The 144179-nt window shown below is 46.1% G+C and overlaps 2 protein-coding genes and 1 long non-coding RNA gene across 5 annotated transcripts; 1 reads left to right on the top strand and 2 right to left on the bottom strand.

Annotated features, from left to right (window-relative positions):
• Positions 1-11317: 11317 nt before the first annotated feature.
• Positions 11318-24697, bottom strand: LOC144603800 (uncharacterized). The gene is made up of 4 exons (XR_013548662.1): positions 24615-24697; positions 20235-20324; positions 12967-13068; positions 11318-11474 (listed from the first exon to the last, which is right to left on the bottom strand). It is a non-coding gene; the product is annotated as an uncharacterized LOC144603800 (long non-coding RNA).
• A 469-nt stretch (positions 24698-25166) lies between these two features.
• On the bottom strand, positions 25167-38669 carry LOC144603808 (WW domain-binding protein 2-like). Its single transcript, XM_078417515.1, has 6 exons — positions 38611-38669; positions 33943-34051; positions 33707-33845; positions 31814-31906; positions 28327-28482; positions 25167-25180 (listed from the first exon to the last, which is right to left on the bottom strand). Exons 1-6 carry the CDS (start codon positions 38667-38669, stop codon positions 25167-25169), a joined length of 570 nt encoding a protein of 189 aa, XP_078273641.1.
• Positions 38670-47436: 8767 nt separating this feature from the next.
• ccdc78 (coiled-coil domain containing 78) lies at positions 47437-113454 on the top strand. Of its 3 annotated transcripts, XM_078417484.1 has the most exons (22): positions 47437-47575; positions 49607-49736; positions 51531-51733; positions 53502-53665; positions 55054-55197; positions 57338-57534; positions 58951-59125; positions 64109-64234; positions 68556-68687; positions 74625-74711; positions 79114-79293; positions 83822-83989; positions 87064-87108; positions 89388-89476; positions 91033-91111; positions 97753-97878; positions 99656-99867; positions 102330-102504; positions 104155-104198; positions 106075-106156; positions 110557-110657; positions 112107-113454. In XM_078417484.1, exons 2-22 carry the CDS (start codon positions 49615-49617, stop codon positions 112162-112164), a joined length of 2709 nt encoding a protein of 902 aa, XP_078273610.1. In that variant the 5' UTR covers positions 47437-47575; positions 49607-49614; the 3' UTR covers positions 112165-113454. The 3 variants fall into 3 exon arrangements, with proteins under 3 accessions (XP_078273610.1, XP_078273611.1, XP_078273612.1); XM_078417485.1 differs by lacking the exon at positions 51531-51733; XM_078417486.1 differs by lacking the exons at positions 102330-102504; positions 106075-106156; positions 110557-110657; positions 112107-113454 and having other exon boundaries at positions 104155-104185.
• Positions 113455-144179: the final 30725 nt, after the last annotated feature.

Genomic DNA, 144179 nt, shown 5'->3' with positions numbered 1-144179 from the left:
TGTGTAAAAAAATTATCCGTCAGGTTCCTAGTAAATCTTCTCCCCTTACCTGTCCCCTCTGGTTTTCGATTCCACTACTCTGGGCAAAAGAATCTGTACATCTACCCGATCTATTCCTCTCATGATTTTGTGCACCTCCATAAGATCACCCCTCATCCTCCTGTGCTCCAAGGAATAGAGTCCTAGCCTGCTCAACCTTTCACTATAGCTCAGGCCCTCGAGTTACTTTATCATACTGTTTTTCTGTAACTGAAATGGCTTGAAAGTAAAGGGGATACAAATGTTTGTTACACTAGAAATAAAATGTTATTTGTAGCATAGCGTAAATTAGATAAGGTGTTGAAGATAGACACAAAGTGCTGGAGTAACTCAGTGGGTCAGCCAGCATCTCAAGAGAACATGGATAGGTGACGTTTCGGATCAGGAACTAGCATCTACAGCTCCTTTTCATTAGATAAGGTGTTGATGTGTTACTTGGATCTACATACAGGTGCCGTAAATGGTATTTACAAGACACTGAAAGGTGTGCTCATTTCATCCCACTTTGTGCAAATAATTCAGAATCCACATTCGATACAGAAGCACAAAATACCACGCTGGAAATAAAACCAGCATGTTTTAAATGCTCCAGGGAGAGTCAGCAGGTTTGTCCAAGGGTTGATTAAGCAAGTGCAAAGTCAATAGAGAGCATGTCAGCCAGGGTACATTCGGGACATTAGCAGCGATTCAAGTAGCGTATGATTGCTTAAACTCTCAAACAGGAGTCGACTATTTAGCCCCGTGAGCCTGCTTCACCATTCAAAGGGATCATGGCTGCTCTGAAATGGAGCTGCATATCCTTGCCTTTTCCTCATATCTTTTAAAAGCTTTGAATACTAAAGCTCATTCAATCTCAGGATTAAAATTAACAGTTAGAGTCATAGAGTCATAGTCATCAAGTCAAGTCAAGTCAAGTCAAGTCAAGTTTATTTGTCACATACACATACACGATGTGCAGTGAAATGAAAGTGGCAATGCCTGCGGATTGTGCGCAAAAAAGAATGACAGTTACAGCATATAAATAAAGTTAATAAAGTTAATATAGAGAAGACAAAATTTAGTCCCTGGAGTTATAAAAGTTGACAGTCCTGATGGCCTGTGGGAAGAAACTCCGTCTCATCCTCTCCGTTTTCACAGCGTGACAGCGGAGGCGCTTGCCTGATCCTATGTTCAGGGTGATGGAGCTAGATGTGTGTTCCCCCATCCTGACCACTTGGGGCCTGGCGGTGAGAAAGTCCAGGACCCAGGCACACAGAGGGGTGCTAAGCCCCAGTTCCAGCAGCTTCTCAACCAGTCTGCTGGGGACTATTGTGTTGAAAGCTGAACTAAAGTCAATGAACAGCATCCTCACATAGCCCCCCTGGCTGTCCAGATGAGAGAGAGCAGTGTGCAGAACCTGGGAGACCGCATCATCCGTGGACCTGTTCGGACGGTATGCGAACTGTAGTGGGTCCATGTTGTGAGGAAGGAGGGCATACAGTGTGGAAACAGGCCCTTTGGCCCAATTTGTCCACACCGACCAAAATGTCCCATCTACACTAGCCCCATTTGCCTGTGTTTGGTCCATATCCCTTTAAACCCGTCCCATCCATGTACCTGTCTCATTGCTTCTTAAACGTTGTGATAGTCTCTGTTGCAGTGGATCCAGTTTCAGATCCTCTTTGCAGATGAATATTCAAACCTCTATCAGCTGTTCTGTCAAGAAATATTTCTCTACATCTGGGTGGCACAATGGCACAGCTAATAGTGCTGCTGTCTCACAGCACCAGAGATCTGGGTTCAATCCTGACCTTGGGTGCTGTTTGTGTGGAGTTTGCATGTTCTCTCTGTGACTGCACAGCTTTCTTCTGGGCATTCCAGTTTCCTCCCACATCTCAAAGATGTGTGGGATTGTAGGTTAGTTGACCTTTGTAAATTGGCCCGAGTATGTAGGGAGCAGATGAAAAAGTGGGATAACAAACTACTGTGAACGGTGATTGGATGAACTCGGTGGGCCGAAGGACCTGGTTCAATTAGGTATTCCTCAGCTCACTTGCCCAACTGAACAAGATCCCACTGTAATTATTGATGACCATCTTTATTAGCTATGATACCACCCACTTTAGTGTCATCTGTAACCTTACTAATAATCTATATACTAAAACTCACGTTTGTTTGTTTGTTTGTACCTGAACTACAGCCAAAACGGTACACGATAGCACGACAATTTTAGGCCCACCTTACTCACCGTCGTCCCTTTGGTGCAAATGGAAGAGTTTAATTGAAATCGGTGTTATATTTTTTAAGTTATTTACATTTAAAAGTTTAAATCTTTCTCCTAGGGAGGGAGGGGGGAGGGAGGGAGGGAGGGGGGGGGAGGGAGGATAAGGGGAGTTGAGAGGATGGAGTGGGGAGGGGGAGGGAGGGAGAGGAGAGAAGGGAGGGGGTGGGAGGGGGGAGGAGGGAGGATAAGGGTTGAGGGGATCGAATGGGGAGGGGAAGGTGAGGGGGATGGAAGGGGGAGGGGATGGGTGGAAGGAAGGGGGAGGAGGGAGTGGGAGGGGGAGGGAGGGAGGGGGAGGGAGGGAGGGGGAGGGGGGAGTGGGGGAGGAGAGAGTGCTGCACCAATGCAGGAGTAGTTTGGAACCAACGGGTCCACTTGGTCTAGTGTCTTCTATATTCTCACCCAAATTGTTGACATATGGAATGAACTGCAGAGGAATTGGTAGAGGTGGGTACAATTACACCATTTAAAAGACACATGGACAGTGCGTGTATAGACAATATTTCGAGGGATATTGGCCAAATGCAGGCAACTGGGACAAGCTCTGGTAGGCAACTTGGTCAGCATGGATAAGGTAGCAGAAGGGCCCATTTCTGTGCTTCACAACTCTTTGACTCTATAATAATTGCTGATGGATTGGTAAAAGGCCAGTGAAAGGCATTGGGAAACTATCCTGACACACAAAAACTTCCACACTCAAACAAAACCCGAGGGGCGACTTTTTCACACAGTGGTGGGTGTATGGAACGAGCTGCTGGAGGGGGTAGTTGAGGCAGGGGCACTTTTTGGGAATTGAATGCAACATCTCTAAGTTTGCGGATGACACGAAGCTGGGTGGCAGTGTTAGCTGCGAGGAGGATGCTAGGAGGCTGCAGAGTGACTTGGATAGATTAGGCGAGTGGGCAAATGCATGGCAGATCAATATAATGTGGATAAATGTGAGGTTATCCACTTTGGTGGCAAGAACAGGAAAGCAGAGTATTACCTGAATGGTGGCCGATTGGGAGAAGGGGCGATGCAACGTGACCTGGGTGTCATGGTGCACCAGTCATTGAAAGCGAGCGTGCAGGCGCAGCAGGCAGTGAAGAAAGCGAATGGTATGTTGGCATTCATAGCAAGAGGATTTGAGTATAGGAGCAGGGAGGTTCTGCTGCAGTTGTACAGGGCCTTGGTGAGACCGCACCTGGAGTATTGCGTACAGTTTTGGTCTCCTAATCTGAGGAAAGACATTCTAGCCTTAGAGGGAGTACAGAGAAGGTTCACCAGATTGATCCCTGGGATGGCAGGACTTTCATATGAAGAAAGACTGGATAGACTAGGCTTATACACGCTGGAATTTAGAAGACTGAGGGGGGATAGAAACATATAAAATTCTTAAGGGGTTGGAGAGGCTAGATGCGGGAAGATTGTTCCCAATGTTGGGGAAGTCCAGAACCAGGGGTCACAGCTTAAGGATAAGGGGGAAGTCTTTTAGGACCGAAATGAGAAAACATTTCTTCACACAGAGAGTGGTGAGTCTGTGGAATTCTCTGCCACAGAAGGTAGTTGAGGCCAGTTCATTGGCTATATTTAAGAGGGAGTTAGATGTGGCCCTTGTGGCTAAAGGGATCAGGGGGTATGGAGAGAAGGCAGGTACAGGATACTGAGCTGGATGATCAGCCATGATCATATTGAATGGCGGTGCAGGCTCGAAGGGCCGAATGGCCTACTCCTGCACCTATTTTCTATGTTTCTCCTGCAAACGCAGGAGATGCAACACCTGTCCCTTTACCTCCCCCCTCAACTCCATCCAAGGACCCAAACAGTCTTTCCAGTTGAGACAGGGGTTCACCTGCACCTCCTCCAACCTCATCTATTGTATCCGCTGCTCTAGATGTCAACTTCTTTACATCGGCGAAACCAAACGCAGGCTCGGTGATCGTTTCGCTCAACACCTTCGCTCATTCCGCCTTAACCAACCTGATCTCCCGGTGGCTGAGCACTTCACATCCCCCTCCCACTCCCAGTCTGACTTTTCTGTCATGGGCCTCCTCCAGTGCCATAGTGAGGCCCCTCGGAAATTGGAGGAACAGCTCCTCATATTTCGCTTGGGCAGCTTGCAGCCCAGAGGTATGAACATCGACTTCTCCAACTTTAGATTGTCCCTCTCTTCCCCTCCTCCTTCCCAGTTCTCCCTCTATCTTCCTGTCTCCACCTATATCCTTCCTTTGTCCCGTCCCCCTGACATCAGTCTGAAGAAGGGTCTCGACCAGAAACATCACCCATTCCTTCTCTCCTGAGATGCTGCCTGACCCGCTGAGTTACTCCAGCATTTTGTGAAATAAATACCTTTAATGTACGGGGTGATCGCTGGTTGGCGTGGACTCAGTGGGCCGAAGGGCCTGTTTCCGTGCTGTATCTCTCCAAAGTCAAGACGATGCCTGATCCGCTGTGTTACTCCAGCACCTTGTGTCTTTTTTTTCACTGTTGTTATCTCTTTTATTCCCTTCATGTTTGACTGATTCCTTTTCAGTCTGAAGTACTAAAACGTTAATAAAAGTTATTTGGAGGGTTTTGGAGATTTTTTAAAAATGAAATCTGGAGAGTTATGGATGGATGCCATCATTTTTCCTGGAATTGATCATCTAAACTCTATTTGCTATCCTCTGTGTTTGCCCTCACTAGATGTTCTGATCTATTTAATGTGTACAACCTTGCAATTGTATCATGATAAAGCAAGATTTCAACTCTTAAAACTTGGAATTGCGAAACGAATTTCTCGTGTTTTATTTTAAATTGGATTAACTTAGTTTAATTATTAATTTGTTTTAGGTAAATGATGTTCTGGGTATTGAATGTTTCCAAGAGTTAGCAGGGTTATTTTACCCCCAAGAACCTTGGCTTAAATCCATTTCAAACCAAGAGAGTGAACGTTTTCATTCTTTTCTATCTAAAAATTCCAAAATTGCCAAAGGTTTTCAGATCTTAATTTATGGTGATGTGTGTCTTTGACTCTCTGATGTTCTCTAACACTCTCACCCATTTCTTGATTGAGATGGATCTCAATTCTCAACCATTGACATTGGTTTTGGTGATTGTTGGTCTGAGGTCATATTCTGTACTTTTCTAGAACAATAACGTATGTACGCGAAGCTCATAATTCATTATAAGCATTTGATGACTGTCAGGGAAAAAAAGACCCAAAGTGCTGGAGTAACTCAGTGGGTCTGAGGAACATGGATAGGTGACGTTTTGGGTCGGGACCCTTCTTCAGGCGATTGTCAGGCCTATTTCAAGGTCAGGAACAGCCTATAAAGCCTTTAATCCTGTTTTGCTATTCAATTAGATCTTGTCTGTGCATGGCAGAGTATTAGACTGTATGTAAACTGGTGCTTGATGGCTGGTATGGACATGGTGAGCTGACAGTCTGTCTCTGTGCTTTATGACCAGAATTCTAGTCCAAAGAAAGCTCCCAACCCGAAACGTCACCTACCCATGTTCTCCAGGGGTGCTGCCCGACCCGCTGAGTTACTCCAGCACTTTGTGCCTCCCCTTGGTAAACCAGCATCTGCAGTTCCTTTTTTCTATACTGTAATTCAATGACACCAAAGGAGGAACTAATCCAAGTGAAACTCCCATGGGTAGGTTTAGAATATTGAACTATAGGAAGTGACAATAGATATACATGTTGCATTAATACGATTAATAGCAATCCACATTGAATGATGAATATACCACCACTTTGTGCAGTATATTACAGACAGGATATAATGATATCCTGCCCCTAGACTCTCCCAACAGAAGTCCTAGAAACTTGGAGCACATACCAATAAAGGACTGACGCGTTTTAGACTTTAAACTTTAGTTTAGAGATACAGTGTGAAACAGGCCCTTCGGCCCACTGAGTCTGCGCCAATCAGCAATCACCCTGTACATTAACACTACACACTAATGACAAGTTGCATTTTTACCGAAGCCAATTATCCGACAAATCTGTACGTCTTTGGAGAAAACCCATGTGGACACAGAGAGAACATCCAAACTCCGGACAGATGGTCAGGTTTGAACCCGGGTCTTTGGTACTGAAAGGCAGCCGCTCTAACGATGTACCACCGGGTGCCGCCCCACGGTTGCATCTAGTCGGTGTCAGTTCTTTGGTAGAGCGATCCAATTTAATTGATAACTTTACAACAATAAAGGAATTCAGTTATGTGACTCAGACAGAGTCTGTATGGGACAGATAATTAATCTGCATGGCAATTGGAAGCCCAGAGTCACTCTTGAGGCCCAATGGAGGTGTTCCACAAAATGGTTGCTCACCCGGCATTTGGTTTCTTCTAGGTGAAGGAGAGGAAGGGAAGGGGAAACTCTGTCTGGTGGCAGAATCGTATTGGAGGGGGTGGAAACTATGGAGAATTATTCATTGATTTACAAGCGTGTAGATGTACAATGGGAATGGGTAAACTGACAGGATGCCATTCAATGCTGAGTAATGTAATATTATGCAAGTGCAGGTTCACCAATTTTTCTGGCAGCTCGTGGTCCGGCACCTCCATTAATCTGAACATAATTACGAGAGCGCACTTGAAATCCCCCCTCCCCCCTTCCTCCCTGGATATCCCCCGAGGTGAGGTGGCCGATCTCGACCTCACCGGGACTTCCGCAACCGATCGGCGGGTTGAATTTGCTCCCTGCGGCCGGGGCTCTGGAACACCAGCCCGGCCGGAACTGGCAGATCCGTTCTCATAGCCGACGTCCGAGGCCTACTTTGCGGGCAGGTGTCCCGGCCCCCCGGTGGCCTGGGCAGACCGTTCCGTTACTCGTTGGACTCCCATAGGTCGCGATCCCTATTGGGCTCGGCAAAATGGATAATCCCCAAGGACGCCGCTAAGTCAATGGTGGACCTGTTGTTAGTTCAATCCCAATCCCAAGGAAACAAAGCTTCGTCTTGGAACGTGATGGCCAAGATAGTTTTTTATGTGAACCACTCACGATTCATGTTTAGTGCTTTGACACTGTAACAGAATGTAATAGAGGAAGAAAGATGCTAAGGGGAGTAAGAGGCAACCAAGGGAAGTGAAGGACAGTATAAAAATAAAAGAGACGTGTAATAGAGCAAAGATAAGCGGGAAGCCACAGGATTGGGTCACTTTTAAAGATCAACTGGAGGTAACTAAAAAGGCAATACGGGGAGAAAAGATGAGGTACGAAGGTAAGCTAGCCAAATATATAAAGGAGGATAGTAAAAGTTTCTTTAGGTATGTGAAGAGGAAAAAAATAGTTAAGACAAATGTGGGTCTCTTGAAGCCAGAAACTGGTGAATTTATTATTGGGAACAAGGAAATGGCAGACGAGCTGAACAGGTACTTTGGTTCTGTCTTCACAAAGGAAGACACAAACAATCTCCCTGATGTACTAGGGGACAGAGGACCTAGGGCGACAGAGGAACTGAAGGAAATTCACATTAGTCAGGAAATGGTGTTGGGTAGACTGATGGGACTGAAGGCTGATAAATCCCCAGGGCCTGATGGTCTGCATCCCAGGGTACTTAAGGAGGTGGCTCTAGAAATAGTGGATGCATTGGTGATCATTTTCCAATGTTCTATAGATTCAGGATCAGTTCCTGTGGATTGGAGGGTAGCTAATGTTATCACACCTTTTAAGAAAGGAGGGAGAGAGAAAGCAGGGAATTATAGACCAGTTAGCTTGACATCAGTGGTGGGGAAGATGCTGGAGTCAATTATAAAAGTAGAAATTGCAGAACATTTGGATAGCAGTAACAGGATCGTTCCGAGTCAGCATGGATTTACGAAGGGAAAATCATGCTTGACTAATCTTCTGGAATTTTTTGAGGATGTAACAAGTAAAATGGACAAGGGAGAGCCAGTGGATGCAGTGTACCTGGACTTTCAAAAAGCCTTTGATAAGGTCCCACACAGGAGATTAGTGGGTAAAATTAGAGCACATGGTATTGGGGGTATGATATTAACATGGATAGAAAATTGGTTGGCAGACATGAAACAAAGTAGGGATTAATGGGTCCCTTTCAGAATGGCAGGCAGTGACTAGTGGGGTGCCGCAAGGCTCGGTGCTGGGACATATTACAATATACATTAATGATATAGATGAAGGAATTAAAAGTAACATTAGCAAATTTGCAGATGACATATAGCTGGGTGGCAGTGTGAACTGTGAAGAGGATACTCTGAGGGTGCAGGGTGACTTGGATAGGTTGGGTGAGTGGGTGAATGCATGGCAAATGCAGTATAATGTGGATAAATGTGAGGTTATCCAGTTTGGTGGCAAGAACAGGAAGGCAGATTATTATCTGAATGGTGTAGGAAAGAACTGCAGATGCTGATTTAAATCAAAGGTAGACACAATGACAAAGGTAGTCTGAAGATGGGTCTCGACCCAAAACGTCACCCTTTCCTTCTCTCCAGAGATGCTGCCTGACCCGCTGAGTTACTCCAGCATTTTGTGCATTATCTGAATGGTGTCATGTGAGGAAAAGGGGAAGTACAACGAGACTTGGGTATCCTTGTACATCTGTCACTGAAAGTAAGCATGCAGGTACAGCAGTCAGTGAGGAAAGCTAAAGGCACGTTGGCCATAACGGGAGTTCAGTAGAGGAGCAAAGAGGTCCTTCTGCAGTTGTACAGGGCCCTAGTGAGACCACACCTGGAGTACTGTGTGCAGTTTTGGTCTCCTAATTTGAGGAAGGACATTCTTGCTATTGAGGGAGTGCAGCGTAGGTTCACGAGGTTAATTCCCGGGATGGCGGGACTGTCATATGATGAAAGAATGGAGCGGCTGGGCTTGTATTCACTGCAATTTAGGATGAGAGGGGATCTTATAGAAACATATAAAATTATTAAGTGATTGGACACTCTAGATGCAGGAAACATGTTCCCAATGTTGGGGAAGTCCAAAACCAGGGGCCACAGTTTAAGAATAAGGGGTAGGCCATTTAGAACAGAGATGAGGAAAAACTTTTTCACTCAGAGAGTTGTGAATTTGTGGAATTCTCTGCTGATTCACTGGATGCATTCAAAAGAGAGTTAGATTGGGCTAGCTGAATCAGGGATATGGGGAGAAGGCAGGAACGGGGTACTGATTTTGGATGATCTGCCATGTTCACATTGAATGGCAGTGTTGGCTCGAAGGGCACCTATTGTTGATGTATGATTGTCTACGTACGTAGTTGGTATTATTTTGCTTAATGAAACCATAGCTTTTTGGGATAGAATTAAATTAGCTGAGAAGGGAATGACATGATGTATCTGGTTTGTGCCAGCACTTTAGTAAAGTTATCTACTTTGGTTAAGTTGAGTCGTAGTCAGAGAGTGATATAGTGTGAAAACAGGCCCTTCGGCCCAACTCGCCCACACCGGCCAACATGTCCCAGCTACACTAATCCTACCTGCCTGCATTTAGACCATACCCCTCCAAACCTGTCCAATCCATTTACCTGTCTAATTGTTTCTTAAACATTGGGATAGTCCCAGCCTCAACTACCTCCTCTGGCAGCTTGTTCCATACACCCACCACCCTTTGTGTGAAAAAGTTACCCCTCAGATTCCTATTAAATAATTTCCCCTTCACCTTAAACCTCTGTCCTCTGGACCTCGATTCCCCTACTCTGGGCAAGAGACTCTGTGCATCTACCCGACCTATTCCTCTCATGATTTTATACACCTCCGTAAGATCTTAAATTAATGAAGGCACATTGTGTTCCCATGGATAGACTGAATTAGTTAATTGAGAGAAAATCAGAGAATTAATACACAAATTATGTTAGTGTCAATATTAAAATTGATGGCCGGAATTTTTTCCCTTTTTCCTAAGGTTATTAACTTTTAGAACACATTGACGTGTGATACTTCAAACATTCAAAAGTCCGTTAGAGCAGAGAACATCAAAGAGTACAGCACAGGAACAGGCCCGTTGGCCCGCAGTCTGTACCAAACACAATGCCAAGATAAACTGATCCTATCTGGCTGAACATGATCAATATCCTGCATACCCTGCACTTCCATGTGCCTGTCTAAAAGCCTCTTATACACCATTATCGTATGGTGGTGCCTCCACCCCCACCCCTGGAAACATGTCCCAGAAACTTACCACCCTCCAAGTAAAAAAACATGCCCCCCCCCACGCCGACCAACATGTCCCATCTACACCAGTCCCACCTGCCTGTGTTTGGGCCATATCCCTCTAAACCTGTCCTATCCACGTAACTGCCTAAATGTTTCTTAAACGTTGCGATACCTGCCTCAACTACCTCCTGTGGCAGCTCGTTCCTTACACCCACCACCCACTGTGTAAAAAAGTTACCCCTCAGGTTCCTATTAAATCTCTTCCCCCTCACCTCACCTTAAACACATGTCCTCTGGTTCTCACTTCCCCTACTCCGGGTAAGAGACTCTGTGCGTTTATCCGATCTACTCCTCTCATGATTTTGTACAGCTCTAAAAGATCACCCCTGCGCACCAAGGAATAGAGTCCAAGCCTGCTCAACCCTCTCTATAGCTCTGGCTCTCGAGTCCTGGCAACATCCTCGTATATGTGGATGTTGGGTATGGGGAGAAGGCAGGAACGGGGTACTGATTGAGAATGATCAGCCATGATCACATTGAATGGCGGAGCTGGCTCGAAGGGCCGAATGGCCTCCTCCTGCACCTATTGTCTATTGTCTATTGTCTATATCTTCTCTGCACCCTTTCCATCTTGACAACATCTTTCCTGTATCATGGTGACCAAAACTGAACACAATACTCTCAAATGTGGCATCGCCAATGCCAAGATAAACTGATCCTATCTGCCTGAACATGATCAATATCCTGCATACCCTGCACTTCCATGTGCCTGTCTAAATGCCTCTTGTACACCATTATCGTATGGTGGTGCCTCCACCCCACCCCTTGACCTCAAAGGTTCGAGGAATTAGAAACCACATCAAAGATATCCGAGAAAGTGTGGACCTTTATTAATTGCCTTGATGTGTTGGAGTGTTGTCTTTATACATCCAAGACTGAGAGGGATGCCGTGCCTCATGGTTTATTCCATCTCACTCACTTGCTGTCAAGCAATTTATAAAGCACCATGCTACAAATACCTGTCTGCCATTAAGACCATTCAGTAAAATGATATGCAGATTCTGGCAACATCTACGTTTGTGGTTCAGTTTTCCCTGTGAGGAAAGGACAGAAATGAAGAAGCTCTTTAGTTACAGAATCCATGCTATTTCTAGTCAGACATCTCAATTCTGCCTATTTTAATTCCATGGAAATGAATGTTCCAAAAATTACAAAAAACTCCATTTAGTTTTTAGTTTTAGTTTTAGAGATACAGTGTGCGGACAGGCCCTTCAGCCCACTGAGCCCACACAGATACAGGATAAAGGGAATAACATTTAGTGCAAGATAAAGTCCAGTAAAATCCAATTAAAGTTAGTCCGTGGGTCTCCAAGGAGGTAGATGGTAATGGTATACATTTTCACACTTCTGTATCTCTTGTCTGATGGGAAAGGCTAGAAGAGGGTGTGTCTGGGGGGGGGGAGACCCATCCTTGATTATGCTGTAGGCCTTGCCGAGGCAACATGACGTGTGGACGGAGTCAATGGAAGGGAGGTTGGTTTTTACATGATGGTCTGGGCTGCGTCCACAATTCTCTGCAATCTCTTGCGGTCTTGGATGGAGCTATTCCCAAACCATGCCAGGATACATCTCAAAACATTGCTTTCTGTGACACATCACATAATTTGGTGAGAGGTATTGGAGACATGCCGAACCTCCGAAGCCCTCGAAGGAAGAGGAGGTGTTGGTGTGCCTTCTTGGGCAATTGCATCGATATGGATAGACCCGGACGAGTTGCTGGTGGTATTTACTCCCCACTCTCTACACATTAGAGGCGATTTTACAGAGGCCAATTAACCTACAAACCCGCCTATCTTTGGAGTGTGGGAGGAACCAGGAGCTTCTGGAGAAACAATCCCCGTGGTTACAGGGAAAATGTGCAAACTACAGAGGAGATTTACGAGGATGTTGCCAGGACTAGAAGGTCTGAGCTATAGGGAGAGATTGAGTAGGCTGGGACTCTATTCCTTGGAGCGCAGGAGGATGAGGGGTGCTCTTATAGAGGTGTACAAAATCATGAGAGGAATAGATTGGGTAGATGCACAGAGTCTCTTGACCACAGTAGGTGAATCGAGGACCAGAGGACATAGGTTTAAGGTGAAGGGGAAAAGATTTAATAGGAATCTGAGGGGTAACTTTTTCCAAAAGCATGCGGGTAGGGCTAGTGTGGCTGAGGCATGTTGGCCGGAGTGGGCGTTGGGCCAAAGGGCCTGTTTCCACGCTGTATTACATCACTCTATGACACTATGTCCGCACGGAGAGCAGCTCAGGCCAGGATCAATTGCGGGTCTCTGTGCTGTGAGGGGTCAGCTCCACCAGTTGTGCCAGTGTACCACCTTAATCTGTTCTCCTGGTAATGACAGTGAAACTAGCAGTCATCTTACCTGTAGTATAAGAAGGTAACTGCAGATGCTGGTACAAATCGAAGGTATTTATTCACAAAATGCTGGAGTAACTCAGCAGGTCAGGGAGCATCTCGGGAGAGAAGGAATGGGTGGCGTTTCGGATCGAGACCCTTCTTCAGACTGACCTGTTTGGTCCTCTTACCTGTTGGGTTTGAAGTCGGAGTAATCTGTTGGGGCTGGCCAATGGGTGAATACCATGAAGGACTGTAATCTGATGTGGGCGCAGTGTATGGATTGAATTCACCTTGGAAATGAAAACAAATGAAAGTAAGCAATGTTGCCATATAAACCAATATATTTCCCACTTCTGACGAACCAAATCATAAAAATAACTTTTTTCCACGAGTGGCAGTTCTACTCAATAACCAAAGACTGTAGTTTCTTTTTTGCTTTGGTTTATTTTTACCCACATGTTGTATCCTTATTGTTTTGATGTGTTTATGCTTTATTCTTAATTGTTAACTGTATGTTTGTGTTGTCATTTGTGAGCGGAGCACCAAGGCACATTCCTTGTAATGTGCATTAGAAGGATGAGAGGAGATCTTATCGAAACGTACAAGATTATTAAGGGGTTGGACACGTTAGAGGCAGGAAACATGTTCCCAATGTTGGGGGAGTCCAGAACAAGGGGCCACAGTTTAAGAATAAGGGGTAGGCCATTTAGAACGGAGATGAGGAAAAAGAGAGTTTCAGTCAGAGAGTTGTGAATCTGTGGAATTCTCTGCCTCAGAAGGCAGTGGAGGACAATTCTCCGAATGCATTCAAGAGAGAGCTGGATAGAGCTCTTAAGGATAGCGGAGTCAGGGGGTATGGGGAGAAGGCAGGAACGGGGTACTGATTGAGAATGATCAGCCATGATCACATTGAATGGCGGTGCTGGCTCGAAGGGCCGAATGGCCTCCTCCTGCACCTATTGTCTATTGTCTATTGTCTATTGTACATACTTGGCCAATAAACTTATTCATTCATTCATTCACTCATCTTAAAACATGTTTAAATATCATGTATTGTTAATAGCAGGAATTTTTCTAGCAAGTGCTATGTATTAGGATTCTCTGACTATTTTTCAGTGACAACAATGAGGTAAAAAAAACGACTTAAATTTTTTCCTTAAACATAGAAACATAGAAACGTAGAAAATAGGTGCAGGAGCCAGCACCACCATTCATTGTGATCATGGCTGATCATCCACAATTAATAATCCGTGCCTGCCTTCTCCCCATATCCCTTGATTCTACTAGCCCCTAGAGCTCTATCTAACTCTCTCTTAAATCCATCCAGTATTTGGCCTCCACTGCCCTCTGTGGCAGAGAATTCCACAAATTCACAACTCTCTGGGTGAAAGAGTTCCTTCTCACCTCATTTTTAAATGGCCTCCCCTTTATTCTAAGACTGTGGCCCCTGGTTCTGGACTCGCCCAACATTGGGAACATTTTTCCTGCACCTAGCTTGTCCAGTCCTTTTATAATGTTATATGTTTCTATAAGATCCCTTCTCATCCTTTTATAATTTTATATGTTTCTATAAGATCCCCTCTCATCCTCCAGTGAATACAAGCCTAGTCCTTTCAATCTTTCCTCATATGACACTCCCGCCATCCCAGGGATCAATCTCGTAATCAATAGTTGCAATAATGTATTTAAGAGTAACATCTTTTGGAACCATATTTAGGAAAATTGGATAAGTATAGCAGGCTACCAAGTGCTGGCAAGTGGGTGTAGATTAGATGAGTACTTATGTAAAAACAAGGAACTGAGGATGCTGGTTTACAATACAGAAACACAAAGTACCTGAATGGCTACTCTGCTGTACAACTTGGATTCTATGGTGATGGTATTCTCCCATTGGATTCAGTAATATATCATTCATCGATTTACCTAAATAATTATATAACATCTCTTACCATTTGTTATGGGAAATATTGTTATCCTTGATTTTCTTTAGACTTTAGACTCTAGAGATGCAGCGTGGAAACTGGCCCTCCCTCGCTCCAAAGATGTACAGGTTTGTAGGTTAATTGGCTTCGGTAAAATTGTAAGATTGTATGTAGTGGGTAGGATAGTGCTGGTGTACAGAGTTTAGTTTATTGTCTTGTGCACCGAGGTACAGTGAAAAGCATTTGTTGCGTGCTATCCAGTCAGTGGAAAGACCGTGCATGATTACAACCAAGCCATCCACAGTGTACAGATACATGATAAAGGAAATAACTTAAAGATAAAGTCAAGTCAAGTCTGATTAAAGATACTCCATGGGTCTCCAGTGCGTAGATGGTAGCTCAGGACCGCTCCATAGTTGTAGATAGGATTTTGCACCAAACGTTAATCCCTTTATCATGTATCTATACGCAGTGGATTGCTCGATTGTAATCATGTATAGTCCTTCCGCTGACTGGTTAGCACGTAATGAAAGCTTTTCATTGTACCTCGGTACACATGACAATAAACAAAACTAAATTAAACCCCATACACTAAAACACTAGGGACAATTTTACCGTAGCCAATTAACCTACAAACCTTGGAGTGTGGGGGGAAACCGGAGCACCCGGAGAAAACCCACGTGGTCACAGGGAGAATGTACAAACTCCGTACAGACAGCACCCATAGTCAGGATTGAACCCGGGTCCCTGGCGTAGTAAGGCAGCAACTTTTCTGCTGTGCCACTGTGCCCCCCTTTAGTCACATTACTTGTGACTGTTGAAATAATAGAAACTTTTTGGGAAGGGAAGTTTCAAGGTCAGGGTTTTACACAGACCAACATGTCCCATCTACGCTAGTCCCACCTGCCCGCATTTAGCCCATATCGCTCTAAACCTTCCCTATCAACGTACCTGTCCAAATGTCTTTTAAGTGTTGCTATAATGCCTGCCACATCTACCTTCTCTGGCAGCTAAGTCCATAACCCACCACCACATTGTATCAAAGAAGTATGCATTTCCGCACAGGTTTTGCAAGTTGGTTTAGTTTAGTTTAGTTTATTGTCACGAGTACCGAGAGACAGTGAAAAGCTTTTTTGTTGCGTGCTGTCCAGTCAGCGGAAAGACTGTACATGATTACAATCAAGCCTTCCTCAGTGTACAGGTGCAGGATAGAGGGTATAATGTTTAGTGCAAGATAAAGTCCAGTAAAGACCAACTCAAGATATTTCGAAGGTCTCCAATGGGGTAGATGGGAAGTGAGTTGGCGAGAGGATGGTTCAATTCAAAAGGAATTAACAGTGTATTAATGGGGTGGCAAGGTGGCATATCGGTTGGGTTGCTGCCTTACAGCACCAGAGACCGGGTTCAATCCTAACTACGGGTGCTCTCTGTATGGAGTTTGTACGTTCTCTCCATTACCTGTGTGGGTTTTCTCTTGGTGCTCCGGTTTACTCCCACACTCCAAAGACATACAGGGTTTTAGGTTAATTGGCCTGATAAAATTGTAAATTCTCCCCAGTGTGTGTAGGATGGTGCTAATGTGTGGGGATCACTGGTTGACTCAGACACGGTGGGCCGAAGAGCCTGTTTCCATGCCTAAACTAAACTAAACTAAACTAAACTAAACTAATGCATGCTCAAGACCACAGATTTGTTGCATGTGTGTAAATCTATGCAATGGTTCAATGGTGTTCATTCAGTGATGAAACTTAAAAACAGGATAATAAGTTTTTCCTGTCTTCAATCCAATAAAGATTGATCTACAATGGCTTAACATGTATCATCTGTTTTACAACTACGTACATGCACTGTGGGAATGTGATGGCCACAAGGTTCACGCCACATTAACCAGCCATTCATCACATTCCACTAGAGAGAACACAGTGATCTGAGGAGGAGGAATCGATTTTTATTTGTCACTAATTATAAGATAAACTTCAGTAATAATAGAACAGATTACAAACCTGTGACAGTGAAAGTGCAGCCAAAAAGTATTGTAAATAGGAGGCAGTTTCGAGATAGTGGGGACATTTGTAACACTGCAAGGAATGGAGTCCCAGCCTGCTCAACCTCTCCCTGTAGCTCAGGCCCTCGAGTCCTGGCAACATCCTCGCAAATCTTCTCTGCACCCCTTCCAGCTTGACAACATCTTTCCTATAACACGGTGCCCAAAACTGTACACAACACTCTAAAAGTAGCCTCACCAACATCGGTTATGTTATTTTCCTACCTGCCTATTTACCTCAAAGGTTAGGGGAATTAGAAGCCATGACAAAAATATCCGAGAAAGTGTGGACCTTTATATTAATTGCCTTGATAAGTTGGAGTGTAAATATCTTAGTTTGGAAATAGAGGGAAAGTTTGGAACACTGCATTCAGAACCCCTCACACCTTCCGCTGCCATTTTGTAAAATAAGAATGATGGCTGGATTCGAGGGTAAGAGCAGCAGGAGGTTGGACAAGCTTGGATTATTTTCTCTGGAACACCGGAGGTTGAGGGGAGACCTGGAAAAGTACATGAAATTATCATAGGCATCATTAGGGTAGGATTTATTTTTTCGCAGGATGGAAATGTCAAGAATGCGAGGGCATTGATTGAAGGTGATGTAGCCATGTCCTTAATTAGTATCTTGTCCCTTGTCCGTTGATTAGCAGGAGTGTCAGGGGTTATGGGGGGAAGGCAGGAGAGTGGGGGTTGAGAGGGGAAGATAGATCAGCCATGATTGAATGGTGGAATAGACCCGATGGACTGAATGGCCTAATTCTGCTCCTAGAACTTATGAACTTAACACTGCACTCATGTCTATCTGCACATGTACATGACTGAAGGAATGCTGCTGATGCATGTAAAAGTAAATTACTGATTGGAAAGATTGTAATTGTCTCTTGTGAGATTCCAGCATGAAATAGACAAATGGTTCAGCAAGTAGCAGAAGTTAACCTTGAATTTTACTTTGCTTTAAGTCTTACATTTTGTCTCAAGGTATTGATTGGAGTTGCAAGTTATGTATGACAGAGAGGGAAATAGATCTTCCATTAGCCCATTACTGGAATGTATTACAGAGGCAAGGATATCACCATATTGTGTCATACAGAGGTTACCTAAACTTAGAGAATTCATCGTTCATACAGATGGGTTGAAAGCTACCCATATGAGGTGCTGTTCCTCCAGTTTGCGTGTGGCCTCACTGTGGCAAAGGAGGAGGCCCAGGACAGAAAGGTCAGGTGCAAATGGGAGTTAAAATGGTTCGCAACCAAAAGATCTAGTAGGCATTGGCGAACCGAGCACGTGTTCAGCTGAACATTCACCGAGTCTACACTTGGTCTCGCCGATTTACAGTATCCCCATATTTGACTTTAGACTTTACTTTAGACTTTAGAGATACAGCGTGGAAACAGGCCCTACAGCCACCGAGTCTGTGCCGACCAACAATTGCCCTGTAGTCTAGCATCATCCTGCACACCAGGGACAATTTATAATTTACGGAAGCCAATTAACCTACAAACCAGTACTTGGGACGAAACCAGGGCACCCAGAGAAAACCCACTTGGTCATGGGGAGAACCTACAAACTCCATACAGACAGCACCCGTAGTCAGGATCGAACACGGGTCTTTTGCGCTATAAGGCAGCAAATCTACTGCTGCACCACCGTGCCACCCTAAATAGATAGTGTGCAGGTAAAGGCATGCAGTGACTATTAGGGATATGAGATGTGTTTGGTTGCGAGGGGGGGGGGGGGGGTCTGATGTGGACACTGTAGTGGGTAATGTCAGATTGTCAGTGATCCTTAACCGAATTAATATATTCAGGATTAAAAATCCTGAAGTGTACAGTGACTTCAAAGGAATAAAACTTGGCAGGTTTCCTTACCTCCTGCTGGTGCTGTTGTGTTTAATGGAGACATACTAAAAGAGTGCTGTTGATTACTCAGTGGAGATGACTCATTACCTAACGTCGGAGGAACTGAGGGGAAGAAAGTCAAATCAGGTGAATAAATAAAGATGCAGGTTCAGATCCGTTCATCTACACCGAGTAATGAAATGCCTTGTTCACAAGAAGCCCTCAGAGTAAACAATACACATCCAGTCACGATAAACACAACAATAAATACAATGGTGATTGTAAAACAGTATAATGGTGCAAGATTGATGTGCAATTCAATATGGTGCAAAAAAACTCCAAAGTACAATAGCAAAATAACCAAATGAGGTAGAGTTAACTCAGGGTGGTGGTTGTACGGAGCGAGCTGCCAGAGGAGGCAGTTGAGGCAAGTACTATAACAACGTTTAAAAGACACTTGGACGGGTGCATGAATAGGAAAGGTTTAGAGGGTGTGAGGATGCAACTTCCTTCCTGAAGGGCCGCTTTGATCCCAGTCACCGGCAGACAGGCCAGGGAATGCCAAAGCAAGCACCACAGATAGGTGGTGGGAAACAGCGGCACCCAGGCCACAGTCAAAGGAGAAACAGCCGCTTCCAATTAGCTGTTATTGGATCAACTCACCTGCACCTTGTCAGCCCTGCTCCTCATAAACCGAGGGATTTCCAGCCAGAGGAGGAAGAGAGAGACACAGAAAGGGAGAGGAAGAAAGGGAGAGAAAGAAAGGGAGAGAAAGAAAGGGAGAGAAAGAAAGGGAGAGACTTCCTACTAACTGGGCCTCTTTTTGCAAGCTTGGAGGAAGACTGAGCTGCCAGGTCAAGCCTGAGACCACCAGCGCCTCCTCTGGAGGCCAGAGTGAACTGCTAGGACAAGCCCGAAATTGCCTCCGTCTCCAGTACGAGGCCCACACTGAGCCACTGGGACAAGCCCGAGTCCGTCAGCGCCTCCTTACTGACGATGAGGGACAGCACCCCCATGTGGACCCGGGTCTTCTTGTCACTACCGTCCTTCACTATAAATGAACCATATCACATGAGTCCACCCTGCCACATGGCAGGTTTCCTTACCTTCTGCTGGTGCTGTTGTGTTTAATGGAGACATACCAAACGAGTGCTGTTGATTACTCAGTGGAGATGACTCATTACCTAACGTCGGAGGAACTGAGGGAAAGATGTGTGTCTGTGCAGTCATTGTTGACCCGGCATCATCCCCGATGCCACAAGGGATTGGGCGAAGGGGCCAAGCTCAGATGGGGCATTTTGGTCAGCATGGACAAGTTAGGCCGAAGGCCCTGTCTCCATGCTCTATCACCACACCAAAGGTTCTTTAAGGTATTTGAGCCCCTTTAGCGAGCTACCCCAGTAGAGTGTTGACCTTCTGCTCTGCACCAGCCGATATCTTTTAAACAGATGAACTGATGGTGGAGTCTCGATCGCAACACTGCCAGTGATACACCCTGTTGGTACAAACGACCTATTTCCAACATTGCAACTGTTACCATACTTCAAACAGCACACTGAGGTACTTGGGAGGAAAGGCACCATTCAAATGCAATTTTGTTCTTGTCCATGGACCATCAGACGTCCAGTAAGTAGACGAGGATCACTTCCTACCTGCCATTCTGGTGGCCAAGGTTGGTGGGGGTTGCTCCATGTATCCAGGGTAAACTGGTGATGTGAAACTGGCACTCATTGGAGGCATGCCTGGGTAGAAAACAGAGTTGGCCCACATCATTTCATTTGAAATACCAACGATACACATCGGACACTGCAAATTCCCGTTCAAGAGTTTTAATTGAGGAAAAACTGATTGTTTCAAAATAATACCCAAGAGAGGCATATTTAAAAGATCAAGGGGAAAGGCGCTAGGCGGCACGGTGGCGCAGCGGCACTTTTTTCCTTGTACCTGTACCTCATCGTACCAATGACAATAAACTCAACTCGAGTCGAGGTCATATTTAGAAACAGCTGATAAATATTATAGATTTCAGACCATTTAGATGATGAATAATGTATCATCAGTCTAAGCATCAGTCTAAGCACAAAATGGCCACCTCGCTCAACTTGCAAGAAATAATTGGAATTTATCACTTCCCTGTTTCCAGCGGTGAGTTACTATTAACTGTAATGAATTTATGAACGTCATTCATGTGCATTAGGGGTGAAATGGCAAAATCCATTGTTTTAGTTTAGTTTAGTTTAGACATGTGTTGGTGGTGAGAGCCACAGGGTGTTGCATGCGTCCGGTGCCCTGGTATAAATCCAGATGCCGCTGGCTAGCAATTTTTGCGACAAAGGGAGGCGAGTGCATGAGCCTCCCCCTGCCAATACATCACCTCTGCATCATTAAGACTCTCGCAGTGCCTCCTCGTGGCAACACATGGTAACTGGGGCCATCTTCAGTCCCAGGCTAAACTGCGCGGGGATCTCGGAGGAACACTGGCCCCCAGAGATGCGGCGTGCAGGCCCACCGGCGTGCGGACACATCCTGACGTCCATCAACCAGGCCCCGACTATGGGTTAAATAGCACCCCGCTGCCTTGTGGGTAAAGCTCAGGTGAGCCAAAGGCACTGGAGCCGGAGTCCCGAGAGACGGTCGGCTGATCCCTCGTGCGTCCACCTTCCGGCAACTCCTGCAACCGAGTAGGCCCCAGACGTAGCAGCCACGCCGTTCCTCTGGAATCAGCCTATCGGGTCGAGAGGGGAATGCAGATGCTGGGCAAGTTTGTATTCCCATTGACCTGCCCAGGCTCAGCGGCCAAATCAAATGGAGAGGACACTTCATCCTTGCTGGGCACAGTGAGATGTACCCACAGATGACAAATCCCCCTCTCCAAACAGGACAACGCCAAGCAGCACCATCATCTCTCGCAGATAGACGGATGCCAATTCAAGGTTAGAGATACAGCACGGAAACAGGCCCTTCGGCCCACGCCGACCATTGATACTAACACTATCCTACACACGAGGGACAATTTACATTTTTATACCAAGCCAATTAACCTACAATCTGCACGTCTTTGCTGCGTGGGAGGAAACCAAAGAGCTCAGAGGAAACCCACGTGGTCATGGAGAGAACGTGCAAACTCCGTACAGACAGCACCTGGAGTCGGGATCGAACACTCAGGTCTCCGATGCTGAAAGCGCTGTAAGGCATAAACCATGTGGTGCTGACTTGAGAGGGTATGTTACTCAGAGCTAATTGTGGTTCATACAACATAACAGCACAGCACAAGAACAGGCCCTTCAGCCCACCACGATCGTACTGCCAAAGATGGAGGTGGAATCGGATACAACTACAGTTCAAGAGAAAGTTAGACGGACACTTGGATCGGTAAGCATCCAGAGGAGACCCACATGCAAACTCCACACACGCAGCACCAGAGGCCAGGATTGAACCTCAGTCATTGGAGCTGTGAGGCAATAGGTCTATTAGCCACACATTCAAGCCATCCCTTCAAGGAGAACAATTAGCAGGAATGCAGTGAAAGAGCAGGGGATGACTACTTCTTGTTTATTCCCAATGTTAATGTACATGTTTGTAGGAAAGATGTTGTCAAGTTGGAAAGGGTGCAGAGAAGATTTACGAGGATGTTGTCAGGACTTGAGGGTCATGAGCTATAGGGAGAGGTTGAGCTGGCTGGGATTTTATTCCCAGGCGCGCAGGAGGATGAGGGGATGATTTTATAGAGGTGTATAAAATCATGAGAGGAATAGATCGGATGGACGCACAGAGTCTCTTGCCCAGAGTGGGGGAATTGAGAACCGGAGGGCATAGGTTTAAGGTGAAGGGGGATTTTATAGGAACCTGAGGGGGTAACATTTTCATGCAAATGGTGGTGGGTGTATGGAACGGGCTGCAAGAGGAGGTAGTTGATGGGGGGACTATTGCAACATTTAAGAAGCAAGTAGACAGTTACATGGATAGGACAGGTTTAGAGGGATATGGGCCAAACACAGGCAAGTGGGACTAGTGTAGATGGGACATATTGGTCGGCGTGGGCAAGTTGGGCTGAAGGGCCTGTTCCCACGCATATGACTCTATATTTATGATAAGAATAAAGAACTGCTGACAATGTGGGCTATTGGGATTAGCGTAAATGGGTAATAAAGGTTGAGGTGGATGTAGTGGGACCATTTCTGTGCTGTACGATTCTGTATAACAATGTCCAATCTTGGGAGAGTTAATGGGAATGAATGTGAGGAAAATAAGAAGGTGTGAGTGTAGGATTAGTGTAAATTAGTGCATGATGCTTGGCACGGACATGGTGAGTGGAGGGTTCTGTGCTCTACGACTATAATTCTATGATGTTTGTGGCAACAAAAGAGTGAAACTGTTGTAGTCAGGTTTTGTATTATTGAAGTGTAAGGAGTAGTAATAGATATAAATGTTGCAATGGCAGCAGAGATAGCATTCCGCATGGAAGGATGAATATACCACCACTTTGTGCAGTACGTTACAGACAGAATGGACTGTCTCAACAGAACTCCATGAAACACGGATGGCCACAAAATGCTGGAGTAATTCAGCGGGTCAGACAGCATCTCAGGAGAAAAGGAATAGGTGACTTTTCAGGTCAAGACTCTTCATCAGACCATGTTTTGTGTCAAGACCCTTCATCAGAACATGTTTTGTGTTGAGACCCTTCGCTTCTCCAAGAAACCTGGAGCACCTACCCAGGGTTTTCACAATTATCTCCATTTGTAGGTTTACTGATGAGGTTTTAATACATTAAATCCCAGTATATTTACTTAAAGTTACATCATTTACCCTCCTTATCACCGGCCTGTCAGAGAATCCTTTCGTATTATCAGTCAAAGCTACGTTTGATCTCCAGGCTCCAAGATGAAAGCAGGGTCCAAATCCATTGCAGTGCCCTCTGCCCCCTGAGTTTACCATTATAATGTTGGATTAGAGAAATGTGAGTGACCATATTAGATTTCCACATTTAGTGCCTTAGGGCAAAGTAAAGTCCTGTCAGCTAATGAAATGGTTTTGGAACAGCGGGAGTGGAGCAGATAATTTGGGCTGGACAAGCTCCCAAAGATGTATAGACTATGACTCTGGAGACTGACTCTGTGTGGATCTATGATCCTGGTAGGGTCGACCTTGAAGGACAGGTCATGGGGGGGGGGGGGGTCCTGACAAAAGGCGGCTAAGAAGAAGACAACAGCAGAATATGTGGAGGTTGGCGGATGGCCATCGTGTGGACCACCACTATGGCTGAGAAGTCAAGAAAGTCCATGGCCAGCAGAAACTCCCAACTGTCCTGGAGTCCATGCCGCTGGACCTGGGACGGTCACTGTCCAAACCATGTGTTGGCTGCCCAGGCACCCGACTCCCCACAGTAAAAGATGCCACACAGAGGTGTCCACCTAGAGGGACATATCATGAAGTCTGTGGCAGCAGTATTGACTTCAGCCATCTTGCGACCCAGAGCAAGGACCCACCAGGAGGACAATCATACTTGACTTTGAGTGATCGCCAATGGCGACAATGATGATTTGGCAAGTTTTTCTTGTGAGAGAAACGTTACAGTTAATGACCAGCGCACTGCGTGCAGCTGAGCAACTGACGGGACTGACACTGAGAGCAGCCCGGCACGGGGGCGCTGAGTACAAAGAATGACCCAGCAGGGGGGGCCACCGAGAACCAAGAAGGACCCGGTGTGAGGGGGCCGCCGAGTACAAATAGGAACCCGGCGTGGGGGGGGGGGGGAAGGGCAAGAACAACGAAGGACCCAACCGGGGGGGGGGGCACTGAGAACAAAGAGGGACCCTACGGGGCATGTGCAGTGGCAGGCCTGGTTCACCGCTGTGAGATAAGACCGGACTAAGAACCTTTAAAAGCAGCGTGGTGACTCCTTGCGTACTGCCTGGGTGAGGTCTGCTGTATGATTTAACATAGATTGTGTGCCAAAAACAAAGCATTTCACTGCATCTGGGTGACAATCAAGCACCATTGAATCACTGCGGAGAACACAGATTTCTTACCTGGTTGTCCGACTGGAGTAACGTTTGGCGGGGCCTGCATGGTGTTATAGTACATCGGAGGTGGATATCCATAACCGCCATACATGGGAGAAGCTGGCATATAATAACCACCTGTAGAAAATAAATCATTCCATTGATTCAGGGCACAGAGCAAATATTGGCCTGAAGACCAGCACATCAGCCTCTCGTCTCCAGCTCTCAGCAAATTTAGTTTCGTTTATTATTGTCAAGTGTACCGAGGTACAGTGAAAAGCTTTTTCTTGCATGCTGTCCAGTCTATAAAAGACTATACATGATTACAATCAAGCCGTCCACAGTGCGCAGATGGGCACAAAGAGCTGGAGTAACTCAGCGGGTCAGGCAGAGTGCCTGGAGAAAAGGAATAGTTGACATTTCGGGTCACCGAAACGTCACCCCTTTCTCCAGAGATGCTGCCTGACCCGCTGAGTTACTCCAGCTTTTTTGTGTCTATCTTCGGTGTAAAGCAGTAAAGCAGCATGTGCATTTCCTTCCTACACATAGTGTACAGATACAGGGTAAAGGGTATTACGTTTAGTGCGACAGATCTGAGAGGAGATTAAGAAGAGCACACTTAGTGTAAGAGGTGCTGCTGTTGAAATAATGATTTAAAAGAGTGGGGCGATTGTAATGGATGATAGGAGATCCTCTTCTGGGACCAGCATGCAAAGGGTCGCCTGCCTTCAGCGCCATCTTGGAATTGCAAAATAAACCAAGTCTTTCGGGGTACCCACCGAGATCTTCTCTTTGAGACTTTAGACTTTATGCTTTAGAGATACAGCGTGGAACAGGGCCCTAGGCCCGTACACAAGTGCTATCCTGCACCCTAAGGACAATTCACAATTTTGCCGAGGCGAATTAACCTGCAAACTGATACGTCTTTGGAGCGTGGGATGAAAGCAGAGCACCTGGAGAAAACCCACGTGATCACAGGGAGAACGTAAACTCCGTCCAGACAGCACCTCTAGTCAGGATCGAGCACGAGTCTCTGGCACTGTAAGGCATCCACTCTATCGCTGCACCACTGTGCCGCCCTGTATGGGTTTTTGGCTACTGAAGACTCCATCTCCCCTTTAACTGTTAACTACTCGAGCTGGGAACCATTCTCCTTAGTTCTCAACATTAGCCTCCTTCCACCTGGTCTCTGGGCTACAAAGTTGGCCATTTATATTGTCAGCTCCAGTTATTTACCAGGCCTTGTTTACATCCACTAGGTACTTACTCCTGACCACTTCATATATTTAATGTATATGATCACAGGGATAGTGTTCTTCTCTCATTTTCCATCCTCCTTGAGTCTTTTAGTGTTTTTTGTTTAGTCTTTCTGCTTCCAGAGTTACGTACTTGGGTTGGGGTCATTAACATTTACACCCTTCTGAAATAAAATGAGAAAATGTTGCTAATACTCAGCAGGTCGGGTGGCACAGTCTCACAGCTGGTGGAGCCGATGCCTCACAGCGCCAGAGACTCAGGTTCGATCCTGACCTCAGGTCTGTGTGGACTTTGCACATTCTACCTGTGACCACGTGCGTTTCTTCCAGGTGCTCCGGTTTCCTTCCACATCCCAAGGACGTGCGGGTTTGTGGGTTCATTGGCCTCTGTAAATTGCCTCTGGTGTGTTGGGAGCGGATGAGAAAGTGGAATAACTTAGAACTTAGGGCGGCATGGTGGCGCAGCGGTAGAGTTGCTGCCTTACAGCGAATGCAGCGCCGGAGACTCAGGTTCGATCCTGACTATGGGTGCTGTCTGTACAGAGTTTGTATGTTCTCCCCGTGACCTGCGTGGGTTTTCTCCGAGATCTTCGGTTTCCTCCCACACTCCAAAGACGTACAGGTATGTAGGTTAATTGGCTGGGCAAATGTAAAAATTGTCCCTAGTGGGTGTAGGATAGTGTTAGTGTGTGGGGATCGCTGGGCGGCGCAGACCCGGTGGGCCGAAGGGCCTGTTTCTGCGCTGTATCTCTAAATCTAAATCTAAATCTAAACTTGTGTGAATGGGTGATCGATGGTCGGCATGGGCCTGGTGGGCCGAGCGGCCTATTTCCATGCTGTATCCCTAAACTACTAAATGGAGTTAATATTCAGATCGAAAACCCTCCGTGTTTAATATTAACAGTTGTGATCTAAAAGACTTTGACAAAAAGACTGTAAGTTGTTCGCTGAAGAACATTTCCACCTTTAAAAGTAGGTCAATTTTTAAACAAACCCCTGTCTACAGAACTCTTGGTTTCAATTATCCTTTGTGAGATGATGTTGATATTCAGAGGGGGCGATCCTGCGTTGACTCTGTTCGGAAAGTGAGGAGGTGGATAACAATTATTATATTTAAATGCATAACAGTTTAGTTTAGTTTAGTTTGGTCTAGAGATACAATGCGGAAACAGGCCCTTCGGCCCATCAAGCCCACGCCGACCAGCGATCCCTACACATTAACTCTATCCTTCACACACAAGGGACAATTTACAATTATACCAATCCAATTAACCTACAAATCTATATGTTTTTGGAGTGTGGGAAGAAATTGGAGATCCTGGAGAAAACCCACACGTGCCGCAGGGGGAAACGTACAAATCCTGTGCATGGTCAGGATCGAAACCTGAGTCTCTAGTGCTGTGAGACAGCAATTCCACCGCTGCACCACTGTACCACCAAGTTCAAGTGAAGGAGGAGATCTGTAAAGTTGGCCCTTTTAAACAAAACTAAACTACGGGTAAGAACAATGATGAAGCAGGTACTGTTGGCAATCCTGACTTTGATCTTTCTTGCTGTCCGTGTGGAGCTTCCATGTCCTTCCTGTGACCGTGTGGTTTTTTCTTTGGGTGATCTGGTTTCCTCACACACATGTGGTAGAACAATCAGGGTTTGCTGGGCTCTTGGACAGCTTGGGCAGCTCACACCCTAGCGGCATGAATATTGACTTCTCTGACTTCAACCCCCCCTCTCTTCATCCCTCCCCCTTCCCAGTTCCCAGTTCTCTGACCATTTTATCTCTGCTTGCTTTGTTGTCACCTTCTCCGAGCTAACAATGATCTATTCTACGTGTTCCTTGTGCTCATCTCTTTTACATTAGACAATAGACAATAGGTGCAGGAGGAGGCCATTCGGCCCTTCGAGCCAGCACTGCCATTCAATGTGATCATTGCTGATCATTCTCAATCAGTACCCCGTTCCTGCCTTCTCCCCACACCCCCTGACTCCGCTATCCTTAAGAGCTCTATCTAACTCTCTCTTGAATGCATTCTTTTGATGACATCTTTTGATGGATGTCTCACTTTCACACCTTACCCTTCCTTATCTCCGTGTCGCCCTCTCTCCCCCGACTCTCAGTCTGAAGAAGGGTCTCAACCCGAAACGTCACCCATTCCCTCTATCCAGAGACGCTGCCTGTCCCGCTGAGTTACTCCAGCCCTTAATGTCCATCTTTGGATCCGGAGAGCAATAGTCGGGGAACGGGATTGATAGAATCGGTTTGAGACTCAGCATAGTGTCAATAGTCCGATTAGCTTCCTTCCATGTTGTGTGGAATTATGAAGAATGAAACAAAATATGAGAAGGTCATTGTAGAGTTATTTTTGGGTGGGGGCAGTGTCTGGAGAATAACCAATGACTTTTCTGCAGAAGACTGAGAATCAATAATCTAATCTATATAATTCTAGATTCCAGTAACGAAAATATGTGACAAAAGGTAACAGTACCTGGCATAGGAGGTGATGTGGGAGCATATGCATAGCCTCTGCTGTCATTCATAGCTGGACCAGCATTTCTAAGGAAGTTTTGGTTTCTTAATGGTACAACGCGGATCGTTTCATAAACGTAGACCACGGGACCGTAAGATGAAACGTTCCTTGATGCTGCAAGGACAAATTAAAATTGAGATCAGCAGTGTGCTGATATATTACGTGCTGTATCAAAATACTATGAGACAACATCTTAGAGTAAAATATTCCTTCAAATTTCACGGCTTCTCATGAAGTTGATATATATATATATATATATATATCGGTGACATCAAGCGCAAACTGGATGATCGTTTCGCTGAACACCGATGCTCAGTACGCCTTGACCGACACGATCTCCCAGTAGCCAAACATTTTAACTTCCCCTACCCATTACACTGCGTTCCTTTCTTTCCTGGGTCTTCTCCACTGTCAGAGTGAGGCCACACGCAAATTGGAGGAACGGCACCTCATATTTCACTTGGGCAGCTTACAAACCAGCGGTATAAATTTAAGTTCTCTAATTTCAAGCAACTCTTGCATTCCATCTCTCTCCGTCCCTCCCCCACCCCAGTTGTCCTGCTAGTTTCACTGTTCGTATCCCTTTGTTCTCACCTCTTCACCAGCCAACAATGGGCCATTGTGGGCTCCACCTTTCCTGAGTCCGGTGCCGGCTCTGATTTGTTCTGTATCTTTTCATATCTCTAGTTTTCCCTCTCCCCTGACTCTCAGTCTGAAGAAGGGTCTCGACCTGAAACCTCACCTATTCCTTTTCTCCAGAGATGCTGCCTGTCCTGCTGAGTTACTCCAGCATTTTGTGTCTAACATGAAGTTTATGTTTTACTTTCTTAAAAGTGCCAATATCCAGTTTTGGGGAGCATTTAAGATAAATGTGTTTATCTTTATAACTTTGAACAACTGGATGCTCTTAGAGTCATAGAGTCATAGAGTGATACAGTGTGGAAACAGCCTCTTCAGCCCAACTTGCCCTCACTGGCCCACATGTCCCAGCTACACTGGTCCCATTTGCCTGTGCTTGGTCTATGTCCCTCCAAACTTGTCCTATCCATGTCCTAACTGTTTCTTAAACATTGGGTAAGCCCCTGCCTCAACTTTCTCCTCTGGCAGATTGTTCCATATGCCCATCACCCTTTGTGTGAAAAAGTTACCCCTCGGATTCCTATTAAATCTTTTCCACTTCATTTGAACCTATGTCCTCTGGTCTTCGGTTTCCCTTCTCTGGGCAAGAGATTCTGGGCATCGACCCGATCTATTCCTCTCATGATTTTATACACCTCTATAAGATCACCCCTCATCCTCCTGCGCTCCATGGAATAGAGACCCAGCCTATTCAACCTCTCCCTATAGCTCAGACTCTCTAGTCCTGGCAACATCCTCGTAAATCTTCTCTGAACCCTTTCAAGCTTGACAATATCTTTCCAAAAACATGGTGCCCAGAATTGAAAACAATATTCTAAATGGGGTCTCAGCAACGTCTTATACAACTGAAACATGATCTCCCAACTTCTGTACTCAATACTCTGACTGATGAAGGCCAATGTCCCAAAAGCCTTTTTGACCACGACTCGACCATCAAGGAACCATGCACCTGTACTCCTCGATCCCTCTGCTCTACAACACTCCCCAGAGGCCTACCATTCAATGTGTAGGTCCTACCCTTGTTAGACGTCCCAAAACGCAACACCTCACACTTCTCTTGCATACTTAGTAGATCAGTCGCGGCACAAGTATCAGTCGTGTGTATAATGGTATGTGGTTCATTGACTGGGCTGGGATCCTGATTCCTGGACGACTGATGTGGGGATATGAGATGGAATGATACCATGGGAAGACACGGGATAGCAGAGCTGCTGCCTCACAGCGCCAGAGACATGGGTTTGATCCGGACCTTTGATGCTGTCTTGTGCAGAGTTTGTACATTCTCCCTGAGACTGCGAGGGTTTCCTCCCACATCCCGAGGATGTGTGTGGGTCTGTAGGTTACTTGTCCTCTGCACATCCTCCTTCGTGTGTCGGGAGTGGATGAGAAAGTGGGATAACATAGGACCAGTTTGAATGGGCGGCCGATGGTCAGCATGGACTCGGTGGGCCGAAGGGCGTGTTTCCATGCAATATCCTTCAATTGGATTCAAGTTGAAATAAACTGGAATGGAGAGGCAGTAGACAATAGACAATAGACAATAGGTGCAGGAGGAGGCCATTCGGCCCTTCGAGCCAGCACCGCCATTCAATGTGATCATGGCTGACATTCTCAATCAGTACCCCGTTCCTGCCTTCTCCCCATACCCCCTGACCGCTATCCTTAAGAGCTCTATCTAGCTCTCTCTTGAATGCATTCAGAGAATTGGCCTCCACTGCCTTCTGAGGCAGAGAATTCCACAGATTCACAACTCTCTGACTGAAAAAGCTTTTCCTCATCTCAGTTCTAAATGGCCTACCCCTTATTCTTAAACTGTGGCCCCTTGTTCTGGACTCCCCCAACATTGGGAACATGTTTCCTGCCTCTAACGTGTCCAACCCCTTAATAATCTTATACGTTTTGATAAGATCCCCTTTCATCCTTCTAAATTCCAGTGTATACAAGCCTAGTCGCTCTAGTCTTTCAACATATGACAGTCCCGCCATTCCTGGAATTAACCTAGTGAACCTATGCTGCACGCCCTCAATAGCAAGAATATCCTTCCTCAAATTTGGAGACCAAAACTGCACACAGTACTCCAGGTGCGGTCACACTAGGGCCCTGTACAACTGCAGAAGGACCTCTTTGCTCCTATACTCAACTCCTCTTGGCCAGGATCAATGCTGTTTGGAAAGCTACTGTTCTGTCCAGGTGTGATTCCTTCTGTCTAACTGCTGGGGACAATATGTGAGTCAGGACTCTTCATTGTGGCTTTATTTTTTGTAGGATACTGTGTCTGGGAAATGCCGTGGGAAATGTTTGCTGTGTCAGTGGTGCTGAATGAAAGGAAATTGTCGGTGTGTGGAAGTGGGAAAACCTCCCCAAATATTTAATGGCACGAATAGTTGTAACGAAAAAGCCAGTCTAATGTTTCACATGTAACCATTGTCAACAGCAACCCATTCCACGTCATGCCCTTGAGGGACCTTAGATGTTAGACTTTAGAGATGCAGCGCGGAATAAGGCCCACGTCCCACCGAGACTGCGCTGACTAACGATCACCCCGTACACCAGCACTATCTTGCACACTCGGAACCATTTTATATTTTTACCAAAGCCAATTAACCCACAAACCTGTACATCTTTGGAATGTGGGAGGGAACCAGAGCACCAGGAAAAAACCCACAGGGAGAACGTACAAACTCTGTACCGACAGCACCGGTAGTCAGGATCGAACCCGGGTCTCTGGCACAATTAGGCAGCAACTCTACCGCTGCGCCACCGTGCCGCCACTGTGCCGGCCACCGGTATCTTTCCCATTGCCTACCGGGATTGGCTACTTGGACAACCGCCTTGGCAAACTCAACCGCTCCTCCAGAGTAGAACGTCAGCCGGAATGTCGCTTTTCCTTCCCAGCCACCTGGTTGGAAGACAAAACCGTGAGAAATGGTTCGTGATGCACAGCTCAACTAAGAGAAATCACTGGTGGTTCCTTCCAACAGTTTCAAACCTCCACGGCTTGCACAGCCTGCAGTTTTTAGTTAGATTACAAACTGTTAACAAAATGACACATGTTGCTGGAGTCACTCAGCGTGTCAGGCAGCATCGCTGGAGAACATGGAATAGGTGACGTTTGGGGTTGAGACCCTTCTTCAGACATGGAAGGTCACCTATCCATGTTCCCCAGAGATGCTGCCTGACCTACTGAGTTACTCAAGCACTTTGTGTCCTTTTGTGCGTTAACCAGCATCTGCTGCTATTTGTTTCTACGCATTACAAACTATGGCCGCCCATGCATATCCTATACTGAAATGACTGTTGGCGTATGATGGACATTTCCTTTGCTGGGCATTGCATGTACACACAGAGTCAACATTTTTTTCCCAATACTGTTTGAACTTTCCACAAGATGAGGAACTTGATCTTGAAGTGGAAGACCAGCTATGATTGGCCATGACCTTCCTCCTTCTACGAATGTCCTTCTCCCATGTAGGGTCATTATGGATATCCATCCCCGATGTGCTGTCTCCGTGTAACCCCTTCCAAACTTTACTTCAGTTGGACAACCAGCTAAGAAATCTGTGTTAAACCGACCATTGACTGGGCCCTTTCTCTCATGAGAAGAAGAACGTGCCAAATCATTATCATGGTTAATCTGGTGGGAAGTTCCTGGCGTGTGCCAGTGGAGTCGCCAAGGGAGGGCCCGGCGGCGGTCGAGGACAGGCCCCCATTGGGTGCCGGATGTTGGTTGGGCCCGTGGTGGGAGCCCTAGGGTCCTGCAGAGGGCGCCGATCGGTCGAGAACATACTGCCGAGAACAAGAGGGACCCAACTGGAGGGGGGCGGGGAGGGGGGGCACCAAGAACATTGGGGACTAAATGGAATACTTTGTAACTTTGGCACCCTACCTGTATATCTGGTGACTCTTTGCATATGTGTATGCAAAACAAAGAATCTCACTGTGATAATAAAGTATCATTCAAAGGTATCGTTTATTCATTCATTCATTCATTCATTCATTCATTCAATCAGGATCGCCATGTTTTTTGGTGCAGATTTTCATACAACATGCAAGTATGCCATTTAGCCCATCAAGTCTTGTGCTAGCCTCAATAACAATCCCACCGAACCCATCCGCCCACTTATTTCCTTGTATTCCAGTCTCTCTCCTATACCCATTAACTCCATCCCGATTGTCCTGTCATCAGGCACACTTGTTTGGAGTTTGTTTAGAGATATAGTGTGGAAACAGGCCCTTCGGTCCACCGGGTCCGTGCCGACCAGCGATCACCCGTTCACCAGCACCATCCTATGCACTCGGGACAATTTCCAGAAGTCAATTAACCTACAAAACCTTCACGTCTTCGGAGTGTGGGAGGAAACTGGAGCACCCGGAGAAAACCTACCCGTTCACAGAGAGAACATACTAACTCTGTACGGACAACACCCGAGGTCAGGATTGAACCCTGAACTCTACCGCTGTGCCACTACTTGACTCAATTAACCCGGCAACCAGCCTGTGCTTGGGATGTGGGTTCCAGAGAAACCCTTGGGGTCAAAGGAAGAATAATCAAACTCCACGCAGAGATCAGGATCAAACCCAGGTCACTGGCGATGAGAGGCACGTTGATCATGAACAGTTTGAGAAAGATCCGTTTCCTTGATTGCTAAGAATCTCTAGTGCCGTAGTTTTCAAGCAGCACAATTGCCTTGCGTCCTACCTTCAGGCTGAGCGGTTATCCTGCCCTTGATATAATTAGCGGAGAATACCCCCTGCTCAACATTAAGTCCTTCAATGAGTTGAAATGGCAGTGAGAACGTTTTCAGTGGTTTAGACTGATCTTTTGACAAGAATATCACCTAAGGAATAAAGAAACAGTGTTGATAGCCTGAGGAGTCAACTAAATCAATTGTTTTGGTTGATTTGGGTCAAAGGAATGTGATTAAGAATACCTACCCTGCGAGGAGTGAGAATAACCTGCCCTTTCCTTTTGCCTTTCAATATATCGGGTATTTTATCCATATCGTGGATTGTCAGCTGGACATCTTTGTAACTCAATAGTACACTGTAAAGATCAAGCATTTAGTTACCTTACAATTCTACGAAATGGTTACAATGCTATTACTGTCTGCCCTCATTATTACAGACCTCTTTATAATGGATTCCGGTTAACGTGGACAAAATATGTTGTAACCGAGGTGTCCATTCATATCGTGAACAAAGGGTTTGTTTTAGACTTTAGAGATGTAGCGTGGAAACAGAATCTTCGGCCCACCGAATCTGATTCGGCCAGCGATCACCCCTGGTACTTACACTATCCTACACGCTAACACTATCTTACACGCTGGGGACAATTTACAATTTTACCGAAGCCAATTAACCTATAAACCTGTGCGTCTTTGGAGTGTGGATGGAAACCGGAGCACCCGGAGAAAATCCATGTGGTCACAGGGACAACGTACATACTCCGCACAGGCAGCACCTGTGGTCAGGATCGAACTGGGTTTCTGGCGCTGTAAGGCAGCAACTCTACCACTGTGCCACCTTGCCGCCCTATGTCCTCTGTCTATTTCCCTCCGCAGATGTTGCCTGACCAGCTGAGTTACCTCCAGGGTTTTTTTTCCACATAGCTCTGCAGTTTCCATATCCCAGAGGTGTGCAGGTTTGTAGGGTAGTTGGCCTCTGTTTGTAATCATGTAAAGCCTTTACACTGACTAGATACCATACAACAAAAATAATAGCTTTTCACTGTACGTGACAATAATAAATTAAACTTAACTGAACGATCGTTAAACATGGAAATAGTTTGAACGGGTGATCGAAGGGGTTGGCATGGACTTGGTGGGCCGAAGGGCAGGTTTCCATGCTGTATCTTTAAACTAAACATAGTGGTGTTACTTGTGAACATAGAGCTGGGAGTGGTGACTACAGTGATTGTGACACCATTGGAGATGTTTGTGGTAGAATATTAGTAGCTTCTTTGTTCCATTTCCCTTCTACAGGGTGCTGGAGACAAGTTCAGCTTACATACTGATAGCCCATTTAACATGTAGGAAGGAAGTGCAGATGCTGCTTTACGCCAAAGATACACAAAATGCTGGAGTAACTCAGCTGGTCAGACAGCATCTGTGGAGAATAGGAATAGGTGACATCTCAGGTCGGAACCCTTCAGTCTGAAGAATGGTTCTGACCTGAAACATCGCCTATTCTTTTTCTCCAGAGATGCTAAGTTACTCCAGCAATAGACAATAGACAATAGACAATAGGTGCAGGAGGAGGCCATTCGTCCCTTCGAGCCAGCACCGACATTCAATGTGATCATGGCTGATCATTCTCAATCAGTACCCCGTTCCTGCCTTCTCCCCATACCCCCTGACTCCGCTATCCTTAAGAGCTCTATCCAGCTCTCTCTTGAATGCATTCAGAGAATTGGCCTCCACTGCCTTCTGAGGCAGAGAATTCCACAGATTCACAACTCTCTGACTGAAAAAGTTTTTCCTCATCTCAGTTCTAATGAAAAAGTTTTTCCTCATCTCAGTTCTAATGAAGATAGACAGCATTTTGTGTCTATCTTCGATATCCCATTTAAGTCTGGTTATATCTGCACAAACATTGATAATCTAAATTTAAGGCTCTGATGGAATGTCTTGCTCCGTTTTCTTGTAGTAAAAGTCAGTAAACTGCTGAAGAATCTGTTATAAAGGTGTATCGCAGATAATTAAACATAAAATTAATTTTCAAGGACTGAAAGATGCGTTGCCTTTTCTTGGTTAACAGAACATACAGAAGTGACACAAAATGCTGGAGTAACTCAGCGGGTCAGGCAGCATCTCTGGAGAAAAAGAATAGGGGACGTTTCGGGTCGAAACCCTTCTCCAGTCCGAGGAAGGGTTCCGACACGAAACATCACCCATTCTTTTTCTCCAGAGATGCTGCCTGACCCGCTGAGTTACTTCAGTATTCTGTGTCTATCTTCGGTGTAAACCAGCATCTGCAGTTCCTTCCTGCACATACAGAATTGACAATCGATTGACAATTTCTTTGGGGGGGAAATGGCTTGAGTGAGCAAAACGTAATTAATTATCTTAAGATCATTTTGACTTGGCTAGATTAAGGAAAGTGATAGGTGAAGGCAGAAGAATAATTACAAGGCATATTAAGATTCTGAGATCATTGCTGATGTAAGACTGAACAATTACTGAGGACATAGTGATGGAGTTCTGACATCACCTGTTTAGATCTACACTGTATGTCTCCAGGTGTTGCTATCATTGCTATGCAAAATGATCACACTGAAAGTGAGTAAGTGGTTCAGTCTCTGAGCTGGAGACTGAGTAAGGATGTTTAGAAGGGAGGGCATTTGTTTCTGTTAATGGAATAGATCGTATGTTAGTACAGCCATGCTCATTCACATATCAGGGTGGTGCAGGGGTAGAACTGCTGCCTTATAGCGTCAGGGACCCAGGTTCGATCCTGACGATGAGTGCTGTCTGTACGGAGTTTGCACGTTCTCCCCGTGCCCGCATGGGTTTTCTCCAGGCGTTCTGGTTCCCTCCCACACTCCCAAGATGTACAGGTTTGCAGGCTGATTGTCTTGGCAAAATTATATATTGTTCCTGTTGTGTGTAGGATAGTATCAGTGTGCAGGGATCGCTGGTCGGCGTGGACTCGATGTGCCGAAGGGCCTGTGTCCGCATTGTATCTCTAAACTAAAGTTGCGAACACATGCTTGCTCATTCCTCATGTGACCTCTTGCCCAGTGTGTGAGATCTGTCAATCCTTCAGTGTGGGCAGACACATATCCATTGTGATATGATGTTTGATGTGATGTTATCAGTGCGTCATGGCAATGAATCATAAACAATAATCTGCCTCCACATCAAGATAGTTCACTCTAATTCTGCATTAATCTTTAAACGAGAAGCTCTTGAAGTTGAGGCTGCAAGAACAGGTCAGAACAATAGAATGGACAGACAACATTTTGGTTCCGGACCTTTCGTTAGATGCTCATTTCAGAGCTTTCCAGTTTTGTGTGTCTATTCTATTCCCTCCACAGATGCTGCCTGACCCTCTGAGTTCCTCCAGCTTTGTTTATTGTCTAAGATTCCAGATTCTGCAGTTTCATGTATTTCCATGCTTGTTGTTAACACATTTGTAAAGTACACATGGCTGTTCCATCACTGAACACTAAATTTAGAAATTCCATTCGTTTGATGGGATACAATTGTGAAAATAGTCATAGTTATTCACTATATAATCAGGAAACAGTCAAAGCACGACCTGTTCAACCTACTTTTTGACCAAATACGTGGGGGAGGTGGCAGTATGTTAATAGCATAAAGAATGGCCAAAATGAGTGGAAATGGCAGGACAAAGAAAACATATGAGAGATGAACAGAAATTTCTCCTGGACTAAAGGACACAAAGTGCTGGAGTAACTCAGCAGGACAGGCAACATCTCTGGAGAACATGGATACACGTTGCACCATGTTCTCCAGAGATGCTGCCTGACCTGCTGAGTTACTCCAGTACTTTGTGTCTTTATGTGTATAAACCTGCTCCTGCAGTTCCTTGTTTCTACAACCACCTGGGACAATCATGAACAGGTCCCCTGAAAGGCATTGTATAATTTCTACAACAAACCTCACTTTACTTAATCTGTACTTATTCATTGCGAAAATGTTATCAAAGCAAATCCAACCGGGTTATGGAGCAAAGGGGAAGATACTGAGTGCAGAATATAGTTCTCAGCATTGTAGTGCATGAGACGCAAAATACTGAAGTAACTCAGCGGGACAGGCAGCATCTCTGGAGAGAAGGAATGGGTGACGTTTCGGGTCGAGACCCTTCAACGGGTCCACTTTGTCTAGTTATTTCTAAAAAGAGATTATTTGGCCATTATCTCATGGCTGATGTGGGAGATTTCAAGGCACAAACTGGCTGTTGTGCTTCCTATAGTACAATAGTGAGTAAACTTGAAGAGTTTTTAGGAAATGTTTAATTAAATACCACTTGAGTATTAAGCAGTTTTGAACATTCTGAACAGATACGAAAAGTTCTTAGTAGTTGCAATCTTTTCTTTCTAAAAGGTTTCAAATACCTTACAGCATTTTGTTACTCTTGCATTACAGACAGCAAATAACCAAGTAACCCTTACATTCCCTCTCTCCACAGCCAACAATGGAGCGTTATGGGCTCTACCTTTCCTTGATCATCGCTGCTGTCGTTGATTTGTCCTTGTGCATACCTTTCATTCATTTGTTCTTTGCACCTGTTCATATCTCTAGTTTCCTTCCCGCCTGACCCTCAGTCTGAAGAAGCATCTCGAACTGAAACGTCACCTATTCCTTTTGTCCATCAGATGCTGCCTGACCCGCTGAGTTACTCCAGCATCTGTAATTCCTTGTCACACAAATAATTATTTGATAATTTCCCTAGAAATTCAGATTAAATGCTAACTCTTTCCCTTGATTTCATTTGGATATGTCAGATCTCTCTTCCTACATTTCAAATACGTTAATACTATTAAAAGCTACAAAACCAGCTTAGGGGCACTGTTTAATTTACAGCACATTTGTGGGTGTCAGTTTCTTTATGACAACTCTTAAATTGTTTGATCTTTACCTTTCATGGTTGTCTAGTACTAGCTTTCCATTCTCTACCTGAACTGTGTTCAACGCCATTTTCTCTGTTTCTCTTCAAACTCCACACATATTTGATTGTGTTTCCATTGTTTGCTTTTTCCTGGGGGTTTTTTCCTTCTCTTTTGCTTCTCCTTTCTCTCCTCTACCTTTCACCTCCTCCCCTCCTTTTGCTTATTTCTTTTTGCCCCTCTTACATATCTCTCTCTCTCTCTCTCTCTCTCTCTCTCTCTCTCTCTCTCTCTCTCTCTCTCTCTCGCTCTCTCTCTCTCTCGCTCTCTCTCTCTCTCTCTCTCTCTCTCTCTCTCTCTCTCTCTCTCTCTCTCTCTCTCTCTCTCTCTCTCTCTCTCTCTCTCGCTCTCTCTCTCTCTCGCTCTCTCTCTCTCGCTCTCTCTCTCTCTCTCTCTCTCTCTCTCTCTCTCTCTCTCTCTCTCTCTCTCTCTCCCTCCCTCTCTCTCTCTCTCTCTCTCTCTCTCTCTCTCTCTCTCTCTCTCTCTCTCTCTCTCTCTCTCTCTCTCTCTCTCTCTCTCTCTCTCTCTCTTCTTTTTCTCTGCTTTTCTCTCCCTTTCAGCAAAGCATTGTGTCATAATCAGTTACAAACTGGTATGTCACCAGCCACGTATAAAGCAGTAAAGGCACTTTGGCAATTTTGTGGTTTCAAAGTGAAATAAATGTACTGAATTTACTTCTGTTCCTGAGTAAATAATCGATGGCCACAGTTATGCTCAGATGAGAAATGATAATTTTTGTGGTCTTTAACATGCATTAAAACATGACAGTCAGAACGGGTGTCAGGGGTTATGGGAAGAAGGCAGGAGAATGGGGTTAGGAGGGGAGGGATAGATCAGCCATGCTTGAATGTGCAGGAAGGAACTGCAGATGCTGGTTTAGACCGGATTGACACAAAAAGCTGGAGCAACTCAGCGAGACAGGCAGCATCTCTGGAGAGCACTTCTGTCTCGCTGAGTTACACCAGCTTTTTGTGTCAAGCCATGATTGAATGGCGCAGTAGACTTGATGGGCCGAATTGCCTGATTTTGCCCCTATATGATTTTGACCTTATGACCTCTCTTCCCAGGGTGGAAATGTCCAATACCAGAAGGCATAGCTGTGTGATAGGGGGAAAGTTTCATGGAGGGATGCCGGGTAACTTTTTAGATTTAGACTTAGATTTAGAGATACAGCGCAGAAACAGGCCCTTCGGCCCACTGGGTCCGCGCCGCCCAGCGATCCCCGCACATTAACACTATCCTACACCCACTAGGGACAATTTTTTTTTTTTAGCATTTGCCCAGCCAATTAACCTACAAACCTGTACGTCTTTGGAGTGTGGGAGGAAACCGAAGATCTCAGAGAAAACCCACGCAGGTCACGGGGAGAACGTACAAACTCCGTACAGTACAGCACCCGTAGTCAGGATCGAACCTGAGTCTCCGGCGCTGCATTCGCTGTAAGGAAGCAACTCTACTGCTGCGCCACCGTGCGGCCACTTTTATTTTACAGAGAGAGAGAGAGGTCATTGTCAGGGGCGGTGGTGGAGGCAGATACAATATGGAGTTGAAGAGGCTTTTGGATCGGCACAAGGCAGTATGAGGAACAGAGGGATATGGATCATGTGCAGGCAGACAAGATTGGTTTAACTTGGCATTATGTTCAGCACAAACATTGTGGGCCGAATGCCTCGTTCCTGTGCTATTACGTTCTATGTTCTAAAACATAAATTTATTGTGAATTTGAGATTGTTTTTGCTTTTATATTGTTAAATACAGAGAGTGTAAATGAGATGTGCCAGAGCCAAATTTTTCACGCAACGAAACACAACTCAGTCCCATTGCAAAATGCCACCCGTCCACGTCCTCCAGCAATGCTGCCTGAACCCCATGGGTTACTCCAGCACTCTGTGTTTTATTTTGTCAACCAGCAACTGCAGTTCCTTGTTTCTTCATTCTCCCAGTGAACGTATCTGGTAGAAAACAGAAGAATATGAGCATGAGGGGCCCTGCAATCCCTTGAGCCTGCTTTGTCTTTCAACGTGTAGGAATGAACGGCAGATGCTGGTTTATACTGTAGACGGAGGCAGAAAGGAAAGCTCTACAGCGGGTAGTCCATAGAGCTCAGAGGGCCATCGGAACACAGCTACCAGACTTGGAGGGCATCTACAACACACGATGCCTCAGAAAAGCCACCAGCATCCACAAAGACTCTTCACACCCCTGCAACAGTCTGTTCGAACTCCTTCCATCGGGCAGACGATTCAAGGCCTTCTATGCCCGCACCTCCAGACTCAGGAACAGCTTCATCCCCAGGGCCATAGCTGCTATGAACCGGTCCTGCTGAGCCGGATGGCCACAACGCATAGATCAACTTGCACTTTACCCTGTCCAAAACTGTTACAACTGTTCGTTTCGTTGGGTTGCTGCTGTCTAAATTACCTAAATTAGTGCATCGTATGGGAGGCGCATTCCCAATCTCGTTGTACCCCTGGGTACAATGACAATAAAGATATATTGTATTGTATTGTATTGTAGACAGACACAAAATACTGGGAGTAACTCTGCGGGTCAGGCAGCCTCTTTGGAGAAAAGGAATAGGTGACGTTTCGAGTCTGAAGAAGGGTTCTGACCAGAAATGAAACGTCACCTGTTCCTTTTCTCTACAGATGCTGCCTGACCCGCTGAGTTACTCCAGCATTTTGTGTTTGCCTTTCAATGTGATCGCCTAATGAAGTATTTCATTGTCACTTGTTAATCTTATCTTATGTTTGGACAATAGACAATAGACAATAGACAATAGGTGCAGGAGTAGGCCATTCAGCCCTTCGAGCCAGCACCGCCATTAAATGCGATCATGGCTGATCACTCTCAATCAGTACCCCGTTCCTGCCTTCTCCCCATACCCCCTCACTCCGCTATCCTTAAGAGCTCTATCCAGCTCTCTCTTGAAAGCATCCAACGAACTGGCCTCCACTGCCTTCTGAGGCAGAGAATTCCACACCTTCACCACTCTCTGACTGAAAAAGTTCTTCCTCATCTCCGTTCTAAATGGCCTACCCCTTATTCATTGGCTTTCTTCACTGCCTGCTGTACCTGCATGCTTCTTTTCATTGACTGATGCACTAGGACACCCAGATCTCGTTGAACTCCCCTTCCTCCTAACTTGACACCATTCAGATAATAATCTGCCTTTCTATTCTTACTTCCAAAGTGAATAACCTCACACTTATCTACATTAAACTGCATCTGCCATGTATCCGCCCACTCACACAACCTGTCCAAGTCACCCTGCAGCCTTATTGCATCTTCCTCACAATTCACACTACCCTCCAGCTTAGTATCATCTGCAAATTTGCTAATGGTACTTTTAATCCCTTCGTCTAAGTCATTAATGTATATCGTAAATAGCTGGGGTCCCAGCACCGAACCTTGCGGTACCCCACTGGTCACTGCCTGCCATTCCGAAAGGGACCCATTTATCCCCACTCTTTGCTTTCTGTCTGTCAACCAATTTTCTATCCATGTCAGTACCCTACCCCCAATACCATGTGCCCTAATTTTGCCCACTAATCTCCTATGTGGGACCTTGTCGAAGGCTTTCTGAAAGTCGAGGTACACCACATCCACTGACTCTCCCCTGTCAATTTTCCTAGTTACATCCTCAAAAAATTCCAGTAGATTTGTCAAGCATGATTTCCCCTTCGTAAATCCATGCTGACTCGGAATGATCCTGTTACTGCTATCCAAATGCTCAGCAATTTCGTCTTTTATAATTGACTCCAGCATCTTCCCCACCACTGATGTCAGACTAACTGGTCTATAATTACTCGTTTTCTCTCTCCCTCCTTTCTTAAAAAGTGGGATAACATTTGCTATCCTCCAATTCACAGGAACTGATCCTGAATCTATAGAACATTGAAAAATGATCTCCAATGCTTCCACTATTTGTAGAGCCACCTCCTTAAGTACCCTGGGATGCAGACCATCAGGCCCTGGGGATTTATCAGCCTTCAGTCCCATCAGTCTACCCAAAACCATTTCCTGCCTAATGTGGATTTCCTTCAGTTCCTCCATCACCCTAGGTTCTCCGGCCCCTAGAACATTTGGGAGATTGTGTGTATCTTCCTCAGTGAAGACAGATCCAAAGTAACGGTTTAACTCGTCTGCCATTTCTTTGTTCCCCATAATAAATTCCCCTGCTTCTGTCTTCAAGGGACCCACATTTGCCTTGACTATTTTTTTCCTCTTCACGTACCTAAAAAAACTTTTGCTATCCTCCTTTATATTATTGGCTAGTTTACCCTCGTACCTCATCTTTTCTCCCCGTATTGCCTTTTTAGTTAACTTTTGTTGCTCTTTAAAAGAGTCCCAATCCTCTGTCTTCCCACTCTTCTTAGCTATGTTATACTTCCTCTCCTTAATTTTTATGCTGCCCCTGACTTCCCTTGTCAGCCACAGGTGTCTCTTACTCCCCTTAGAGTCTTTCCACCTCTTTGGAATAAATTGATCCTGCAACCTCTGCATTATTCCCAGGAATACCTGCCATTGCTGTTCTACCGTCTTCCCTACTAGGGCCTCCTTCCAGTCAATTTTGGCCAGCTCCTGCCTCATGCCTCTGTAATCCCCTTTGCTATACTGTAATACTGACACTTCCGATTTTCCCTTCTGCCTTTCCATTTGCAGAGTAAAACTTATCACGTTGTGATAGTTTATGACTCAACACTAACAGTTCTCTGGGATAGAGAATTCCAAAGCTTCACAGCCCACAGCTTTAAGAAATTCCTCCTTAACTCAGCCCTAGATCCTAACTTTGATCTGCGACGTTCTTAACTGGGAGAACTGAATGCCAGCGATCGCTATTGCAGCCATCAACTACATCTGCAATGTTGCAGCACCACACATTCAGTGCAATGATGACACACAGGTTTGTACATTAGAATCAAATTCACAGGTCTGGACAGTTGACTCTCGACTATTTGCTGTAGTGTAGACAAAAGCAGATTCCTGAACAGTGAAAAGAAACTGCAGATGCTAGTTCATACAGAAGATAGACACAAAATGCTGGAGTAGCTCAACGGGCCAGGCAGCATCTCCAGAGGATATGGATAGGTGACGTTTCGGGTTGAGATTCTTCCCGACCAGAAATGTCACCTATCCATTTTCTCCAGAGGTACTGCCTGACCCGCTGAGTTACTCCAGCATTTGGCGTCTCTAAAAGGCGCTGGTCAGACCACATTTGGAGTATTGGGAGCAATTTTGGGCACCATATCTGAGGAAGGATGTACTGGCACTGAAGAGGGTCCAGAGGAGGTTTACGAGAATGATCCCAGGAATGAGTGGGTTAAACTAATCCGATGAGCGTTTGACGGCACTGGGCCTCTACTCGGTGGAGTTTAGAAGGATGAGGGGGGGGGGGGGACCTCATTGAAACTTACCGAATAGTGAAATGCCTGGATAGAGTGGATGTGGAGAGGTTGTTTCCACTAGTGAGAGAGTCTAGGACTAGAGGTCATAGCCCCAGAATTAAAGGACGTTCCTTTAGGAAGAGGAGGGGGAATTTTTTTAGTCAGAGGATGGTGAATCTGTGGAATTCATTGCCGCAGAAGGCTGTGGAGGCCGTCGATGGATATTTTTAAGGCAGAGATAGATAGATTCTTGATTAGTACGGGTGTCAGGGGTTATGGGGAGAAGGCAGGAGAATGGGGTTAAGAAGGCAAGATAGATCAGCCATGAATGAAGGGCGGAGTAGACTTGATGGGCCGAATAGCCTAATCCTGCTCCTATCTCATGAGCTTCGAACCTATCTCAGGCACCATAGTGTTCTGTGAGATGGGTATAAGGAAGCTCACCTGCTCCATGTTGTCCTTTCTCTCTGGCTTTGAGCCGACCCCAATCCTGTTATCAGGAAGACGGTATAGGAGTCTGGAAACCATAACCAACAGGTTCAAAATTAGAAACAAAGAACTACGGATGCTGGTTAAATTCACAAAAGGTAGACTAACTCACCATGTCAATAGACAATAGACAATAGGTGCAGGAGGAGGCCATTCGGCCCTTCGAGCCAGCACTGCCATTCAATGTGATCATGGCTGATCTTTCTCAATCCTTCTCCCCATACCCCCTGACTCCGCTATCCTTAAGAGCTCTATCTAGCTCTCTCTTGAATGCATTCAGAGAATTGGCCTCCACTGCCTTCTGAGGCAGAGAATTCCGCAGATTCACAACACTCTGACTGAAAAAGTTTTTCATCATCTCAGTTCTAAATGGCCTACCCCTTATTCTTAAACTTTGGCCCCTTGTTCTGGACTCCCCCAACATTGGGAACATGTTTCCTGCCTCTAACGTGTCCAACCCCTTAATAATCTTATACGTTTCAATAAGATCCCCTCTCATTCTTCTAAATTCCAGTGTATACAAGATGTCAGGCAACATCTCTGGAGAAAATGGATACGTAACGTTTCTGGTCGAGATCTTTCTTCAGGTCTGAAACGACACCTATCCATATTCTCCAGACCTGTTGAGTTACTCCAGCACTTTGTATTCTTTTGAGATTCAAAGTTAGCTTCTTCCCAACAACCATCAAGCTCTGAACACTGTACAACACTAAGGAAACTTTAAACTAAGGACTGCCTTTGGTTGGACTAAGGCCTTTGGGGTTTTTGCACTAGTATTGGGGTTATTTCCGATTTTTTTTGTTTATTATGTGTCATCCATGACTGTTGTGGTTACAGGCCTGTTATGCCACCATAAGGAATAATTTCATTGTTCCATTGTTCCATCGTCAGTACATATGACAAGTAAACACTCTTGACTTGAATCTTCTCAGGTCTCCCTTAAACATCTCCACATTGCCTCTCCCATCTCACCTTTTCACAGACTTTTCTGAAGGCTGTATTAAGTTTTAAATCCACATCGCTGATTGACAGACGTAGTCAATTTTGTGTTCGGCTTAGTTTAGAGATACAATGTGGAAATAGGCCCTTTGGCCCACTGAGTCCGTGCTGAGTCCAGCGATCACCCATACACTAGTTCCATTTGACACACTACGGACAATCTGCAGAAGTCAGTTACCCTACAAACCTGCACGTCTTTGGAGTGTGGGAGAAAACCTATGCAGTTGTACAGGGCCCTAGTGAGACCGCACCTGGAGTACTGTGTGCAGTTTTGGTCTCCAAATTTGAGGAAGGATATTCTTGCTATTGAGGGCGTGCAGCATAGGTTTACTAGGTTAATTCCCGGAATGGCGGGACTGTCGTATGTTGAAAGACTGGAGCGACTAGGCTTGTATACACTGGAATTTTGAAGGATGAGAGGGAATCTTATCGGAACATATAAGATTATTAAGGGGTTGGACACGTTAGAGGCAGGAAACATGTTCCCAATGTTGGGGGAGTCCAGAACCAGGGACCACAGTTTAAGAATAAGGAGTAGGCCATTTAGAATGGAGATGAGGAAAAACTTTTTCAGTCAGAGAGTTGTGAATCTGTGGTATTCTCTGCCAGGAACGGGGTACTGATTGAGAATGATCAGCCATGATCACATTGAATGGCGGTGCTGGCTCGAAGGACCTATTGTCTATTGTCTATTGTCTATTGTCACCCGGAGAAAACCCACGTGGTCACAGGGAGAATGTACAAACTCCAGACAGACAGCACCCGAAGTCAGGATTGAACTCGAGTCTCTGTACTACTTGACTTTTTTGAGGAAGGTTTAGGTCCAAGGCTGATTGCACCTTGAAACTACCTATTCTGGTCGGTCACAGCTGGATGATAGGCCACAGCTGTGCCCTGACGGTCGTAATGATACTCCGATTACTTTATTCAAATTGTTTCTGAAATAATAAAAAATATATTCCTTGTGAATCATAGAAACATAGAAAATAGGTGCAGGAGGAGGCCATTTGGCCCTTCGAGCCAGCGCCGCCATTCAATGTGACCATGGCTGATCATCCACAATCAGTAACCTGTGCCTGCCTTCTCCCCATATCCCTTGATTCCAAGGGCTCCTTGGGCTCCATCTAACTCTCTTTTAAATTCATCCATTGAATTGGCCTCCGCTGCCTTCTGTGGCAGAGAATTCCACAAAGTCTCGACAGGGCACTTGCCCCGACAGGGCACTTGTCTCGTTAAATTGACTAATTAGCTAGCTTCCCAATTTGCTTATTTAATTGCTCAGCCAATCTCCGCACTCACTCCTTCACCTGCCACTCCTCTGCCCACCTTGAAAATCCTGAACATTTTGCAAATTTTAATGTGTAGGAAAGAACTGCAGATGCTGGTGGACACAAAACGCTGGAGTAACTCAACGGGACAGGCAGCATCTCTGGAGGGAAGGAGTGGGTGACGTTCTGGGTCGAGACAATTTTTTCGATAGAAGATGTCAGCCTGGCTTTACCTCGAGTTGGTCTAATGAGATAACAATCCACCCTTCTTTGAAGTAACTATTTACAGAACGTGGATGTGAACTGATGAACATCAGAGTTTAATTTGTGGGGAATGTGATATTATTATACGGGGAATTAAATGCCGCAATGGGTGGTATGTTTAGATTGTCAAGTCAGCCCATTCCGTTATCCCCACGAGTAATCTCTGCTTTCCCATCTTGAACAGAATTGCCTGACAGAGAGTGCAAGTTCAAAGAGTTTGATCGCAGACCGGCACCAGGTTGAAGGCCTAACTAGTTATCCGAAGGCGTTGTTCGCCCCCATAATTACCACTGCAATTGGGATTGTGGGTCATCCTGCCTAGAGGGCACTGGTGAGTGGCTAAATCCTGCAACAATTGGACTGGGCTGGATCCCTTCCATTAGAATTAGGAGGTGGTGCATTTTTCCTCCTTCTGGTGTTGCCAGGGGAACAACTGAACACATCTGACACACTGGTGTGACTGGAAGCCAAGAAACAAAAGACAAAAAGATCTAAATCTTTACAATCAGCCGAGCGTTTAAGGCTTGAAGGTAAGGTTATGTTTATTTTCAATTTCGGTGTTGCACTGTGGAGTGGAGTGGGTGGGAAATTGTCAAAGAGAGCCATGTTTGGAGGTGAAGCGTTTGATTTTGGTTCGTGTTGAGTTATTTCAGGCTGCAGGCTTCACCTATTTCACCTACAAGCAACTACTATCTACCTGATTGGAGAGTCTTGTTTATCTTTGATCAGACTTTATCTTGCACTAAACGTTATTCCCTTATCATGTATCTATACACTGTGAATGGCTTGGTTGTAATCATGTATTTATTGTCTTTCCGCTGACTTGTTAGCACGCAACAAAAGCTTTTCACTGTACCTCGGTACACGTGACAATAAACTGAACTAAACTAAACCTACACAGAGAATGGGCTCGGAGTCAGTTTTGTCTCCATTTGTTCTTGCCATTTGGATGTCACTGGAAATGCCAGCATTTAATGTTCATCCCTCACTAATTGCAAATTAGGAGCTAGAGTTAGCCACACTGCCCCTCAAGCCTGGTCTGCCAGGCAATAAAATCACTGCTGAGGTGCCTATTTAGTTTAGAGATACAGCGCGGAAACAGGCCCTTTGGCCCACCGAGTCCGCACCGACCAGCGATCCCCGCACATTACCACTATCCTACACACACTAGGGACAATTTACACATTATTACAATTTATACCAAGCCAATTAACCGACATACCTGTACGTCTTTGGAGTGTGGGAGGAAACCGAAGATCTCGGAAAAAACCCAAGCAGATCACGGTGAGAACGTACAGACACCGTGCAGACAGCACCCGTAGTCAGGATCGAACCCGGGTCTCCGGTGCTGCAAGCGTTGTAAGGCAGCAACTCTACTGCTGCGCCACCGTGCCGACTGTAACCTCACCTCCACTTTGGCCCAGGAGTGTTTGAAGGTTCTGGGCCTGTGCTTGCAGGATGATGGGCGGGGATCTCATTGAAATGATCCACCTGATAATAAAATGGCTTAGATAGAGTGGACGGGGAAAGGATGTTTCCAGTAGCAGGAGAGTCTAGAACCAGAGGGCACAGCCTCAGAATAAAAGGACGTTCCTTCAAAATGGAGTCGAGGAGGAATTTTTTAGCTAGAAGGTGGTGAATCTGTGGAATTACTTGTCACAGACGGCAGTGGAGGTCAAGTCATTGGGTATTTTTTAAGGCAAAGATTGATAGGTTCTTAATTAGTATGGGGGTCAAAAGTTATGGGGAGAATGGGTGGAGAAGGAAAAATAGATCAGTCATGATTGAATGGTGGAGAAGACTCGATGGGCTCGATGCTCCTGTGTCTTATGGTGTTACGGTCTTTCCCTCCGTAAAATGGATGGTCGGCCTGTACTCAACGGGCCGAAGGACGACCGATACAGACAGCGCCAGTAGTCAGGATTGAACCCGGGTCTGTGCAGCTGTGAGGCAGCAACTCTACCGCTGCGCCACCGTGTCCCCCATAGTGAGGACGTATTTCCCAAATGGCAGTCCTAGTTTCAATGTAAAGGAAGGAACTACAGATGTTAGTTTAAACTGAAGATATGGGCACAAAACGCTGGAGTAACTCAGCGGGTCAGGCAGCATCTCTGGAGAAAAGGAATAGGTGACATTTTGGGCTTTCCCTTGACTCTCAGTCTGACGAACCTGAAACCTCACCTATTGCTTTTCCCCAGAAATGCTGCTTGACCTGCTGAGTTACTCCAGCTTTTTGTATCTACCTTTGGTTTAAACCAGCATCTGCAGTTCCTTGCTGTACAGTGAGACGAGCACTGCCATGCCAGTTTCACTGTTCCTATCCCTTCCTTATCGCCTCTTCCACGGGCCGACACTGGACCATTGTGGGCTCCACCTTCCCTGGTCCGTCGGTGCCGGCTCTGTTTTGTCCTGTACCTTTTCATACCTCTAGTTTCCCTCTCCCATGACTCTCAGTCTGAAGAATGGTCTCGACCCCCCGAAACGTCGACTGTCCATGTTCTGCAGAGATGCTGCCTGACCCGATGATTTACTCCAGTACTTTGTGTCTTTGATCTTCCTAGGCCACATTATGAACATCGATGTTGTGGGTCGGATCCGACCGGCACGAAGGCCGGAACAAGGACACGGCCTGCAGACCTCGGCCGAAGGCAAGACCATCTATACGGCAGTGGGTGGAGGTGCATCCTGCAGGTACATCATGGGCAGGGAAAGAGCACTTTCTCCCATCTTGAAATGCCTAATGTCCAAAATCAACCATTGAGAAACTAAAGATATATTTCATGACACGGTGGTGCAGCGGTAGAGTTGCTGCCTTGCAGCGCCACAGACCCGGGTTCCATCCCGAGTGCGGGCGCCGTCTGTACGGAGTTTGTACATTCTCCCCGTGACCTGCGTGGGTTTTCTCCCAGATCTTCGGTTTCGGTTTCCTCCCACACTCCAAAGACGTACAGGTTTGTAGGTAAATTGGCTTGGTAAATGTAAAAATTGTCCCTAGTGTGTGTTAGTGAGCGGGGATCGCTGGTCGGCGCGGACCCAGTGGGCCGAAGGGCCTGTTTCCTCGCTATATCTCTAAACTAAACTAAACAACGGCAACCAGATTTACCCACAGAATCTGCAATATCATTGCAGTGGGAATTCCAGGCTTTCGGATACAGGAGCAAACGGTTAAGTCACGTGTTAGTATCCAAAGACCTGAAATATTGTTTGAGAGACAGGAGCTAGAATCCCAGCACAGAAGCTGGACATTTAAATTAAATTAATTCAAACCTATGACTGGGAAACCATTGAGTTTAGTTTTATTTAGTTTAGAGATACAGCACGGAAACAGCCCACCTAGACCGGGCCAACCAGCGATCCCCGCGCACTAACGCTATCCTACACGTACTAGGGACAATTTACAATTTTACCAAGCCAATTAACCTACAAACCTGAATGCCTTTGGAGTGTGGGAGGAAACCGGAGCACCCGGGGTGAACCCACACAGGTCACGGGGAGAATGTACAAACTCTGTACAGACAGCACCCGTAGTCAGGATCAATCCCGGGTCTTTGGCGCTGTAAGGCAGCAACTCTACCGCTGCGCCACCGTGAGAAATTGAAGATATCAATATCTCACAATGGCAACCACATTTACCCACAGTATCTGCAATGTCAGGCTTGTGGATTCAGGAGTGAAGGGGCTGTATCCAAGGGGCTGACTCTGAAGAAGGGTCTCGACCCTAAACGTCACCCATTCCTTCTCTCCCGAGATGCTGCCAGACCCGCTGAGTTACTCCAGCATTTTGTGTCCACCCAAGAATGTCATTGTTCCGTTTTGGAACATGCGACAATGAAACACTTCTTGACTCTTATTCTCATCAGCCTTTGTCCTGTCGTTGGCATCAAGATCACCCGACCCTTTGACTCTGCCTCTTGCTGGCTAAAGGAAAAATGGCCCGATTCCTCTCTCACCTTTAGATTGGGGTTGGGGGACTCTTGCAACTCCTAATCTGTTTGACTGCTCTGCCTCACATCCCTGGGTTAACAGTAGGGTGTCACGGTCACGCAACGGTAGAGTTGCTGCCTTACAGCGCCTGGGACCCAGCTTCGATCTTGAAAACGGGTGCTTGTCTACACAGAGTTTGTACGTTCTCCCCGTGACCTGCGTGGGTTTACACCGGGTGCTCCGGTTTCCTCCCACACTCCAAAGATGTACAGGTTTGTAAAATTGGATATTGTCCCTTGTATGCGTTGGGTATTGTTCGTGTGGGGGGGATTGCTGGTCGGCGAGGATTTGGTGGGCCGAAGGGCCTGTTTCCGTGCTATATCTCTAAAGCTAAAAACAAACACAAAAAACTCCCTTGGGGCAAACACACCTCCCAACCCCGGTTCCCTGACTGTAACCTCCTCTCCCAAGTTGCCATCTGGGACCAGGTCACTTGAGGGCATCGGCACACAGGAGCCTTCCAGCCATTCCCATGCTCACTGCGTGCTTTCCTTCCTCCAGTTTTCAGGAGGTCTTCGACCAGAGCGTTTCCACCCGGGAGATATTCACCAAGACCGTGGAGCCCCTGATCAACGTATTCACGGAGGGAATGAATGTCTGTGTCGCGGTGTTTGGTGAAACTAACTCTGGGAAGACGCACACACTAATCGGAGAAAAGAATGACCGATTTGCAATCATACCCCTAACAATTGATTACGTCTTTGGTGAGTTGTTTGGTCCTGACAGCTACTGTATTTGGACCACTGAGTCTATGCCGGCCATTTTGATCACACATTCATGCTAGTTCTATGTTATCCCGCCTTCCCATCCACTCCCTGCACACCAGGGGACAATTTACAGAAGCCGATTAACCAACAAACCTGCACATCTATGGGATGTGGCTGGAAACCTGTGCACCCGGAGGAAACCCACATGGTCACAGGGAGAACGTGTAAACTCCACTCAGACAGCACCTGAGGTCAGGTTTCTTGCGCTGCGAGGCAGTGGCTCTACCAGCTGCACCACTGTGCCACCAATGGCAAATTGGTTGTAAGCTATTGTGTTATAGCACAACTTCCTTAGGCGGCACGGTGGCGCAGTGGTAGAGTTGCAGCCTTACAGCGCTTGCAGTGTCAGAGACCCGGGTTCGATCCTGACTACGGGTGCTGTCTGCACAGAGTTTGCACGTTCTCCCCGTGACCGCGTGGGCTTTCTCCAAGCTCTTCGGTTTCCTCCCACACTCCGCGGACGTAAAGGTTTGTAGGTTAATTGGCTTGGTATGTGTGTAAATTGTCCCTAGTGTGTGTAGTAGGATAGTGTGTGCCGTGATCGCTGGTCAGTACGGACTCAGAGGGCCGAAGGCCCTGTTTCCGCGCTGTATCTTTAAACTAAACTTAAAAACTAAACCTCCGCAACCGTGCGGAACTAATTAATTTCATTGACTTTACTTCTGCCCTCAAATTCACTTGGATTATCTCTGACATCTCTCTCCCCTTTCTTAATCTTTCTGTCTCCATCACAGGGACAGACTATCGACTGACATCCACTAGAAGCCCCGCCGACTCTCAGTTATCATGCTAGGTTTCCATATGTAGGTCGTGGGCCATGGATCAAGGTGGTATTGTGGCACAGCTGGTTGATTAGCCGCCTCACAGCGCCCTAGACCCGCGTTCGATCCTGACCTGGGATGCTGTCTGTGTGGAGTTTGTACGTTCTCCCTGTGACTGCGTGGGCTTTCTCCAGGTGCTCCGGTTTCCTCCCAAAACAAGTGTGGGTTCAGTAGTTAATTGGCCGCTGTAAAATCGACGGTCGGTGTGCACGCAATGGGACAAGGGGCCTGTTTCCATTCTGTATCTCTAAACCAAATCATGTGCAGGCAGACATGATTAGTTTATCTTGGCAACGTGTCCAGCACAGATGTTGTGGGCCAAAGGGCCTATTCCTATGCTGTACTATTCTATACTAACCTAACGCAAACTAGGGCGGCACGGTGGCGCAGCAAGGTGGCAAGTCAGTGGAGTTACTTCCTTACAGCGCCAGGGACCCGGGTTAAATCCTGACCACAGGTGCTGTCTGTGCGGAGTTTGTACGTTCTCCCCATCACCTGCATGAGTTTTCTCTGGGTGCTCTGGTTTCCTCCCACATTCCAAAGCCGTGCAGGTTTGTAAGGTAATTGGCTTTGATAAAGTTGTCCCCGGTGTGCAGGATAGTGCTGGTGTACGGGGAAAGCTGGTCGGCATGGACACGGTGGCCTAAAGGGCCTGTTTCAGCGCCGTACTGCAGAACTAAACTAAACTCAATTAAACCAAAGATACGCGCAAAGCGCTGGAATGACTCGGCAGGTCAGACAGCCTCGCTGGAGAAAAAACGTGGGGGATGTTTCGGGTTGGGACCCTCCTTCTATTGATAAAACTAGCCCACCGCTACCAAAGCAGATCGATTGCACAGTTTTGTTATTGATCCATTTTGTTTCCATTCCTGTAACAATTCTAGGTAAACCAAACTTGCAGAATTTGCAGGTCACTGCGATGTGGTCTCTTTCCATGTGCATGTATGAGATCTATGCCGAGGCTCTGAAGGATTTGCTACATTCCAGCGGATTGGATGCTGCAGCTTTAAAACTTTCATGTACTGCACAGGATGGCACGTTCATCAAGGTACGGACCATCAATCTGTGGTCGGACCATCAATCTGTGGTCGGACCATCAATCTGTGGTCAGACCATCAATCTGTGGTCAGACCATCAATCGGAATGGGGATAGTCACCCTTAGGAGATAAGTCTGCAAAGCCATTCTGTAAATCTGTACCAATGTTTTTACTGTCTATGAAGGGATTTCAGTGATGTTCTCTGGGGGGCGCTGGGCCAATAGGCTCAGAGAGAGGTCAACAGCAGATATTTAAACAGTACGTCCATAAGCTCGGTAGAAATGTCCCAGTTCTTGACTATTAGTCTGAAGAAGGGTCTCGACCCGAAACCTCACCCATTCCTTCTCTCCTGAGAAGCTGCCTGACCCTCTGATGCCTTACTCCAGCATTTTGTGTCTACCTTCAATTTGAACCAGCATCTGCAGTTATTTTCCTACGCATCCATTTTTGATGGTGCACATTAATGACCTGGGGGAGGGACTGTGTCGATGGTATTCATCTTTGCTAATGATAACAAAATAGTGAAATGTGAAGCCAGATGAAATGATATAAGGGGAAGGGGGAAGGCCAAAGAAGGGAGTGGGAGAAATGGGTGAACACCTGGGTGGGGCACAGGGAAGAGAGAGGGGGGGAGGATTGTTACCTAAAATTGGAGAGTTCAACATTAATTCCTTTGGGTTGGAAGCTACCCAAGTGGAATATGAGATGCTATTCTTCCACTCTGAGACTTTTCTATACCTGGGCCTTCACCGTTGCCAGGCCGAGGCCACACACAAACTGGTTCTTCCTTGCTTCCCCTGACTATACTGTACGTGAATATACCATCAAGTCATCCACGAGCACAACAAATACAGCAAAGAGAAAAATATCATGGTGCAGAATATGGTTTTTCAGCATTGGAGCCCAACAGTTCCAGAGGAAAAGTCCGTTGTCTGCAGTGAGGTTGGTTGGAAGAACAGGACTGTAACATTAGTCATCAATTTTTTAGTTTAGCTTAGTTTGGAGACACAGCGCATATTTTTAGAAAACAGGCCCTTTGGCCCACCAGGTCCATGATGACCGGTGATTGCCCCATCCACCAGCACCATCAGATACTCTAGTGTGAATATTTGTTTTACAAATACCAAAGCCAAATAACTCACAACCCTGTATCTCTTTGGAGTTTGGGAGTAGACCGGAGAAACTGTGTCTCTGGCACTGTAATGCAGCAACTCTACCGCTGCATCACCGCGCCGCCCATAATGGAAATGTGTTTGCGGCTTGCATCTTAGACTGATATTTGGGGATTGGGATGCATTGAAACGTTGGGCTCTGGCTACGTTTCTCAGCTCAGGTACAGGGTTCATTGTGTGTGAGCAGGGAACGCACTGTTGAAGGTTGGCCTGTGTTGGTTTACAGGGATTGAACCGCGTCACCCTCTCCTCGGCAGCCGACGCGACCACCATTTTCCGGCAAGGTTGGGCACGGCGCACCGGGGCGGTGACGGACTTTGGACCTGCGGCCAACCATGCTACCGTCGTGACGCAACTAAACCTGCTGGTGGTGAGGACCCAGAATATTTACTGTCAGTAAGACTGCTTCAAGTCCTGTAACTACCATTGGAGGACACATCCACCATGTTGGGAAGGGCAGTGCCCTCGGCCCACGGGCTGTCGGGAAATTGTCTTCCATCCACTTGACCGGTCAAACGACGGAAGACATAAATTGATCCACAACACAACCCTTTAGAAGTTATAGGAAACTATCATTTAAAAACTGGTCTTAAAAGCACCATTTCAATAGTCTGCTCATTCAAAGCCAGCTTTTACTTACCAATTAGACAATAGACAATAGACAATAGGTGCAGGAGGAGGCCATTCGGCCCTTCGAGCCAGCACCGCCATTCAATATGATCATGGCTGATCATTCTCAATCAGTACCCCGTTCCTGCCTTCTCCCCATACTCCCTGACTCTGCTATCCTTAAGAGCTCTATCCAGCTCTCTCTTGAATGCATTCAGAAAATTGGCCTCCACTGCCTTCTGAGGCAGAGAATTCCACAGATTCACAACTCTCTGACTGAAAAAGTTTTTCTTCATCTCAGTTCTAAATGGCCTACCCCTTATTCTTAAACTGTGGCCCCTTGTTCTGGACTCCCCCAACATTGGGAACATTCCTGCCTCTAACGTGTCCAACCCCTTAATAATCTTATACGTTTCGATAAGATCTCCTCTCATCCTTCTAAATTCCAGTGTATACAAGCCTAGTCGCTCCAGTCTTTCAACATATGATAATCCCACCATTCTGGGAATTAACCTAGTAAACCTAAGCTAAATGTTAAATGTGAGGGGAGGTTTTTGACACTGAGGGTGGTGGGTGCCTGGAATGCGCTGCCAGAGGTTGTGGGGGAGGATAATAGTGGCGTTTAAGAGGGTTTTAGATGGGCACATGGATGTGCAGGAAATGGAGGGATATGGATGATTTGCAGGCAGATGAGAGGAGCTCAGCTTGGCATTATGTTCGGCACAGACATTGTGGGCTGAAGAACATTCTCCTGTTTTTTCAGACTTTGGACTTTTAGACTTTAGAGATACAGATGGAAACAGGCCCTTCGGCCCACCGAGTCCGCGCCGGTTAGCGATCATCCAGTGCACTAACACTATCCTACACACCAGGGACAATTTTATAATTTACAGAAGCCAATTAACCTACAAACCTGTGCATCTTTGGAGTGTGGGAGTATGGGGGAAAAACCCACACGGTCACAGGGAGAACATACAAACTCCGAACAGACAGCACCCATAGTCAGGATGGAACCCAGGTCTCTGGCGCTGTAAGGCAGCAACTCTACCCTTGTGCCACCTGGTATTCTTCTATGTTCTTATTGACTAGACCCATGATCCATTCTTTTCATTCCTGATTTACTCGCTTAATTCAATTTAATTTCCACAATGGTCTGGAGGAGCTTCAACCCATGACTCTGTATCACGAGTCTAGGGGTCGACATTGCTAATCTGGTGCACAATATATCATAACTTCATCAGTTATAGGAGCAGAATTAGGCCATTTGGCCCATCAAGTCTACTCCACCATTCAATCATGGCTGTTCTATCTTTCCCACTTAACCCCATTCTCCTGCCTTCTCCCCGTAACCCCTAACACCCGCACTAATCAAGAATTTGGCAATCTTCGCTTTAAAAATATCCATTGACTCCACAGCTGTCTGTGGCAATGAATTCCACAGATTCACCACCCTCTGACTGATGCAATTCCTCCTCATCTCCTTTCTAAAGGTACGTCCTTTTATTCTGACGTGGACAAGGGGGGGTTGAGGGGGAAAGGGAAGTGGGGGGGGGAGGGGGAGGGGGTGGGGAGGGAGGGGGGTAGGAGAGGGTGCTGCACCAATGCAGGAGAGGTTTGGGCCCAACGGGTCCACTTGGTCTAGTGTTTTATACTTCTCTCAGATCGCTCCGCAACCTCTGGTCTTCCCGAGGAAGCAATCCAAGTCTGACCAACCTCTCTTGAAAGTCTGGAAACCTTTCTGTTATTAACCATTTTGTACCAATGCGCTGTGCAAGTCCATTCTTGCTCCCTGCCCATAGATGTCTCATTTCTTGTGTATTGGATATTTTTAAGGCGGAGATTAACAGTCCATCCCCTCCCTCCAACTCTCTTTACTGACACTTCATTTGTAAACACTGCAGCAAGACCGAAGTGAGCTTCATCCCACCAAGTCAACCCTGCAGATCATAGAACTACCAGGCGCGGAGGTGCTCGTAGACGACAAGAACACGTTACACTATCAAGAAGGCTCCTTACTCAGCAAGTCGCTTCTTGCCTTTTCTCAAGTGGTGAATAATCTGGCCAGTTCGCCCATGCCAGACAGAGTTATTAACTACAGGTAAGAACAAGGCAACACTGGGAGTCGTGACACTATGCACTGACATCAATAAATAGTCAAATTAAAGATAGACACTGGAGTAACTCAGCGGGTCAGGCAGCATCTCTGGAGAAAAGGAATAGGTGACGTTTCGTGTCGTATTGGATGTTTTTAAGGCGGAGATTAACAGATTCTTGATTAGTGATGGTGTCAGGGATAAGGCAGGAGAATGGTTTTGAGAGGGAAAGATAGATCAGCCATGAGTGAATGGAGGAGCAGACTTGATGGGCCAAATGGCCTAATTCTGCTCCTATAACCTATGATCAATAAATTACACAAACCTTGCAAGATAGTGAAAAGAGAACAAGACTGCAAAAAAAGAAAACATTATACAAAACACAATTAGAAAAAGACAAGTAACAATTTAACTTTTACATTTAACAGGAAAGTGAGGGGCAGTTTTTTCACTCAGAGGGTAGGGTGGTGGGTATACGGAACAAGTTGCCAGTGGGGTAGTTGAGGCAGGTACAATAACAGCATTTAAAAGACATTTGGACAGGCACGTGGATAGGAAAGGGGGATATGGGCCAAATGTGGGGAAATTGGACTAGCTTAGATGGGGTGAAGTGCTGATGAATGGAATTAGCAGAGCTAGTTACTTGATAGTTGGCATGGTCATGGTGGGCTGAGGGGCCTGTTTCTGTGTTGTATGACTGTATGACTTTATAATGTTGATAAACGCAGATACACAGACACATGCACACATCCAGACACAGACCGACACACACACATACACCGCACGCACACACGCACACACACACATTGACAGACGCACACGTAAACACACACACACACACACACACACACAAAGTTAGATACAGATATTTATTCACAAAATGCTGGAGTAACTCAGCAGGTCAGGCAGCATCTCGGGAGAGAAGGAATGGGTGACGTTTCGGGTCGAGACCCTTCTTCAGACTCACAGAGACACAGACAGACGCAGAGACAAACGCACACGTGCACATGCCTGCACTGCTAGTTTCGCCGTGGCTGGTCATTGGAATTGACAAGTGATCACGTCTATTTGCTGCTTGTGCAATGACACTCAAATGTAACATAGCCTTTGGTATTTTTGGCTTGCACAGGTAACAAAATGTAATGGTTACTTAAAAGATCTTATTTTTGAAAATCTGGCGTGGGAAAAATAACTTTGCTATTGTTAGTTTGAAACTCTCTAGTCCCTAACCCCTTTTTTTCTCCGTTTACACACTTGGTTTTATAATGCGGTTTTCTATAATGCTAATTTACTTAGGAACACAAATATCACATGAGAGCAGAGCTATCGTTTGTGTTGTCACATCTTGGAGCTGCATTGTGAGAATGAATGTGATCATTTCACCAAGGCCAATATTTGCTCCTGTACTTTTTGCATTGCAGTGAATCCAAACTAACTCAGCTGACACAAGAGGCTTTTGGAGGGAACTGCAAGACTCGGGTTATTTGTTGCCTGCCCCCTAAACCAGAAATGCAGTGCCTTTCTGCCGTCTTACGGACATGTGCTACGCTTTCTCAAGTGAAAAATTTCCCTGTGTTGAACGACCACTTTGTTGAGGTACGCACTGAGAAACATTAACCAGCGTGTAGCCCTCACCAAGTGCCATGCTGTTCAGTTCCTGCAGCCTTGAAGCCATCCGTTAGATGCTCCACCCAAAGGCTGATGATGCAGAAGGTTTTGTTGAGCCAGGCAGGTAGAGGTTGGGCATTTAAAATGGAAACTTCATCTTGAAATGGTCAACTGAGTTACACATGGAATGAACTTAAAATGGTGATAAACCTCATTTGCATCGTCTCTCCAATCTGTTGCCAATCCAATAACTAAAGGTTGTTTCTGGAAGTGCTTGAATGTAGGAAGGGAATGATCTGGCACGGAAGAGCAAAGGAAGAGTGTAGTTTAGTTTAGTTTATGCAGGTACAGTGAAAAGCTTTTGTTGCGTGCTAACCAGTCGGAGGATCATGATTACAAATGAGCCATCCACAGTGTGCACTTACAAGATAAAGGGAATAACGTTTAGTGCAAGACAAAGTCCAGTTAAAGATAGTCCGAGGGTCTCCAATGAGGTAGATAGCAGCTCAGGACCGCTCTCTAGTTGTTCAGTTGTCGGGATGGAACCCGGGGTCTCTGACATTCCCCCAGTCTGCCAATGGAGTCGCCCATTCGGACACGTACCTCCCATCCTTGCCTTCACTACTGCCCTCTAGTGGAAGCAGCAGGAAGCAAGAGCTCTGAGACATTTGCACATCATGCTGGCCAGTTAGTTGGCTGCTCATGTCGTGCACTGTGTGAGTGTGTAATATCCAGAAGGTGGCACCATCCAACCATGTCTTGTAAAAAGCCACGGCTCCGTGAAGGAATGTTTTCTCTGTGAATTGCACAATGATTTCTTTGGAAGTTATCAAATAAAATAAATCATGCGGGGTAGTATATAGGAACGGGCAGAGACCATTCAGCCGGTGGCACAGCGGTAGAGTTGCTGCATTAGAGCGGCAGAGACCCGGGTTCGATCCTGACTCTGCGGGGTGTCTGTACGGAGTTTGTACGTTCTCCCCTTGCCCTGCGTGGGTTTTCTCTGAGGATTGGATTCTCTAATTTTAAGTAACTTCATCCCATGCTCACCCTCCCTCCCCCTCCATCCCACCTTGCCCCCTTCCTCCTCCCTGGTCATTTTACCAGTTCTATGGTTCTTCACATTGTTTCTCTTGAGATCACACCTTCCCTGGCCTGCAACATGCTGCCTGAGGTCATTTGTGGCCGGCCTTGATTATTCCTAGTCTTTTCTTGCCTCCAGCTCGTCACCTCCCCTCCCCCCCGCCCCCTACTTTCAGTCTGAAGAAGAGTCTTGACCCGAAATGTCAGCCATCTTTTTTTCTCCAGAGATGCTGCCTGACCCGCTGAGTTACTCCAGCACTTTATGTCTATGTTTGGTATAAACAAGCATCTGCAGTTCTTTGTTTCTGCCTTTTTTTTGCATACAGTTCAGTAAAAACCTTACCATACGTAAGCACAATGATACTTAAGTACAAGGGTGTAAGAATAGCAGATCACACTGATGCAGTACAAAAGAGTCACCACGTCTCCTGCTCCATCTAATACCCTTGATTCATGATCAGTGCGGGTGTCAGAGGTTAAGGGGAGAATGGGGTTAGCAGGGAGAGATAGATCAGGCATGATTGAATGGCGGAGTAGACTTGATGGGCTGAATGGCCTAATTCTGCCCCTATTCCTTATGACCTAATGACCTTCAAGCTCAGAGTTGTTAAAAATGTAGAAATTTGGTTCATAATCCTAATGGATAGGATAGGACAGGTTTCGAGGGATATGGGCCTAGTGCAGGCAGGTGGGACTGGTGTAGATGGGACATGATGGTCGGGGTGGGCACGTTGGTTTGAAGGGCCCGTTTCCACACTGTATGACTATGGGATCACTTCTTCATCTTCTACACTTGGGAAAACACGTCCAGATTTTGAAAACTATAAATCTAATATACTAATTGCAACGTCAGAATTGCTCCCATTAAATGTATACTTTCCATTATTCCATCACCTGCCACCTCTCCTAGGCATTCACTGACATTTACCAATGGACGTTCCATCAACGACATCCAGGGGTCACCATTGACCAGACACTCAACTGGTTGAGCCATGACGTTGTGGCTGTGAGAGGAAGGGAGAGGTTGGATACCCTGCACTGGGTGACTTATTTCCTAACATCCCAAAGTTTACATTTGTTTAGAGTTGAGCGTGGAAAAAGCCCTTCGGCCCATTGAGTCCACGCTCACCGTCGATCACCTGTTCGCACTAGTTATCCTACTTTCTCATCCACTCCCTACACACTCAGGGCAATTTACACAGGCCAATTATCCTACAAACCCACACGTTTTTGGGATGTGGGAGGAAACCAGAGCACCTGGAGGGAACCCACACAGTCACAGGGAGGACGTGCAAACTCCACACAGATAGCACCAGAGGTCAGAATGGAACCCAGGTCAATAGACAATAGACAATAGGTGCAGGAGGAGACCATTCGGCCCTTCGAGCTGTTAGGCAGCAGTTCTACCAGCTGCGTCACTATGCTGCCCTACCTGATGTTCTTAAGTATGGTTTTGTTTGTCTAGATAACACACGTTACAAGGTTTTTCACCGCGTCTCAGTACACATGACAATAATATACCAATGCCAAACCAGTGATCTCACAAGAGCAGTACAGGACTCTACCACCACGGCCAATATCAAGGCCAGCCGAGCACATTCTTTACTCACTCTGAGCGACCAGTTCTTTTGTCTGGAACATCAGAGGCTGAGGGGAGACTCGATGGAAGTTAAAAAATGTATGAGAAGGATAGATTGAGTAGATTTACAAAAAATCCATGGTAGAAAAAAATCGAGGGCATAACTCTGAGGTGAGAAGGGGAAAGTCTAAAGGTGATGCTTTTTAACAAAGAGAGTGGTAGGCAGCAGGAACATATTGTTGGGATTGTGGTGGGAGCAGATACAATAGTGGTGGTTGAGAGGCTTTTAGATAGACTCGAGTTTACAGGGAGTGGAGGGATATGGATCACATGCAATCAAAAGGGATTAGTTTAATGTGACATCATGTTTGGCACTGACCTTCATGGCTGAAAGTCCTGTTCCTGTTCTATGCTCTAGGTTCTATATTCGTGGTGGTAATTTAGCTTAGTTTAGAAATACAGCACGGAAACAGGCCCTTCAGCCCACCGTCTGCACCAACCAGCGATCCCCGCACATTAACACCATCCTACACTCACTAGGGACAATTTAAACTCGTACCAAGCCAATTAACCTACACACCTGTACGTCTTTGGAGTGTGGGAGGAAGCCGAAGATCTCGGAGAAAATCCCACGCGGTCACGGGGAGAGCGTACAAAACTCCGTGCGGACAACATGGGACCAGTAGTCAGGATTGAACCCGGGTCTCCGGCATTGCAAGTGCGGTAAGGCAGCAACTCTAACGCTGCGCCACCGTGCCGTCAGAACTGGGGTCATAAGTAGCAGGGGTCATAAATAGAGACCAGTCGGTAATAAATATAACAAATACAAGGAGGGTTGTTTTCATCTGGAGTGGAGCCAGGATGTGGAGTTCACAAGTGCAAGGAGTGGTAACTAGGAATTGCAAGAAAGTATTTTAGGTATGTGCAGGAAAGGAGAAAAAACTGAAAGGACAAATTGTCGAGGTGATGTGGCAGGATAGGCGAAGGCAAGAATGGAACACAGATTGCAGCACAGGTCAGTTACACTAACTGGCTGTCTGTATACTGCCAATGGTAATGGGTTTTGAGGGCAGGGTATAATTTGTTGGCAGTACACCAGTCCTACAGATGTGGGGTGAATCGTTTCTGCATGAGAATATCTTTTTTAGGGAGATGGAGCGCAGAAATAAGCCCTTCGGCACACCGAGTCCGCGCTGACCAGCAGTACACTAGCACTATAAGTTCATAAGTTTTAAGAGCAGATTTAGACCATTCAGCCCATCAAGTCTACTCCACCATTCAATCACGGCTGATCTATCTTTCCCTCTCAACCCCATTCTCCTGCCTTTTCCCCATAGCCCCTGACACCCGTACTAATCAAGAATCTGTCAATCTCCGCCTTAAAAATATCCATTGACTCGGCCTCCACAGCCCTCTGTGGCAATGAATTCCACAGATTCACCACCCTCTGGCTGAAGCAATTCCTCCTCATCTCCTTTCTAAGGCACATCCTTCTATTCTGAGGCTGTGGACACTGGTCATAGACTCTCCCACTGGTGGAAACATCCTCTCCACATCCACTCTATCCAAGCCTTTCACTATTCTGTAAGTTTCAATGAGATCCCCCCTCGTGGAGAGAAGGGGGGTGGAGTGGGGGTGGGGAGGGGGGGCTATCCTACACACTAGGGATAATTCACAATGTATTTTACTGAAACCAATTAACCCACAAATTTGTATGTCTTTTGCAATGTGGGAAGAAACCGGAGCGCCCAGAGAAAACCCACTCGGTCACAGGGAGAACGTACAAACTCTGTGCAGACAGCACCCGTAGTCAGGATCGAACCCGGACCCCTGGTGCTGTAAGGCAGCAACTCTACTGCTGCGCCACCGTGCATCACTGTGCTTCCCTCAAATATCTCTTTAGAGAATGAGAATGAACAGTTTTAGGCGCGGTATGATCTGTATTTTTTTAATGAGGATTTGACACCCTCATGATAGATGCTATTAGGTGATCCCCCTATAAATTAAAGACAGGATGCTTTATTTGAAAAATGCGAGCAGGTCTTGTCAGCAGCAACATCCCTCAACAGCAGGCTTGCTGTCTCACCAGTGACAGGGAGATTTCTGGTTCATTTAATGTACTCCCTGACGTTTCAGCCCGAATGAAAAGGGGGCAGTTTGCTCTCAGCCGGCCAGAGTAACAAAGGAAGCAGCAACAAGGTGTTTATAGCAACAGAGCGGGTGTGTGCACACAGTGAGGACTGTAGATGCAAGCTGACACTGTGAAGGGGTGTGGACGTGCCTTGACTCTCTTTTCCAATCGATTGCAGTCACTGCTGACCCAGTACCGGGCACGGATTTTGGCCCTCCAGGCTGGAGAGGATATGGGCACCAAAACTGGGAGCGACAAGGCCTATGGCCTCAAGGATCAAATTCGTCGACTGGGCAATGAAAACGTAAGAAACCAGTTTGAGCGTTGGGCTAAAGAACATTAAAAAATCTGTACGGTAAACCTTCGTTAGCGCGGACCTGTATGTAACGGATTTTGGTTGTGGCGGACGGACACGCCGACCTTCTCCGCCAGGCCGAGCTGCCAACGTCACGACCATTGACCCCGTCGATCCTCACCTCTGCCCCCCCCGGCCACCAGCAGGCCGGGGCCAACAGCTCACCTGGGCTCCAGGCCCAGTTCCAGATCGACAGTCTGGAGGAGGTTCGCGACCTGATCCGTATTCTCCAGAGATGCTGCCTGACCTGCTGAGTTACTCCAGCACTTTGTGTCCTTTTGTGTGTTAACCAGCATCTGCACTTCTTTGTTTCTACTGCTGATATAATGATACTCTGTTACTGAGAGGTAATCCCTTACATGGTTGTAGCTGACAATCGGCAGCAACAGATACCATTCCCCTCCGCTGTGATCCGTTATAATGAGGGTTTACAGTATCTAACTGAATAGCAGGCGCGTCATTGTTGATTAGCTGTTCATTAAACACTGAAATCCTATCCCAATTTATATATTACACTTCATTTTTAAAACCACTCAGTTATTATGGTACATATAAAAGGGTTACGATTTAAATTTTTAACATTTAAATAGTCTTTTTCCCCAGTGTAAGGAGTGATGAATTCAAGGGCATAGGTTTAAGGTGAGAGGTGAAAGATTTAATGGGAATAGTTGGCACAGTGATACAGCTGATCGACCAGTCTGAAGAAGGGTCTCGACCCGAAACGTCGCCCATTCCTTCTCTCCTGAGATGCTGCCTGACCTGCTGAGTTACTCCAGCATTTTGTGAATAAATACCTTCGATTTGTACCAGCATCTGCAGTTATTTTCTTACACTTATGCTGCCTTTACTGTGCCGGAGACCCGGGTTTGATCCTGACTGTGGGTGCTGTCAGAATGGAGTTTGCATGTTCTCCCCGTGACCTGCATGGGTTTTCTCCGGGTGCTCCGGTTTCCTCCCACATCTCAAAGACGTGCATGTTCATAGGTTAATTGGGCTTTGTGAATTGTCCCTTGTGTGCAGGGAGTGGATGTGAAATGGGATAACATGGAACTAATGTGGACAGGTGGTCAGCGGTCGGCTTGGACACATTGGGCCGAAAGGCCTGTTTCCACATTGTACCTTTCAGTCAATCAAATCATGAGTAGCACCTTTATCCACACGGAGGGCGGTGGGTATATAGAATGAGCTGCCGGAGGACGTAGGCACAGGTCCACCATCGATTTTCCGGCACCCTTAGTTTTAGATTTTAGATTTAGATTTAGAGATACAGCGCGGAAACAGGCCCTTCGGCCCACCGGGTCCGCGCCGCCCAGCGATCCCCGCACATTAACACTATCCTACACACACTAGGGACAATTTTTACATTTACCCAGTCAATTAACCTACATACCTGCACGTCTTTGGAGTGTGGGAGGAAACCGAAGATCTCGGAGAAAACCCACGCAGGTCACGGGGAGAACGTACAAACTCCGCACAGATGGCGCCCGTAGTCAGGATTGAACCTGAGTCTCCGGCGCTGCGTTCGCTGTAAGGTAGCAACTCTACCGCTGCGCCACCGTGCCGCCCTTAGTTCCTGAGCGTTTCTGGATTATCCGTTTTGCCGGACCAACAGAGGATTGGGGAGGATCGAGATACTGGCTCTCAAAGTCGGCCTCGGATGTCGGCGGTGGGAATGGATCTGGCGGCCCTAGCCAGACTGGAGTGCCAGAGCCCTGGCCACAGAGGGAGAATTCGGCCCGCTGATCGGCGTGGAAGTCCCAATGAGGTCAATCAGCCTCCTCACCCGGCCTAGGTGTCACACATATGGAGGGACTTCCACGGGGAGGACGTTTTGGCTGCATTACAGGGACCCGACCACCAGTGCCAGAAAGTCAGTGGTGAACCAGTACAATAACAATATTAACATTTGGACTGATATATGGATTAGGAGGGTCAAAAAGGATGTGGACCAAATGCAGGCAAATGGGACTAGCTTAGATGGGGCATTTTGGTTGTCATGGACATGTTGCGTGAAGGCCCTGTTTCCATGCTGTATGACTTTATGATTCTAGAACTTTCCTCTGTTGCTCAGCTGAAACCTATCCCTCAATCAACACTTTTAAAACAGAGTAATCAGCCAAAATCATACTGTTGTTTGTGGGTAGGAAGGAACTACAGACACTGGTTTACACCGAAGATAGACCGAAAATGCTGGAGTAACTCAATGGGACAGGCAGCATCTCTGGAGAGAAGGAATGGGTGACGTTTCGGATCGAGACCCCTCTTCAGACTCGATTTCAGATTCAGTTTGTGTACACTTTTGCATTAACTACATTAAGGTGGTGACTAAGGTTCTAAAAACTCTTCACTGTAAAACATGGTGGGACATCCTAAAAGTGCAAAACTTTCTCCTTTCTAAAGCAGATATTTTTCTAGAGGTTATTATTTTCCAGTCCTTGTTTAGCAGTGTCATTCAGCTGTTTATACGGGTTTTATCTAGAAGTAAACACATGTAAAATACTGGTTTCATGTGCTTTAGCGTTGCCTGGAGTTGCTATTGGCAGTGTTGAATGTGCAAAGTAGGTGTTTTAGTCAGCATCAATAACGCTTCACCATTCTTTATATTTTAGAGATACAGTGCGGAAACAGGCCCTGTGGCCCACTGAGTCTGCGCCGACCAGCGATCCCCGTACACTACCACTATCCTACACACTGGGGATCATTTACAATTTTACCGCAGCCAATTAACCTACAAACCTGTATGTCATTGGAGTGTGGGAGGAAACTGGAGCACCCGGGGAAAAAAAAACATTCAGTCACAGAGAGAATGCACAAACTCTGTACAGGCAGCACCCGTAGTCAGGGTGGAACCTGGGTCTCTGGCGCCGTAAGGCAGCAACTCTACCGCTGCGCCACCGTGCCGCCACTGCTGGCACATTCAGGAATGAAGGGAGAGGAGAAATGGTGCTGTACGACCCGTCTGTGGTCAAGTCAAGAAAATATCAGCCCCAGGCAGTGTTTCACTGTCTCCCAGCGTCCTCGACAACAATGCGCCAATATCAATACCAACAACCTCACTAGAACAGTAGAGGTCTTCACACCTGCGGCCATCTCAAGGCCACCTTAGAGGAATCCTTGCACCTTCTGAGTTGTCCTCATCTCTCTATCCTCCGCTGATTCTGACCGGATTTGTCTCAGCCTGGTACGGCAATTGCTCTGCTCTCGAACTATGCCAAGAAATGAGTAACAGAATGTGGAACTTAGAATGTAATAACGAAGAACTGCAGATGCTGAAGTTCAGCACTCTCTTCCCCCCCAACCCCCACTCCCCACCCCTGAATCCAGGCTGACTGTGTACTAGTTTCTCCCCTCTCCCTCTCCCTCTCCCTCTCCCTCTCCCCTCTCCCTCTCCCTCTCCCTCTCCCTCTCCCTCTCCAGATTCAGGATTCAGGATATCTTTATTTGTCATCCAAAAAACAAGTCTTTTGGATGAGATTTCGTCCCAAAGCAGGGATCCTCCCTGCATCCCCTTCAAATGAAGACACACTTTGCAACTCTTCCACCCTCGTGTTTCACAATTTACGACTCTTTATCCTTGTTGTGTTCACACCTGTCTTTCCATCTCTGGCCTTTGCCCAACAGTCTGACTGGGATGCAGAGCATCAGGCCCTGGGGATTTATCAGCCTTCAGTCCCATCAGTCTACCCAATACTATTTTGTCGCCTAATGCAACGTTTAAGAAACATTTAGACAGGTACATGGAAAGGTTAGGTTTAGAGGGAAATGATCCAAAAGGAGGCAGGTGGGATTAGTGTAGATCGGGCATGTTGGTTGGCGTGGGCAAGTTGGGCCGAAGGGCCTGTTTCCCTGCTGTATGACTCTATGACTCTAAGTGTAATATTTAATTAACTATTCCACCACCGTTCTTTGGAGAAGACAACTTGCCATCCTTACCTGGTCAGCTCAGACCTTGAGCTTTGAAGTTGACTTCCAAGCCTCTCCAGCCCACTACTTCATGAACAGTTTGGGGACACAATAAATGAGGACCTACCCTTCAGTATCCCCATATCTTGTGATGTGTAACACCTGGGCAGTTGGCACTTGGCACGTTTCTTCCCTAAGAGGCTGCAGCTCTCTTTGAACAAGAGCAAAACCGTGCCAGCGTGCTCAGGGCAATTGAGGGACGAGTACGTGCTATTAACCTGCTTTCAGAGAAAACCTAACCCGTAATTAGCCCTTAACCAGGAAACACTTTGCACTCTCACGGTTTGGTCATTTACTATCCCTGAAGGTGCATCTTCGTGACAAGAACGAGCGCTTGTACAACAAGCTGGGAGATCTCCAGGGGAAGATGGGGCAGCTGGCTGGGTCCAAGACCGATCTCTCATCCAAACTGGTCTTCAGCGAGGAAGAGAAGCTGAAGGTGAGGTTCTGGACATCTAAAGCCCAGTCTACCAGATTTGTGTATGTCTTTGCGGGGGGGGGGGGAGCAGGAACAATGGTGATGAATGAGCAAGTGGTTTAAGGATACGCAAGGGACTGCAAAGGCTGGAATTGATTGATCGATTGAAAGATGCGTCATTAGAAAAGTCCACGCCGACCATCGATCACTTGTTCACACCAGTTCCGTGTTATTCCACTTTTGCATCGACTCCCTGCACACCTGGGGGCAACTTGCAGAGGCCATTTCATCGGCAAACCTGCACGTCTTTGGGAAGTGGGAGGAAACCCAGGTGGTCACAGGACGAACGTGCAAACTCCACGCAGACAGTACCCGAGGGCAGGATCGAAATCGGGTCTCTGGTGCTGTGAGGCAACAGCTGTATCAGTTGCGCCACTGTACCGCTGTAAGTTGCACCTTCGTACGTGAGCACATTGATGGAAATTTGGGGGGAATAAATGGGATTAGTATAGGATTAGCATTTAAAAGACATTACGGCAGGTACATGCATAGGAAAGGCTTAGAGGGATAGGGGCAAAGACGGGTAGGTGGGACTAGTGTAGATGGGGCATCTTGGTCAGCATTGGCAAGATGGGCTGAAGGGCCTGTTTCCATGCTGCATGATTCTATGACTCTAAATGGGAGTCAATGGTTGACATTGCATGATTCCATATCTTAATGACTCCATGATCATTGTTGTCAAGGCAGAGTCCACTTTAAACTGATGTTCTCACACACTCCCTCTAAAGCACGGGTCATTGCACATTGACGAGGAGCTGAAAGGAGCTGATAGGTATACCCTCTTGGGAACTGGCGGGGCAGAAGACGTTTCCAGTCCGAGTGGCGGACCTGTTGGCAAGGATACTCGACAGGGGAGACCGAAGTCTGGAAGAGCCGTAGTGGTCGGTGACTCCATAGTCCGAGGGACGGACAGAAGATTCTGTGGCAGCAGGAGGGACTTGAGGATGGTCTGTTGCCTCCCTGGTGCCAGGGTTCAACACATCACAGACCGGCTTCAGAAAATCCTAGTGAGGGAAGGCGATCAACCTGAAGTCGTTGTGCACGTGGGCACGAATGACGTCGGGCGGAAGAGGAAGGAGGTGCTACAGCGGGAGTTTAGAGAGTTGGGAAAAGCACTGAGAAGTAGGACGTCGAAGGTGGTTATCTCTGGACTGCTACCGGTACCTCGTGCTGGTGAGGCCAGGAACAGAGAGATAGAGGGTATGAATTTATGGCTGAGGGGCTGGTGCAGAGAGCAGGGATTTCGATTTCTGGACCACTGGGATCTCTTCTGGGCTAGGGGTGACTTGTACAAAAGGGACGGGTTGCATCTTAACAGCAGGGGGACAAACATTCTGGCAGGCAGGTTTGCTAGTGTGACACCTGTGGCTTTAAACTAAGTAGTGGGGGGGAGGGGTTAACAAATTGTGAATATGAAGATGAGGTAAAAGGGAATACAGGAGATATTGCAAAAGACTCTCGGAAGAATGGGAACAGAAGTTCTAGAGCGGAAAAGAAATTAAGGGCAGGGCCAATTGTGAACGATGTGAGAGAGGAGGTAAATACAGAAGTTAAAGTGTTGTACTTAAATGCGCGTAGTATAAAAAATAAAGTGGATGAGCTTGAGGCTCAGTTAGTCATGGGCAAGTATGATGTTGTAGGGATCACTGAGACATGGTTACAAGAGGACCAGGGCTGGGAACTGAATATCCAGGGGTACACAACGTATAGAAAAGACAGACAGGTGGGCAGAGGGGGTGGGGTTGCTCTGATGGTAAGGAATGATATTCATTCCCTTGCAAGGGGTGACATAGAATCAGGAGATGTTGAATCAGTATGGATAGAAATGAGAAATTGTAAGGGTAAAAAGACCCTAATGGGAGTTATCTATAGGCCCCCAAACAGTAGCCTCGACATAGGGTGCAAGTTGAATCAGGAGATAAAATTGGCGTGTCAAAAATGTAATGCTACTGTGGTTATGGGAGATTTCAACATGCAGGTAGACTGGGAAAATCAGGTTGGAAATGGACCCCAGGAAAGAGAGTTTGTAGAGTGCCTTCGAGATGGATTCTTAGAACAGCTTGTACTGGAGCCTACCAGGGAGAAGGCAATTCTGGATTTAGTGTTGTGTAATGATCCTGATCTGATAAGGGGACTAGAGGTAAAAGAGCCATTAGGAGGCAGTGATCACAACATGATAAGTTTTACTCTGCAAATGGAAAGGCAGAAGGGAAAATCGGAAGTGTCGGTATTACAGTATAGCAAAGGGGATTACAGAGGCATGAGGCGGGAGCTGGCCAAAATTGATTGGAAGGAGGCCCTAGCAGGGAAGACGGTAGAACAGCAATGGCAGGTATTCCTGGGAATAATGCAGAGGTTGCAGGATCAATTTATTCCAAAGAGGTGGAAAGACTCTAAGGGGAGTAAGAGACACCTGTGGCTGACGAGGGAAGTCAGGGACAGCATAAAAATTAAGGAGAGGAAGTATAACATAGCAAAGAAGAGTGGGAAGACAGAGGATTGGGACTCTTTTAAAGAGCAACAAAAGTTAACTAAAAAGGCAATACGGGGAGAAAAGATGAGGTACGAGGGTAAACTAGCCAATAATATAAAGGAGGATAGCAAAAGTTTTTTTAGGTACGTGAAGAGGAAAAAAATAGTCAAGGCAAATGTGGGTCCCTTGAAGACAGAAGCAGGGGAATTTATTATGGGGAACAAAGAAATGGCAGACGAGTTAAACCGTTACTTTGGATCTGTCTTCACTGAGGAAGATACACACAATCTCCCAAATGTTCTAGGGGCCGGAGAACCTAGGGTGATGGAGGAACTGAAGGAAATCCACATTAGGCAGGAAATGGTTTTGGGTAGACTGATGGGACTGAAGGCTGATAAATCCCCAGGGCCTGATGGTCTGCATCCCAGAGTACTTAAGGAGGTGGCTCTAGAAATAGTGGAAGCATTGGAGATCATTTTTCAATGTTCTATAGATTCAGGATCAGTTCCTGTGGATTGGAGGATAGCAAATGTTATCCCACTTTTTAAGAAAGGAGGGAGAGAGAAAACGGGGAATTATAGACCAGTTAGTCTGACATCAGTGGTGGGGAAGATGCTGGAGTCAATTATAAAAGACGAAATTGCTGAGCATTTGGATAGCAGTAACGGGATCATTCCGAGTCAGCATGGATTTACGAAGGGGAAATCATGCTTGACAAATCTACTGGAATTTTTTGAGGATGTAACTAGGAAAATTGACAAGGGAGAGTCAGTGGATGTGGTGTACCTCGACTTTCAGAAAGCCTTCGACAAGGTCCCACATAGGAGATTAGTGGGCAAAATTAGGGCACATGGTATTGGGGGTAGGGTACTGACATGGATAGAAAATTGGTTGACAGACAGAAAGCAAAGAGTGGGGATAAATGGGTCCCTTTCGGAATGGCAGGCAGTGACCAGTGGGGTACCGCAAGGTTCGGTGCTGGGACCCCAGCTATTTACGATATACATTAATGACTTAGACGAAGGGATTAAAAGTACCATTAGCAAATTTGCAGATGATACTAAGTTGGGGGGTAGTGTGAATTGTGAGGAAGATGCAATAAGGCTGCAGGGTGACTTGGACAGGTTGTGTGAGTGGGCGGATACATGGCAGATGCAGTTTAATGTAGATAAGTGTGAGGTTATTCACTTTGGAAGTAAGAATAGAAAGGCAGATTATTATCTGAATGGTGTCAAGTTAGGAGGAGGGGGAGTTCAAAGAGATCTGGGTGTCCTAGTGCATCAGTCAATGAAAGGAAGCATGCAGGTACAGCAGGCAGTGAAGAAAGCCAATGGAATGTTGGCCTTCGTAACAAGAGGAGTTGAGTATAGGAGCAAAGAGGTCCTTCTACAGTTGTACCGGGCCCTGGTGAGACCGCACCTGGAGTACTGTGTGCAGTTTTGGTCTCCAAATTTGAGGAAGGATATTCTTGCTATGGAGGGCGTGCAGCGTAGGTTCACTAGGTTAATTCCCGGAATGGCGGGACTGTCGTATGTTGAAAGGCTGGAGCGATTGGGCTTGTATACACTGGAATTTAGAAGGATGAGGGGGGATCTTATTGAAACATATAAGATAATTAGGGGATTGGACACATTAGAGGCAGATAACATGTTCCCAATGTTAGGGGAGTCCAGAACAAGGGGCCACAGTTTGAGAATAAGGGGTAGGCCATTTAGAACGGAGATGAGGAAGAACTTTTTCAGTCAGAGGGTGGTGAAGGTGTGGAATTCTCTGCCTCAGAAGGCAGTGGAGGCCAGTTCGTTGGATGCTTTCAAGAGAGAGCTGGATAGAGCTCTTGAGGATAGCGGAGTGAGGGGGTATGGGGAGAAGGCAGGAACGGGGTACTGATTGAGTGATCAGCCATGATCGCATTGAATGGCGGTGCTGGCTCGAAGGGCTGAATGGCCTACTCCTGCACCTATTGTCTATTGTCTATTGTCTATTGAAACCTTCAGTGAATCTCTAGCTCCCTCTCAGCTAAAGTCCCCTATTGCCTGCTGAGCGGAAATGAGCCACCTCAGCTTAAATCCAGGGCGTGAACGTGGCGCCAGCCCCGACCATGTGATTTTAAATCAAAATACTGAACAGTCAGTCACAACTTCAGTATAGACAATAGGTGCAGGAGGAGGCCATTCGGCCCTTCGAGCCAGCACCGCCATTCAATGTGATCATGGCTGATCTGATCATTCTCAATCAGTACCCCATTCCTGCCTTCTCCCCATACCCCCTCACTCCGCTATCCTTAAGAGCTCTATCTAGCTCTCTCTTGAATGCATTCAGAGAATTGGCCTCCACTGCCTTCTGAGGCAGAGAATTCCACAGATTCACAACTCTCTGACTGAAAAAGTTTTTCCTCATCTCAGTTCTAAATGGCCTACCCCTTATTCTTAAACTGTGGCCCCTTGTTCTGGACTCCCCCAACATTGGGAACATGTTTCCTGCCTCTAACGTGTCCAACCCCTTAATAATCTTATACATTTCGATAAGAAACGTAAAAGCATAATTGCTAATTTTCTTAACATCAGAATTTTGTTCCAAACTCTGTAATTTTTAAATATAAATTGGTTTAGGTTTATTATTATTGTGTGCCCGAGGTACAGTGAAAAGCTTTGTTTTTTATGCTTCATGCAATCAGATCAGATAATATTATACAAAAATACATTCAAGTCAAACTCAAGTACAAGAGGTAGAGCAAAGGGGAAGATGCAGAGTGCAGAATATAGTTCTCACCATTGTAGTGCACCAATTTCATAGACAAAGTCCAATATCTGCAATAGGGTAGAGGTGAATCATGCAGTGGCCTAGCTTATGGTAGTACTTTTCCGGAAGCCTAATCACAGAGGGGATGGAGATGGTCCTGACTCTGGTGGTGCACGCTTTCAAGCTTCTTGGCGTGCCCAACAGGAGTGGGGAGAAAAAGGATATACTTTAGAGATACTGCGCAGAAACAGTCCATTCGGCCCACTGAGTCCGTGCTAGCCAGCGATCACCCCAGTACGCTAGCAATATCCTACACACTAGGGACAATTTCCAATTTTTACCAAAACCAATTAACCTGCAGACCTATGCGTCTTTGGAGTGTGGGAGGAAACTGAAGCACCCGGAGAAAACCCACAAGGTCACAGGGAGAACGCACAAAGTCTGTGCAGACAGCACCCATGGTCGGGATTGAACCCGGGTCCCCAGCACTGTCAACTCTACTGCTGCACGACTTGTCCCACCCTGAACGACCAGGGTGGGACAAGGCTTTGATGATGTTGGCTGCTTTTCCAAGACTTGATGAAGTGTAGATGGTGGTAGTCTGGTCTGTGTGTGGACTGGTTTCACTTGATATGTTTTGGACTAATTTGCTGATTCATTCCCCGAGATTCCTCTTACCTCTCTAGATTTCCAAGGATCTGATTGATCTGCAAATCCAGACAAACAAGGTTCGGGAACAATATGAAGCAGAGAACTTTGAACTGAAGAATAAGGTATTGTTGCCACATATAACGCGCATCTATTAATTTCTAGGATGAAAATCTGAGCAACCCATGTCACTTTGTAACGGACACAGTTGGCTTGTTAGGACATTGTAGAGCAGGCAACATTTGTCAAGGTCTGGAGTCAATAGGTGAGGCCAAATATCCTTTCCTAAAATATAGCAACGGTTCAGATGGGTTTTTGCAACAATCTGGTGAATTTGCAGTTATCGTGACAGATGGCAGGTTTTTGATTCCAGATTTGGGACATAGAACATAGAACAGTACAGGCTTCCAGTCCACAAGGTCTGTGCTGAGCATGATGCCAAGATAAACCAATCTCATCCGTAACCCTCCATTCTCTGCAGATCCACGTGCCTATCTACAAGCCTCTTGAATCCCACTGTTGTATTCTCTTCCACCATCACCACCCTTGGCAATGCATTCCCGGCACCCACCACTTTAGTTTAGTTTAGTTTAGTTTAGTGATGCAGCGAGGAAACAGGCTCTTCGGCCCGTCACCGCCGATCAACTGGACTCTGACAACGCCCATTCATTTTCCAGACACACTTTATTTACTTGTGCACAAGGAAAGCAGCACAGTCCCAGCTATTCCACTCAGAGAGGTCAACTTTTTTACAAATTTTGCCCCTTGAATTTGTGCGCACTTTAAAAAATTTTTATCATCAATAACAATACGTTATTTCTCAAAACATTAATATACAAATGCAATAACGCTAATACAAGTAAACCTACTGTACATGCTATTTAATCCTTTATTTATTTTTCAATATCAAGAATCGTGCAGTGTTTTCGTCAAGGAATACCCATCCCAAAGCACTGGGGTACGTCAATGAATACCTATCAGTAACATTGATGTGTGTCAATGAATACCTAAAGGTTGTTGTGCTGTACAGCTATCCTAACCTTTTGTCAGACTGCAGTTTCCACAGGCCCACCGAGTCCACGCCGACCAGTGTGGACCCCATACTCTTACACTATCACCACACTCGGGACAATTTACATTTTTATACCAAGCCAATTAACCTACAAATCTGTACGTCTTTGGAGTGTGGGAGGAAACTGAAGATCTCGGAGAAAACCATTGCTGGTCACGGGAGGAACGTACAAACTCCGTACAGACAACACCAGTAGTCGGGATCGAACCCCGGTTTCTGGCACTGCAGACTGCTCCACTGTGCCACCCCACTCGCTGTGTAAAATGTAAACTCCCCCCCCCCCCCCACGTCTCCTCTAAACTTTGACCCTCTCACCTTAAAGCTCTGCCCGCTAGTCTTTGACATGTCCCTCATTTAAGATGCACACCAATTCTGTCAGTAGTTGAAGTTAGGTTCCTGGGCTATTAATTCAGGCCTCTGAATAGCTAGTTTATCTGACCTCTGGGTGACCCGGTGGCGCAGCGGTAGAGCTGCCGCCTCACAGCGCCAGAGACCCGGGTTTGAGACGGGTGCTATCTGTACAGAGTTTGTACGTTTTCCCCGTGACACGTGCGTTTTCTCCGGGTGCTCCGGTTTCCTCCCACACTTCAAACGCGTGCGGGTTTGTAGGTTAATTGGCTGTGCTAACGGTTGTAAGTTGTCCCTGGTGTGTAGGTTAGTGTTCGTGTACGGGGTGGTCATTGGCCGGCGCAGACGTTGTCACGTGCACTGAGGTACCGTGGAAAGCTTTGTATCGCATGCTATCCAAAGAGATCAGTTATACCATACATAAGTACAATGAAGTCAAACCAAAGCACAATAGATAGAGCAAAAAAGAAGATATAGAGTGCAGACTATAGTTCTGAACGTTGTAGCGCATCAGTTCCATTGACAAAGTCCAATGCTTCAATGGGGTAGAGGTGAATCCCCGGACAGTACCCTCGTTTTTGGAAGTACTCTAGTTTAACGAAGTGAAGGGTAAAATGAAGGGTGTGTCTTGTTACCTAAAATTATAGAATTTGATGTTCATACGATTGGGTTGCAAGCTGCCCGAGCAGAACGTGGGGTGCTGTTCCTCCAGTTTGTGTGTGGCCTCACTCGGGTAATGGAGGAGGCCCAGGACAGAAAGACTTGGGGGCCAATTTGCAGTATAAGTAGTTGGACATTTAGGAATGAAATTTCTTTACAATTTCTCACCGTGGAGGACTGTGGATGCTGGGATGGACGGACCTTTGGGCATTTATGGAGTGCAGTGGTGGGTGGGGAGAAGGTCGTTCTGATTTATTCTGGAGTCCCAGCCTCCTCCCTTTGTATTTCTTTTGCAAAAGCTGCACCGTCTCAACCTGTTAAAAAAGATCTTAAGCATGCAGGAAAGAACTGCGGATGCTGGTTTAAATCGAAGATAGACACTAAAAGCTGGAGTAACTCAGCGGGACAGGCAGCATCTCTGGAGAGAAGGAATGGGCGACGTTTCAAACTGAAGAAGAGTCTCCCATTCCTTCTTTCCAGAGATGCTGCCTGTCCCGCTGAGTTACTCCAGCATTTTGTGTCTATAAAAGATCTAAAGTCCTGGGTTACAGTCTGTAGAAAGGAACAAATTCGCCATGACGTCAGTAAGTTGCTGAGCAACCAGAAATTCAGCCAGTGACTCAGAGAGCCTGCATGATTTCTGTTGATTAGAGTTGATTTGGATCACTGTGATTTGTGACCCACACACATCTTTCAGCATCAGTCAGTGCGGCTAATTTGTCTGTGAGTTGCATCTTGATTTCCCCCACTGCTCACCGTTGATGAAAAAAACCACTCAGACTGTTAAGGGTTCATTTACCGTGTGTGTGTGTAGACAATGGAAGGGATAATACATCAAAAGAATTGGACTCCTGCAGATTAAGTGCATTCAGCCATTCGGAGAGTAGCTAGAAATAGAAAAAAATATATCATCAATTTGTTCCCACAATGAACTGAGTAATTGTGGTGGAAAATTGGCGTGAGTGTAAAGTGACGAATGAAACTGTGGTGAACAGAGAAACAAGTGGAGTGTATCGTTTAACTTCAATCCTTTCTTTGAACATGTCCCAAAACAGATTGTGTTTTCCAGAATCTTTACTTAAGATGCCATTCTGAATTGCAGCAAGGGAATCTTTAGCTCAGCCATCTTGGGAAATGTGTGACTCCATCAATAGAACTTTTGTCTAAGTTGGCGGTTGCAGATTGGTGGCGCAGCGGTAGCGTTGCTGCCTTACAGCGCCGGAGAACCAGGTTCGATCCTCACTACAGATGCTTGTCAGTGTTTGTACGTTCTCCCCGTGACCTGCGTGGGTTTTTATCGCGGTTGCCAGCCATTTCAACTCCTTTTCCCATTCCAATACTGACCTTTCTGTCCTGGGCCGCCTCTATTTCCAGAGTGAGGCCACGGGCAAATTGGAGGAACAGCTCCGCATATTTCGCTTGAGTACTGTAGCTTACACCCCAGTGGAATGAACGTTGAACTCTCTAACTTTAAGTAACTCCTAATTCCACTCCTCTCCCCTCCCCCCTTTTTCCACCCTAGTCGTTTAACCAGTCCCACAATTCATTACACTGTATCCTTGTTAAAATCACACCTTTCCTCGCCAATAATGAGCCCGCCAGGGCACCACCCTGCCTGAGGTCATTTGTTGCCGTCCCTGATTGATCCTGGTCTTTTCTCGCCTCCAGCAATTCACCCCCACCACCCCCGTCTGAAGAAGGGTCCCGACCCGAAATGGTGTCTCTCCTTCTCCTCCTGAGACGCTGCCTGACACACCGAGTTACTCCAGCAAGTGGTGTCTATCTTTGAGATAAATTGGACTAGTTTGGGCTCAAGTATCAGTTGCTCCAGGTGCAGTGAGTTCTGAACCTAAAATGTCACAGAAATATAATCCCTGTACTCGCTGGTAATAATTGTAATGCTCATTATTCCGCGATCCTTTCCTGTCTCAATTCAATTTTACTCAGAAGCCTTGATTTTTTGGCACAGTTTCGGAGTTAAACCATTAACGCCCGGAAATACTGGACAATTACTACCACTGGCGTTTCACAAAACTCTGTTAAGATGTTCACATTTCTCACGGTCAATTATGCTGTCACGGCCTGGATAAAGTGGATGTGGAGAGGATGTTTCCACCAGTGGGAGAGTCTAGGACCAGAGGCCACAGCCTCAGAATAAAAGGACGTACCCTTAGAAAGGAGATGAGGAGGAATTTCTTCTCCTTCGTCAGAGGGTGGTGAATCTGTGGAATTCATTGCCACAGACGGCCATGGAGGCCAAATCAATGGACACCTTTAAGGCGGAGATTGACAGATTCTTGGTTAGTGAGGATGTCAGGGGTTATGGGGAGAAGGCAGGAGAATGGGGGCTGAGAGGGGAAGATAGATCAGCCATGGCGGAGTAGACTTGATGGGCCGAATGGCCTGATTCTGTTCCTATAACTTATGAACTTATGAATACTTTGCAGATTTTAATTCTTGAAAACAGAGCGATGGAACTGGAAGGACAGAAGAACAAATGTCTGAACGAATACGAGGTGGCACGGAACCACCTGAAGGCACTCGAGAAAAACCGTCAGGAACTAGCCGATGAATATGTCGCTCTGAAGAGCAATTATACAACACTGAGTAAACGGCATGAAAAGGAGGTGGGTGCATTTAACTAGTGTCACTAGCTAGACAATAACTAGTGTCATTAGTTTAGTTTAGTTTAGTTTAGAGATACAGCGCAGAAACAGAGCCTTCAGCCCACCAGGTCTGCACTGACCAGCGATCCCCGCATATCAGAGATAATAGAGCAGAGCAAGATAGACCACTCGGCCCTAAAAACCGTGGTATGTCATGGCGCCATTTTAGTAGGCAGAAACTTGCAGAAACATTTTTAAAGAAAAATAACAAAAATCTGTGAATTGATGAGATATATTCTGCATTTTTATTGTATCCTCACACATACTGTTCCCCCATAACACTGATTACACTGCGAGAGGCATAGTGAATGGCGGGATTTGCCTACTAAAATGGCGGACGTTACGCTCCTTTGCGTACTACACTTCAGTATAGGCGATTTTGGCGGAGTGGTTCATCTTGCTCCTCTAGTATCTTTGCCGCATATTAACACTATCCTACACACAATAGGCTTTTTACCTTTGCCAAGCCAATTAGCCTACAAACCTGTACGTCTTTGGAGTGTGGGAGGAAACCGAAGATCTCGGAGAAAACCCACGCGGTCACGGGGAGAACGTGCCAACTCCGTACAGACGGCACCTGTAGTCAGGATCGAAACCTGGATTTCCGGCGCTGTATTTGTTGTAAGGCTGCAACTCTACCGCTGCGCCACCGTGCCACACTCACCGTGCCGACATTAACTAATGCCATTAAGCTGGAATGAGTGCAGAGAAGATTTATGAGGTTGTTGCCAGAACTTTAGGTCCTGATCTATAGGGAGAGGTGGGACATTCTAGGACCTTGTTCTTTGGAGTGCAGGAGGCTGAGAGGTGATCTTATAGAGGTGCGTAAAATCATGAAGGGAACAGATAGGGTGAATGCAGAGAGTCTTTTTCCTAGGGCTGGGGAATCAAGAACCAGAGGACATAGGTTTAAGGTATGGGGGTAAAGATTTAATAGAAACCGGAGGGGTAACTATTTCACTCAGAGTGTGGTGGGTGAATGGAATGAGCTGCCGGAGGAGGTAGTTGAGGCAGGTGCAATAACAACATTTAAAAGACACTTGTACAAGTACATGGTCAGGAAAGATTTAGAAGGATGCTAGACTAAGTGGACCCGTTGGGCCCAAACCTCTCCTGCATTGGTGCAGCACCCTCCCCTCTCCTCTCCCTCTCCCTCCCCCCCCCCTCCCACTCTCCCCTCCCCCCCCCCCACCTCCCTCCCTCCCTAGGAGATAGATTTAAACTTTAAAATGTGAATAACTTAAAAAATATAACACTGATTTCAATGAAACCTCTTCCATTAGCACCAAAGGGACAACGGTGAGTAAGGTGGGCCTAAAATTGTCATGCTATCGTGTAACTTTTTGGCTGTAGTTCAGGAACAAACAAACAAGAGTTTTAGTATGTAGATCGGCCAAATGGGACACAGTTAGTTAGGGCACCTTGGTTGCATGGACCTGTTGGGCCGAAGGGCCTGTTTTTATGCTGTATGACTCTATGACTCTAGACAATTATGTGTTTGTTCCATTTAAATCTTATCAAGCGATTTATTTTTGATGTGGCATGGATAGGAAAGATTTAGAGGGATAAAAGGGCCAAATGCAGGCAAATGGGACTAGTTTAATTTAGCTTAGTTTCGTTTATTATCATGTGTACCTTGGTACAGGTGACAATATTGCGTGCTATCCAGTCAGTGGAAAGACTACACATGATTACAATCAAGCTGTCCACAGTGCACAGATACAGGATGAAGGGAATAACATATAGTGCAAGACCAAAGTTGAGTAAAACTCCATTAAAGATAGTCCGAGGGTCTACAACGAAGTAGATGGTAGGTCAGGACCGCTCTCTGGTTGGTGAAAGGATGGTTCAGCTTAGATGAAGGGGCATCTTGGTCGGCGCCGGTGAGTTGGACTGAGAGGCCATTTTCTGTGCTTTAAGACGATAACTGGTTGACTGGGCTCGTATTCACTGGAACCTAGAAGGATGAGAAGGGGATCTTATAGAAACATTTAAAATTCTTAAGGGATTGGACAGGCTAGATGCAGGAAAAATGTTCCCCATGTTGGGGGAGTCCAGAACCAGGGGTCACCGTTTAAGAATAAGGGGTAGGCCATTTAGGACTGGTGTGAGGAAAAACATTTTCTCCCAGATAGTTGTGAATCTGTGGAATTCTCTGCCACAGAAGGTTGTGGAGGCCAATTCACTGGATGTTTTCAAGAGACAGTTCGATATACTGTAGCTGTTAGGGCTAATGGAATCAATGGATATGGGGAAGAAGCAGGAACGGGGTACTGATTTTGGATGATCAGCCATGATCACATTGAATGGTGGTGCTGGGGCTCGAAGGGCCGAATAGCCTACTCCTGCACCTATTTTCTATGTTTCTATGTCTATGTCTCTGTAACACTCGTGCTGTAGTGGGAATTCCTTGACACTACGTACCTCAGTACGCGCCTCAATACCAAATTTGGGCAGATTGTTTTCTCAGCTCTGCAAAACAGACTTAACATCAATTTTCATTTTCAAGAAAGTATGGTATACTTAAGTGGACCATCTCAGACAATTTCCTTTTTTTCCTTTTCTATAGTACTGAGTCTTTTAAAAAAATATATAGATCCGTTGCTGTGAAATTTTTCTGTTTCCAGAGGCTATTAGTTTATTTTGCAATTTCTGCACTGCACCAAATTTTGTTTTGCGATCACTTGATTTGGAGTTTGAATTAACTGAGGAGATATGGGTATATGGATGAGAGAACATGCAAAAGTACCATGTGTAGGAAGGAACCGCAGATGCTGGTTCCAGATAGACACAAAATGCCTTAGTAACTCAACAGGTTGGGCAGCATCTCTGGAGAAAAAGTATAGGTGACGTTTCGGGTCGAGAAACTTTTTCAGACATGTTTAATTTTCAGACCATGTTGTATTGCCATATAAACTACGTATCCGGTAAATTGATGATCACATTTCAGCTGCTATCATTCTTCACCAGGAGGTATGGTAGAGATTTCCACTTGAAAGGAGCTCTCATAAATGTGACAGTGAAAGTCAGAGAGGGGGGTAAATATGGTGCGTACAGGGTGACTGTGCACAGCATGAATGGATCCTGACAGCCAGTGACTGGTGAATGGCAGTCAACAACAAGTTCGTGTGGGAAGGAACTGCAGATACTGGTTTACACCGAAGGTAGACACAAAATGTTGGAGTAACTCAGCGGGACAAGGCAGCATCTCTGGGTGACGTTTCGGGTTGAGACCCTTCTTCAGTCTGAATTCAGTCTTCTGTCCTGCTGAGTTAGACAACATATTAGATTTTGTCCACTCACACACAGGAACATAGCACATCAACATGGACTGAGTGCATACAAACACAGAAGAGGCAGGCAGGAGAGAATGGGTTGAGAGGGAAAATAGATACATGATTGAATGGTGAAGCAGACTTGATGGGCTGAATGGCCTAATTTTGCTCCTATGTCTTATGGCAGTGGAGTGTTAGGGTGGGGACATTTCTAAATAGTAGCAAGGAGCTGGCAGAGATCAAGGGCTATGGATTATGTGCGGCAAAACCTGCTCTCACCACCTCTGCTACCAGTATTGACTAAAGGAAACTGCAGACAATTAATTAACTCAAACAAATGCAAAACACTCACGTCCTTTCTTACACTTACCCTAAACAATCGTAGCACCACAAATGTCACATACCACGTATAACAAATACCACATGTAAAACCGGGGTACACTTACACTAAATACACTTACAAAGAAATACACTTACCTCGTGTTGTGCGTTTCCTTTCTGCCCCAAACTGATGCTGTTTCTTCTCCATTGAATCCACCTACTGTCTTGCTCTGCTGCCTTTTGACATCTCCTTTAAGGCCTGACGCAAACTCTGTCCGAGAATTCCCAGCTCCCCAATAGCGACATCGATCGTGCTATAAAACCTCCACAACCCACCTCTACTACACGTATATTTGCTTTCCATCCTCGTCGCTCAACCTCTGCTGCCAAATCTACATATCTAAGCTTTTTCCTTTCATAAGCTATACTAGGTTCCATGTTCAATGCTTGAGTTGGAACCTCAAAGGTTTTAGTTGTCAAACAGAAACAAACTATTGTACTTCAGTAGCTATTCCCACGACATTCCAGACAATTTAATATCCTCTTCGAGACATCTAGCTCTACACAACCTAGATCACAAATATACAACAATACCAGAAAGTCTAGAAAGCAAATTAAAGTTCTTAAAACACACTAACTCAGTAGGAAGAAAAATTTAAGAAAATACAACATGGTTTTTTAAACAACAGACACAAGGAAAAGATAACAATAAAAATATTACTTAGATGATATATTTTTTTAAACATTAGACTAGAGGAAAAATCTCACAAATAGGAGGGAGGATTCAAGTAAAAATATTCTATGTAATTTTTTCCAGTGAAGTTTCTATTAAGATTTCAGTCCGCGAGGCTTTGATGGATCGATGACTGTGAACGATATCTGTTTTGTGACAGGTTTCAAGGAATGATGAGCTGAGCATGGAGCTCCTGAACTTTGCCAATTCCAGGAATTCCCTGATCAAGGAACAGGACCAGCACGTGAAAACCCGAGCCATTTACGACGAAGCTGCCGTGGAGTTAAGCAGAGTGAAGGATCTTGTGGCCAGACTCAGCAGTCAGAAGGTGGACACAACCTCTTTTCCATGAACGTGGTTACGTTTTACTCACTGGCCTCTGCCCAGCCCATCTCGCACCTTTAGATATGAAGGCCGCATAAATGCAACATGCACGAGTCAAGTAGTTTCTAAAGGGGCCACTGTCTATGTGGTATGGACCGAAGATTAGGCCTTCAAAGATGTAAGAATTATAGAGCCAGACAGCTCAGCATGGAACAGGCCATTCAACCCACCATGCTGACGCAGACCATCAGGGATGGAATCAAAGGGGAGTTGTTGGCGGGTGTTTTCCTGATTGGAGGCCCACGACCAGTGGAGATCCTCAGGGTTGAGATGTTGATGGTGGGTCATCACTGAGCTCCTTCTGGAGGTCCCCCCAGTTCAGATGGTGAGGCGTTCCTGAACTTTGATAGAGCAGTGACAGGGTCATACACTGATTAGCCAAAACATTATGACCTGATGAGCCAAAACATTATGACCACTTGCCTAATATGCTGTTGGTCCTCCGTATGCAGCCCCATACACAGCAGGGTGCGATGCACTGTGTATTGTGACACATTCCTCCCGTGACCACCATTAAAATTTTCTGTGACTTGTGCCACAGTAGGCCTTCTGTCGGTTCGGACCAGACGGGATAGCCTTCGTTGCCCTCGCGCATCGAAGAGACTTGGGCGCCCAACACCCTGTCGCCGGTTTGTGGTTTGTCCCTCCTCGAACCACTGTCGGTAGGTATTCACCACTGCTGACCGGAAACTGTGGATGCTGGGTAATGCACCACCCCACAAGACTTGCCGTTTCAGAGGTGCTCTGACCCAGTCATCTGGCCATAACAATTTGGCCCTTGTCAAAGTCGCTCAGGTCTTTACTCCTGCCCATTTCTCCTGCATCCAACACATCAACTTCAAGAACTGACTGTTCACTTGCTGCCTAATATATCCCACCCCTTGACAGGTGCCATTGTAGCAAGATAATCAATGTTATTCACTTCATCTGTCAGTGGTCATAATGTTTTGGCTCACAAAATGCTGGAGTAACTCAGCAGGTCTGGCAGCATCTCAGGAGAGAAGGAACGGGTGATGTTTCGGGTGGAGACCCAGTCTGAAGAAGGGTCTCGACCCGAAACGTCACCCATTCCTTCTCTCCTGAGATGCTGCCTGACCTGCTGAGTTACTCCAGCATTTTGTGAATAAATACCTTCGATTTGTACCAGCATCTGCAGTTATTTTCTTACACATAATGTTTTGGCTATTCGGTGTAGAAGCAAACAGTACAAAAACAGGTCCTAAGGACCATCATGCTCATGTCAGTCATCAAGGACTTATTTAATTTAAGGGCATCACATTGGGGAGTCAGGTTCAATCCTGACCTCTGGTTCTGTCTGTGTGGCATTTACACGTTCTCCCTGTGACCGTGTGGGCTTTCTCCCGGTGCTCCGGTTTCCTTCCACATCCCAAAGACGTGCAGGTTTGTAGATTAATTGGCCTCTGTAAATTTCCCCTCGAGTGTAAGTATTTATGCAGCATTTAGGGGCGGCACGGTGGCGCAGCGGTAGAGTTGCTGCCTTTCAGCGCCAAAGACCCGGGTTCAATCCTGACTACGGGTGCTGTCTGTACGGAGTTTGTACGTTCTCCCTGTAACCGCGCGGGTTTTCTCCGGATGCACAGGTTTCCCCCACACTCCAAAAACGTATAAATTATAGGTCAATTGGCTTCAGGAAGAAAAATGGTTAATTATCCCTAGTGTGTGGGATAGTACTGGGGTACAGGGATCGCTGGTCGGCATGGACATTGTGGGATGAAAGGTCTGTTTCATAAGGTCATAAGGTCATGTGATCGGAGCAGAATTAGGCCATTCGGCCCATCAAGTCTACTCCGCCATTCAATCATGGCTGATCTATATCTCCCCCCTAAGCCCATTCTCCTGCCTTCTCCCCATAACCGATGACACCTGTACGCATTGTATCTCTAAAGTCTAAACCTGAACTTCCCATTCTCTGCATCTAATCCCATCAATGTATCTTCCCTTCCTTTTGGAATCCATTCGGCCCATCGGTTCCATACCATCTCCCAGCAGAATATTCCATTCTCCCCCATTTCCCAGTCACTTTGCAACTTATTCTCTCGCACACATTCACGATTCCCCTTTAGTTATTTTACCACTTACTTATCTAATAGTTCATTTACAGTAGCCAATTAATCGACCACCGCATCATTTGGATGTAGAGGAAAAAACCCATGAGTTCACAGGGAGAATTTGCCAGGATCACATTAGATTTCTGGAGGAAAAGGGAACTGCAGATGCTGGTTTAAAAAAACAAAAAAACACACAAAGTGCTGGAGTAACTCAGCGGGTCAGGCAGCATCTCTGGAGAACATGGATAGGTCACATTTCGAGGGTTGGGACCCTTCTTCAGACAGGGTGACGTTTCAGTTTGGGGTCCTTTTTCAGACTAAACAAATGTCCTGACCTTAAATGTCACCTATCCATGTTTTCCAGAGACGCTGTCTGACCCGCTGAGTTACTCCAGCACTTTGTGGAGTTGTGAAGCATTAACTACCATCCAACCACCCTTCTAATCCTTTTCTTCCTTGTATAATCTTTTTTCCCCAAACGTACCCTATTCATTTAGTTTCTCAATCACTACTTGTTAACCTTTGTTAACATTGAAGCCATCAGGTGATGCATTAGCGTGTAAACGTACCCCAGACTGCTCAATCTTTCCTGATAGGTACAGCCTTACAGTTCCGGTTTCACTCCATTAATCGCACCTGCTATGGAGGCCAGATTCAATTATAATTCTACATCACATAATATAATTCTATATCTTGAATCAATAATTCAATTCTAATGAAATATTGTCATTTTGTGGCAACTTCCCAGTTTTGGGGAGTATTGCAAGAAACAACACTTTGGTTGGACTCCTTGTTTGAAGATGCCAATATTATAGAAATCCACGGAAGCCTCAGAAAATGTCTGCAGACGTGCTTAAACCATTAAACTTCACAGCCCATCGGTTGTATTTTAGGTAGTAAACTTACAATGATGTTAATCAGTTTGCCTTTCCATCCATGGGCCATCAAGACTGAAGAGGCTTCTGAATACGAACATGCCACGTTAGTGAGAAACGTAAGTGTTAATTGAAAGGTGTTTAAAAATGTAGAATTGTTCTGAACCTGTAGCTGCCTTGAGCTCATGTTAAAATGTGGCCATTTCACCTGATGGTTGACTTGTTTCATGCAACTCTAAGACTAGTAAAAAATATATTATAGGTTCTAGTTTAAGTTAGAACTCGCATAGATTCAAAAGCAAACAAATCATTTGAATGATGATGAGTGACTGCAACTTATAATCATGTTATAAAAGCATGGCATGCTGGAAATAACTCAACAGCATCACTCCGCATCCCTAAACCTAATTTTGTTTCCCTCTCCACAGATGCTACATGACTCAGTAGGTCTTGTTTTTCATTTTAAACATGCAGACTTTAGACTTTAGACTTTAGAGATACGGCAGGGTGGCACAGCGGTAGAGTTTCTGACTTATAGGGTGATCAAGAAGGTTTTCAGTACATTGGCCTCCAACAGCCTGGAGATTGAGTATAGAAGCTGGGATCATATCATATCATATCATATCATATATCTACAGCCGGAAACAGGCCTTTTCGGCCCTCCAAGTCCGTGCCGCCCAGTGATCCCCGTACATTAACACTATCCTACACCCACTAGGGACAATTTTTACATTTACCCAGCCAATTAACCTACATACCTGTACGTCTGGGATGTTATGCTGCAGTTGTACAAGACGTCGGTGAAGCCGCATTTGGAGTAATGTGTTCAGTTTTGGTCACCCTGCTGTAGGAAGGATTTGTTTAGCTGGAAAGAATGCAGAGAAGGTTTGCAAGGATCTTGCCAGGACTTGAGAGCTATAAAGAGAGGTTTGGAAGGCAAGTACTTTATTCCTTGGAGTGCAGGAGGCTGAGGGGTGCATAAAATCACGAGGGGGATAGTAGGGTGAATGCACAGTCTTTTACCCAGAGTAGGGGAATCACGAACCAGAGGACATATGTTGAAGGGAGAGGTAATAGGATTTAATAGGAACCTGAGGTGAAACTTTATCACAGACAGGCTGGTGGGTATATGGAATGAGCTGGCAGAATTTAAAAGACATTTAGACAGGCACATGGATAGGAAAGCTTTAGAGGGATATATATGGCCTAAATGTGGGCAGCTGGGATTAGTATAGATGGAGCATCTTGGTCGGCATGGGAAAATATGGCTGAAGGGCCTATTTCTGTGTTGCATGCGTATATGTGATAGGAAAGATGGTGTCAAGCTGGAAATGATGAAGAGAAGATATATGAGGTTGTTGCCAGGGATTAAGGGCCTGAACTATGGGGAGAGGTTGAGCAGGCTAGGAGCACAGGAGGGTGAATGAATGAATGAATAAATGAATAAATGAATAAATGAATAAATGAATGAATAAGTTTATTGGCCAAGTATGTGCATATACAAGGAATGTGCCTTGGTGCTCCGCTCACAAATGGCAACACAAACATACAGTTAACAATTAAGAATAAAGCATAACCACATCAAAACAATAAGGATACAATATTACGGTCTAAACATGTGGGTGAAAATAAACCAGAGCAAAAAAGCAACTACAGACTTTGGTTGTTGAGTAGAACTATCACTCGTGGAAAAAAGCTGTTTTTATGTCTGACTGTGGCTGCTTTGACAGTCCGGAGTCGCCTTCCAGAGGGAAGTGCTTCAAAGAGTTTGTGGCCAGGGTGAGAGGGGTCAGAGATAATCTTGCCCGCTCGCTTCCTGGCCCTTACAGTGTACAGTTCGTCAATGGGGGGAAGGTTGCAGCCAACAACCTTCTCAGCTGTGCGAACGATCCACTGCAGCCTTCGGAGGTCGTGCTTGGTGGCTGAGCCAAAGCAGACCATGAGGGGGTAATCTTATAGAGGTGTACAAAATCATGAGAGCAACAGATCGCATAGACACTCAATGTATCTTGCCCATAGTAGGGGAATCAAGAACCAGAGGACCCAGGTTTAAGGTGAGGGGGGAAGATTTAATAGAAACGTAAAGGGTAACTTTTTTACACAAAGGGTGGTGGCCAGGGGAGGTTGCTAAGGCAGGTACCATTTGCAATATTTAAGAAACATTTAGACAGGTACATGGATAGGACAGGCTTAGAGGGAATTGAGCCAAACGCAGGCAGGTGGGACTAGTGTAGATGGGCCATGTTGGCCGGTGTGGGCGTGTTGGGCTGAAGGTCCTGTTTCCACTCTGTAAGACTCTATGACTCTATAACTTTGAAACTTGTTGAACCCGTTGCCTCTTTTTGACTTGTGCATTCTTGATGTTTAAATTTGCTTGAGACCGATGCTTTTACCTCAGTTGTTAGGTAACCAGGATCAGATCAAAGACCAAATAGACGTAATGAAGCTAAACCACGAGAAGCAGCAAAATGCAATGGAAGAACGGATGTAAGTACGCCACCATGGGCCAATGTTCAAATTGGCAAGGATTACGGTTAGATGAGATCAATTTAATTGCATTGCGCAGTAATGATATTGGTTGAGAGCAAAGATACTAGAGGAGCAAAATGAACCACTCCGTCGAAATCGCCTATATTGAAGTGTAGTACGCAAAGGAGCATAACGTCCGCCATTTTAGTAAGCAAAACCCGAGGTCTGTTATGCCTCTCCAAGTGTAATCAGTGTTGTGGGGGAACAGTATGTGTGATGATACCATAAAAATGCAGAATATATCTCATCTATCAATTCACAGATTTTTGTTATTTTTCTTTTTAAATGTTTCTGCGAGTTTCTGCCTACTAAAATGGCCCCATGACATGCTACGGTTTTTAGGGTCGAGTGGTCTGTCTTGCTCTGCTCCATTATCTTTGGTTGAGAGTGTGTCATTATTTTTCCGCACCTTTATTCCTCCCAAGTTTGTTTCATAAAGATATTTGGAGATCCCCTTAAATCAAATAACATCTGGGAATTATCTTATATTTCTTCTGAATCTCAGCACAAAAGGCCACTTCTTTCACATCTCTGCTTTCTTCCCATGTTTGATCTGCCAGATCAGTGAACTGTGATCCATGCTTGGGTACAGAAGAGAGAGAGCTGTATATCAATAAACTAAATGGAGACACAGTGAACTAAGGATTCTGGAAACAAAAGAACAGCAAATGCTCCTTTATTCCAAAGATAGACTCAAAGTGCAGGAGTAAGTCAGCGAGACAGGAATAATGCTAGAGAAAACAATAAGTCTGAAGAAGGGTCCTGACCAGAAACCTCACCCATCCTTTTTCTCCCGCTGAGTTTCTCCAGGACTTTGCGTCTATCTTCTGCAGATTCTGGAATCTTGCATATAACACAAAAAAGCTGGACTAACTTAACGGGTCAGGCAGCCTTTCTGGAGGAATAGGATCGGTGACGTTTCATTTGTTGTCTATTGAAACGACACCTATCCATGTCTCCCGAGATACTTCCTGATCCACTGAGTCACTCCAGCACTTTATTTTCAATAAACTAAATGAAGTTATGGGAGATGGTGGGTGGATGGGAGGAAACTTTGTTTATTTAATGTATTTCTATCTTGTATTATGCGACCCCTTTACTAGGTTGGCACAGTGGCACAGCGGTAGAGTTCCTGCCTTACAGCGCCAGAGACCCGGGTTCAATCCTGACTATGGGTCTTGTCTGTACGGAGTTTGTACCTTCTCCCTGTGACCACATGGGTTTTCTCCAGGTGATCCAGTTTCCTCCCACACTCCAAAGACTTACAGGTTTGTAGGTTAATTGGCTTTGGTAAAATTGTAAATTGTCCCTAGTGTGCAGGATTCAATGGGCCGAAGGGGCTGCTTCTGCACTGTATCGTCGAAAGTATTAGCCCTGAGTGGGTTTGCCAGTAGGTTTGATATTATGCTGCTCGTACATCCTGGTAGATTTTGTTAGCGCAATATTATATAACCGCTTGTAAACCTCTCGCTCACCATGTGTTGAACTTAAAATCTTTCTGATCTCTGCTCCAGTGTAAAGATGGGCAAAGAACTTCAAGAGGCCAAAAGAGCTATTCGAAACACACAACACAAACTGGCAGAGCAAACAGTGGTGAGTTGTTGATGAGTTTGCAGATAATTAGAGTCATAGAGACATGCAGCACAAAACAGGCCCTTTGGACCAACTCATCCGTGTTGACCAAGATGCCCCCATCTGTGCCATCCTCATTTGCCTGCATTTGGCTCATCATCCCTCTGATCCTTTCCTATCCATGTACCTGTGCAAGTGCCTTTTAAATGCTGTTATAGTACCCGCCTCAACTACCTGCACTGGCAGCTTGTTCCATACACATACCACCTCTTGAGTGAAAAAGTTGTCCTTCAGGTTTGGCCCTCTCACAAAAACCTATGTCCGCCGGTTTTTGATTCCTGGTCTCTGGGTAAAAGACTCTACCCATGCCCCTCATGATTTTATAGTTATAGAAGGCTGTCTCCTTCGTGTTGTGCCTTTCAATGCAATAGCAATCGCCTCCTGATTCAAAACCTTTGTTAAATGATAGTGTAAATAGGGAGAACCTATATCTTAGAGCGAAGGGTTCTGCCCTGGTCAGAAACCAGGGGGCATAGCTGTAAATAACCACTGCCTCACATCGCCAGTGACCCAGGTTCAATTCTTACCTCTGGTGTTGTCTATGCGAAGAAAGCATGTTCTCCCTGTGACTGTGTGGGTTCCCTCCGGGTGCTCCAGTTTCCTCCCACATCCCAAAGATGTTTGACTATGTAGGTTAGTTTCCCTCTGTAAAATTGCCCTGAGTATGTAGGGAGCGGTTGAGAAAGAGGGACATCATTGACCTACGTGGACGGGTGATTGAAAGTCGCCATGGACTCGATGGGTCAAAGGGCCTGTTTCCATGCTGTATCTCAAAACTCAGCAAAATTCTACAAATAACAGTATAGCACAGGAAAAGGCCCATAATATCCATGTCAAACATGATGTCAGATTAGACTAATCTCTTCTGCCTGCACATAATCCATATCCCTCCGTTCCCTATATATCCACGTGCCTATGCAAAAGCCTCTTAAATGTCACTGTGTAGCGACCATAGAGAATGGTCCAGGTCGTCGAACCCTCGGATTGGCCAGCGAGGTCACGTGGGAACGCGACCATGGGGATTGGTCCAGGGAGCGACATCGCTGATTGGCCAGCGATGTCATGTGCGCGTTTGGCGCCCGTTTTAGTCAGTTCGGCGAAGTCTTCAAGGAAGACAGTAAGTTTGTATTGGTTGTCCTGTACCTTGTTGTTTTGACTCTGTATTCGTGTATTGCGGCTGCAATAAACTTCGTCTACAACCAACAAGTTTCGGACTCGCCATATTGGTGACCCCGACGTGATCTGGACGATCACCGACTGAGCAGGAACCCGACGCCTCGTTGACGATGACCGAGCAGGGCACACCGGAGTCAAGCGTGGCGGGCGTCCATCTTCCGTTATTTTGGACGTACGCACCGCAAGCTTGGTTTATCCACGCCGAGGCTCAATTCCATATAAAGAAGGTGTCGGACGAATCCACAAAGTACTTCTACCTCGTCAGCGCTCTATCGCCGGACACAACCAAGCGCGTGATGCGGTTCATCGTAAATTCACCTGCGGAAGACAAGTACGAGGCCATGAAGAAGGTATTACTGCGAACCTTCGGGTTTAATAAGCATGGTGGTGCGGCAAAACTTCTGCACCTACCGGATCTTGGAGACCAACTGCCTTCCGTCCTCATGGCCGAAATGATGATGCTAGCCGGTGAGCATACGGATTGCCCGATGTTTGAACAGGCATTCCGCGAGAAACTTCCCGAGGATGTCCGACTGCTGCTCACGGATTGTTCTTTTAAGGACCCCGAAGCATATGCAGCGAAAGCGGACGCGCTCATAGCGGCAAAAAACAAGGCAAGTGGTTCAATCAACAAAGTCTCGACATCGGTGACCACGCCACAGCGACGGCAAGATGGCGCCACGTCTCCCGCCAATTCTTCGAAAGCCCGCCAAAAAGATCCGCACAAGCGCGGCTGGTGCTATTATCACCTACGATGGGGTAACGAATCCCGCAACTGTCGTTTGCCTTGTACCTTCGCGGGAAATGCCTCGGCCGATCGTACATAGGGGCAGTTACGATTGGCCAGAACCGGCGCCTCTATGTCCATGATCGATTCACGGACACAGAATTTTTGGTAGACACGGGAGCCATCGTCAGCATAGTGCCGCCGACCGACCTCGAAACCAGATCGGGTAAGACAGGTCCCACCCTCATCGCGGTTAATGGCAGCCCAATTCGCACTTTCGGTACACGGAAGATGTCCCTTGTGTTAGGCCTCCGCACGTACGAATGGCCATTCATCATAGCCGACGTCAAACAAGCGATCCTGGGCGCAGATTTTCTCTGGGCTTTTTCACTGGTTCCTGATGTCCGCGGTAACGACCTCCGACCCTCTGCCGAAGATGAGCACGTCGCTCCGACAATCGCCTCCTCGCCCAGCCCTACTGTCCAGGCCGTCGTCGCGGCCCCCGACTCGTATGCTGCGATTCTGGCAGAGTTCCCAGAGCTGCTCGTCCAACGTTTTGACGCACCTTCGGCTAAGCACGGTGTGGTCCATCACATCCGCACCGAAGGCCCTCCCGTTTTCGCTCGGGCCAGGAGACTACCGCCAGACAAACTGGTGGTGGCAAGGGCGGAGTTCAGGAAGATGGAGGAAATGGGAATTGTCCGTCAGTCTGACAGCCCGTGGGCCTCGCCGTTACACATGGTCTCCAAGGCATCTGGGGGGTGGAGGCCATGTGGCGATTATCGGCGTCTCAATGCTGTCACCACGGCTGATCGCTACCCCATACCGCACCTACAGGACTTTTCATCTGGGCTGGAAGGAGCGGTGGTGTTTTCCAAAATCGATTTGGTGCGAGGATACCATCAGATTCCGGTGCGACCGGAGGACATACAGAAAACTGCAACTATTACTCCGTTCGGGTTGTTTGAATGGTTGCGTATGCCTTTCGGTTTAAAGAACGCGGCACAGGCTTTCCAGCGACTGATGGACTGCGTGGGCCGGGGTTTACCCTTTTTGTTTATTTATTTGGACGACATCCTGGTCGCCAGCCCCTCAGTGCAGGAACACCAGGCCCATTTGCGGACCGTGTTCCAGCGGCTCCAAGACCACGGGCTCATTATCCAACCCTCCAAATGTCAATTCGGCCTGCCTGCTCTCGATTTTCTAGGGCACAGAATTACTCCTGCCGGCGCCGCCCCTTTGCCCGAGAATGTAGAGGCTATCCGGGCTTTTCCCAGGCCCACCACAGTAAAAGGGCTGCAGGAGTTCGTAGGCATGGTTAATTTCTACCATAGATTTGTTCCGGCAGCGGCGCGAGTCCTGCGCCCGCTTTTCCAATGCCTTGCGGGGAATCCGGTAGAGTTGTTGTGGTCCCCGACTGCAGAGTCGGCTTTTACAGCAGCTAAGGCAGCCTTGGCAGACGCCACCATGTTGGTCCATCCGAGCCCCTCCGCCCCCACGGCCCTGACGGTTGACGCCTCTGACGTGGCGGTGGGCGGGGTTCTGGAGCAGCAGGTCGGTGGCCGTTGGCAGCCTTTAGCGTTTTTCAGCCGGCAACTAAATTCGGCCGAGATGAAATATAGCGCGTTTGACCGAGAGCTTCTAGCTCTCTATTTAGCTGTCCGTCATTTCAGGTACTTCCTCGAGGGCCGCCCATTTGTGGCATTTACGGACCACAAGCCATTAACATTTGCTTTTTTGAAATTGTCTGACCCATGGTCGGCCCGCCAGCAGCGGCATCTAACTGCTATCTCCGAATTTACCACAGATGTCCGTCATGTCGCGGGTAAGCTTAATGCCGTTGCTGACGCCCTGTCTAGACCTGCTTTTCCCCCTATTTCGGCGGTGGACTGCGAAGTGGATCCCCAGGAGCTTGCGGAGGCACAGCTCCTAGCGGATACCGTTTCGGCTTACCGGTCCACCACTTCGGGATTGAAGTTGGCCCAGGTAGCTTGTGGGTCGGAGGGCACGAAAGTCTGGTGCGATGTTTCTCTTCCTCGTCCCAGGCCGGTAGTACCGCCCTCCCTTCAGCGCCGGGTTTTCGATGCCATTCATGGGCTGGCGCACCCGTCCATCCGCTCCACCTCTGCCTTGGTAGCAGCGAGGTTTGTCTGGCATGGCCTGAGGAAACAGGTAGCGGGGTGGGCACGTTCCTGCGTGCCCTGTCAGACCGCTAAAGTCCAGCGCCACGTCCAGCCCCCCGTACAGGATTTCGAGGTCCCGGCTTTTCGTTTTTTCCACATCCACGTGGATTTGGTCGGGCCTTTGCCTTCCTCCCGGGGCTACACCCACCTCCTCACGGTGGTGGATCGGTTCACCCGGTGGCCAGAGGCTTTCCCATTGTTTGATATCTCGTCAGCGTCTTGTGCTAGGACTTTGGCCCTTCATTGGGTAGCTCGTTTCGGGGTCCCGGCAGTTATTACAACTGACAGAGGGCCACAGTTCACTTCGTCCCTCTGGGCCGCGCTGGCGGAACTGTACGGGTCCAAGTTACAACCCACAACTGCATATCACCAGGCAAATGGACTCGTAGAAAGGTTCCACCGCCAATTTAAGGCGTCCCTCAGTGCAAGGTTTGAAGGCCCGGACTGGGTAGACCAACTCCCTTGGGTTCTTTTGGGCATCCGGACTGCTCCTAAGCCAGATCTCGGTGCGTCGTCCGCAGAGCTAGTATATGGCTCGACACTTCGAGTACCCGGAGATCTGTTTCCGGACCCTTCAGCCCTGCTCCCTACAGTCCCATCAGCGTTAGCATCTCTCCGGGACCGGTGGGCTCCCTGGCTCCAGTTCCGACTTCACGTCATGGGTGTCCCATGGTACATGAACCGTCTTCCCTGAAGGACTGTGAGTTTGTTTTTCTGCGTAAAGATGCCCATCGCGCCCCGTTGCAGAGGGTCTATCAAGGGCCGTTCCGGGTTTTACGTAAGGGGACGGCTACTTTCACCTTAGACATGGGCGGCAAGAGTGAACTCGTCTCGGTGTCCCGGCTCAAATCGGCCCATTTGGACCCGGATCAACCAGTCCTGGTCGGTCAAACCCCTAGGAGAGGCCAACCTCCGTTAGTTCCGCCCAGTCCGGAAACCCCCGTTCCGGCAGTTCCTCCAGGACCCCCCGTTTCGGCAGTTCCTCCAGGACCCCCCGTGCCGGTAGTTCCTCCAGAACCTCTCGTTCCGGCCGTTCCACCAAGTCCGGAACCTCCGGCTCCTGTGGTTCCGGCTGTCCCTCTCCGTACTCGTTATGGTCGCGAAATCCGGCTCCCTGCTAGGTTCCGCACCTCGGGTTCTGGGGGGGGGGTCATGTAGCGACCATAGAGAATGGTCCAGGTCATCGAACCCTCGGATTGGCCAGCGAGGTCACGTGGGAACGCGACCATGGGGATTGGTCCAGGGAGCGACATCGCTGATTGGCCAGCGATGTCATGTGCGCGTTTGGCGCCCGTTTTAGTCAGTTCGGCGAAGTCTTCAAGGAAGACAGTAAGTTTGTATTGGTTGTCCTGTACCTTGTTGTTTAACTCTGTATTCGTGTATTGCGGCTGCAATAAACTTCGTCTACAACCAACAAGTTTCGGACTCGCCATAACTGTTGTATTTGCCTCTATCACCATCCCTGGCAGCATGTTCCAGGCACCCACCACTCACTGTGTGGACAGAAAAGCCCACTCATTGAAACTTGCCCCTCATTAAATTGTTTCCCCTTTCACCTTAAAGCTTATGTCCTCTGGTCTTTGACATTTCCAGCTTAGGAAAAAAGATTCTGACTGTCCTCCCTATCGGATGCCCGTCATAAATTTAGAAGGAAAAATATTTTCAACCAGGAGGTCGTAGGTGTTTGGAACTCAGCGGCTGAAAGGGTGAGAGAGGCAGAAATACCTGAGGTGGAGATAGATGAATATTTGAAAGATTAAAAGGTTGGTGGTTGTGGGGAATGGGCACAGAAGATAACTTTCTAGGTGCAGCATGGATACATGCCCTTCGCTGGACTGACTCCATGTTGACCAGCGATCACCCTGTCTGCTAGCACTGTTCCACACACGAGGAACATTTCACACTTTTTTTTTTACCAAAGCCAATTAACCTACAAACTTATAGACAATAGACAATAGGTGCAGGAGGAGGCCATTCGGCCCTTCGAGCCAGCACCGCCATTCAATGTGATCATGGCTGATCATTCTCAATCAGTACCCCATTCCTGCCTTCTCCCCATACCCCCTGACTCCGCTATCCTTAAGAACTCTATCTAGCTCTCTCTTGAATGCTTGTACCTATTTGGGGTGTGGGGGGAAACCGAAGCAACCAGAGAAAACCCACGCAGTCACAGGGAGAACATACCAACTGCATACAGGCAGCACCTGCAGTCAGGATCAAATCCGGGTCTCTGGCGCTGTAAGACCAGTGTTCTTCTTTGTTCCCAATCAGCTGAGAAAATATCTGATAGACACAAAGTGCTGGAGTAACTCGTCGGGTCAGGCAGCATCTCTGGAGAAAAGGAATAGGTGATGTTTCGGGTCAGATGGAGAAAATATTGAGGAGATATTTCAACCGGCTCATGTTAATTTTTTTAATGATAAAACATGCACAGATTTGCCTGCCACTTTGTTCAGATGGAATGATATATTTAAAAGGGGACCATCTCCCTAATTTGGTGTTGTAATCCTCCACAGGCTTTGCTAGGATCCCAGAGTCAACTGAAAGAGATGGAAACTGAGAACTCTCAGCTGCAGCTGCGCCTGAAAGAACTGAGTGAAGAATACCGCATGCGGCTGGTCCGGTACATCGAAGATGTAACAGTGAGTAGGTGAACTGATGTGCTTGCATACAGGACTCTGCATGAACAGGTCAACTCAGTAGCACAACCGGTGGAGCCACTGCCTCACAGCATGCTACACGGTATCAAGGAATTCCCATTTGACCACCAGCATCATTGTCATAGAGCATGGAAACAGGCCCTTCGGCCCAACTTGTCCATACCGACCAATGCCCCATCTAAGCTAGTCCCATTTGCCGGTGTTTGGCTCATATCCCTCGAAACCATTCCCAACCATTCCTATCCATGTACCTATCCAAATATATTTTAAATGTTGTTATTATATCTGCCTCAACTACCTCCTCTGGCAGCTCGTTCCATACACCCACCACCCTCTGTATGGAAAAAGTTGCCCCTCAGGTTCATCTTTCCTCACTCACTTTACACCTATGGCCTCTGGTTTTTGATTCCCCTGAGCCCAAGAAAAAGAAGCTGTGCCTTCATCCTACCTATTCCCCGTCATGATTTTACACACCTCAATAAGATAACCCCTCAACCTCCTGCGCACCAAGGACTAAAGTCCTTGCCTGCCCAATCTCTCCCTAAAGCTCAGGCCCTTGAACCATGGCATCGTAAATCTTCTCTGAACCCTTTCCAATTTAATGTGTTTTTTCCTATAACAAGGTGACAAAAAACTGAACATAATACTCTAAATGTAGCCTCACCAAGGAGTTGTCCAACTGTAACATACCATCCCAACTTCAAAACTCAGTACCCTCACTGATGAAGGCCAGTGTGCCAGAAGCTTTCTTCACCACCTTGTCTACCTACAATATGACTCTATTTTCAGGGAAGTATATACTTTTACATCAAATCCCTTTGCTCTACAAGGCTCACCAGAACCCTACCATTCATTGTGTTCAGGTCCTGCCCTGGTTCGAATGATTAAAATGCAACACCTCACATTTGCCCAGCTGATCAAGATCCCGCTGTAATTATTGATAATCAGCTTCACTACATATGAATTCAGTGGAATTCACTGCCTCAGAAGGCAGTGGGGGCCAAGTCTCCGAATGCATTCAAGAGAGAGCTAGATAGAGCTCTTAAGGATAGCGGAGTCAGGGGGTATGGGGAGAAGGCAGGAACGGGGTACTGATCAGCCATGATCATATTGAATGGTGGTACTGGCTCGAAGGGCCGAATGGCCTACTCCTGCACCCATTGTCTATTGTCTATTGTCTATTGAGTGAAGTTTTTTGGGAATATGAGGAGCGCAGGTTTTATAGGGGAAAATTAAGTTAATAAATTCCTAAGTCATAGGAGCAGAATTAGGCCATTCGGCCCATTTAGTCTACTCCACCATCCAATCGTGGCTGATCTATCTTTCCCTTTCAACTCCATTCTCCTGACTTCTCCCTGTAGCCTTTAATATCCTTACTAATCTTGTCAATCTCCGCTTTAAAAATATTCAAAGACGTGGCCTCCACAGCCATCTGTGGCAATGAATTCCACAGGTTCACTACCCTCTGGCTCAAGAAGTTCCTCCTCATTTTCTTCCTAAAGGTACATCCTTTTATCCTGAGTCTGCGCCCTCAGGCTCTAGACTCTCCAACTAGTAATAACATCCTCTCCACATCCACTCTGTCCAGGCCTTTTACTATTCGATAAGTTTCATTGAGGTTCCCCCCTCATCCTTCCAATGGAATTATTCTGTGAGCCAGCAGGGACTCGGTGGGTTGAAATTCTTGCGCGTCACGAGCAAATGTGGAAACAGTCGAAAGGAAAGCTAATGGTACGTTGCTCCCAATGTTGTGTACAAGGACTACGTGGATAGTTCAGGGAAACCGGGCAATGACAACACCAAAGCCACAGCTGACCTGCCGCACCTGAAGAGGTTCGTGGACAGCATGCTGAAGGACATGCGATCTGCCTACAGATCTCGAGAAGAACAGTTGGCTAGGGCAGCCAGAAACTACAAGAAAAGGATGCAGAGCGTCTTCAAGAAGCACGAACATCTCCTGATCGCGTACAGGTTAAAGAATCTTTGGCAAATTCTAGTCGTGAGAATACAATAGTTCAACTGACATCTCTGTAAATGCGGGTAGATGCCTCTCAGATATGTTCAATTCGTAGGTTGACTGTTTCTATTGGGATCAATGTAGCAAATCCCTCCATGCTATTTGAGTTTCGTATATTGTCACGTGCACCGAGGTACAGTGAAAAGCTTATGTTGCGTGCTAACCAGTCAGCGGAAAGACAATACATGATTACAATTGAGCCGTCCAATTGTATATATCAGTTATATCAGGGGGGCTAGAACCAGCCATCCACCTTCTGCAGATGCATTGGAGAAAGCATGCTGCTGGGTTTCACAGCTCTGCAGGAAATTTCAGAGATGTGGATGTAGCCCAGCCCATCACATCAACTGGACTTCACATCAATGACTCCATTTACACTGTACGTTACCTTAGAAAAGCAGCCAACATAATCAAAGAGCTTTCCCATCCCAGTCCCTTCCCATCCCTTCTTGCGCCTGCTTCTGTCAGGCAGCAGATACAGAAGCTTGAAAACTCGCACCACCAGACTCAAGAACAGTTTCTTCCCTTCTGTTTAGTCTAGTTTAGAGGTACAGCGCGGAAGCAGGCGCTTCGGCCCACCGAGTCCGCACTGACCAGCGACCCCCGCACACTTACACTGTCTACACACACTAGGGATTATTTGCATTTGTACCAAGCCGATTAACCCACAGGCCTGCGCGTCTTTGGAGTGTGGGAGGAAACCGAAGATCTCGGAGAAAACTCACGGCCGTGGGGGTCGCAGGGGCCACAACCACAGCGGTCATGGGAAGAACGTACAAACTCCGTACAGACAGTTCCCATAGTCAGTATCAAACCCGGGTCCCTGGCACTGTAAGACTGTAAGGCAGCAACTCTACTGCTGCGCCACCATGCCGCCCACTCTTATCAGGCTTCTGAACGGTCCTTCCACAAGCTAGGACCGATTCTCCTCTACCTTATTGCGGACGATGTGGGCTGTCTCTGGGACTGTTGCACTAGAATGCAGAGAACTCTATTCCACACTTGCTCTTTGCTCTACCTGTTATAGTGGAGTTTGACCTGACTGTATAGTGTTATCTGATTTGGAATGGATATCAAGCAAGGCAAAGCCTTTCACTGTACTTGGGTACAAATGGCAATAATGAATGTAACCTGCCTATCTATTGTAACTTAAAATGTGTCTCAAACCTGGACCCAGATTCAAGGTGGGAGAATAAGTAAATGTTCAGTGACAAGAGCCACGAGGCTCCCTTTGTGTAAAATATTCTCCCCATGCATTCCTATGATAGAATGGTCCTAATACTTGGACACAACGTGCTGGAGTAACTCTGAACTGAAAACCAAATCAAACTCTCATGTACTTGCTACATATTTTCTGGACGGTCTGCCCTGTGTGTGTGTCGGGAGGAGTTGTGGTAGTTTCAGCTTCGACCTTTCTTTTAATGGACACTGTCTTCTAAATAGTCTTTGTGCTTTACAATTGACTTCTGAGAAATATTCTGTTGCTGAAGTCGGTTCGCCTTGCTGTGGTTCTAGAACAGGAACAGCACAGGAACGGCCCACAATGCTTGTGCCCAACGTGATGCCACTTTAAACTGACCTCACCTGCCTGTACGTGGTCCATATCCCTTTATTCCTTGCATTTTCCGTGTGCCTATCTAAAAGCCTCGTAAACACCACTACCATTTCTGCCTCCACCACCGCCCCAGACAGTGCGCTCCTGGTCCTCGCCACTCGATGTGTAAAAAAACACTTGCCCTGCGCATCTCCATTAAGTTTTCCCCTCTTGCCTTATAGCTACGCCCTACAGTGTCGGACTTTTTCCACCCTGGGTAAAGGCTCTGACTGTCTACCCTATTTATGCATCTCAGAATTTTGCACACTTCCAGCAGGTCACCCGTCAACCTCCAATGTTCCAGTGAAACAATCCAAGTCTATGCAATCTCTCCCTGCAGATGAAGTCCTCTAAACCCTTGAGATCACACCTTCCCCAGCCAACAATGGGTTTACCAGGCACCACCCTGCCCGACGTCAGTTGTTGCGGCCCTGACTCGCCCTGGTCTTTTCTCACCTCCAACTCTTTCCACCCCCCCCCCCCCCCCCCCCCCCCTCAACCTCTTCTTTCAGTCTGAAGAAACGTCTCACGCAGCCTTTTTCTCCAGAGATGCTGCCAGACCCACTGAGTTACTCCAGTGCTTTGAGTCCATCTTTAGCATTCTGGTAAACCTCCTCTGCACCCTCTCCAAAGCCTCCACATCTATCCTGTAACGGGGTGACCAGAAATGATCGCACTACTCCGAATGAATGTTAGGTTTCCTGCACTTGACCAGGCTGGGAGAGCATGAGATGAGGAACTTGCAGATGTAACGTTCCGGGTTTACTGAAGTGACTGCCAGCATCACATCGATAACCGAGTCCACTTTTGGTTTTGGCACAGAATGCAGCGAGAACAGATTTTATCGTTGGGCAACAAGGATCTGGATCCTGGCCCTTCAGAGATAACTTTTGCCATCACCGACAGTGAACTATTGAACAGTCATAGTCAGGAGCTGAACCGCTTACGCGAGGATAAAGCTCGACTGGAAGCTCAAATCCGAGAACTCCAGGAGAAGGTGAGAGATCTGCAGAGAAACCAGAGGGGGCCAGAAATCTCCCTTTAAACCGGGAGCCCATTTTTCATTCAGCTTCATTATGCATTTGTATTATTCAGGCATCATGGATTGTATTATTCAGGGCGGTAGAGCTGCTGCCTCACAGCGCCAGAGACCCAGGTTCGATTCCGACCTTGGGTGCTTTCTGTATGGAGTTTGTACATTCTCCCTGTGACCGCGTGGGTTTCCTCCAGGTGCTCCTGTTTCCTTGCACACTCTAAAGACTTGCGGGGTTGTAGGTTAATTGGCTTTGATTAAAATTGTAAATCGTCCCTAGTGTGTAGGATAGTATTAGGGTATTGGCGATCGCTGGCCGGCACGGACTCGGTGGGCCGAAGGACCTGTTTCCGCGCTGTAGCTTGAAAGTCTGATGTACTTTGCTAGTTGCACAGATTTTATTAATTGCTCTGCCCTGAACCAGTCCCACAGTGGCTAGCTGTGGTGGACATAACTGTTCTTAAACTGGTTCATGAATCACATCAATAAAAGCGATCACCTTCTTGCAGCCAGAATGAATGAATGTTTCAATCAAGACAATCTTCGTGGCTGCAAACATGACACAAGGAACTGCAGATGCTGGAATCTTGAGCAAAACACAAATGCTGGAGGAACAGGCAGTGTCTGTGGAGGGAATGTTTAGATGATGTTTCGAGTCTCAACCCTTCCTCAGACACTCAGCCGGTGATTTGGGTTGAACAAAATATGGAACAGTACAGAACAGGAACGGGCCCTTCAGCCCACAATCTTTGTGCTGAACTGAACTGCCAAGTTGAACTGATCTTCCAACATAATCAAGGACCATTTACACCCCATCCTACATCACCCCATTACGCCCTATATATTATCTGTCAGTACGTGATCCATCCTATTCCTTAGACTTCCGTGTACCTATCTAAAAGCCTCTCACATGCCACTATCATATCTGCGTCCACCACCACCTCTGGAAGTGTATCCCAGGCTCACATTAGTCTTTGTATAAAAAAACACTTGGCCCTCACATTTCCATTAAACCTTCCCACTCTCACCTTATAATAGCTACGTCCTCTAGTGTTGGACATTTCCACCCTGGAAAAAAAGGTTCTGACTGTCTATCCCATCTATGCCCCTCATCATTTTTATGTACTTCAATCAAGTGTCCCCTTAACTTCAATGTCCAGATGCTGACTGACCGGCTGAGTTACTCCAGCATTCTGTGTCTTGCTCATGGCCCCAAATGAGGTACTGTGCGGGTTCTTATAATGTGTGTGCAAAGTGCCTGATTCATGTGGACACTGGGTACATGCTTTGCCTTTACACTTGGGCTCCATTTCACTTGATTTTACACCATGCTCTTTTACAAAACATTTATTTTTATGTCGAAGATAGGCACAAAAAGCTGGAGTAACTCAGCGGGGACAGGCAGCATCTCTGGAGAGAAGGAATGGGTGACGTTTTGGGTCGAGACCCTTCTTCAGGGAAAAGGGAAACGAAAGATGTAGACAATGATGTGGAGAGATAAAGAACAATGAATGAAAGATATGCCAAAAAGTATCATTTTTATGTCTGTGTATTCCTGTACAATATATTTGATTTTTGTCACCTTCATTCATTTAAGTTGTGTTTCTCTCTTAGATAAGGCTGGGTGGGAGCTCTGTACTGACCATGCCTTCCTTGATGTGAGTATTACACTCGTTAACTTTCTAGCAATTTAGTGGTGTATCATTTTTAGACTTTTTTTTCATGCTGTTCATTTTGAGGGAGTGTTGGGAGAGCTATTGGCTTAATATTGTCACGTGTACTGAGATACAGCGAAAAACTTTGTCTGTATGCAATAAGTCAAATCAAGCATATACACTTTAGGTTTACTCCAGCATTTAGGTTTACTCCAGCATTTACTCCAAACTTTAGGTTCTTCCTATGTACTTTTTTGCATATCTTTCATTCATTGTTCTTTATCTCTCCACATCATCGTCTACATCTTTCGTTTCCCTTTTCCCTAGCCAGTCTGAAGAAGGGTCTCGACCCAAAACATCACCCATTCCTTCTCTCCAGAGATGCTGCCTGTCCCCGCTGAGTTACTCCAGCTTTTCGTGTCTATCATTTGACAAAGGTTTAGAATAAGGAGATTGTTGCTCCTGCAGTGAAAGGCACAACATGAAGGAGATAGCTTTCTGTAACTTTAAAGCAATAATGGGGCAGTGTCCTGAAAGCAGTCTCTTTAGACTTTGTACTTTAGACTTTAAAGATATAGCTCGGCAACAGGCCCTATGACCCACCGGGTCCACGCCAACCAACAATCGCTGACCAGTACAGTGGCACTATCCTACACATTAGGGACAATTTACAAATTTACCAAGGGCCAATTAACCTACAATCCTTAGATTTAGATTTAGATTTAGAGATACAGCACGGAAACAGGCCCTTCGGCCCACCGAGTCCGATCTGCCCAGCGATCCCCGCACACTAACACTATCCTACACACACTAGGGACAATTTTTTTACATTTACCCAGTCAATTAACCTACAAACCTGCACGTCTTTGGAGTGTGGGAGGAAACCGAAGATCTCGGAGAAAACCCACGCAGGTCACGGGGAGAACGTACAAACTCTGTACAGACGGCGCCCGTAGTCAGGATTGAACCTGAGTCTCCGGCGCTGCATTCGCTGTAAGGCAGCAACTCTACCGCTGCGCCACCGTGCCGCCCCTGCACGCCTTTGGCGTGTGGGAGGAAACCGGAGCACCCGGGCAAAATCCACGCGGTCACAGGGAGAACGTACAGTCAGGATCGAACCTGGGTCTCTGGCACTGTAAGGCAGCAACTCTACCGTGCACCACCATGCTGTCCTGGCGGTATACTTTATACAATGGAGTGCACGATCAAACCCACTAGTATACCTCCAATAATCTGGAATAACGGATTAAAGGCAAAATACTCTGCATTTTAAAATTAAATTGGTTCGGCAAATGGGCTTTTTTCCCCACACAAAATATTGTCAATGTGAAAATATCATTTGGGAATTAAAGGAAGAGGATAGATAATTCTTTTGGAGGGTTTTAAGAGAATGGAATATATTTCAGTCGAGAACGTACCCAAATCAGACAGCATAGAGTCAGAGAGTGGAAACAGTCCCTTCAGCCCAACTTGCCCATACTGTCCTATGCATGTACCTGTCTAATTGCTGGTGGGAAGGAAGGAACTGCAGATGCTGTATTAAACTTCAGATAGACACAAAATGCTGGAGTAACTCAGCGGATCCGGCAGCATCTCTTGGAGAGAAGGTCCATTTTTTTCCATTCACCCATTCCTTCTCTCCAGAGATGCTGCCTGTCCATAGAAACATAGACAATAGGTGCAGGAGGAGGCCATTTGGCCCTTTGATCCAGCACCATCATTCATTGTGATCATGGCTGATCATCTACACTGCCTTCTCCCCATATCCCTTGATTCCTCTAGCCCCGAGAGCTCTATCATTTTGTGTCTATCGGAAGTTTCTTAATTGTTATTAATCGAATCAGAAAGTAAAATTTACTGTTTTACTGTCTGCTTTCAGGCTGGAAACTGGTGGCAATTTTAATAATGAAAGCTGGAGCGAACTAAGGAAACAGCTGAGAGAGTTTACGTGTACAACACAGGTGTGGGGTGTTGCTCATTGTGGAATTTGTTTGAACCACTGATATAATATTCCATAGTCACCTCTTAGAATGGAAGTACAACTACCGGACAACTTGTGGTTTAAAATTATCTGATATAAGATTTGATTTTTACAAAATGCAAAGATGAAGCTTATCTAAAATTATAAAATATTCATTTCATTCTTAATTTCTCAGACGACAAAAATGTCCAATGTGGTTCCAAACTACAGTCGTGGATAAAAGAGATAGGAGTAAAGAGACAGTTATTATTAAGGCAGCTTACAACCCAATGGTATTAACGTTGATTTCTCTCATTTCAAGTAACTCCTGCATTCCCTCCCCTCCCCACTCTACCCTACTGCCACACCCTAGTCTCTGAACTAGTTCCACTGTTCTCATCCTTGCATCCCTCATCTTCCCCAGCCAAAACTGGGCCATTATGGACCACCATTCCAGAGGCCATCTGTTCTGACCTTCTCTTGCCTCCAGTTTAGTTTAGTTTAGTTTAGAGATTCAGCACGGAAACAGGCCCTTCGGTCCACCGCACCGACCATCGATCCTCGCACATTAACGCTATCCTACACACACTAGGGACAATTTACACTTGTAGCAAGCCAATGAACCTACAAACCTGCACGTCTTTGGAGTGTGGGAGGAAACCGAAGTTCTCGGAGAAAACCCACGTGGTCACGGAGAGAACGTTCGCCGGGAGAACAGTTTCGCCCCCCCCCGCCCACCCCCACTACCTTTCAGCCTGCAGAAGGGTTCTGGTCCAAAAAGTCACCTATTCCTGTGCTCCAGAGATGCTGCTTGACCCATTGAGCTACTCCAGCATTGTATGTCTCTCTTCAGTGTAAACCTGCATCTGCAATTCCTTCCTGCACATTATTAAGACCAATATTAGTCTGCCCTTTCTTAAAATAAATACATCATTGATTGCAGAGAATGGACACAAAGTGAGAAGGATCTTATGTGGTGGCCTGTGTCAGAGACGTATTGGAAGTATTGATTCTGTGGAAACAGCCAAGTTAAGGAATTAATTAACCAGAACAATTGTATTGCAGGCTGTTTGCTGATCCAAGACTCGTACTATCAATCAGAAGGGACAAGCTAAATCCTTACATGCTGAAATGCATGTGAGAATTAGAAAGATATTTTAGGAGGAATATTAAGCAGCATGGAGTTAGATTGCAATGCTAATTTCTGAAGAAGGGTCTCGACCCGAAATGCCACCCATTCCTTCTCTCCCAGAGATGAGTTACTTCATGTTTTTGTGTCTATCTTCATGCAAATTTCATTGTTCTTCATAAAGGAAGCAATCAAATGTAGAATAGGGCCTACCTAGATCTGAGACATAGATGCTGCTTTACAAAAAAAAGATACGAAGTACTGGAGTGACACAGCAGGTCAGGCAGCATCTCTGATGAACATGGATAGATGACCTTTCGGTTTGGGACCTTTCCTCGGACTGAGGACATTTATGTTCGGGACTGAAGAAGGGTCTTGACCCGAAGCATCACCAATGCATGTTCTCCAGAGATGCTGCCTGACCCGTTAAGTTACTCCTGCACTTTGTGTCATTTTTTCCCACCTAGATCTGACATCTTCATACTAATGCACAGGAAATGGAAGTTATATTATTCCTCGTGAGCGAGAGTGATCGAGCGTAACTAAATTGGAAGCATGGACACACTTAAAGGCCAATTAAACAATTTTAGAGAGTTAAACTTTAGGAGTACAAAGAATGATTAATAGATCTCAATCGGGGAAAATCATTCTGTACATTAATAGAGACGAAGTAATCAGTGTGTAAAATATTTCCACATTGAAGAACATCAAAACAAAAAAGGATGATCAACTAAATCACATATAAAAGATGAACCAAGGCCTCCCCAAATCCTGTAGAGAGAAATAGAATGAACGTATGAATGCTGACATCCCTTGTAAGCAGATCACAGAAGTGAACATTGTCACAAGAGCGAACAGTAGCAAAACAAGGTCGAGGTTAAATCTAAAAAAGTGCCAGAGTAACTCAGCGGGTCAGACAGCATCTCTGGTGAACATGTTATGGATGACGTTTCGGGTCGTGACCCTTCTTCAAATCCTATCCATGTTCTCGACAGATGCTGCCTGACCCGCTAAGTTACTCCAGCACTTTGTGTCTTTTTCTGGTAAACCAGCATCTGCAGTGCCTTGTAGGATCTTATAGAAACGTACAAAATTCTTAAGGGGTTGGACAGGCTAGATGCAGGAAGATTGTTCCCGATGTTGGGGAAGTCCAGAACAAGGGGTCACAGTTTAAGGATAAGGGGGAAGTCTTTTAGGACCGAGATGAGAGCGTTTTTTTTCACACAGAGAGTGGTGAATCTGTGGAATTCTCTGCCACAGAAGGTAGTTGAAGCCAGTTCATTGGCTATATTTAAGAGGGAGTTAGATGTGGCCCTTGTGGCTAAAGGGATCAGGGGGTATGGAGAGAAGGCAGGTACAGGATACTGAGTTGGATGATCAGCCATGATCATATTGAATGGCGGTGCAGGCTCGAAGGGCCGAATGGCCTACTCCTGCACCTATTTTCTATGTTTCTATGTTTCTATGTATCTCTAGAGGTTAAATCTTTGCAGTTGCAAGTGATGTGAAAGCAGAATGAGCATAAAATCGCAAACTGTATTGTAGTATTCTAGCTGTGGCCTAACGTGTATGTAGTTGGACCATAATCTTGTCGCTCTTAAACAATGCTCTGACTAATGAATGCAATACCCTCCCATGCCTCATTAACTACCTCACACGCCTTTGCTGCTACCTTCAGGGATTCTTGAGCGTTTGATGCCTCTGGACCTATACTCATTGATGCCTTGTCAATGGTATGGGGAGAAGGCAGGAGAATGGGGTTGAGAGGGAAAATAGATCAGCCATGATTGAAAGGCAGAGCAGACTTGATCGGCCGAATGGCCTAATTCTGCTCCTGTGTCTTCTGGTCTCTCGGTTCCTCAGTTCTTCCTAGGGCCTTAGAAAACTTGAGAAACATAGATTTCTCAGAAATAAAAGCCACGGCAGATATAAGTATAGTTTCGTTTAGAGATACAGCGTGGAAACAGGCTCTTTGGCCCATCGTGTCCGTGCCGACCAACGATCCCCTTACCCTAACGCTATCCTACACACATGAGGGACAATTTTTATATTTACCAAGCCAATTAACCTACAAACCTGTACGTCTTTGGAGTGTGGGAGGAAACCGAAGAACTCGGAGAAAAGCCACGCAGGTCATGGGGAGAACGTACAAACTCCTTACAGGCAGCACCCGTAGTCGGGATCGAACTCGGGTCTCCGTCGCTGTAAGGCAGCAATTACCGCTGCGCCACCGTCAATGAAGCAGAAACCTAGACAGACTAGAAAATGAAATACCTTGGGAAACTATTTCATTCAGGAGTCACTTTGAATGGAAAATAAACAATGTTTGTATCTTAGTTTGACAATAGACAATAAACAATTGACAATAGGTGCAGGAGTAGGCCATTCGGCCCTTCGAACCAGCACCGCCATTCAATGTGATCATGGCTGATCATCCACAATCAGTACCCCGTTCCTGCCTTCTCCCCATACCCCCTGACTCCGCTATCCTTAAGAGCTCTATCTAGCTCTCTCTTTATTGCTTGTAGTTTAGAGGTACAGCGTGTAAACAGGCCCTTCGGCCCACCGAGTCCACGCTGACCAGCGATCACCCGTTCACACTAGTTCTATCCTGCACTCTAGAGACAAATTACTGAAACCAATTAACCTACAAACCTGCATGTCTTTGGAATGCGGGGGGAAACCAGAGCACCCGGAGGAAACCCACACGGCCACAGGGAAAATGTACAAACTCCATGCAGACAGCGCCCGAGGTCAGGATCGAGCCCGGATCTCTGGCGCTGTGAGGCAGCAACTCTACCGCTGCGCCACCGTGCCGCCCTTTTTTTAGATTTAGAGATACAGCGCAGAAACAGGCCCTTCGGCCCACCGGGTCCGCGCCTCCCTGCGATCCCCGCACATTAACACTATCCTAAACCCACTAGGGACAATTTTTACATATTACCCAGTCAGTTAACCTACAAACCAGCACGTCTTTGGAGTGTGGGAGGAAACCGAAGATCTCGGAGAAAACCCACGCAGCTCACGGGGAGAACGTACAAATTCCGTACAGTACAGTACCCGTAGTCGGGATCGAACCTGAGTCTCCGGTACTGCATTCGCTGTAAGGCAGCAACTCTACCGCTGCGCCACCGTGCCGCCCTAACCTGTTAAAGTATATCAACAAAAAACTGGCCTGACATTGCCCACAAGAAGACTGAGAAAGTTTTGAAATGGGGAAAAGATGTATTATGCCGGCTCTTAATATTGTCAACGTTGGATTTTATTGACAGGAAGAACTGGAACGCGAGCGCGCGCAGTTGTACTCACGGGTCACCATTGCAGAGGAGCAGCTGGCTGAACTCCAGGAATATGTGGACAAGCACCTGGGCAGGTAAAGCCAGACCGCGCAGAACGCGGAGAAATCATTTAATCCAGCCGCAAATCCGTCTTTAGCTTTAAACATAAGGAACTGCAGATTTTAAAAGATTTTTTTTAGATTTAGAGATACAGCGCGGAAACAGGCCCTTCGGCCCACCGAGTCTGCGCTGCCCCCAGCGATCCCCGCACATTAACACTATCCCACACACACTGGGGACAATTTTTACATATTACCCAGTCAGTTAACCTACAAACCTGCACGTCTTTGGAGAGTGGGAGGAAACCGAAGATCTCGGAGAAAACCCACGCAGGTCACGGGGAGAACGTACAAACTCCGTACAGACGGAGCCCGTAGTCTGGATCGAACCTGAGTCTCCGGCGCTGCATTCGCTGTAAGGCAGCAACTCTACTGCTGCGCCACCGTGCCGCCACAGATGCTGGCTAACAAAAAAAAGACACAAGGTGTTGGAGTAACTCAGCAGGTCAGGCAGCATCTGTGGAGGACACGGACAGGGTCGAGACCCTTCAGGTGAAGCCAGATCACACAGCATTTGGAGAAATAATTGTTTGCATCTGCACATCTTACTTTATCTATAGACACAAGGAACTGCAGATGCTGGTTTACAAAACAAAAGGTACAAAGTGCTGGGGTAACTCAGCGGGTCAGGCAGCATCTCTGGAGACGCGATGCTTCAGGCTAAGACCCTTTTTCAGACTGATTGTGGTGGGGGATGGTGGGGGGGGGGGAGAGAAAGCTGGAAAGGAGGAGGAGCAGGACAAACTATCTGCCTATCACACACACACCCCCCTCAGTTGTATCCACCTATCGCTCGCTGGGCTTTGTCCTGCCCCTTCTCCCTTCCTGCTTTCCTCCTCCCCTCCCCCGCCCCTCCGTCATCCTCTATCAGTCTGCAGAAGGGTCTCGATCCAAAACATCACCTATCCATATTCTGCAGAGAGGCCACCTGACCTGCTGAGTTACTCCAGCACGTTGTATCTTTGCCTGGCCAGTGATAGGTGGTTACAGGGGTGGGGATGAGGTGGGGGGGGGGGGGGGGGGGGGGGGGGGTGGGTTGATAGGCAGATGGTTGAACAAAGGCAGGTAAATATAAAATAGGTTTGAATTGTGAAGCTTTGTTGAGACCTTCTCTGGCCTTCTCTATCTCTGAAGAAGGGTTCCGACCCGAAACGCCACCTGTTCCTTTTCTCTAGAGATGCTGCCTGATCCCACTGAGTTACTCCAGAATTTTATGTCTGTCTTCGGTATAAACCAGCATCTGCAGTTCCTTCCTACATGTACTTATGTATAGAATGGTTTGCCTCGAGAGCAAGGTTTTTCTATGTTATCATGGTACATTTGACAGTAACAAACTAATATAAACACAATGCTTAGCTTGCAATGCCATATCGTTTCTGAAAACACATGACGATTTAACCATTATTTAATATTTAATATTTCCAGGTACAAGCAGGAAATCACGCACCTCAGAAAACTTGTTGGGACGGAAGAATCGAGATAACTCCAGTATTTAGTTCATCCATAGAAATGACACATGCTCTCAGGTCCTCAACTCTGAAAAACAGTAAAGTAACTCCTAATATTGTCCGGGGTATTCTGTATGATTATTTCAAGGGACTGCAATCATTGGGATTAGTGAAGTTACTTAGCAAAGCATCAAGCCTACGTTACAGAATGGGATCAATCTTCCCCTACCGATGCTTAGCAGATCTCTCGGTTGCCAACCATTTCAACTCCCTTCCCTAATCCCACGCTGGGCTTTCTGTCCTGGGCCTCCTCCACTGCCAGAGTGAGGCCACACGCAAACTGGAGGAACAGCACCTGCATGGGTAGCGTACAACCCAATGGTATGAACATTGAATTCTCCAATTTTAGGTAACTTCTAACAACTCTGCCCCCCCCTCCCTTTCCCCTTTTTCCCGTACACCCCTCTTTGTTTCCCCCACCACCCACTCCCCCCTCCCCTCCCCGGGCCCAGTTCCTCACCTGGACCTGCACGTATTTCCCCCCCCAACCTCTTCCTCCTCCATTCTTTGTTCTGCCTTCACCATTCGTAACTCTTCGATCCTTTTGTCTCACGCCTTCTATTTTTTCATCTCCGGCCTTTGTCCAACCTCTGCCTATCAAAGCTCCTCTCACCTGCATCATCCTATTACCTGCCAGGCTTTGGCCCGCCCCTCCTCTCTTCCAGCTTTCTTCCCCAGCCACCAATCAAGTTGAAGAAAGTCCCGACCTGAAACGTCACCCATTCACGTTTTCCAAGGATGCTGACTGACCTGCTGTGTTACTCCGGCACTTTTTTAATAAACCAGCATCTGCAGTTCTTTGTTTCTACCTCCAGTCTTAATAGGTTCCCATAGAATAACAAACCAATATGCTGGGAAATGCAGGGATAGAGTAGACTGTTCAGGAACACAGGCCTATTCCAATATTCAGTGAGATCCAGAATTGGTTCCTTAAACCTTAATCATCTTGCCCAACAAAATGCTATCAATCTCATTTCTTGAAACGTTCAATTAATTCCAAACCGCAACAGCTTTCTAGGGGAGAGAGTTTTCCGGAGACATGCGCCCCGACCCGAAACGTCACCCATCCTTTTTCTCCAGAGTTGCTGCCTGACCCGCTGAGTTACTCCAACATTTTGTGTCTATCTTCGGTATAAACCAGCATCTGCAGTTCCTTGCTACACATTCCTAATGCTTCCTTACATCTCTCCGGTGTAGTCAAGCTTCAATTAGCCCGATAACGTTAGATTGTGTGTGAATGAACTGCAGGTGCGGTTTACACTGATGATAGACGCAAAATGCTGGAGTAACTCAGCGGGTCAGGCAGCATCTCTGGAGAGAAGGAATAGGCGAGGTTACGGGTCACCTTCTACAGACAGTCTGAAGGAGGGTCCCGACCCGAAACGTCACCTATTCCTTTTCTCCAGAGATGCTGCCTGACCCGCTGAGTTACTCCAGCATTTTGTGTCTACCCATAGATTGTGATACAGGCTTCTGAACATATTGAACGGAAGCTTACACTCAGCCCCCTTTATTAATATCAGTTATTTAAAAACACTTTTTGGAATACATAAAAAGCATTTGTTCGAAAACTATCTCTGCATTAAACAATTTCCTTCTGAAACGTATTATCAGATGAAGCTTTTATTGAGGCACTCTGGATTTTCTACCTCCCTCCTTTCAACTTTTTTTAAACCAGTTTATATTCAGACTAATGGACAGCTTGAAGCTGCTACAGTAGGGGCAATTATATTGAGTGGTTCTTATAGTCACAAGCTACAAGCATTTTACGTTCATGCCCAGGATGAGATCAGCCTTGAAATCAATCCTTTACAGCCGTTCCTCTCTGCCATATATCCCAACGAATTGAGGCAATTTCATAACTATTGTACTCCATTTATCATGCTGCAAATCAACATTATGTGATAATGCTCACGTCCATTTAAGCTATAATTATATTAAACTTTTCAATTCCATAACTGACTGCAGGGTACATCATAATGCGTGTCATATCATTATTAATAGATACCAAAGGCAATTAGAGTACATAGTTGTTATGCTGAGGTTTGCTCCTGAACGTTAAAAATATATATTAAAACTAATAATTTTTAGTCCTTGTTTCCTACATGAAGATGAAATGCTTGGAGTTCTGCCGATTTCTATCACACTCCTTTTAAGGCTTCTGATAATCAGAAAATATATTGTAGCTTGTGGCTTAAGTATTATTAATCATTGAAAATAATACCAATTGGGAGAATTCATTTTGTATAATTCAATTTGTCAATTTGTCATAATGTTTCAATATGTAACTGAAGGCGAGTAAAATGAGAATATTCTCTTGTGGCCTTCTCCATTTCTAAGGATGTGTCTTTTACTGTCTCTTGCAACCAGCGGGCTTCATGAAGGACTGCAATCTCCATCGTGCCCTTTTACTGGGTCTTGAGTACCCAATGGGACTCAAAGCTAACTCTGCCTTTAACTTGAGATTAGAGCGCTCTCTGCCAATGATAGGGGTAAGAGGCAGTTTATATTCTCAGCTAGCTCAACCACTGATGGATAGTGAAGGTTTAGAGGGGTTTGGCCCAAATGGGGGCAAATAGGACCAGCTTATATGGGGGATCTTGGTCAGCATGGACAGGTTGGGCCAAAGGGCCTGTTTCAATAGACAATAGGTGCAGGAGGCCATTCGGCCCTTCGAACCAGCACCGCCATTCAATGTGATCATGGCTGATCATTCTCAATCAGTACCCCGTTCCTGCCTTCTCCCCATACCCCCTGACTCCGCTATTCTTAAGAGCTCTATCTAGCTCTCTCTTGAATGCATTCAGAGAATTGGCCTCCACTGCCTTCTGAGGCAGAGAATTCCACAGATTCACAACTCTCTGACTGAAAAGTTTTTTCTCATCTCAGTTCTAAATGGCCTACCCCTTATTCTTAAACTGTGGCCCCTTGTTCTGGACTCCCCTAACATTGGGAACATGTTTCCTGCCTCTAACGTGTCCAACCCCTTAATAATCTTATACGTTTCACGGTAGCGCAGCGGTAGAGTTGCTGCTTTACAGCGAATGCAGCGCCGGAGACTCAGGTTCGATCCTGACTACGGGTGCTGCACTGTAAGGAGTTTGTACGTTCTCCCCGTGACCTGCGTGGGTTTACTCCGAGATCTTCGGTTTCCTCCCACACTCCAAAGACGTACAGGTATGTAGGTTAATTGGCTGGGTAAATGTAAAAATTGTCCCTAGTGGGTGTAGGATAGTGTTAATGTACGGGGATCACTGGGCGGCACGGACTTGGAGGGCCGAAAAGGCCTGTTTCCGGCTGTATGTATATGATATGATATATGATATAAGATCTCCTCCCATCCTTCTAAATTCCAATGTATACAAGCCTAGTCGCTCCAGTCTTTCAACATATGATAGTCCCGCCATTCCGGGAATTAACCTAGTAAACCTACGCTGCACGCCCTCAATAGCAAGAATATCCTTCCTCAAATTTGGAGACCAAAACTGCACACAGTACTCCAGGTGCGGTCTCTCTAGGGCCCTGTACAACTGCAGAAGGACCTCTTTGCTCCTATACTCAACTCCTCTTGTTATGAAGGCCAACATTCCATTGGCTTTCTTCACTGCCTGCTGTACCTGCATGCTTCCTTTCGGTGACTGATGCACTTGGACACCCAGATCTCGTTGTACGTCCCCTGTTCCTAACTTGACACCATTCAGATAATACTCTGCCTTCCTATTCTTACCACCAAAGTGGATAACCTCACACTTATCCACATTAAACTGCATCTGCCATGCATCCGCCCACTCACACAACCTGTCCAAGTCACCCTGCAACCTCATAGCATCTTCCTCACAGTTCACACTACCACCCAGCTTTGTATCATCTGCAAATTTGCTAATGGTACTTTTAATCCCTTCATCCAAGTCATTAATGTATATTGTTTCCATGCCATATGACTCTATGATCAACTGTGAACGCCAGGGCAGACCCATCGTTTCACCTTGTACAGCTCTGTGTCTCTACATCTGCAGACTCCTACAGCTGTCTTGCCCGTATTTCCTCCCATGCTTTAAGGACTCCATACCTTTCTCCCAGCTCCTCTGTCTCCGTTGTATCTGCTCTCAAGATGAGCCTCTCCATAAAGTGCCTTTGAGATGTCTTCTCGCTTCCTTGACAGTGGGGTCCCCTCCAACATGGAACTGTTGATGGAGTCCCATCTATTGTCTGCACCTCTGCTCTCCTCCTGGTTAAAGCAAGGATCAAGTTCGCTCGGTCATCACTTTCCATCCTTCCAGCCTCTGCATTTGATGGATCATTTGTTGTTCTCCTATTTTGCCATTCCATCAGCTCCAGCAAGATTCCACCACCAGATGTATTACACGACAGCATTCTGAAGGGATTGGTCCCGCTGTGACTTCCCATACAATCTCCCAACTTCACAAATCACTCCCATTCTCCCTGCACTTTCCTATGCCACAACAGAAGATACAACACTTGTTCTGTCTATCCCTTCACACCAGTCAGACCTTCGGGTAAACCAGCAATTCATTTGCACGTCTTCCAATCTAATGCTCTGCAGGGCATCGCGGTGGCACAGTGGTAGAATTGATGCCTTACAGCGCCAGAGACCTGGGTTTGATCCCTATCATTGGTGCTGTCTGCGTGGAGTTTGTACGTTCTTCCCGTGACCTGCGTGGGTTTTCTCTGGGTACTCCAGTTTCCGACCACACTCCAAAGATGAACAGGTTTTGTAGGTTAATTGGCTTCGATAAAATTGTAAATTGTCCCTAGTGTGTGTAGGATAGCGTTAGTATGCGGGAATCGCTGGTCTGCACAGACTCAGTGGGCCAATGGGCCTGTTTCTGCGCTGTATTTCTAAACCTTCCCAACCATCTTAGTTTACTTTTAGTCCGGAGATACAGCACTGAAATAGGCCCTTCAACCCACTGAGTCCATGCTGACCATCGATCACATGCGTGCACAAGTTCTACGTTATCCCACATTTGCATCCCCTCCTTACACATTTGGGGCAATTTACAGAGGACAATTAACCTACAGTCCTGCACGTCTTTTAGATGTGGGTGGAAACTGGAGCAACCGGAGGAAACTCGCACAATCACAGGGAGAACGTGCAAACTCCACAAAGACAGCACCCGAGGTCAGGATCGAACTGGCGTCTCTGGCACTGTGAAGCAGAGGATCTACCAGCTGCGCCACTGTGCTGTATTTCTCTGAAACTTAAAACTAGCTGTTGTCTCTTTTCCAGTTCTGATGAAGGCTGTTCAAATTGAGGTGTTAACTCTGATCTTCCTTCCACGGATGCTGCCTTACCTCTTGGGCGTTTCCAGGGTCTTCTGTTTTTTTGATCATCGCTGGGCGGGTATTGTTTCCTGCAAGCATCAGCACTTCTAGTATTTACTATCTTGCAGTTTTTTGACCAGTAATAACTCTGCTAGTGGAATTTTGTGCAGTCTTAAAACTGGCAAACAACTTTGATGTGGGATGTGATTTATTTATTGAGTTTTGTGGTAAATGGTTTAATTTATCACCTCTTCCCACTCAAAAAAATGTTATGCCATTGGAGATTTGCAGTAAGATCGCCGACTCAGATATTTAATGATTTTCTATCCAGCCCACTTCATGACAGATTTCTCACCCTTCTTAATCCTTCCCACCACATACCATCCCTCTCTGCTTCAGCCAGCAGGCAAAGGCACTGATGTAGGCCAAGATTTATCTTTAAGTTATTTCTTGTTTCCTTGTTTTAAGAAGTCAGAACTGTTTAGCATCAAATAATGGGCGGCACAGTGGCAGAGTTGCTGCCTGACAGTGTCAGAGTCCCGGGTTCAATCCTGACTACGGGTGCTGTCTGTACGGAATTTGTACGTTCGCCCCGTGACCGCGTGGGTTTTCTCCGGGTGCTCCGGTTTCCTCCCACACTCCAAAGACAAACAGATTTGTAAGTTAATTGGCTTCTGTAAATTGTAAAGTTGTCCCTAGTGTGTAGGACCTCTTTGCACACTGTATCTCTAAACTAAACTAATTTTTAATTGTAAAAATTCTAAATTACGTTATTGCTTTACTGTGGACGTACATAAAAGTTTTGAAACGTGTATTTTATTCTGGCTGGTTAAGTCTCTTGAGATGGAATAGCACTTAGACTTGATGTAGCTTTTATGCCCACTTATTAATTAATAGGCCAAAGAATCTGGCATCTTCAACTTTATTGTTTAATTTAGAAATTTTTGATTTAACGGCTGCCTTATGGTAACACAATCAATCAGCATAAATATCAACTGTCCATATTACTTACATCAGTAAGATTAATCGAGACCATCTATGATACACATTTTAATGCATCACTTGTGCAGGGAACTTTATCACAGTAACATTGGAGACAGGAGAAACTGCAGCTGCTGGAATCTTGAGCGGTACAACAAAATGCTGAACATTGTTTAGTTTAGTTCAGAGATACAGCGTGGAAACTTGCCCTTCGGCCCACCGAGTCCACGCCGACCAGTGATCACACCCTAAACTATCACTATCCTACACACTAGGGGCAACTTACTATTTTTTACCGAAGCCAATTAACCTACAAAGCTGTAAGCCTTTGGAATGTGGGAGGAAACTGATGCGGTCACGGGGAGAACGTACAAACTCCGTACAGACAGCACCCGCAGTCAGGATCCCAGATCCCGGGTCTCTGGCGCTGGGTCCTCCAATTTAATTCTCCAATTTCAGGTAAGATCTCTTCTTCCCCTTCGCTGGTTCCTGTGTTCTCCACCCCAACCCAGTGCGCACCCCTCACACCTGTATCCCACCCTCTGGCTTTACCTTTCACCATTCTTCTCTACTTGTCTGACACCCTTTTACCTGCTTTTCACCTCTGGCCTTTGGCAATTGGGTGGAATAAGTGACAATCAATCCCCCAATCACTTGTATCCACCTATCACTTGCCAGGCTTTGCCCTGGACCCACCTCTCTTTTCTAGCTTTCTCCCCCACCCCCCTACTGCAATTAGTCTGAAGAAGGGTCCCGACCAGAAACGTCACCTATCCATGACCTCCACAGATGCTTCCTGACCTGCTGAGTTCCTCCAGCATTTTATAACTTACGCAGGGAACTTTAGCACAGTAACATTGGAGATGCAATGAACTGCAGATGTTGGAAGCTTGAGCAGCACAACAAATTGCTGAACATTGTTTAGTTTAGAGATGCAATGTTTAGAGAGTAGATAAAACATCAGAACGGCTCAGTAAATCCTATATGCAAGATGTGCAATATAAAAGTTGATCACAATTTGTTAGTCGGTTTAGTTTATTGTCACGTGTACCGAGGTGTAATGAAATAATTATTCACAAAATGCTAGAGTAACTCAGCAGGTCAGGCAGCATCTCAGGAGAGAAGGAATGGATGACGTTTCGGGTTGAGACCCTTCTTCAGAGGTACAGTGAAAAGCTTTTTGTTGCGTGCTGACCAATCAACAGGAAGACAATGCAGGATGACAATCGATCCATTTACAGTGTATAGATACATGATAGTGGAATAACGTTTAGTGCAAGGTAAAGCCAGCAATGTCCAATCAAGGATCGTCCGAGGGGCATCAAAGAGGTAGATCGTAGTTCAGCACTGGTCTCTGGTTGTGATAGGATGATTCATTTGCCTGATAACAGCTGGGAAGAAACTGTCCCCGAATCTGATGGTGTGTGTTTTCGCACTTCTATACCTTTTGCCCGATGGGAGAGGGGAGCTTTTTACTTAGTATGGCTGTATGGTAACTCAAATTTCACTGTACCTTAATTGGTACATGTGACAATAAATTTATCTTGAAATCTTGAGCGGCCAAGGTTTGGTCACGAAGGAATACATTAAATAAAATATGTGAGGTCTGCCAAGGCAAAAGTAATTATCGAATCTGTAATTGGAAATATTCCATCGAATAAGCTCCTGGGCAGCAGAATAGACATGAACTTACCAAACTGTGCAATGAGAGGGGAACTGAATCAACGATTCCCAGGGGATGGTGATGCATCGGAAGTTACTGAGCCAAGAATGCAGAGGCCACAATAGGAAACTGTGGAATTTAAAGGCAGATCACTTGGAAAATAACAGCAGCAACACAAATTAATAGGAAAGAACTGCAGATGCTGGTTTATGTCCGAAGATAGACACAAAATGCTGGAGTACCTCAGCATTGCTGGAGTACCTCAGTCAGTCAGCATCTCTGGAGAAAAGGAATAGGTGATTTTTCGGGCCGGAACCCTTCATGAAACATCACCTCCCAAGATGCTGCCTGACCCGCTGAGTTATGTCTTCCAGAGATGCTGCCAGAACCCCCCCCCCCCCCCTTCACTTACTCCAGTACTTTATGTCTTTTTTTTTGTAAACCAGCATCTACAGTTCCTTGTGTCTTCGATGTCATCACTAAGTCCCGTCCCCCCCCCCAATCAACATCCTGGGGTCACCACCAAAGATACTAGAGGAACAAGATAGACCACTCGACCATAAAAACCGTAGTATGTTATGACGCCATTTTAGTAGGCAGAAACTTGCAGAAACATTTAAAAAGAAAAATAACACAAATCTGTGAATTGATAGATGAGATATATTCTGCATTTTTATGGTATCATCACACATACTGTTCCCCCAAAACACTGATTACACTGCGAGAGGCATAGCGAACGGCGGGTTTTGCTTACTAAAATGGCTCCTTTGCGTACTACTCTTCAGTATAGGCGATTTCAACGGAGTGGTCCATCTTGTTCCTCTAGTATCTTTGGTCACCTCTGACCAGAAATCTAACTGTACCAGTGGCATACATATTGTGGCTACAGGGGCAGGCTGGAGACTGGTTCTCCTGTGGTGCACCGATCACTGTCTGGTGCTCATCGAGGCATGTCAGGAGTGAGTGGCTATCCTCCACGTATCTGGGCAGGTGCAACTTCAATAACTGTCCAAGACCGTGACACTTTCCTGTGCATAGAAGCATGCTTGGTTGGCAATTGCCATTCTCTACGGCACTGGCACAATCATAGATACAGAGTGTGGAAACAGGCCCTTCTGCCAACTAACATGCCCCATCGACAACCTGCCTGTGTTTGGATCATATCCCTCCAAACCTACAGTATACTATCCATGTACCTGTCCAAATAATTTATTAAATGATAGTACCTGCCCCCAATACCTCCTCCAGCAGCCCATTCCGTACACCCACCATCCTTTGTGCAAAAAAAGTTACCCCTCGAGTTCCTATTCAATCTTTTCCCCTTCTCCTTAACCTGTGCCCTCTGGTTCTTGATTCCCCATACTCTGGGCAAAAGACTCTCTGCGTTTACCCGATCTATTCCTTTCATGATTTTGTACACCTCTATAAGATCACCTCATCCTCCTGCGCTCCAAGGAATAAAGCCCTAGCCTTCTCAACCTCTCTATATAGCTCAGGACCTCCAGTAGTGGCATCTTCCTTGTAAATCTTCTCTGCGCCCTTTCCAGCTTGACATCTTTCCTATAACACTGTGACCAAAGCTGAACACAATACTCTAAATGTAGCCTCGCCGATGTCTTGTATAACTGCAACATGACCTCCCCGTCATGTGGCTATTAAAAAAAAGATAAAATGAACAACATTTATTGCCGCTAATCACCCCAGGTTCTTCAATAGTACCTCCCAAAACATGCAAACTCCAATCCAAGAGCAAGACAACACCACAGAGTTGGAAATACATCATCTTGAAAGTCCTTCCCAGCAGCAATTTGGGGGATATCTCCATCAGAAGGAATGGAGCAGTTTAGGATGGGGACTCACTACCAATTCCCCAAGGCATTTAGAAATGGGCATTAAATGTAAGTTAGACCAGGGACACTCAGTTCTCATTGAAAAGAATAACAAAGTAGAAGTCCAGAATCCACTTCAAGGAATTACATCTCCCTCTACAATTTGGCCAGTGCCATCTTCTACGCTGTTGTGTACTGAGGTAGCAGGACGAAGGCCGAGGACGCCGACGGAATCAACAAGATTACCGGGAAGGCTGGCTCCGTCCTGGGGGCGGAGTTGGATTCATTGGAGGTGGTCTTGGAGGGGAGGATGCTCCTCAAACTGCGGAGCATCTTGGACAATACAGCTCACCCCCTCCACGACACACTGGCCAACCTGAGGAGCACCTTCAGCAGCAGACTGGTTCCACCGAGATGCAGGACAGAACGCCACAGGAGATCCTTCTTCCCTGTGGCTATCAAACTGTACAACTCCTCCTCCTTCTGTCGTGGGGTAGACTGACTTCCCTTCCCCCTCCCACCCCCCCCCCCCTCCCTCCCCAATCTTTGCACACCCCCAATCCTTTTCACTCATCACTTTAATTTCATGTTTCATGTATTTTGTGTTTTATGACTGTAGGCAGACCAATTTCCCTCCTGGGATAAATAAAGTTCGATCGTATTGTGTAGTAAATCAATGTACAAATGCTGTGCTATTATTACTGCCAAAATTAAAATTGAAATGAAAACTACAAAACATTTTGAATGATCGGAACAATTGAGAATATAGCACCGAGGAAGAAAAAATAAAAAAATACATTTTTTGTAATATTTCTTTAAACAACACAACACAAGGGTGATAATTACTGTCTGAATCCTCAGATTAGATTTTAAGAGTAAAAAATAACACCGAAACTCATCAAAAGGTAATAACAGAGAAAGGGAGAATTTGAAACTTATAGCAGCAGCAGAACAAGAACACAAGTTAAAAAATATAAGCACAAAATGTAGTCTTAATGAATTTATTATCATAATCATAACCATACTTTAATAGCCAAGTATGTTTTGCAACATACGAGGAATTTGATTTGCCAGACAGTCATACCAACAAAAAACACCAGGACACACTAAATATATTTTAACATAAACATCCACCACAGTGACTCCTCCACATTCCTCACTGTGATGGAAGGCGACAATAAGTTCAATCTCTTCGCTTCTTTGGTCTCCCATGGTCGGGGGCCTCGATCCTTCTGTTGACGGGACGATCTTGACTCCCATAGCCGGCGGCGTTTGGGCCCTCTGCAACGGGGCGATCAAGCTCCTGCATCAGGGGGGAATCTCAGCTCCCCCGCCCCGGGCGATCTACCGCGGGTCGGATCTGGTCGAAATCTTCTGCGATTTGGAGCTCCCGACTTCTACCCGAGATTGCGAGCTCCTCGATGTTGAAGTCCGCAGGCCGCAGTTGGAGCGTCGATCGCAGGCAAGGAATCATACGCTCTGATGGTGTCCACGCCTCGTGGTGGGGCTCAGAGTCAGTCCCGAGCAAGGCCTCCAGCTCCATGATGTTAGGCCGCAGAGCGAACGGAGATACGGTCTGGAAAACAATCGCATCTCCGGCAAGGTAAGAGGTTGAAAAACAGTTTCCCCGATCCCCTACCCCACCCCCATATAAACCAAACCAGAGAATATTAACACAAACTTTTAAACACACTAAAAATAACAAAAAAGACAAAAAAACACAGACTATTGGCGAGGCTGCCTTCTCTGACAGCGCCACCCGGTGGAATATATAACCCAAATATTAATGGACAATAAAACTAAACATGGTAATAACTGAAGCTATAGAAGTATGAAAACACACACCTCCAGATTCAGGAACAGTTTCTTTGCAGCTGTTATCAGGCAACTGAACCATCCTACCACAACCAGGGGGGCAGTCCTCATTGGAGACTCTCAGACTATTTTTGATTGGACTTTGCTGGCTTTATCTTGCACTGAACATTATTCATGTCATTTCCTTAATCATGTATTTGTACACTTTGAATGGCTTGATTGTAATCATGTGTTGCCTTTCCGCTGACTGGTTAGCACGCAACAAAAGCTTTTCACTGTACCTCGGTACACGTGACCATAAAGTAAAGTAAACCAAACTGCCTAAATTCCAGCAAGAGACTAAAATAAGATTCTTTGACTTTTCCAGTAAAAAGATGCACAAGGGAAATAAGATGACAATAAAATAACTCAAATCTTCATCAATGTGAGAGAAATTGGCAAGCTTAACAATAATTGGATTCGCATAAATATCCATTAAGTAGGATTACAGAGTTGGAGTAACAATTAGATCTGCCTCAATCTTGACTGGTGAAGTAGGCTCAGGAGGTTGAATGATCTACCCCTGCTCAAAAAATGTCTGCAACACAGTGCAAGCATTCTGCGACCATCTTTAGTTTAGAGATACAGCACGGAAACAGACCCTTTGGTCTTGGGCCATCTCCGACATCTCCCTACCGTTTCTAGATCTCACCATCTCCATCACAGGAAACAGACTATTGACCGACATCTACTACAAACCCACTGACTCCCATAGCTATCTAGACTACACTTCTTCCCACCCTGTTTCCTGTAAAGACTCTATCCCCTACTTCCAATTCCTCCGTCTACGTCGCATCAGTGCCCAGGATGAGGTGTTCCATACCAGGGCATCGGAGATGTCCTCATTCTTTAGGAAACGGGGGTTCCCCTCTTCCATTATAGATGAGGCTCTCACTAGGGTCTCCTTGATATCCCGTAGCTCCGCTCTTGCTCCCCCTCCCCCCATTCGTAACAAGGACAGAGTCCCCCTTGTCCTCATCTTCCACCCCATCAGCCGTCGCATATAATCCTCCAACACTTTCGCCACCTCCAACGGGATCCCACTACTGGCCACATCTTCCCATCTCCACACCTTACTGCTTTCCGCAGAGATCGTTCCCTCCGAAACTCCCTGGTCAACTCGTCCCTTCCCACCCAAACCACCCCATCCCCAGGTACTTTCCCCTGCAACCGCAGGAGATGCAACACCTGTCCCTTTACCTCCCACCTCGACTACATCCAAGGATCCAAACAGTCTTTTCAGGTGAAAAGAAGTTCATCTGCACTTCCTCCAACCTCATCTACTGTATCCACTGTTCCAGGTGTCAACTTCTCTACATCGGTGAGACCAAGCGCAGGCTCGGCGATCGTTTCGCTGAAAACCTCCGCTCAGTCCGCCTCAACCAACCTGATCTCCCGATTGCTCAGCACATCAACTCCCCCTCCCAATCCCAATCTGACCTTTCTGTCATGGGCCTCCTCCATTGTCAGAGTGAGGCCCAGCGCAAATTGGAGGAACAGCACCTTATATTTGCTTGGGTAGTTTACACCCCAGCGATATGCACATTGACTTCTCTAACATCAGTTAACCCTTGCTTTCCCTCTCTCCCCATCCTCTCCCCCTTCCCAGTTCTCCCACCAGTCTTACTGTCTCAGACTGCATTCTATCTTAGTTCCACCCCCTCCCCTGACATCAGTCTGAAGAAGGATCTCGACCCGAAACGTCACCCATTCCTTCTCTCCCGAGATGCTGCCTGACCTGCTGAGTTACTCCAGCATTTTGTGTCTACCTCTGACCCTCTGGTCCACCAAGTCCACATCGACCAGTGATCCCCATATACGTGTATCCTACACACATCGGGACATTTGCAAAAATCTTCAATTTTTTTACCAAAGCCAATTAACCTACAAACCTGTAGGTCTTTGGTGTGTGGGAGGAAACCAGAGCACCCGGAGAAAACCCACGTGGTCACGGGGTGAAAGTACAAACCGTACAAACAGCATCCGTAGTCAGGATCGAACCCGGGTCTTTGGAGCTGTAAGGCAGCAACTCTACCGCTGCGCCACTGTGCCGCCCCTAAACCTAAACTTCCAAAGCATATCACCTCACCTGTGAAATACAGTGGTGGGGGTGTTATGGCCTGGGCATGTATGGCTGCTGAAGGTACTGGCTCACTTATCTTCATTGATGATACAACTGCTGATGGTAGTAGCATAATGAATTCTGAAGTGTACAGACACATCATATCTGCTCAAGTTCAAACAAATGCCTCAAAACTCATTGGCCGGTGGCTCATTCGACAGCAAGACAATGATCGCAAACATACTGCTAAAGCAACAAAGTTTTTCAAATGGTAAATTCTTGAGTGGCCAAGTCAATCACCCGATCTGAACCCAATTGAGCATGCCTTTTATATGCTGAAGAGAAAACTGAAGGGGACTAGCCCCCAAAACAAGCATAAGCTAAAGATGGCTGCAATAGAGGCCTGGCAGAGCATCACCAGAGAAGACACCCAGCAACTGGTGATGTCCATGAATCGCAGACTTCAAGCAGTCACTGCATGCAAAGGATATGCAACAAAATACTAAACATGACTACTTTCATTTACATGACATTGCTGTCATCCCAAACATTATGGTGCCCTGAAATGGGAGGGGAATATATGTAAACACTGCTAGAATTTCCACATGGTGAAACCAAAATGTATAAAAATGGTCTTGATTAAAATCTGACAATGTGCACTTTAACCACATGTGATTTTTTTTTCTATTACAAATCTCAAATTGTGGAGTACAGAGGCAAATAAGTAAACGCTGGGTCTTTGTCCCAAACATTATGGAGGGCACTGTAACTTTTGCTTTAATTCATGCACCAGGAGTTGGCGGTAGATTGCTGCTTTTACACCGCAGTTCCTTCCTGTGTGATTTGGGATTCTTTTTCGTGATGTAGTCTTTTGGCCCTGTCAAGCCAGGCTCCATCCACCCCCTCACCAACAATGCAGCATGGCTTCCAGCTTGGGAAAGGGAATCGACCAGCAACAATCCAGGCACCATCCGGACGTTCAGACTGCAGCTTGGTTTCCAGTGAAGAAAGCTGCACAGAAAGAGGTGTTTGAATTACTTTCACTGGCTGACCCATTGAAATGTGATAAAAGTTACAATCACAGTCCATTGTGCAACCCGACTACAAGGAGAAAGAGCACAGTAGATTGGCAGTGATCATTCCCCAAATTGCTCCTTGTGCCCCTCCCCTGAACCACTCAAACCAGTAGAATCCATATCCCAAGGTATGTAGGAAAATAACTGTAGATGCTGGTACAAATCGAAGGTATCACAAAATGCTGGAGTAACTCAGCGGGTCAGGCAGCATCTCTGGAGAGAAGGAATGGGTGAGTACTCCAGCATTTTGTGATACCTTCGATCATATCCCAAGGTAAGAATAAAATCAATTGAGAACAAATTATGAATCTGCAATTCCCAGGGTAACGATTTACTAAACCTATTTCCACCAGCTGTGGACTGCATTTTAAGCATATTTTTTTCCTTTATCCAGCCTTGTTCTCATTTGGTCGCTAAATCAAAATGGTGAGCCAGGAGCCCAACCTTACAGAAAACTGTTGAAGTTGAGTTAGTTCACAAATACTAAGCAGTTGGATTTGTAACGCTGCTTGTGACCTGGGCGATACTTGGAGAAATGACTGGATTGGGCTGCAATTCCACCCTCTTGAACTCTCGGTCGAGAATAATTTAGGAGGCAGCGAATGAGGTTCGATTTTAATGAGTGTAGCCGATGTAAAAATGGGACTTGCCGTTGTTTATCAAATTCTTTCCACGTGGTCACTTTGAACCTGGAGTTTAAATGAATCTAATGATTTTTCAATGGATGTTCTATCCGGCTAATATTTACACCTCAAGACATGTCAAAGACGTGTAGGGTTGCACAAAGTTGTGGTTCGATTGTTCCGTATGTTCTGAGCTGTAAATCCTTCCCACGCGTCATTGGCAAAGCCAAGCCTTTCCATTTAATCCAAATACCATGTGCCTGACACGCAGAGGAGGATGTTTTGAACGCTTGTGAGCAGGCAGTCAGTGATGAGGGAAACAGTCAAGTCTGTACGACAGGAAGAACTGACCCTCACTGCCACCGCATTAACAGAACGTTCTGCCACCAGTTAGTTCTGACTAAGGGCCCATATGTGGTCAGGGTTCAAGCCAACAGCAAGATCAATGTCGTGAGCAGCGGTTTGAAAAATAAGTATGTTTTTTGTTCCAATTCTGAGGGGATGCATCATCCCCCGTGCATTAACTATTAATCCTTTCCTTTTTGTTCACTTCTATTATTAATGATAATATTACTACAATTAAGCTCTTTTTATGAACCAACATCTGCAGTTCCTTCCTGCACATGAGTGATGGTATTCTGGCTTACAAACTCAAGCAGTTATATGATATAAGCCAATAAATTCCATTGCAATGACAAGGATTCTCCATTCATTATCACTCTCTGGATTCAGGGTCCATTTTGGGAATGACAATTGGCACTGAACCCAGGGAAATATATATTCTGGGCCCAGAAGGTGCCACAGCGGTAGAGTTGCTACCTCACAGCGCCAGAGACAATAGACAATAGAAAATAGGTGCAGGAGGAGGCCATTCGGCCCCGAGCCAGCACCGCCATTCAATATGATCATGGCTGATCATTCTCAATCAGTACCCCGTTCCTGCCTTCTCCCCATACCCCCTGACTCCGCTATCCTTAAGAGCTCTATCTAGCTCTCTCTTGAATGTATTCAGAGAATTGACCTCCACTGCCCTCTGAGGCAGAGAATTCCACAGATTCACAACTCTCTGACCCGGCTTCGATCCTGACTACGGGTGCTGTCTGTATGGAGTTTGTATTCTGACTTGCAGTAGCACAACAGACATGTAAACATAATACTCTGTAAAACCCATAATAACCAACATCCAAAAAAGTTCACTATATATATATTTTTTTTAAAGACAAACAGGGAAATAAACACACAATAAGAGAATACAAAGTGAAAAATAATGCTTCTGCATTATCCCACTTTTCATCCACTCCCGAGACATTAAGGGAAATTTTACAGAAGCCAATTCACCTTCAAACTTGCATGTGGGGAGAAACTGGAGAACCCGGAGGAAACCCACCCTGTCACAATGAGAACATACAAACTCCACACAGACAGCACCCGAGGTCAGGATTGAACCTGGGTCTCTGGAGCTGTGAGGAAGCAGCTCTACCAACTGAGCCACTGTGCTGCCCAACAAAACTAGAAGTGAACAAAAAAAAATCTAGAGAGAAGTCTTAGGATTGTGAACAGGTCATTCAGTGCTGTCAACAACCCAGCTCCATGAAATGGTCTTTGGTCCAAATTCTTTGATGCTAAATGATATGGATATGGATCACTTCACCAAAATATATTCATCTCAGGCTTGAAAATGTTAATGGGTCTGCCATCCACAACTCTAGGGGTGAGCGACTCTCAAATCTCCAGCACTTCCAAGTGACCCAACAAAAAAAAATTAACATCAGACTGCTCCACCTAGCATCTGAATAAATAATTATTCTGCTTCTCCCCTTTCAAGTCCCTACTCGCCTTAAATCCCTGCCTTAGATCGCTCTTCAACCTAAGTTATGAAAGAGTACAGCCAAGTTTATTCAATGTGCCTTTATAATTAAACTCTGAGGATTTTTTTAAATCAACCTGATGAGTCCACATTAAATCTGTTCCAATGCGAATATTTCCTTGCTGAAATGTGACTCTCGGATCTGAATACAGATGGAAGGCTCACAGCAGCGAAACCATTGAATCACTGATGAATGATACTTTATTGTCACATGTGCCTAGGTACAGTGAAAAGGCTTTGTTTTGCACACAACTTGGTAAAATCACACGGCAGACCACACCCTAGGCAGTAGACAAGTGTCGCCATGCGTCTGGCGCCGACTACGCTCTGAAAGTTGATTGAACAGCGTTGTCTTCTGCTTGCAGCGGTGAACCAGGCCTGCCACAGGTGGCCGCAGGTAGCCCAGCCGCCGGGTCTCCGTTCCTTCTCGGCGGCGCCCCGCCGGGCCTCCCCTTATTATATTCCCCTCTCCTCCCCCTCCCCCCCGCCATTATATTCTAATTTTTGAGTTTCAGTTCCCTCAAGGTAAAGGGCAAGACGCCAAGGCATTTATCGTTCCTTTATTGTAACCAGCATCCTGTCTTGGAAGCACTGCATACACTCGGAAGGCTCCAGGTCGACCTTCAGGCAATTTGCTTTTACTTTGCAAGTTTGGTTTGAACCTATCTTCATTTTGCAAGGTAGCCTTAAACAAAACAGGAACGCAACCCTCTCCGATGAGCTGAAAAATCAAATAGCAGGCACTGGATTATCTTATAAAGATTTGCCCCTCTAACCTTAAAGCTAAGCCCTCTTGTCTTTGACATTTCCACCCTGGGAGTCTCTCCTTATAGCTAATAGCCTCTAATCCAGGCAACATTCTGCTCTTCTTATGTGAATCGATGTCGAGGGTGGCACAGTGGTGCAGCGGTAGAGCTGCTGTCTTACAGCGCCAGAGGCCCGGTTTCGATCCTGATTACGGGTGCTGTCTGTACAGAGTTTGTACGTTCTCCCCGTGACCCGTTTGCTCCGGTTGCTCCGGTTTCCTCCCACATTCCAAAGATGTCCAGGTTTGCAGATTAATTGGCTTCAGTAATACTGTCAATTGTCCCTGGTGTGTAGGGCGGTGTTGGCGTTCGAGGTGACTGCTGGTCGGCGCAGTTTCTCTGTTACCGCGCTGTACCGCTAAAGTAAAGTAAAGACTAATTAAGCACGTTCCGAAACCTTTCAAGATATCGAAGACACTGTATAATAGCACAATGTTGTTGTTGCTGTGGAAGTCTCTCTTCCCATAAGCATAAATTGAATGATGTTCTTGGGATTGAATTATATTCCTGTCACAGTCCATTAGCTTATCCCCACCTCCTTCACTTTCCCTTTGAAGGCAGAATTTGATCATCATTCTTCATTTTGCTTGAAGTGGAGTCATTTTACATCAGCTCAAAAAGCCATTACTGTTTGCCTGCCATGAACGGCATAATAATGGTGCTGCGCTGCGTTTTTTTCAGATATCAGAAGTGTGCAAAAGTATTCCGAGGGACCGACATTTCACTTGCCCAAGTCTCCACCCTTTTACCCAGGGTAGGAGAATCAGAAACCAGAGGACGGACACAGGTTGAAGATGAGAAAGGCAAGATATAATACGAACCTGAGGGGCAACATTTTTCACACAGACGATGGTGGGTATATTCGGTAATTCACAGGTTCACAGGTTACAGGAGTAGAATTAGGCCATTCGGCCCGTCGAGTCTACTCTGCCTCCTAATCCCATTTTCCTGCCTACTCCCCAAAACCCCTGACACCTGTTCCAATCAAGAATTTGTCTACATCTGCCTTACAAATATCCACTGACTTGGCCTCCACAGCCCTCTGTGGCAATGAGTTCCACAGATTCACCACCCTCTGACTTAAGAATCCTCGGGTACCTCAGGTAATCCTCAGGTAACATCCCTGGATGTAACAATGTTTGGTATCATGGTGGTGCTGCCTCATAGTCGAAACCTGGGTTTGATCCTGACTATGGGTGCTGTCTGTAGGTAGTTTGTACGTTCTCCCCGTTACCTGCATGTGTTTTCTCCGAGATCTCCGGTTTCCTCTCACATTCCAAAGACGTACAGGTTTGTAGGTTAATTGGCTTCAATAATTACCCACAATTGGCAAATGTTAGTGTTCATACCATTGGATTGTAAACAACTCAAGCAGAATATGAGGTGCTGCTCTGCCAGTTTGTGTGTGGCCTCAATCTGGCAATGGAGGAGGCCCAGGACAGAAAGGTCGGTATGGGGATGGGAAGAGGAGTTAAAATGTTTAGGGACTGAGACATCCAGTGGGCCTAGATGGACCGAGTGCAAGTGTTCGGCGAAACAGTGGCCAAGTCTATGCTTGGTCCCGTGATATGTAGGAGGCCACGTCAGGAACACCGGATGCAGTAGGATGAGGTTAGAGGAGGTGCATGTGAACCTCTGTCTCATCTACAAGGACTGCTAGGGTTCCTGGACAAGAGATTGAACGGGATGGGTTTATTTTTCCTGAAGCAAAGGAGGCTGAGGGGTGATCCGGTAGAAGTACATAAAATTATAAAAGGCATAGATAGGATAGGTTAGTTTAGTTTAGAGAAACAGGCCCTTCGGCCCACCGGGTCCGCGCCGACCAGCGATCCCCGCACATTAACACTACACCCACTAGGGACAATGTTTACATTTACCAGGCCAATTAACCTACAAACCTGTGAATCCTTGGAGTGTGGGAGGAAACCGAAGATCTCGGAAAAAAGCCACGCATGCCACGGGGAGAAAGTACAGACTACGTACAGATAAGCAACCGTGGTCGGGATCGAACCCGGGTCCCCGGTTCTGCATTTGCTGTAAGGCAGCAACTCTACCGCTGCGCCACCGTGACCGCCCGATAGATCGAATCCTTTTATAATGACAGGGTTATCAAAAACAAGAAGGCATGTTTAAGGTGAGAGGAGGGTTTTTTAAAGAGTATTTGAGCAGAACGTTTTTTGTATATGGAGAATTAGCTTAGTTTATTGTTGTCGTGCGTACTGAGGTACAGTGAAAAGCTCTTGTTTGCCTGCTCGCCAGTCAGAGAAAAGACTATACACAAATGCAGTCAAGCCGTCCACAGTGCACAGATAAGGGACAACATTCAGAGCAAGTTGTAGCATTGAAGACCGCACTCTAGCTGATGAGAGGACCGTTCAGTTGCCTGATAACAGCTGGGAAGAAACAGTGAGTTGTTGCTATTTGGAACTTGCTGCTGGAGAAGGCGGTGGAAACAGATACAATTGTTATATTTAAGAGGCATTTAGACAGGCACTTAAACAGGCAAGGCATAGAAGGACATGGGGACATGGGATGAGTGCACTTGGGCATGGGTATGATGGGCCAAAGGGCTGATTTCTGTACGATTCAACTCTACGAATCTACCACACCATGACACTGTGACTCTGGGTGAGAAAAACAAACTAATCTTAAACTCATTATATATACTTAGATACAGCCTAGCAAATAACTGACACATAATACCACAATATTAAACTCTTCAACTTGTGTCTATGAATAAGTACATTGAAAGAGACAGATGAGCATTGGCTATGCAAGCTAATGGCTATTACTGAAGTCCTCCACAGTTATCAACTCCTTTGAAAGCTTCACATATAAAATACTTTTCATGTAATTATCCTTATAATGCAAAAATAAACAAGTATGTCAAAGCTCCTCTCAATAGGCCTCTTATTTTTTTTTTTAATTGTTGAGTTCTGTATTTTTAACTGTCTTTCCATTATTCAGCACACGGAGACACTTGCTATTTTTACACAGGCTCAAATGCATACTCACACCGTTATTTTCCAGCGATCAGCTATTTATTATCTCTGTGGACTTGTATTGATTACATCATTGTACTAATCCATCAGTGTGGAGATAATGGCTCATTTATAATACCAATTGCTCTGTCTAACACTAATCCTAACGTCGCCCTTTGGCAATAAGAGATCCAAGAAGGCAATGCAATCACATTTAGATGTCACGATCATCCTTTGAATGCTTCAGGGCTATTTCTGACGTTGTTAGGTACCTATACGACAAGCCCCTGCGAGAGCATGATGGTTGGTGGTAACCTTTTGCCTGATTAATCCACATTGATTGTTCTATGTCTGCAGACCATTTATCATATTTGCTGCTGTCATCTCTCCTTTTTGATTTCGCCCCCTGATATGTTGTGGTTCTGTTAAACCTCTTGGTATTTAGTTACAGTTTCACTGTCGACAACCATAAAGTGAAAGATGAGACGCACAATTTGCAAAGAAAGTTCAAGAGTCAAGAGCGTTTCATTGTCATAACACCGGGACCGGAATCATGGAATTCTTACTTGCTGCAGCTCTAAAGAGACATTAAACCCAAGAATTACATAAACAACACATAAATATATAATGTGTGGGAAGGAACTGCAGATGGTTTAAACTGAAGACAGACATTGCACTAATCCATCAGTGTGGAGATAATTACTCATTTATAATACCAAGAAGGGTCTCGACCCAAAACGTCACCCATTCCTTCTCTCCAGAGATGCTGCCTGTCCCGCTGAGTTACTCCAGCTTTTTGTGCCTATAAATATATAATAAGTTTTCAGTTACTTTATCTTTCATTATTGATTCATTTTCTACCATTCATGTTTATGCAGTTAGTTCCCCTTCACGTTTTGGATTTCTTTAATAAATAAAATGTATTTCAACAAAGCACAGTGGTACAGCGGTGGAGTTGCAGCACCAGAGACCAGGGTTTGATCCCGACTACGGCTGCTCTCATAGATACATAGGAAATAGGTGCAGGAGTAGGCCATTCGGCCCTTAGAGCCAGCACCGCCATTTACTGTGATCATGGTTGATCATCCACAATCAGTATCCCGTTCCTGCCTTCTCCCCATATCCCTTGATTCCACTAACCCTAAGAGCTCTATCTAACTCTCTTTTGAAAGTATCCAGTGAGTTGGCCTCCACTGCCTTCTATGGCAGAGAATTCCACAAATTCACAACTCTCTGGGTGAAAAGTTTTTCTTCATCTCAGTTCTAAATGGCCTATCCCTTATTCTTAAACTATGGCCCCTGGCTCTGGACTCTCCCAACATCGGGAACATGTTTCCTGCATCTAGCGTGATCAATCACTTAATAATTTTATATGTTTCTATAAGATCCCCTCTCATCCTTCTAAATTCCAGTGCATACAAGCTCAGTCGTTCCATTCTTTCATCATATGACAGTCCCGCCATCCCGGGAATTAACCTCGTGAACCTTCGCTGTACTCCATGAATAGCAAGAATGTCCTTCCTCAAATTAGGAGACCAAAACTGCACACAGTACTCCAGGTGTAGTCTCACCAGGGCCCTGTACAACTGCAGAAGGACCTCTTTACTCCTATACTCAAATCCTCTCGTTATGAAGGCCATCGTGCCATTAGCTTCCTTCACTGCCTGTTGTAGCTGCATGTTTACTTTCAGTGACTGATGAACAAGGACAACCAGGTCTCGTTGCACCTCCCCTTTTCCTAATCTGATATCATTCAGATAATAATCTGCCTTCTTGTTCTTGCCACCAAAGTGGATAACCTCACATTTGTCCACATTATACTGCATCTGCCATGCACCTGCCCACTCACCCAACCTGTCCAAGTCACCCTGCAGCCTGCTCTCTGTATGTTTTTTTTATGTTTTCCGTGTGACCGTATTTTCTGTGGGTGCCCCGGTTTCCTCCCAAAGACATACAGGTTTGTAGATTAATTGGCCTTGGTAAAATTGTAAATAGTCCCCAGTGTGTCGGATAACGCTAGTGTACGGGTGATCAGTGGTCGGTGTGGACTTGGTGGGCCGAAGGGCCTGTTTCCACCCTGTGTCTCTAAAGTCCAAAGCATATTTCTACACATGCAATGGTGCCACCACCATATTGCTGCTGGTGGCGCTGGTGAGCCTTTCTGAATTGGCGATGGCTTGCCCGGTGGTGTGAAGCAGTGAACTGTGACCTGCACAACGTCTCTGCCTGTTCGTTCCCCTGGTGCATTTAGAGTACGGCTGCAACCAACTCTGGAGTCCGTACCCCGAAGGAGGCCGCTATACTCTGCTTTGCTTGCAAGTCAGGTCCTGATACCTTGCAAGCTCCATAGGTAGCTGGTCATCGGAGACAGTAGCTTCACTGGAAAGAAAAGGATGAGGAATACGAATGAGGCAGACATATTAATGCACAGTAACGCAGATAGCACTTACTAGCACATCTGTATTCCTTGTACTAAAACAAAGTCCAGCAGGTACTGCTACCAGGCAAACAAACAGAAGTTAATGGAAGCAAACTTTTGTCCAACTCTCTGTGCAACAAAACAGATACAGCTAAACAGGCAAGAAAACAGCGTACTCGAGGCAGCAGTGTCGAATGGTTCAATGTAGGGGAAAAAGAGCATGGCCTGGGTGGTGTGGGTCGTTGATGACACTGGCTGCCTTTTTGAGGCAGGGCCTCCGACAGATCCCTTCGATGATGGGGAGGTAGTTGCAGATTGCTGACTGCAAATCCACAAGATTGAACCCAGTGCCTGGGCCCAGTATCCCGCACATCTCCTTTAAACTTTGCCCTTCTCCCTTAAGGCTGCACTCTCTAAACTTTGTCATTTACTCCTTCGGAAAAAAGGCCCTGATTGTCTATCCTATCTATTCCTCTCATAACTTTATCGACTCCTATCAGGTCTCCCTGCAATCTCTGAAGCAGTTTACCACACCACGTTAATCTGCAGAAAGAGCTGTCCAAACCCTGGCATTTTCAACACAACCCTGAAAACCAACTGTGCATACCTTTTGAAGGCTTCCCAGGAATTTGATTTTACTTGTCTTTCAGGAAGTACATTTCAGTTCTTAGCACCCCAATATGAAGGAATATCTTCACCGCTCTTACCCTGTTCCCTTACATCCATGACCTTTGATAACTGACCAACTTTCCAAAGGAAACAGTTTTTTCCTACTTGTTCTGTCAAAGCTCCTCATTATTTCAAAAGAATTGGTAAGATTTCAAGTCCCTCCTCCTTGGTGCTTAGGCTGAGGCGTAGGTTTAGGCTTATTGTTGTCGCAAGTGGCGAGGTGCAGGGAAAAGCTTTGTTTTGCATGCTATCCAAACATATACCATATATACCACAAAATGCTGGAGTAACTCAGCAGGTCAGGCAGCATCTCAGGAGAGAAGGAATGGGTGACGCTTCGGGTCGAGACCCTTCTTCAGTCCGAAGAAGGGTCTCGACCCGAAACGTCACCCATTCCTTCTCTCCTAAGATGCTGCCTGACCTGCTGAGTTACTCCAGCATTTTGTGAAATAAATACCTTCGATTTGTACCAGCATCTGCAGTTATTTTCTTACACCATATATACCACACATCTGGACTCTCCGGCCCTCCCCACCCTCGTTCTCCGACTAGTTTCACTGTCCTCCTGATTAAATGTCGCTGATTGTATGCCTCATTGACACATTCACCTCCGCGAACAATGAACCATTCTACATTTTCCTTGCTCAACGTCCCCTTTGGTCTGTGTTTTCACACCTTACCCTTCCATATCTCTAGTCTCCCTCTCCCCTGACTCTCAGTCTGAAGAAGGGTCTCGACCTGATACATCACCCATTCCTTCTCTCCAGAGATGCTGCTTGTCCTGCTTAATTACTCCAGCATTTTGTGTCTATATATAGTTACAATCAGTTCAAACTTAAGTCATGAAAGATAGAGCAAAGTGGTAGATACAGAGTGCAGAATATGGTTCTCAGCATCGTAGCGCATTGCTGCCAGAATTATCTGCAGCACACCAGCTGTGGTCTGACCACTGATTTGCAAAGGTTCAGCATGATGTCCTTGATTTTGCATTTAGAGTTTCTATCCATATTGTTATTGTGGAACGAACTCTTATTTTTTTCCTCACAGCTAAATATAACAGTTGACTAAAGTGTATACCTACAAATTATATGCGTTTTGATATAATGAATGTTTGGATTCCAGAGCGTTTTTGTCCGGTGAAGTATTGCAGGACGTCACAGCATCACATAAGACATGACAACACTAACGACCACATCCGATATGATAGCTCACGGATTGTGAATTGATGTCAGGGTAGTAGAAAAGCCTTTTTATATTCTTGCTCCACATTATTCATTTACTCGGCTTTGTTTGCAAGTCAGACCCCGGCAGATCTTTGTGTAAATTCGGAACAACTAAAGCTCACATGAATACCTTCTGGCCCTATGAAGTCTTGTGTTTATACATGTGCTATCATGCACACAAACCTGCAGTTTAGTTTTGATCTCATTGACTGTACACTACCCTTGTGGTCCTGAGTCACACTCCTCTGTCAAGTTATTTAACATGATTACCGATTTATCAATTGAAACCAATTGATTCAGTCCTTATTTTTATTGTAGTTTATAACTGCCTTTCTACAAAGCCTAACAAACCTGAGGAAGGGTCCCGACCAAAAATGCCTCCCATCCATTTCCTCCAGAGATGCTGCCTGACCCTCTGAGTTACTCCAGCACTTTGTGTCAACCTTCAGTGTAAACCAGCATCTGCAGTTCTTTGCCTCTACCTTTCTTGTTGATTCGTTGTTGGATGCTTGGCTGTGCAAAAATTGAAGTGACCATCCTTGATGCCGAATTTATGACGAGATTTCAAGCTTGTCCATAGGAACGTTGACCAAGACATGGAATATTCACTGTTCATTCAACATGGGCCAATACCACGAAAATAAAATCAGAACAATTCTCAGACAGCTCAATAAATCAGGCAGAATCTTTGGAGAGAGAAACTAAATTGAAGTTTAAGGTTGATGAACTTTCTTCAAAACTATCTGGTGCATGGCGCAATGGTGCAGCGGTAGAGTTGCTGCCTCACAGCGCCAGAGACCCTGGTACCATCCTGACTACGGGTTCTGTGTGTACGGAGTTTGCACGTTCTCCCTGTGACTGCATAGGTTTTCTTCAGGTGCTCCAGTTTCCTCACACATTTCAAAGACGTGCACATTTCTAGGTCAATTGCCTTCCGTAAATTGTCCTTGAAGTGCAGGATAGGACCAGTGTACTGTCGGTCGGCGTGGACTCGGTGGGCTGAAGGGCCTGTTTCCGCGCTGTATCTCTAAACCAAACTAAAATCAAACCATCATTGGGAGTTGCTCACATATAGATGATTGCAGCCCATGGTAGTAGGCAGGGCATCAAGGCACTTACTCCGTCTTTTAAAATATAGCTTGAGCACAGCTTGTCGACTTTTCCATCTAACTGCAAGACCCCTTGAGGCCCAATATTTGGCAATTGCAATGTTTAATGGCGTCAGAGTAATCAAAAGCCTCTGACACAGAGAATTCCAAAGGCTTACAACAGTCGATGAATGTATTTAAATAGCTCACACCATATCCTCCAACTAAATCCCTTTGTTTGAGGCTTTGCATCTGGAATGCACATCTTTCCCATAGCTGCTCTCCAAATGCCCTCACTGGACCCAGTGTAACTCAATTTTCTTCTCTTTTTTTTTCCCTTAGCAAGGAGCTATTATTTAATTATTCACAGATACAGAGTGCTGGAAAGATCAAAACTGCCCAGCATTTTGCAGACATCAATCAAATAGTCGTCAAATTATGTCTGAAGAAGGGTCTCGACCCGAAAGGCCACTCGTTCCGTCTCTCCAGAGATGCTGCCTGTCCCGCTGAGTTACTCCAGCATTTTGTGTCTATCTTCAGTCATCAAATGCTCTTGCCATCCTTATCCGCAATGCACTTGACCACCTGTGGTGACCAGTGTTCACAGCAGGCATCCAGAGTCCCCTTGGACACTGCGTGTTCGCTCTCCAGGGACGTGCGGGCATGGACATTGGCCCAGAGGAGGGGCAGGCAATCGACTCGGGCAGAACTCTCGACTGCCCGCTGCCTGGACCCATGAGTGGCCATCTTGGCAAATCAACAAGGAAATACCAACCCCCCGTCCTCTCCACCCTATCCCACCAACTAGAGTTAAAGAGTTAGATAGAGCTCTAGGGACTAGTGGAATCAAGGGATATGGGGACAAGGCAGGCACAGGTTATTGATTGTGGATGATCAGCCATGATCACATTGAATGGCGGTGCTGGCTCGAAGGGCCAAATGGTCTCCTCCTGCACCTATTTTCTATGTTTCTATGTTTCTATCCCTCCCTCCTCCATACTAGGTGGTCAAATATCAGGGGCATGGGGCCACTGTATATCATTGGGACCACATCTCATTCTTTGAAACTCCATTGCGCGTACACCCCAGTCTCTCTACAAACCACCAAACCACTCATTCCCAGGAGCCAATCTAACCAGCATTGATAATCATTGAACTCTTTTATTTATTAGTTCCCTGGTGAATTGTTGGATGAGAAATTGCAGCGAGCTATCCTGTGACACAGGATATAAAGTGTACCGAGGTGCTGAGGTTTCTCTTGGCTGTTTATTGGTGGCATTTTCGAATCGTGGGATGGAAATGTGTCCTCAGCCCACAAGGTAAATTCATTTTGCAAAAGTGCATGTGGATTCTCCTCTGTCTCTGGAATTTGGGTTCATTGACCAGTGAAACTAAAGACTAACTGCTGCTTAATAGATTGAAAGATACAGCATGGAAACAAGCCATTCGCCTCACCGGATTTATGCCAACCATTGATCATCCGTTACACGCTAGCTCTATGTCATCTCACTTTCTCATCTAACCCCCTATATACTGGGGGCAATTTACAGGGGCCAATTCATCTACGAGGCCGCTTGTCTTTGGGATGTAGTATATTTTCTAATCATCGGGTGGCGCCACCACAGTGGCTGTCTCGCCAGCAGTCTGTCTGTCCTTTCTACTGTTTTATTATTTTAAGTGTGTGTTAAAAGTATGTTTTAGTGTTTCTTGGTTTGTTTTATGTGGAGGGTTTGGGGGGGGGGGGATTTAGGGGAAACTTTTTTTTCAATCTCTTACCTCGATGGAGATGCGATTTTTCTCCGTGTCGTATCTCCGTCCCCTCTGCGGCCTAACATCGAGGAGTTGGCGACCTTTCCTGGAGACCGGCTCGGCGCTTCATGCCGCGGGCGCGGCGCGGACTTTAACATCGCGGAGCTTGCGATCCTTTGCCGAGGATCGCCTTTGGGGCCGAGGGCTCCAACCGCGGGGTCTACGGACTTTAACACTGTGAAGCCAGCGGTCTCTGGTAACGAGGCCGACTGGGGAGCTCCATTGCTGCGGAGAGGTTTTTTTTCGACCGTCCCGACGGGGGGAGTTTCGATCATCCCGACGCGAGGGTTTTGGACCGTCGGCAGCGGCGACTGCGGATGGTTCAACAGCCCCGACCGCGGGTGAACAAAGAGAAAGGTGGTGGAACTTTATTACCTTCCATCACAGTGAGGAATGGGGAATCCGCTGTGGTGGATGTTTATGTTAAAATTGTATTTGATGTGGCTGTGCGTCTTGTTGCTTGTCACTTGATAAGGCTGTATGGTATCTCAAATTTCACTGTACCTTAATTGGTACATGTGACAATAAATTGATCTTGAAATCTTGAAATCTTGAAATCTAGAAACCGGAGCACCTGGAGGAAACCCACATGGTCACAGGGAGAACGTGCAAACGTCCCACGAATAGCATCTGAGTGGGATCTAACCCAGCTCTCGGGTGCTGAGAGCCACTGTGCCACCCTCAAATAAGTGTAAAGTCTATGTTGCCTTTACTGCCTTTTTCCAATTGTTCAATTGATCCCACTCCCCTGTTCTTATCCCCTTTTCCATTTCAAGTGTTTGTCCAACTATTCTTTGAAGGCTGACTGTTATATCTGCTTCTACCAGTTTCAGTTTCAGTTTCAGTTTAGTTAGTTCTCACCTGTACCAAGGTACGGTGAAAAACATTTGTCGCATACTAACCAGCCAGTGGAAAAACTATCCGTGATTGTAAGGGTAAAAAGACCCTAATGGGAGTTATCTATAGGCCCCCAAATAGTAGCCTCGACATAGGGTGCAAGTTGAATCAGGAGATAAAATTGGCGTGTCACAAATGTAATGCTACGGTGGTTATGGGAGATTTCAACATGCAGGTAGACTGGGAAAATCAGGTTGGAAATGGACCCCAGGAAAGAGAGTTTGTAGAGTGCCTTCGAGATGGATTCTTAGAACAGCTTGTACTGGAGCCTACCAGGGAGAAGGCAATTCTGGATTTAGTGTTGTGTAATGATCCTGATCTGATAAGGGGACTAGAGGTAAAAGAGCCATTAGGAGGCAGTGATCACAACATGATAAGTTTTACTCTGCAAATGGAAAGGCAGAAGGGAAAATCGGAAGTGTCGGTATTACAGTATAGCAAAGGGGATTACAGAGGCATGAGGCAGGAGCTGGCCAAAATTGACTGGAAGGAGGCCCTAGCAGGGAAGACGGTAGAACAGCAATGGCAGGTATTCCTGGGAATAATGCAGAGGTTGCAGGATCAATTTATCCCAAAGAGGTGGAAAGACTCTAAGGGGAGTAAGAGACACCTGTGGTTGACGAGGGAAGTCAAGGACAGCATAAAAATTAAGGAGAGGAAGTATAACATAGCAAAGAAGAGTGGGAAGACAGAGGATTGGGACTCTTTTAAAGAGCAACAAAAGTTAACTAAAAAGGCAATACGGGGAGAAAAGATGAGGTACGAGGGTAAACTAGCCAATAATATAAAGGAGGATAGCAAAAGTTTTTTTAGGTACGTGAAGAGGAAAAAAATAGTCAAGGCAAATGTGGGTCCCTTGAAGACAGAAGCAGGGGAATTTATTATGGGGAACAAAGAAATGGCAGACGAGTTAAACCGTTACTTTGGATCTGTGTTTACTGAGGAGGATACACACAATCTCCCAAATGTTTTAGGGGCCGGAGAACCTAGGGTGATGGAGGAACTGAAGGAAATCCACATTAGGCAGGAAATGGTTTTGGGTAGACTGATGGGACTGAAGGCTGATAAATCCCCAGGGCCTGATGGTCTGTATCCCAGGGTACTTAAGGAGGTGGCTCTAGAAATAGTGGAAGCATTGGAGATCATTTTTCAATGTTCTATAGATTCAGGATCAGTTCCTGTGGATTGGAGGATAGCAAATGTTATCCCACTTTTTAAGAAAGGAGGGAGAGAGAAAACGGGTAATTATAGACCAGTTAGTCTGACATCAGTGGTGGGGAGGATGCTGGAGTCAATTATAAAAGACGAAATTGCTGAGCATTTGGATAGCAGTAACAAGATCATTCCGAGTCAGCATGGATTTACGAAGGGGAAATCATGCTTGACAAATCTACTGGAATTTTTTGAGGATGTAACTAGGAAAATTGACAGGGGAGAGTCGGTGGATGTGGTGTACCTCGACTTTCAGAAAGCCTTCGACAAGGTCCCACATAGGAGATTAGTGGGCAAAATTAGAGCACATGGTATTGGGGGTAGGGTACTGACATGGATAGAAAATTGGTTGACAGACAGAAAGCAAAGAGTGGGGATAAATGGGTCCCTTTCGGAATGGCAGGCAGTGACCAGTGGGGTACCGCAAGGTTCGGTGCTGGGACCCCAGCTATTTACGATATACATTAATGACTTAGATGAAGGGATTAAAAGTACCATTAGCAAATTTGCAGATGATACTAAGCTGGGGGGTAGTGTGAATTGTGAGGAAGATGCAATAAGGCTGCAGGGTGACTTGGACAGGTTGTGTGAGTGGGCGGATACATGGCAGATGCAGTTTAATGTAGATAAGTGTGAGGTTATTCACTTTGGAAGTAAGAATAGAAGGGCAGATTATTATCTGAATGGTGTCAAGTTAGGAAGAGGGGATGTTCAACGAGATCTGGGTGTCCTAGTGCATCAGTCACTGAAAGGAAGCATGCAGATACAGCAGGCAGTGAAGAAAGCCAATGGAATGTTGGCCTTCGTAACAAGAGGAGTTGAGTATAGGAGCAAAGAGGTCCTTCTACAGTTGTACCGGGCACTGGTGAGACCGCACCTGGAGTACTGTGTGCAGTTTTGGTCTCCAAATTTGAGGAAGGATATTCTTGCTATTGAGGGCGTGCAGCGTAGGTTCACTAGGTTGATTCCCGGAATGGCGGGACTGTCGTATGTTGAAAGGCTGGAGCAATTAGGCTTGTATACACTGGAATTTAGAAGGATGAGGGGGGATCTTATTGAAACATATAAGATAATTAGGGGATTGGACACATTAGAGGCAGGAAACATGTTCCCAATGTTAGGGGAGTCCAGAACAAGGGGCCACAGTTTAAGAATAAGGGGTAGGCCATTTAGAACGGAGATGAGGAAGAACTTTTTCAGTCAGAGAGTGGTGAAGGTGTGGAATTCTCTGCCTCAGAAGGCAGTGGAGGCCAGTTCGTTGGATGCTTTCAAGAGAGAGCTGGATAGAGCTCTTAAGGATAGCGGAGTGAGGGGGTATGGGGAGAAGGCAGGAACGGGGTACTGATTGAGAGTGATCAGCCATGATCGCATTGAATGGCGGTGCTGGCTCGAAGGGCTGAATGGCCTACTCCTGCACCTATTGTCTATTGTCTATTGTCTATTGCAATCAAGCCATCCACAGTGCCCATCTTCTCAAGCAGTGTTCTCCAGGGAACAATAGCTCACAGTGAAACCGTACTTTCTCAGATTGCTTCTTGATTTTTAGCCATTGATTGTAAATCCCTCACCTTTTATTATTGAACCTCTAGACTCTAGCAAAAACCCTGCCATCTGCTCTCTGAAACTCTACCATCGTTAGTAACAT

Source organism: Rhinoraja longicauda, chromosome 21 (genome assembly GCF_053455715.1).
Source record: "Rhinoraja longicauda isolate Sanriku21f chromosome 21, sRhiLon1.1, whole genome shotgun sequence".
NCBI lineage: Eukaryota > Metazoa > Chordata > Chondrichthyes > Rajiformes > Arhynchobatidae > Rhinoraja > Rhinoraja longicauda.
This window is presented reverse-complemented; position numbering and strand designations above follow the sequence as displayed.

Excerpts from the sequence above, each read along its gene's own strand:
- ccdc78 (XM_078417484.1), top strand. The coding sequence starts at position 49,615 with ATGAACATCGATGTTGTGGGTCGGATCCGACCGGCACGAAGGCCGGAA. Across the intron at positions 89,477-91,032 it reads AATGCAATGGAAGAACGGAT|TGTAAAGATGGGCAAAGAAC; the intron begins GTAAGTACGCCA and ends TCTCTGCTCCAG. Across the intron at positions 104,199-106,074 it reads CTGACCATGCCTTCCTTGAT|GCTGGAAACTGGTGGCAATT; the intron begins GTGAGTATTACA and ends GTCTGCTTTCAG.
- LOC144603808 (XM_078417515.1), bottom strand. The coding sequence starts at position 38,669 with ATGGCGTTGAACACAGTTCAGGTAGAGAATGGAAAGCTAGTACTAGAC. Across the intron at positions 34,052-38,610 it reads GTACTAGACAACCATGAAAG|TGTACTATTGAGTTACAAAG; the intron begins GTAAAGATCAAA and ends TGATCTTTACAG. Across the intron at positions 33,846-33,942 it reads TTATTCTCACTCCTCGCAGG|GTGATATTCTTGTCAAAAGA; the intron begins GTAGGTATTCTT and ends TTTATTCCTTAG.